Below are 144,179 nucleotides of genomic sequence, written 5' to 3'. Positions count from 1 at the left end.
CGGCTAATGAGGCTACAAAGATTCACAATTTTGGAGGCGAGATTGGCGTTGGTGTGATGAAGAAGATGGGTGTTGGTTGGCAGCATCTGGATGGTTTTACCGTGTCTTTGGCGTTTTAGACACGTAAGCGTCCAATTTGTACGATTAACGATGACCAAATAGCAGAGACGTCAACGCCAGCAAACGGAGTTACTTTTCCAATGAAACTGTCACATTGAATCTATTTTTGGAAGTTGAAATGCTTAATTGAACGAACAATATTTAGATAAGTTAGTTATGGTATCATAACTCTAGTAATTTACTCCTAAATATTTGTTTTGGACATGGAGAATTATAATCATAATTTATTTTTGCTGTCCGCTAGAGTTATGGTAAGTTGGTAACTAAAGGCGCACATGGCAACACTTTTACTATAGAAATCAACTTATAGAGTTGAATTTTCCACTTTTGGAGAGAAGTAAATTTTTTTTACTCCTTCACGTGGTTTCAAAATTACTTGCTCAAAAAGTAGAAAATAAAGTTGCGTAATTAAACGGATTTCTGCTCTATAAGTTGTGTTACCAAACATATTTTTACTCTAGAAACATTTACGGCAAAAATTCTACTCCAAATATATTGTCATGCGCGACCTAATGTCCCAAGTCACTAATCCTCATCACACACACAATTTATTTTTTTAATAACAAAACACCTTTACTGCTATATTTTCTTTGTTCTCTCCTCAATAACTCGTTTTAAATTTGTCCATTTTTTTTCAAGTCTTTTCCATTTTTGTTAGATAATTTTCTTTGGTGATTTTTGTTTTATATTGAATGCGTCCGTTTTGCATGAACTTAAATAGTTTCATTTCAATTTAAAAAGTTTTTTCATATATGGTTAACATTAACATTCGTTATAAAGTCCCTATAATACGAAACATTTCGATCAGAATGCTTTGACATACTCAAATAGAGATGATATCTTAAGCCATTCACAAACAATTTAGCAATAGCGGAAAATTTACCCAAAAAAATCATAAACTTATTGTGCGGCACTCAATTCAGTCCTAACTCTTTCAATCGTGCAAATTTAGTCATAAACGTTTTGATGTACTTGCCAATGTTGTCATTTCGGCCAATTTTGGCCGAAAATTACTGATGTGGACAATATTTACAATTTTTGAAGAAATTTCTAATTTCTTTATTATATATATTTTTTGTCTTTTCTTTTCTTTTCCAACTTTAGGCTGGTGAGACCGACCGACGCTCACCTAAGGTTAGCAAGGGCCGCAGTGCCCCCGCCCACGATGCACTTGCCCATCCGGGGGAGGGTCGCTGGCACTTGTATGTGGCCGCGGCCTAGAGTAGGGGAAAAAAGAAAGATAAGATAAGATACAAAGAAATTTGAGAAAATAAAAATTATAAAAATTATTCACGTTGGCTATCTTCGTCCAAAATTGGCTAGAAAGACTATATTAACGAATCGTTAAAAATGTTTATGACTAAATTGATATAACTGAAAGGTTGAGGATTGAACTGGCCGCCCCTACAATAAGTTTAGTTTTTTTTTTTTTTGAAAAATTCTAAATAAGGGTCTGAACTGTCTTTGTTATATCAAATAAGGACATGAAGTGAACCTTGTTTTAAATAAGGGCCTAAAATGGTATATCATGCTTCAAATAAGGGCTTGAAATGGCCATGGAGCCTCAAAAAAGGGTATGGCCTAAATGGCATTTTTGTCATTTCTCCTTTTTAATTTTTTCTTTAGTTTTCCTTTTTATTTTTTAAATTAAAAATAAATTGAAAAAAAAAAGAACATATACGAGCGAGAGGGCTCCTCTACCCTCTGACCTGTAGATGGCACCTCGGTGAGGGCCGGTGACCTTGCCAACCTTAGTCGACCTCCCACCGGCTGTGGGGCGGCGGCTATAGGTAGGAAGGCTCTTGTGTGGGTGTGTGTTATTTCTAATTTCTTTTTTTTTTTTTAAATTATAAAAAAATAGAAGAAGGATTGCAAGTGCATGGGAGGGTTTCGAGGGATGGGTATGTCTCTAGTCCGTTTGTGAAGACGAATTTGGTAAATTTGTACGCAATGGGTGGAAAGGAGAGTGGGATGAAGGATGCGTGCAAGGTGTTTGACAATATGGGCGAGAGGAATCTCATATGTTGGAATTCATTGCTTCCTGGGTATATTAGATGGAGAGAAATGGGCAGCGCGCGGAAACTGTTCGACCCTCTCCCGATTTTAGCAGGGGCCTATTGGCCCACACCTCTAGTCGACAGGGTCATTGGTAGCGAGGGCTGACGACCTCTCTAGCCTTTGCTAAACCCCTACCAGTGGTGGGGTGATAGCCCGCCCGTGTAGGTGTGTGTGATTACTTTCTTTTTTTTTTTAAATTTTTTTAAAAAGGAAAAGACAAATAAAAAGAAAAAAAATCAAATAAAGTGAAATAACGAAAATACCCTTGAGACAAGGCCCTTATTCCGCCAACCTTTATTCTAAAACGTAGAAGACTGGCTACCACATTTAATTAGTAGACATGACAACTTTCAAGACATCTACGAACATTCTTAATGTTATATAATGGTGGGCGTCCCATACCATTAGTACATCACCTAATACTCCTCATACAAATCTTAGCTTTCCTATTCTATTTTACAATCAAAATCTAGGAATGCTATACATGCTAAACTTCCTCACAAAACCCACAACCCATTACCTCTCAACCTATTTTACAAACAAAAATTGTTGGAGGCTATCCGATCGTCCACCGTAATCACTATCCCGTTAGATCAACTACACATAAGAGATGGAATTATCCTATCTCCTCAAAGTGATCCCTTCTAAGACGTTGCACCGCCTCGAGGTCCCGATGGACCATGGATATTGAGGTTTCACAAGGGACCTCTCATCATCCCATCTCGCATTTGCTCATGCCATGATACGAACTCAATGGGTATTTAATGTGCCAACCCCACATCAATCCAAATGGTAGCGGTGATACGAACATAAACGATGCCAGTTTCCACATCAATTATGGTTTGTCGGAGGTGGGTCATACGAGTTGGGTACCCAAATAGTGGCTCTCGGGGAAACTCCATTTTTCTCACTTGAAAAATAATGGGGTGAGCAAATAGCCTAGTAAATGAAATTTCTAGGCCTAAAGCATGAACATCGGAATAATACTCAACCTAGCGGTGTAAAAAATTTTAGCATGTAGCTATCTTGTGTTCCATTTCAAGAATATGTCATGCATAATCAATCGTATCCATTTCATGTAAACATAAATGCAACAATGCATTTACTTTTCTTCTCACTTTTGGGCATCATTTTTCAAGAGGTTATATCGGGACTTCCAATAACAAGCAATGTCGGCAATTTACGTGTTCGACGGCACATTTGTTCAATCACTTCATAATGATAAGCGACGTCTACGCCATCGCCTCAAGTAAAATTTTGGTGGATGACGACACTTAATTCCGTTGTTGCGAACAACGGCCACTTGAAAATACGTCGTTTATCCTCGAACCCCTACCCCGTAGCTTCTCGAGCTAACGGAGGCACGTCGATGTCTTTTAATGCCATCCACAAACTTGTGCACGCATGCTTCGGTTATTATCTTTTCTCGTTACCATCATGTAAGATTAAAACGGCGGAACGAAGGCGGGACAAGAGTTTAATCGAATCGTTTTCAATTCGACATACCATTTCGGTGGGGCTCGAAATCGAATCAGCCATTTGAACCACCAAAAATCGGGCCAATCAACCTTGATTTGTACCCGGCCAAGCTAAACCGAATTGGTCCGGTCCGAACCCAGTCCAAACCGACCCGATTTTGTTGGGGCCGAGTTGGACCGGTTCTAGACCCGACTAGGTTTGGGATCGATCCATTCTCGGTCCGTTTGGCCTTGGCAACTCCCATTTTGTCTTCGATTGTTTCCCGCTCGGCATCCTCGAACTCCCTTCCACACAATTTTAACCAAAAACTTGTCGTTAATGCCTTGAGGCTCATGAACACAAGCAATCATAGAAAAATGCAATACCAAATCAAGTAATAAATGGATATTACCGTATTAGATCTAGAAATTCTATTTACCTCTTTACTGTTTACCGCTTCTTGGTTTAATAAAACTAAACAATAACAATGGAAAGATGGTGGAGTGACGATAACAAGGGGCAATAGAGTGCGTGACGGTGGATGAGGCAAAGGACGTGCGGCTTGAGGTGATGAGGCGACGGGAGTGCGTAGCGGTGAGGCGGCGGGTGTGTGAGGCGGTGAGGCGGCGGGCGTGCGTAGGGTGAGGCGGCGCAGCAAAGGGGAAGGGAGAGAGAGAGTGTCGGCCAAGGGGGAGCAAGTAGAGGGAGAGTTTTTGCTAGCTTTTCAAAAGGGGAACCATCCTGTTTATAGTGGGACAACCAATGATTTTTCTCTTGAAATTCTCAAGTTTTAATAATTAAGTTTCCTCAAAAGTTCAAACATCTTAATGAGGAAGCTTCTTGAAGTTTAGATTCTATTTAATGATGGTCATTTATCGTCCTATTAAGAAGCCACCTAGCAAGTCTATCAAATAACTTTGCCTGCTAGCTACTTATTGCTTTTCTATTGATCCACTTGTCCTCTGGGTTTTAGAATAGGTTCTTGACAATTTCTCATTGGTCCAAGTGTTCAAGAAGCATTAATCATCTTAATTACAATATCTTAATTAATTATTTTATTAAGTAGATTATGCTAATTATATCTAAATTAACCTTACTAATTAAAGACGATTAACGAGTTTCGGAATACGGCCAACCTCCGACGAGGGACGGTGGCTGTTGGCGCCGCCCATAGGGTGCCGTCCATGCTCACACCGTCCCTCAAGGCGGCATAAGCCGACGGTTGCCTTGCGCTGGTGAGCCGGCCAACATGTCGTGATCCAGCCTTGCTTTAATTGAATGCTGCCATACCGTAACTAGCTAAACATTTCCCACCCTTAACCCATCAATTCCATTTTGTCCATCCTTGTATATTTTGAGATTCTATGTCATTTTTTTCCATATAAATTCCTAAGAAAGCATCTCCAATCCATTATTAACAACACTTCATTTTATTATAATTAAGAGTATCTTAACTTTACTTATCTTACTATTGTAATCTCATTTATGGTAATTAGGAATGCATTTATTATTTTCTACTTCTTTTTTAAGTTTCTTTAAGAGCAACTTGCTCATCAAGTTTCTTTATAAATATGAACACATTTTTGACATTTAACTTTTCTAACTTGTTTCCCAAGTTTCATTAATGAGATTTCTTCCTATTGATCCATTTGTTCGGGCTAATTATCCTAGGTCCCTAGAGTAGCCACTTATCTTTATTCGATTGGTCCATTTGTATGGTTAATTAATGAACCTCATCTAATACATGAAAGTAATATTGATCTTATCTATTAGAAAATTAACTTATTATTGACTTAATTTGACTTAGTATTGATCTTGCCCCCCTTTTTTTTTTTCTAGAAAATTAATTTACCATTGACTTAGCATTGACTTGGCATTGACTTCATCCTTTTCTTTAGAAAATTAATCTATCATTGATCTAGCATTGACTCCATTCTTATCATTTAAACAATTGACTTACTATTAGTTCAATTAGCTTAACGTTGGCTTATTTGATTCTTAAATGTAAATTCAAGAACTACTTCTTCATACTATAACTTTCTAGGGCTTTTTTTCCAAATTAATTTTTTTTAAAAAATATTTACAAAAATATTTTTTAAAAATAAATATTTATAAATTTGGGCCTTGCTCGATGGGTGAGGTGTCGAGCGAGGCCCGCTCGGCACCCAGCTGCTCACCCAAACCCCTCGCTCGGCGGTTGGGCTGCCGAGCGGCTCTTGCTCAGCGGCCCCATTGCCGAGAAAGGTGCATACCGAGCCTTTTTTTTATTTTTTTAATTTCATATATTTTTTTTAATTATTGATACTTATAATATTATAATTTTTTTTGTGAAGCTTATCTTTATAACATAATTAGCAATAATTAATGTAAAAATTTATTAAGATCTATAATTAATAAATAATGTTGTAATTATGTAATTAATTTAAAATATTCATAAAATAAAATTGGTAAGATGTATGAAAAAAATGAGATTTTCATGATATATTCATCTATTGGAGAGGCATAAATCCAACTGGAAGGTGAAACGGTGATGTGTCAAGAATCGGCAAATCGGGTCAACGACATCAGATCGGGCTCAAATTCGGTCGGTTGAAGCGAAACCGTGTCTTAATCAATATTCACCCCTGTTAGCAGTGACGAACGATGGATTTTTACGATTCGGGATCGTCTAGATGAGTTTTCCTATTTTTTTAGTATTTTCGTGATTTATTAAAGAGAAAAATCTCAAAATTCAATAATAATCATCGTCCTCAAAAATGTTATAATAACACCTTTTATAAGGTATTAACCCCGAACCTAGCCATAGTAGGATTTTAAATATCAAAATTCAAAATTACAAACATTTTTCTTTAATAAATCCTGAAAATACTAAAAAAATAGGAAAACTCATCTAGACGATCCCGATTCGCAAAAATCCATTGTTCATCATTGCCAACGGCAGTGAATATTGATTAGGATGCCGTTTTGCTTCAACCGATCGAATTTGAGCCCGATCCGATATCATCGACCCGATTCGCGGGTTCTTGACACATCACCATTTCGCCTTCCGGTTGGATTTCTACCTTTCCAATAGATGAATATATCATGAAAATCTCATTTTTTTTCATATATCTTACCTATTTTATTTTATGAATATTTTAAATTAATTACATAATTACAACATTATTTATTAATTATAGATCTTAATAAATCTTTACATTAATTATTGCTAATTTTGTTATAAAGATAAGCTTCACAAGAAAAAAATTATAATATTATAAGTATCAATAATTAAAAAAAAGGCCCAATATGGGCCTTGCTCGGCGATGGGGCTGCCGAGCATGCCTCGCTCGGTACCCCAATTGCTGAGCGAGGCCTAAATTTGTAAATATTTATTTTTAAAAAATAATTTTTAAATAATTTTTTTAAAATTTAATTTGGAAAAAGACCCGACTTTCTAATACCATTTTTTTTTGAAAAAAATTCCTAAATAAATTTAATAATCATTGCTTTAAGAAATCTCGAAGTAACTTCTTTTAAAATTACTAAATAACCTTCTCTAAAGTTTATTAGAAAGTATGTCAATAAGATTTATTTTAATTTTTAATTATTTCTAATATAGTGAAAATTCGTCACAACATAGACATATATGATGATGTGGCAACATGAGAAACGGAAGATGACATGGTAAAAAAGATTATGTAAATACGTGTGAAGACGTGCCATAGATTTGTAAGGTGACGTGGCCAAATTATGATGTGAGCGTGCACGGTGCCGTGGACATAAACCCCAAACTCAAAGTTTTGGAGATTGTGAGAAGTCGGTTTCTCACATAAGTTCATTCACGTGTTTGAGACATGACCTCTTTAGTATAATGACTGTATATAAAGCTAGAAATAAGCTCCAAAAGGACAACTTTATGACACAATTATTTGGCAGAATTCAACATTTATGACCTATAAACTATGCATTTTTAAAGGAATTTCAGAAATTGACAGTGTAACATTATCACGGTAGAACTTCAATCACATGTTTATAAATAGCAAAAAAAATATAAAAGTCATAGTGGAACCCATCTCAATTGCTAGCGGGACCATTTATTAATTTCCCGTTCGACGTTATATGTCTATGCATGGGAAATCCAAGCCTTTAGTTTTTTTTAAAGTAAAATAATTAATAAAAAAATATAACACTTCAAATTTGCAAACATAATAATTTGTTCGAAATTCGTACATAATTAATCTTCAATCTTCTAAAATCCAAGAATTATACAATGAGAATCAAACCTCGAATTGGTGACTGTTGCTGAAAATGTCATATGCTAACTAGTTTTACTTCAGGGTACACAAGGTTATATAGGTACATTAAGCTTTTCTTAACATAGTAAGAGAAATTTGACATACGATTCATCTAGTTTAAATTTCAAGTTTACCCCGTCAAATGAATCTCGAAGCTGTCCAAAACCCTAGTAGAGTTAGAATTATTTTAGATATGTACTAAATAACCTAAGATAAAAAAGGAGAGCATTTTGATCGTTAACACGCATCCACGTTCTCAACTATAAAATCTCAAACTAATCTCAAATCTTTTAGGTTTCTACTAATTGCTTCGGAACCCTAATTTAGGGAGTGCCTTTGTTTCCCGAAAAATGAATGATTTGAAAAATATATATTTTAAAAATAATCGTTTGTATGCCTTAAGCAAAGAAAATAAAAAAAAATATTTGCAATGTGCACGAAAAGTATTTAGATATTAATTATTTTCAATAAATGAAAATATTCTTTATTGACTAATTATTTCAAGCGACACAAGCAATCATTATTAATGAAGTATATTTTAAATCGTTTAGCTTTTGCGAAATTGGTAGAGTCGATGATTTGGACATTCAATTACACACATCTCCTTTCCCTCCCTGTCCTGCATTGCAGGATTTTAGCAGTTGGACTGGATTTGGCTTCTAATCATAACAAGATCGCTTTGGCTAATCATGCCCCATTAAAGTTAGAATTTTGCTGGTATAATAATTTTTGGATAACTTAAGAATATAACACTATGTTCTGAGACATAAATTCTTAAAAGTGTGGATCCCATAATAATTTTTAATTATTTATTCTATATTTTTTGTGACTCAATAGACTGTGAACGTAACAATAGTCCAAAAATTATTGTATAATCAATTCTCTCAAAGCTAAGTAATAATTAGGCTCTACCTTTCTTTTTCAATTCAACCCGGTCAGTCGGCTGAAGACTGAGCTTTTACCCAAAAAAGCCGGTACTCATGCCGCCATTAATGCAATCTCTCCACTTCGGCTATGCCCTGCCAAACTCTTCGTTCTCCTCCTGCATGACTCTACATTTTTCCAACCTCTCTCTCAAACAATCCCACACTTTGCCTTCTTCCGGCAGAACCCTCTTAACTTGCCATCCCTCTGGCATCCATGGAAACCAGTCACTGCTGAAGCTGTCTGTGCATTGGAACGCTCTCCGGCGCCGAGCAAAACCGGAGAAGAGATGCTGGAGAAGAAGGGTCATTACGGTCCCCAAGTCTGGTTCGTCGTCCTCATTTCTTCTCTGCTGTGTTTGGTTTTGCTGTTTTCCTTTGATCGCTCGTTCTTGAGTGGCGGCGGACGCGGCGGCAACAATGGGGTCGCTTTCTTCGTCGACAATTATGAGAATTCCATCGATACCCGCAAGCCCGAATCACTACCTTTCGGTCGGAGTCTTAACAAGACCATCGATCCAGCCCCCATTGACAAAGGGTCACTCCTAAAAGCAAACAATACAGCTAGGAATCGCGAGGTTCCTAATGTTGGTCTTAGTCCACCCGGCGTCATTGTGGGGGACAAATCTGATGATGATTCGGCTTCACCCACTAACCAGAGCAGTGAACATCAAAGTATCGACATGGGTTTTGACAGAGGTTCATGCTCTGGCAGATTCATTTACATTCATGATCTCCCCGGCAGGTTCAATAATGACCTGCTTCGGAAGTGTGAGTCACTGACCAGAGGGACAGATGTGAACATGTGTCCGTATATGGAAAACCTGGGCATGGGTCCTGCTGTGGCCGATTCCGGAGGGGTATTGTTGAACAGTAGCTGGTTCAGGACGAACCAGTTCCTACTGGAAGTTATCTTCCATAACAAGATGAAGCGGTATGAGTGCCTGACTAATGATTCATCCCTCGCTTCGGCGATCTATGTGCCGTACTATGCTGGGCTGGACATTAGCCAGTACCTCTGGAGTTCCAACATATCCGTGAGGGACGCCACGGCCTTTGATCTCGTTCGGTGGTTGTCCGGGAGACCAGAGTGGAGGCGGATGTCTGGTCGAGACTATTTCCTCGTGGCGGGTAGGATAGCGTGGGATTTCAGGAGACAGTCTGATAACCCGTCCTATTGGGGGAGTAAGCTGATGTTCTTGCCACAATCTCAGAACATGACGATGTTGTCCGTGGAGTCGAGTGTTTGGAACAATGATTTCGCAATACCGTACCCGACTTATTTCCATCCTTCGAAGGGTGTTGAAGTTGCACAATGGCAAGATAGAATGAGAAAGCAGGAGAGAAAGTACCTGTTTGCTTTCGTAGGCGCTCCGCGACCTGAACTTGAGTTCACTATCCGGGGTGAGATCATTAACCAGTGTCTTGTGTCGAATGGGAAATGCAAGTTGCTCAACTGCAGTTCCAGCACGAGTAATTGCGATGATCCGGTTAATGTGATGAAGGTGTTTCGAAGCTCAGTTTTCTGTTTACAACCGCGGGGAGACTCTTACACCAGGCGGTCGACATTTGACTCGATTTTGGCCGGGTGCATTCCTGTGTTTTTCCATCCTGGCACAGCTTATGTGCAATATGTATGGCACTTACCAAGAGATCATACTAAGTATTCCGTGTTTATCCCATTGGATGAGGCGAAGAAGGTTAGCATCGAACCGATACTCCAAAGCATTCCGGAGAATGAAGTATGGGCCATGAGAGAGGAGGTTATACGGCTGATTCCGAGGATCGTTTATGCAGATCCCAGGTCCAAAGAAAAGAACTTCGATGATGCATTCGAAATAGCCATTAAAGGAGTTTTAGAGAGGATAGGAAAGGTAAGGAAAGCGATTGCGAGCGGGGCAGATCCCAGTATTGGTTTCGCTGAACAAAACCATCAGAAATTCGACTTCCCCATGTCCGAGCCAGAAAAACAGGAAAGAAGGCGCTAAACGAGGGAAATCCTATATGCAGCTGGAAGCAGAATTGGTCGATTTTTATAGGCCTTTCTCCCTCCCAAACTGCCTTCGGGGTCTTGTGTTGTTGATCCTGTCATTTTATTTATAATGTGCAGCTCTGCATATGCCCAAAAGAGCGTATACTATACTTAGATCTCATACATGCAAACCATATAATTCAACAAGAGGAGATCCATTTTGAAGATGTACATTGCAAGATGGCTCTTTTTCATTTTCATTCTTAGTCATTTTACTCAAACTATTACTGAACATTCTGATTAAGAGGCCAGACCTCAATACCTTTCCACGCGATCTTGCTAGAACAAATTGATCCAGTCTTTTTGCCAAAATCGAAATGAGCTATCCTCAGAGGTTCAATACTAGTTTGATCAACTAAGTTCTCGTCTCACAAATTTCGTATGCTCTTCACTCCATTAGCTAAACATTACAGGTTCTTCCACACAGTTTCTTTCATCTGATAGAATCGATCTTTTCTTTTCATTTTCTTTTCAAATGAGTGATGTTCCATTTGGACAGAGGACAACCAAGAGAACTAATCCTGCTATGAGCTCTCAGATATGATGAATTATCAATCCTTGATGTTTACAACTACCCCATCTATTTGCACTCGTAATTTTACAGTACAAATCGTTAGGACAGAGCAATCTAAGCCTTTCCTCAAACACTATGCTGCTTCTACTATGATATGTCAAAGTGTAGACATTGCAGAGATTTTCCCTTCGCATTTGACATAGCCCAAGACGACTTCAATCTTCAGTCAGAAGAAGCAAATTTTGCACCGTTCCTCGTGGCTCCCGAACAGGGCAGGAGAAGAGGAATAATTTCTCCGGTCTCAAGATAAAATCAGAAATAGACAGTGTGGTTGTACAGCGAGAGATCCATCTACTCATGCGATTTGTAGTTCATTGGTACCGGAAAGACAGGCGCCCCAAAAGCTCATTTCAGAATGTTTGGAGAAGAGACCATGTGAAACTCGACTTGCTGAATGTTGCTGCTCATGTCCCTCGAGTAGATTGCAGGTCTTACCAATGTAGAGAAGTACACTAGCAGCAGCCTTGAGCTTTCTACCATACACTCAGGATTCAAATAATATTCCTCGGATGTTTTAAGCAAAGTAAATAGAATTTTCCAGTACGGCAGAATCCTGAAAGGAACGAACATGGAGCAGACTGTCGCATTGTGGTCCAAACGGGATAACGGAGGCTTCGTTGGACCCGAAACGGTGTTTCAAAGGAACACTCGTAAGCAATAAATCACAATTATGCTCCGTTTATTTAGCGAAAAATGAATGATTTAAAAATTACCTCAAAATGATTGCTCGTATCGATTAAAATAATTAATCAATGCAAAATGATTTCAATATCGATAATATTTATGTCTGAACATTTTCGCCTTTATTGACTTTTGTAAGCAATACGCGCGATCATATTTAGGAAAATATTTTTCAAATCATTCTATTTTTTTTTTTTCACAAAACAGAGTTAGTCTGCTGCAGCAAAATGAACAGGTAAAATGAACAGCAGACCGCCCGAGATCACTGGTCAATCCATGTTCCAAGATGTCATTAGTTTATGATTGCCATGTCGGGCGTGCATGTCTAGGCCTGCTTTTCCCTTGTAATAAAGCCCGTAACGGACGAAAAAGCATCCTGCTCAACGTTGGTAGCAAGTGTCCCCCGGAAGTGTCAGGGACGTAATCATACTCAAATGATACATGAGGTACCGTACTATTGCCCATGCACAAACTTACTTCTCCGGATGAAAGGAGCATGCGAAGAACAATGGGAAGTATTTATCTTTTCTGAGTTTTAAACGGCCTAAGACATAAAATTGTAGCGAAATCTTTGGTCAGATTGATTCCGGATAGCATTGTTTTAGTAACCTGTTCATCATATTGTTGGGCTCTTATCAGCTCCAGATGGTTCCCGATGCACCTGCATTACATTTCTACCAGAGGAATTAAAGAGGGTCCTTTAAAATCAGAACTAAGAGAAGCAACACACCGAATATTTTTCATCACTACACCAACTTCTTACAATCTCCACAAAGAGTTGCAAAGGTTCCTTGGAAATTTGTAGCCATGGGCTCTTTTGCTTTCCCAGTTTGAATGCACCTTTCACAGTTTTCCTTAATCTCGTCATCACTGACCTCCTCTATCTTATCCATTATCTTAGCTCTCCTACTCGCTCATAAAAACCCAGAATTCCTCGAGCTGCCTTGTCAAGCCATGGATCGGAAAGATGGGTATCTTAAGGTCCTCACCAGGATAAAAAGAACAAACTAAAAAAATCCAGCAATTCACACTTAAGGCGCAAATTGAAATACCGCCAGCTACAGTTTCCCCTTCAATGCTTTTTGGTCAATGAGTTACAGCCAAACTGAACCAGCTCCAGGAAATGTAAGACCACAATTTGGATATTCTTAGGTCGTTACCAGATCAATGAGTTAGCCAATAGTTTCTTCGAGCAAACACCAAGAAACGTCATCAGGATTAGATTCTAGTATCTGAGTGAGATGTCAATCTCTCCAACGGTATCCACAATTTGGGTTGCAGCAGACGAAGAACAGAGTCATACCTTCCTCCCCTCTAGCAGTGGCCTGAATAATGACAAAGATGAGATTATTAGCAAATACGGCCATAGAGACATGCATAGCCATGACTACAGTACCCATCGGAAGGACCTAATCATGCAAAAAAAAAATTGAGAGAAAGAGGGGGGGGGGTGGGTGGGTGGGGGGGGGGTGTTGTGGGGGGAAGGGGGTTCTCAAAACACATAATCACCCTACATTTCCTTCTATTTGCCGACTAAACTACATACTCCCCAATCCTCATACAAAAGCGATTACATCTCAATTTTTAAACAAGAAGAGTGGACTTAAACGAGGAGATGATTGCCATTATACTTCTTAGAGCTGCTTTCTGGGAAATAATTTTTGTATCGGCAAACCCTCTTCTGGTGCCTCCTCATGAATATATCAAAATCAGAAGTAACTCTTTGTTCTTTGCATATCAAATAACATATCCCATTTTTCTGCTGCCAGGGATCACTCTTTTGTTCCTCATAAGAGTGAAGGGCAATTATCACTACAACCACTTGTAAAGATTGTGATTTGGTCGATTGACTGACTAAAAACATGTTTTTAAACTAAAAGTAATAGCACAAAGCAACAGTTCCTTGGATATGCCCAGTAAGAAGGCACTTTTTTCTGCAGTTAACCCATTTGATGCATGACTTATTCATCCACAAAATACATGAGGCAGATTGATGTAGGTATTTCCAAGTCAGGCAACTTGATAATTTTAAAGAAACTGTAATTTAGATAAACACATGAAGTTAGCTATACATATATCTAAATAAAGGTATGCCCTGGCTCAAATAGGATTTTATTCTAAAGGACATAGACTAATTAAAGAGAGAAATGACATCCAACATGTTGTTATTTCACTAAATCTCCAGAAGACAGATAGACCACATCTTACAACTACTGCAATTCCTTCCTTTTCAAGATCCATAGTCAAAAGAAGCCACTTTCTAGATCAGAGACTATAGGATCAGTTTGCAGAGTCCAAGATTCTAGTTATAAACCCTCAACCCAAAACCATAAATCTTAAATGCTAAATTAGCTGAATTTCATTTCAAAGTGCAGGATAAGCAATTTACCTGGAAGAAGACAGCTTCTCCATGGCTGCATTGAGCACAACGTACTGATTTTGTACGAGGTAAAGTTGGATCTGCAGCTACATCCTGCAACACTTGAGTGCGCTCCCCGACAGAGTGATGTATCTCATTTCTGTAGACACAGTAGTTATCGGCAACCTCCTGAATGGAAGTTACAGACTTTATGAAACGAATGGAGTAGACCTACTTGATAATGAAGACCCAGTACATGAAATGAAATGACCTCTGATTTTTCGTTCTAAAAACTAACAGTACCAAATTCCAATGTCATATATTCCTGCATGCCCAATCTTTACAGAAGCGAAAGAATCAGCTCCTGTAGACCCCAAAAGGATAAAAGCAATAACAATAACAACAAACGGTGATTTCGCAAAACGTTGGGGAACCTCTGACACCCTCTAAACACTTATACACAAAGCCCAAATGGATGAGGGGGACATTTCAATGAAAGAGGAACATCCACATTATTAGACCTTACAGTCCACAGAGTAACATATACTTCAACTACTAAAATGTAAATGATTCACACATTAATCGGCATATATATGAACACAAGCTTTTGAGTGTCACGAAATGCGTATCCACTATCATTAGCAGCAGTTCGCAGTGCCAGCAAATCTATCGTTCCGCAACAGTAACAGCGGCATAGTCTATTTGGACAAGAAAATATAGAGGAAAAGGAATGACAAGGTTATATAGGTCAGATACAAATTATACTGGGACATTGTAGAATTTGAGACTTGGAGTCAGCACACAGTTTCCCCCCCTTTTCTCCAAGAACAGGTTAAGGAACCATAAGGTAACGCAGGATCATAGGTTACATTTCTCTAAATTGTTCTTTTCAATAAGAAGACAACAGAAGTACCAACATGTTTGGCATACTAAACAAAAGTCAAATTTACATGACAAACTTAACTGAAACAACTGAACCTCAAGGCCATTATTGGACCTCTTTGGGTCCATTACGTGCTTTAATTACTGCAGCTGTCAGGACAAGCAAACTCAATAGTTAGCCAACCCCAATTCATGCAGCCTCTTTAAACAGTCGTGTATGCCCAGTGTTTGGTACAATCATAGTGCCTATACATCATCTATATCCCAGCTTCATCTCTTGTTGGCCTGCGAGCATGCATGCATCTATAGTTGCTTATTAATTTAATTCACCAAGACGACTGTAGTCAAAGAGTAATAACTGACAAAGATCAGAGGATACAAGGAATTGGAGGGGAGGAGACTCTAATGGGAAGTAAGTGATCGTCTTATACATGTGTGTAGCAGAGGAGACCTTATTTCTAAATCATCCAACAATTAATCGAAGGTCTTGCTCAGAGCAATTGCTTTCATGTGCAAACGCAGGGTTACAGATTTGAACTGTACCAAACCAATAATATACCAAAATTACTGATCATGTTTGTCAGGTCCAAGTTTGAGTTGAAAATTCTCAAACCAAAGTTACAAAATCAATAACTCTGGTTCAGACATGTATACCGAAGCAAGCTCAAACTCTCCTACACATCTTACTCTCAAGTGTCAATCTCCAAAGATTCAGCAGGAAAAGCAAGAAGACCGAAAACAGGCAAGCAAACAAACATAGCGTATTTAAGGTTCAGAAATGAAGCAGTACTGTTCCCTAAAACAATGATTCTCTTCTCGATTTTCGCCAGCAAAGTTCACATTGTCACATGTTCTACTGTGAACAAAAAAAGCCAGGAAAATACACGGCTGCCCTTGACATTCGAGCTCAAGTCCCTAAAGGGCTCGAAAAGAAAATGTGGTCAGCTCCTAGGACACTATAATTCTCACGCCAATAAATAAACCCATCGATTCTAGTCCCCCCATCATATATCGTTCCTGGGCCTGAATCGAACATAAAAACACAATGCTCGTTGACTAGAGGACGCAGTGGGAAAAGGATGGACAATGAAGAAGGCAAAGGAAAACTCTTAAAACAGTTTCATTTTAGGGGGGGAAAGAACACCCGACCTGGTGTTCACAGTTGCGGCAAGCAAAGAGGAGAATCTTCTGCTCTCTATCTTCCTTGGGGTACAGTATATTGTTGCTGCAACGGAACAAGAAGGGCAATCACGGTATGCATAATGCAGGAAAGCGCGAGAAGAGGGTCGCAGAGGGAGAACACTGAACTGACCATTCGCAGCAGAATTTCATAGTACTCATCCTGAGCGAATTAGGGTAAAGCTGATCGCTTCGAGCCTTCGATTCGACGGACAACGGTGCTGGTTGCGCCGAAGCGGGGAGCCGGCAAAGGCAGGAGGAAGCAGGTTGTGAGCGAATTGGCGGCTCTGGTTCACGGAAACTATTGAGGAAGACGTTCGCAAGCTGAAGAACTTTGCGATCAGCAGACCCGATAGAGAGCGAAGTAATTGAGCGAAAGCTGGAAATGAAGCGAGGGTTTTAGACTGGGTATCTTGTTTCAAATAAATATACGATGTACTCAAATTATTTATAAAAAAAAAGGACCTGATTAAAGGTGATTTTCTTTGACCCAAAAAAAAAACAAGGGAGATTTTCATCCTTCCCTTTTTTTTGAGTTTTTTTTTTCTATGTTTTTTTGCCATTTCATTTTTTCTTTTTGTCTTTTCTTTTTTTTTCCTTTTTTCTTCCATACCCTCCCCACCCTAGGCCATCGCCGGCCTTAGGTCGCCCTCCCCTAAGTTGGCGTTGGACAAGGGTTGCCATTACCTGCGTGAGGGCTGCCTTTGCCCTCGCTTGTCTTGGCGAGGCTAACCTCGTCAACACTCGCCCGAGTAAGGGTCACCCTTGCCTAGGCCGGCGAGGTCGCCCTCACTAGATGCCGACTTGGGCGATGGCCTAGAGAGGGGAGGGGAAGGAAAGGAAAGGAAGTGGACAAAAAAGAAAAGGTAAAAGGAAAAGAAAAGAAATGAAATGAAACTAGAAAAATAGAAAAAGAATAAAAAAAATAAAAAAAGGAAAGGACGAAAATGCCCTTCGACGGTCCTTTCTATGAAATAATTTGAGCACCTCAAGCTCTTATTTGAGAAAATGAGGATACTTCATGCTATTTTTTTAAATTTTCCCCAAAAATAAAGAGCATTGAAAAAATAATAGCACCCAAAAGTTCTAATACAACTTTTAAACGGGCCGTCTTTCTAATAAAAGGGTTAAGAGTGGAAACACTAGTGCGGGGTTCGACTCCTTAGAGATAGAACAAAAAAAAAAAAAATCAAAACAAATCTAAATCTTAAAATTTGTTAGATTGATGCAATCAACTACCACAATTAATTTCGTCCAATTTAATTAACGAAAAATACCGACCTTTTTTTTCTATATTTCTTTTTAAGACATATGATGCCCATCAATCACCCGATAAGGAAAAAAAAAATCTAAAACCTAAAATGAAAATATAAAAAAGGATTTGAAAAAATCTAACAAAAAAGAAAAGAGGTTAAAAGAAAAAAAAGAATAAGAATTTGAAAAAAAAATAAAAAAGCTAAACATTGGGCAAAAAAAGAGGTCAAACCAATTGGACTCTCTTCCTGCGCTTGAGGGCAACCCTAAAATCAAAGGGCATGCATGGTAACACTTCTAGAAACAAATTTCTATTCAAGAAGTGCTTCTGGATCAGAAATCCGTTTGATAATACAACTTATAAAGTAAAAATTTGTTTGGTTATGCAATATTACATTTTTACTTTTGAAGCAAATTTCTACTTCTGAAGCTGTTTTTGAGCCAACTCCAAAAGTTAAAAGAAGTTACTTCTTTTTCAAAAATAGAAATCTCTCAACATCAATATCTCTCTTACTTCATTCTCTTTTCATTTTTATTTCTCTCCCAACCACGCCTTTGCCGTCACTGCCGGCCGCCGCCAACCTCTGCCCCCCCGCCAACCTCCCCCCCGCGCCCACAGCCGACCTTTGCTAGCTAGTATCGTCCACTGCCGCCCCTCGCCGACCCTCGTCTCTCTTCGCTAGCCACCAACCACTTCCACAACCACCGTCGATAGCCGTTGACCGCCGCTTATCATCGACAGTCGGCACAACCGCCACTAGCGGGTCACCATTTTTGGCCACTTGAGTTAAAAATTAAATAATAATTTAAATAATAAAAATTATTTTTAAAGAAATTTAAAAAAAATTAAAAATGAAGTAGAAATTTTTTAATCGTTGACAATAATTTCTCGTAGAAGATATTGTGTTAATAATGTTACGGAAGTAGAAATTTTCAACCGTTATCAAATGAATTTTTGTTCCAAAAATAGAAATTTTGTTACGTTATCAGAAGCTTTTCTCTAATTACAAATCAACTTCAAGTAGAAAAATTAATTTCTAGCGAGAAGTCGATTTCTCAAGCGTAAATGTTGCCATGCACGCCCTTAATCACCACTAAGCTCATCCCCCACCACCTAATAACACTATAAGACTCGACCACCATTGCCAAACTCATCCACCACCACCGGATCGGCATCACCGGCACCACCATTCTCAACGTATTAATAGACTCAAATTTGAGATTTAGCCACGGCCCGACCATGAAACCGTAAATATGAGGTCACATGGCGTCCCAACCCTACTCATAAAATTTTAGGTAAATGACACTACCATCCTTAGATAAGATGAATGGTATGAGCAACCACGACCCACTAAATTTTAGGTAAATGACACTGTCTCATTATAATCCGAAGTTGGCGGCGACTACCACTTGTCGAGAGATGGCCAAGCTTATGACAAGATAGCCCTCTTCTAGGACAAGCCCAACCCTCCCCTTAAGCTCCAAAGCCCGGATCCGGTCTAAATTTGAGGTCGCCTAGCGTTTGCAGAGGTTGCGAGACCTCAAGTCACGGTTGCAACCTCAGCCATTGGCCATCGAAGTAGAGTGGAGCACAATCAAGGTGATGGCAACAACACAATATATGGAGGACACACGATAATGGCATATTCGCACGCTCGGAAGGAGAAGGAGAATAATAATAAAAAAATATGTACACTAAAAGTCCTAAAACTTGTCAAGAAAGTGCAATTGAGTTATAAAACTTTTAAAAAGTACAATCAAGTCCTAAAACTTGTCAAATTGGTGCGATCGAGTTCTTCCATTAGAAGAGAGAAAGTAATAAAAAATGTCATGTCAACATTTTCCGTTATCCGAATTGAACGGAGTTAACGGAAGGACTTGGTTGGACTAATTTCAAAAGTTTTAGAACTTGATTACACCTTCCGAAAGTTTTAGAAGACGATTTCACTTTTATGACAAGCTTTAAAACTTTTGGTGATCATAGCCCAAAACAAAAATAAAAGGAAACTAGTAGCGTGACATATTTTGCAAAAATCCTTCAAAGATAATGGTCTTATCAGAGGGGTGCAGCTTTAAACATTTCAAGGAGATTTCGAGTTTTTACAAAAAATGACTCTAATTGCTATAGGTGCCTTCAGAGATGTTCAACTTCCGAGTAGCTTGTGACGAGGAAAAAGTTGAGCTTATGATTACTCACTATTTAGAACTTTGATTGAACACTTCGAACTACTCTTTTTCTCAACCCGAGTCTCATCGACCTATTTTTTTGTTGTGGTTAACAATATCACCTAGAATGGGTGAATAGGTGATTTTGAAGAACTTGATAAATTAATGTGTAATTTAAACTATGGAGTTTAGAACCAAGTTAGAGTCTAAATGGAAACAAGGACCAGATTTAGTTTGTGCACAATATACTATCAAAGATAATGTATGAGAGTTAAGAGATAAAGAAAATTGCACACAAATTTTATAGTGGTTCAGCTTATTATAGGACTATGTTCACTCTCTAAACTAACAGCATACTAGCTACTAGTCAATTGATCAGAGATTATAATGAGTGATGACACTTGAGTGGATAGACACACTATCTTACACTCAATTACTCTAACAAAGCCTTTTGATGACTGCAATTTATAGCTCAAGAAAGACAAGTGTGTAGGGTTGAAGCTCTCTTTAGACTTTGAAATGTTATATTATGGGTTTTCTTTTCTCTTTTAGCATCTCGGTCTTCTTTTATATCCATCCACTCTAATCTGCTCGTTAGACAGTTTTTAGAGAATCAATCAGTTGGAAAGAATTGCCAAAAGAAGATTAACTAGTCGTTGAGAGATGAGATTAGAATCTCCTGTTAATTCACTCGCCCACACAACCGAATATAGGTTTCTATAAGTAAAGTTCTTCCTTTGATACTAAATCTTGTCTTTGCTCATCAATCCGGAAGTCTTGCTCTAATGTTGCATCGCGAGACAATCTTCAAGATTGATACTCTTCAAAATTGAAATCCAAGCTAGATCACAACGGCACAAAAATAATTTGCAATTCAATCCGAGTCTGATACTCATTAGTCCGCATCTGAATCTGACTATGAATATGATACTCAAAGTTGACTATGAGGATATCAAGTGCTTTGAGAATAGTCATGTTCCAGCTCCTTATTATATCTAGGACTTGACCTATGAAGATATCCACGCGATGTTCAAGATAGCATCCAAGAAGTTATTGTTTTAGATTATAGTTGCATAATTCCACCCATAGAGTCTAAAAGCATAAATAAATAAATATATATATACACACACACACACACACATACACACACGATAGCATCCAAGAAGTTATTGTTTTAGATTATAGTTGCATAATTCCACCCATAGAGTCTAAAAAGCGCGCGCGCTGCACACACACACATTGTTTTTCAAGTATTAGTTGCATAAGAATGCTTAGATGCATTTACCATATTCAAAGATATTAAGGATTATTATGTTAGCTTCAAAATCAATTAGAAAATTTTCTCAATATTTTCCCCCTCAAGTATATCTCATAATTTTCACCCTTGAAGACAGTATTTCCATTGTCCTTCCCAGCAAATCTTACCATCAAAGTCGCTTATTGCATGACCAATCACCTTCTCAATCCCAGAAATATTTTCCTAGATATCTGAAAGTTTGACTTTCAACTCATCTAGGTTTAGATACTAATTCTTTTAATATGGGCATATGGTTATGTACAAATCAGCAAAAATGAATACCATGGTACTTTAGACTATTTATTACATTGATTTAGCAAATTCCATTTCTAATTTGATTTTATTGACTTAAAATTTTTGTTATTAGAGAAAATAAATTTCATACCTTGGACATAAGAAATCTTATTTGGTTGAATTAGGTGTACAAACACAATGAAATTGAGATAAAATGTGAGAAAGAGAAATTAAGACACAAAATATATTTTGGTTCACCCTTAAACTAGGGCTATATCCAGTATAGGATTTCAGTATAATTAAGCATCTCCGACCTCTCTATTACTAACTTTCAATTATAAGAGAAAGAGATTATGTATAACAGCAACTATAAAAGCCCTATGGATTTCCGGAAAAGCTTCCCCTTGAGACCCCGCCGAGGCGGTCTCCCATGTCCCCCGCTTGCTCACTAGGGAGTAGACCCCCCTGTCTTCTTGTCGATAGGGTGTACAAAGTTGCTTTCATCAGCTTCCCTATCATTTTCTTCCTTTAACACTATGGCACACCCTCTTAGCATTGCCCGCTTCCAGCTAAGTGATGTTTGCATGATAAGAGCCCGATTTAACACTATCTTCTCTAACTTCGGTTGCCTCATGGTCGCGACTTTCCACCGGCCTTTGTGAAGCTCGAATTTCAGCAATGCCTCTTTTTTCTTCGTATCATTCATACTCATGTGGTTTAGCCACTCATTCGTGATATTTATTTTCATGCTCTAATTGATTTAACTCCTCTTCAACACTTTGATGTCCACAGCTTGGTCCTTGTTCTCATTGAGCTTCTCACGTTTTTCCATGGATCCTTGCAACCTCTAGATGTAAGGTGGAGAGGGTATCTCCTTCCTTAGGGAAACCCTTTTTTTTCTCCTTCAATTGTTCTTGGTTGTTGGAATGTTACGCCCATTTAAGGGCAGAATTGCTGGCAAAATTAATAATTGCCTTTATTGCAATTTTGATTGCGATAATTAAAGTTATATTGAATTTCTTATTCAGTACTATGAGGGAGTTTTTGGTATCTCCTCAATTTACCTATTCAGAACGTATGACGTTCTATGACACAAGTACGGACACTCACATACTCTTTAAAAAAGTTCTCTCATGCAAGACTCTCTATGGATATCGATAATGAACGATGGACGAATCTGGATTCCTTCTCACATGCAATTGGGACTTCTAATCTGTGGCTATCGAGGTATGTTCATTCTATATGATTTACCTCACCGATTGATAATTCAAGTCAATCTAGGGTTTGTATTTTGGTGTAATCCGCTGTATATTTGTACATATTTTATCGGGATCTGCTCTCATCATTGGCATCAGAGCCTAAATTACTTATTTCCCGATCTATGTTGAACTATCTATGCCATGCTTCGTATACTGTTATTGGAAGTATTCTCCATTTTTCGATATGAATAGTAATGACAGTGCGTTTTTATGGCATTTTACGAAAATTTCATTCAATAAAATTGCAATCCGAATATATGGTTAGAATCTAATAGTCGATACAAGTCTTTTGAGTGGTCGTCCGTTGCGAGGCAACGCTGGTAGAGGTTGTACGTGCATCATGCGCTGCGACGAGATCGGGTCCCCGAGACAATGGCGAAACATTATTTTTTTCGTGTATTTTAGCTTAGTGAAAATGGAATATAGATATATCATTAGAATCATATTGTCAAGACAAGCGTTTTGTGGGGTTAGCCGCCGCTAGAGGCCGCCGGGGCGGTTGGCACACGTCGCATGCGCCGAAAGGGTCCGGTGCGCGTGAGTGTCACCCGTCCATGTGCGCGGCGTATGCTTGAGTCTCAAACCCGGGTTTATACTATTCTAGAATCGATTTTAGACTTCTAGAATCTGTTTAAGCTATCCTAAACCCTATTCGGCGTAATCCATACCTTGTTCCGTCCTATTTCAATCCGGACTTGGGACTCGACTCGAGATTTGATCCGGTTGACCCGACAACCTGGTTGACTAGCAATCATTGACTCGCGACCGTTGACTTTGATTGTTGACCCCAAGAAGAAAAGAATCATGTCTTGGCTCATACGGGGTTATATCACATCCAATTGGGGTAATTTTGGTACCGATATGTTCGTATCAAAATTTTCCGTAATGTGATATATTTGTGTTACCATATTATGCATTAAGTTTTTTTTTATTAATTCTATTTTTTCCCCCATTCGTTGTAGGAAAAATGCCTTCGATGTACAAAACCCCTAGAAGATTGGATGCTAAAGAGCAAGAGCTAGTTGAAAAACTCTTGAGCCTGAAGAATGACATAGCGCTTTACCATTGGAATGTTCAAGATGACATGATGACTCATTTAGTGAAAGTCAACGAAAAGTTTCAGGAGATCTTTCTCGGTGGTGGTATCAGAATCACCACCGAGAACATGGAAGTTATAGCGTCGAGGACCACTCTTCCTATAAAGTGGCATGTGGTCATCGATCGCTTGTGGAAAGAAAACTCCAATACTTACAAGAGTCTCGAAATCAAATTTTTATGTGAGTACATGAGTATGAGGTTGCGAAAGACGTTGACTTTGGCTATAAATGGGTGTTGGAGGAGGCAGAATGCACCTTGACGTAGAGGGATTGGTACCCCAAGAGCGTTTATGAGGCCACCTTATGGAGTTCAACATTTACCTGGTTATCGCAAGTTTCTAAGGTCTTTCCTGGTCTTAAGAAGCATTCTTGGATAGGAAATTGATGCTTTGCTTTACTGCCTTTGGATTCTAGTTTTATGAACATTTTAATCGTGTTATTGTTGAAGTTGGTTTGTCGGTTTTCGAATATTTCTTGTTGCTGTCGGTTGGGAACATTTTGTGATATTATGTTAGTGAATGAATTATGGTTTTTGTCATATAATGCTTTGGTAGTATTGTATGTTTGAGTGGGGAGTTCTAGAGTGTTTTAGTGACTTTTAAAGAACTCAATCTTTACCTAAACAATTATATTAATGATAATTTCAAGCGAGGATCCTTAGACAATGATTGGAAAATTAGTGAATTTTTGAATTTAAGTCCCTATGTGAAATTATACATTAGTATAATTAGTCGATGTAAAACGTGTCCATAACTATTGGGCAATAATAATTCGTACAAAAATGTCTAAATTATCTCATATTTAGATAGAATAGCAATGACTTCGAAGAATATTGTGGCGGAGCTCAATAAGGGCAAGAAGTTAAATGGTGATAATTATGAGATCCGGAATATGAAAATTCGGTATGTGCTGGAAGAACTAGAGGCACTGGAAGCTCTTAATATGGTCATAACTGAGCCGGAGGATGGAACCACTGCACAACACAAGAGGGATAAGGAAGCCTTTTTCGCTTGGAAAAAAAGGAATTTAACTACTCGCATTACATTATTGAGCAATATGGATAATGATATCATGCGAGAGTTCGGGTGGCATGAGAATGCAAAAGATATGTAGGAAGCATTAAAGACTAGGTTTAGGCAGACTTTGGTCACCAAGATGAGGTAGTTACAATTAGATTCGACACATATAAGATGCTACATGAGCATAATATGAAGCAACATTTGAGAAAAATGTCGAACATGATCGAGTGAGTGAAGGATGCAGGTCACACATTATCTAATGAGTAACAAGTGCAGGCGGTGATCTGCTCTTTGCCCCATAGATGGGAGCACATGAAAGTTAACTCGACCCATAACAAGAATACCAAGACCTTCGAGGATGCTATGCACCACTTGGAGCTAGAGGAGGATCGCCTTCGGGCAGCTAAGATTCAAACCGATGTGTATTTTGCTGGCTTTGGCTCACATGAAGCTTCGGGCTCCAAGCGCAAGCATCCTATCAAGTTTAAGAAGTGGATAGGTAAAGGAGGAAACCATCCGGCAAGAAATCAAAATTTGACAAGCATGGAAAAGGAAAGCGTCCCTTTAAGAGAAACGTTTCAAAGGTGAAATATTATAATTGTGGCAAGAAGGGTCACATCGCTTGCGGCTGTGGCGAGCCAAAGAAGGGAAAAACTCTTTCTACACTTAAAAGTGTTAGTTATGTATTAATTTCTATATTTTTAACTGAATATCATATTTTGTGAATTATAGACTCGGGGGTCATAGACCATGTAGCTAGAGACAAAAATACCTTTGTGGAATTTCAATGAATTCCACGTTGAACAAATTGAATATATGTGGGGAATAATTCCAAAGTGGAAGTTAAAGGAATTAACACCTGCTAACTTATCATGCGCGGTGGTTGAACATTGTTCCTACATGATGCCCTATATGCTCCAAAGATTCGTCGGAATTTTGTCTCCGTATTGGTTTTTGTCAAACTTGATTTTTGTATGAATTTTCATGACAATGGTGTTGATTTATTATTGGGTACAACTTTTTATGGTTTAGGTTGTTTTGTTGATGGCTTTATTGAATTGGATGTTGAAAACACTAATATGAATGTTTGCTATTCCTTGTTTACATCTTCCCATTCTAGTGATAATGCTGTGAATGTGTGTCATGCTATACTTGGCCATATTGGCCAACAACGTATGAATAGATTAGCCAAAGAAGGTTTAATGGGCAATATTGAAAAGGCCAAATTGTCCACATGTAAGCATTGCCTAGTGAATGTATAGGCTGAATTTTTATTGTAATTAATTCATACCGACATCCGTGACCCAATGAATGTAAGAGCAAGGCATGGGGCTGTATACTTCATCACTTTCATAGATGATTACACTCAATTCGGATATGTCTGTTTGATTTCTCATAAATCTGAAGCATTAAGTTGCTTTAAGAAATATATAACCTTAATGGAAAATCAATTAGATAAGAAACTAAAAGCATTGAGATTCGATCAAGGTCGAGAATACTTATCCGATGAGTTCAGAAATTTGTGTGATGAAAAGAGAATAGAAAAACAATTGTATATTCCATATACTCCGTAGCAAAATGGTGTTGCAGAAAGAAGAAATAGAATTCTAATAGAAATGATTAGGTCTATGATGTCACATGCTAATTTGCCTATCACATTTAGAGCGATGCTTTGTTAACTGCCATCTATGTACTTAATCGTGTGCCTTTAAAGTCGGTCTCTCCCATCCTATATGAGCTGTAGATAGGTCGAAAACCTGATTTGAGCTTTCACCTTGAGGTTGTGCTGCCTATACTCATGAGTTCACTCATAGATATGGAAAATTGGGATAAAAAGGCAAAAAAAACATCTTCATAAGATACTCTAAACACTCAAAAGGGTATATATTTATAGGCGAGCAAGAAAGCAGAAGTGTGGCTGAATTTGAATCTCGAGATGTCACATTCTTAAAGAATGAATTTCCTAGAAAAGGGCGAAATAGGTGAAGATTACTCCCTATTTGAGATCTTTGATTAGGATAATAGGACAGTTAGCTATAATGATCCAAGTAAGAGCAATGTGAGAAGTAAGGAGTTGAGTACGAATCAATTTCAATTGCAACCACTTAATGAAACGATACCATTATTTGGTCCGAATGGGAGCGTAATGGTGGAGGATGAAGTACCTTTGGTACAATCTTCTCTACGACGAACAAGTCGTAAAAGCATTCCCCATCAACACTTTGAGATAGAAGAGGAAGCTTTCATGATCGCTCCACTAGAAGAGAATGAGCCAAGAAATGTAAATGAGGTTCTATCTTTCCTTAATAAGGAAAAATGGATGAAAAAAAATGAAAGAAGAGATGGAGTCAATGAGATCAAACTAAGTTTGGAACCTGATCGATATTCCGAAAGGACGCAGAGCCATTGGGAGCAAATGGGTTCTCAAAATAAAGCGTAAGGCTGATGGCTCAATTAAGAAATATAAGGCTTGCCTTGTGGCGAAGGGGTATAACCAACAAGAAGGAATTGACTAAGAAGATACTTTTTCTCCTATGGTAAGCTTCACCTCAATTCACTTTATTCTAGTAATAGTGGCTAGTTTGGATCTTGAATTACATCATATGGATGTAAAGACTGCTTTTCTCAATGGAGAATTAGAAAAAGAGATCGATATGGAACAACCCGTTGGTTTGTTAATGAAGGCCAAGAACAAAAGTATGTTAACTTTTGAGATCGGTATGTGGCCTTAAGCAGTTTTCAAGATAATGGTATATACGCTTTCATAATGCCATAGTGGCATATGATTTTAGATGATTAATGAAGATATTTGCGTGCATATCAAGAGGTCCAAAGGTCATTTTGCAATTTTATTATTATATTTTGATGATTTACTAATTGTCGGAAGCAATATGGAGTTTGTCAAGACAGTCAAAAGTTGGCTATTTTCTAATTTTGAAATGAAAGATATGAGTAAAGCTATATACATTCTCGGAGTTAAGATTTCGAGAAATCGTTCAAAAAATTTGTTGTCTCTTTCGCAAGAGATGTACATTAATAATGTCCTTGAACGATTTCGTATGCAAGATTATAAACCCGTAGATACTCCTATTGCAAGAGGTGAAGGTTTGAGTCGTAAAATGTATCCTAAGACTCCGCAAGAGTAAGAACGAATGAAAACCGTTCCTTATACGAGTGTCGTTGGAAGCTTCATGTACGCTATGATGTGTACAAGATCTAATATTTATTATGTAGTTAGAATGGTAAGTAGATACCAATCCAATTCAAGTTAAGCACATTGGGCTGTTGTCAAGAGAATTCTAAAGTATCTAAAAGCTACCGCTAATTCTGTGCTGAGTTATCAAGGAACCGATTTGCACCTTCGGGGTTACACCGATGTTGATTGGGGATGAGATTTAGATGAGAGAAAATCTACCTCTGAAAATGTGTTCTTACCGAATACTAACGCTTTATCGTGGAGCAGTAAGAAGTAGAAGTATATAGCTTTATCTACCATGGAAGCCGAATTTTTGGTTTTGTCGGCGACATTGCGGGAGGGTGTCCGGCTTAGGAGATTTTTGGATCATTTAGGCATTACTAGTGATGTTGCAAATCTAGTTTTGATATACTTTGATAGACAAGTAGTAATAGCTTACACCAAAGATCCCAAGTTTCATTGTAAGATCAAACACATAGACATTAAATATAACTATGTTAAAGATGTAGTTGCACGAAAGGATGTGCATATACAGTATATATCGATGCATAGAATGTTAGTAAATCCGAAGAAGAAGCCAATTATTAGAGATGTTTATCATAATCATGTGAAATCTCTTGGACTGTATAGAACGTAATATACCGAATATTGTAATTTTCCTAAATATTTACAGTTAATGAAGTTTAAAATTATCGTCTATGAAATTTTGTAATATTTATGAATTATAAAGCTTGGTGTTTTATGTTGAGAAGGTATGGCGGACGGATGAGATACCAACCTACTCATACAGGTAATCGCCTCTATTTACTATGTAATGAATATAGTTGAGATGAAATTTAAGCTCATTATTTAGGTGATAATTGAGAGCTCGAGCTTAAATATAGATGTCGTCTTAATAGAATATTAAGATGAGGACTTATTATTTATAATGTCCGAAAGTGAAATAACCAACACATTTCATTTTATCTGTTTTTATTGCCGGATGAGAGTTCTAATAGATACTTTTGAGTAGAGTAGTTACGTGAACTCAAGTTAGACATTGAGTTTGTCTAAGCTATCATCCGTATGGTATTAAATGGAAAGACAGACACTCCATGGGAAAGGAGAAAATACCGTAATACGTACTTCATATTACATACGCATGAGTCGACCAATGAGAGTAGGTAAAAATGCAGATATCAACTTTAAGCCGTGTGAAACTCTCGAGAATAAAAATTCCTCCTTTGGTGCTCTCACGACTCCTCATTATTCTCGAAATTTCTATTTAGTGTTCGCTATCTTAGGGTATTACCTATGGTCATGAAATTGATTTGATCTAAAAGGATACATCTAGAAAAACGAACCGAACCGAGATTGAGAAGCCTAACAGAGGAGAAAAATCGACTTAGAGTTTTAAGTCACATTATAGATTATATTCACGGACCGGTTAGTTATGATTATTTGATGTGATCATAACTGTGAATATAACGTATCATACTCAAATGAGATCGAGGGAGAGATATATATGTGACTAATCGATCTAGGGTACATCATACAAAAATCTACTTGTGATTATATTCATTTTTGAGCTGTTATATACTCTCAAGGGATGTATGACAACGAGCTCTCAGAATATGCTAGTCGTATGGATTATTTGCTCATATGAATATTGCGGTGAGAAAAGAAATAGAGATGTTTAGCCCTTTATGGGCGAGTGGGAGATGTTGGAGCATTACGCCCATTTAAGGGCAAAATTGATGGTAAAATAATAATTGCCTTTATTGCAATTTTGATTGCAATAATTAAAGGTATATTGAATTTCCTATTCAGTACTATTCGGAATGTACGACGTTTTGTGACACAAGCACAAATGCTCACAAATTTTCTAAAAAAGTTCTCTCGTTCAAGACTCTATGGGTATCGATAACAAACGATTGGCATATCCGGATTCCTTCTCACTTGCGATTAGGACTTCTAATCTATGGCTATCGAGGTATGTTCGTTCTAAATGATTTACCTCATCAATAGTGATTCAAGTCGATCTAGGGTTTGTATTTTGTTATAATCCATTGTATATTTGTACGTATTTTATCGGGATCCGTTCCCATCACTGGTCTCTCCCAATAAGTCCAATTGGCAACGCTATGGTGGGTTTGAATTCCATGAAGTTCTCCATCTTCTTAAACTCAACTCATCTTCTTCTTCTTAAAAAAAAAAAAAAAAACTCATCTTCTTCATCATCTCTTGTAGTTTCTTCTCTCAGCCGCGTGTTGGCGTCGATGCTTGCTTCTTTGAGTTTTCCCTTGACTTGTTCTTCTTTGGGGACATGGCAAGGGGTTTCAACTGTCAAATCATCAGACTCAATTATACATGTTGCGATCTTTTCTTGTTCCTTTATTGTAACGGATGCTTGAGTGTCGACTACATGTGTATATGACTGTCACCCGGAGAAATTCTTCTCATATCCTTATGGAATGAAAGAGTCGATAACGACTCCCTCGGGTTCACAAAATACTTATTCAGATCCCTTCTTCGATCAAAAGGTACAAATGTGATGATGACAATCTGAAATCCTGTCCTTGATTGCGCTTTTTGTGCCCGCGTGCGCAAATAGTACTCACCATCCGGACTTTACACGTGCCAAGGAGACAGAGGACGGTCAAGTCTTTGATTCGAGTTAAGATAAATCTCCCTTCAATTCCCTGATTTCCATTGTCTGCTGACGCTGCTCTTTCGTATGCACGTCCACTTATAGAAACGAATCTCGCAAGCAGGAAAAGAGAGCCACGCTTCTTTTGGAGTTCGCGACTCAAAACTCGGGGTGATGTGACAGCACAGGATCATCATGCCTTTTGTTTGATCAATTGTCTTGCCCGATTGGTTTCAGATTCCTCTTTTGGCACAAGAAAAGGAACGTTTGAATTATTTTTTTCCGAGAAACCGAGAGATATAGATATATGTCGTCCGGGTCTGGTCCGATCCCAGGAGCTCGCAAGCAGCTCCGCCTCTGTACTTGCTTTGTGCGTGTGAGCTCGCTCAGTCCGACCCTCCTCTTCTTCTTCAGCGGTGGCCTGCGTCTTTGGTCTCTTGATCAGGCCAAGAAACAGAGCAATTCATGCTTCTCTATGGGATTTAGATCAAAAGGGTATGTGGCTTTTCTGCTCCTTGTGATTAGTTTGTGAAAATTCAGTCAAGTTCTCGCTTTTGGTCACTTTGCGGGGCGAACGCAGAGTGTTTCTTGATGCCGGGTTTGAGCTTTACTGGCTGACTTATTCAAATACTTACGCATTAAGATCATTTATGAAGTCGAGGATCTTCCTTTTACTCATTACCATATTCAAAATTTTGCTGCAGGGGTTGCTCTGCTCATGCTTGTCATAACAGCAAACAGTTTCTCACTTTGGTTTTGGAGGATTTATCGGGTCAGAGAGGGTTTTGGGTTTTACTTGATACACAAGTTCTCAAAGATCGCCGGCAGATTTTGTTTCCCTTTCGCCTTCTCTCTTTCCTAAATTTTTGAATTCGAGATGATATCTTTCCTTCCTTAATAGTCCACCCCCACACGCTAGAGGAGAAAACGAACGCCGGTTTTTTTTTTTTTTTTTTCAATTCTGACATGAGCACCGTGAGCGTAGAGCAGAGAAAACCAGGCAGAGAAGACAGGGGGCTGCTGAAACCAATGAGGAAAATCCGCGTGATGTACCGCGACCCCGACGCGACCGACTCCTCGAGCGATGAGGAGGACACGAAATTTTGTGATCGGATTGCGCCGCGGAAGAAGAGCGTGCGGGTTGTTAAGGAGATTGTGATTCCATTCACGAGACACGGATTGTGCAAAGAGATCTCTCCGTGCCTCGCTAACAATAGTCAGAAGTGGGCTACTGGCGCAAGTGACGTTCTGAGCCGAGCAAGCACGAGATCTCGTGGGTCGTCTGCTTATAAAGGGGTCCGGAGGAGGCCGTGGGGGAGATTCGCGGCGGAGATACGCGATCCTACTCGGGGGGTCCGAGTGTGGCTCGGCACTTACAGCACTGCAGAGGAGGCTGCTCTTGCCTACCAGCAGAAGAAGCTCGAGATCGATCAGAAGATTGAATCTCGGAGTAAGAAGAAGAAGGATAACTCGATCTGCGATTCGAAGGGCGAGCCAGAAGACAACAGAAGCGAATTGTTTTGTCATCGATCTCCATCATCAGTGCTTGATGTCCACAAGTCTTCTTCATTTAGCAGGGGACAAGATGAGCTGGTTTTCACAGAACAAGACCGGTTCATCCAAGCGTTTGGGGATCGAGCGTGGTCGTCATCAACCTGTCAAGAACTTGGTTTCGGACGCGAGGACAGCTTCATGCTCGATAACGAGTTTGGCAGTTTTTTCAACAGCATCGATCTCTTTGACGATTGCAAAGTATACGATCTACCCGACATGGACCTCGATTTAGGTAACGATGAGCTTGGTTGGATTGATGAAGCAACAGATATGGCATGCACATAGCTGAGCCAAATTAGTTTAATTTATGGAGCATTTTTTAGTGTCTACTGTCTAGAAACAGGGTCCAAGGTCTTCCTGGTTCTAATTTTTGCTGAGTACAAGGATAACGATGATCATGAATTACATCATTGTACTTCTCTATTGACGATACATACGGTGATTCTTGCTGTCATTGTCGAGCGCCATGAAACTTTAAGGTGAGAGAGGGATGTCGAATGGTTTTCATTAATTTTCGCAATTTGCAGCAGCAATCTATGGAGGCTCACCAAAAATATCAAAAAAATCAGAAATCTTCTGCCTACAATAAGTTTTTATATGGGTTTGATGGGAAATTGCACATACAGGTCGAGAGTTGATGAAAGTCCCGAGTTTTGTAGATTCCCATGACCTAATCAAAGCTTGAACCTTCTCATCCAGCCATAGGCTTCTGTGTCGACACAAAAAAATAATCCGTCGGTCGGCACACATGCCTATGGCAAGAAAAAGGAGGCAAGGAGAGATATCAGAGCTTGGATATGTCACGCACACGGCACGTGGAAAATATCCAGCAATTACTAATCTACTAGAGGATATCCACATGCTAATCCACGTCGTATGCCGTGTGTCCAATCGTCAAATACGACAATGGAATTGAAATGGTTATTGATGCAGGCGCCGACAACAGGTTATGGCCCAGGAATTTGAAATAAAGAGAGGCAGATACGCGCCGAAGCGAAGGATAGTCATCGTTTGAACACCGGCGGAAGAACAGTTGCCAGCACTTGCATAAGCGCCGAATCAATCGCCTGAAGGTCTGGTCGTGGGAGTCATGATGGGTGAGAGATATGGGCATAATCGACAAGGAGAAAAAAGAGAACATTCAAGCCGCTGCAAGTCGTCACATAACCTATTGTATATGACCGAAATAGCTTCCCAAGAACGTCCAGCAGTTCATGAAGAAGAACAAAAGTGGAAGACCATTTGAAAACTGCAACCGTCAAGGAGCAGTTTACCCATTCAATCATTATAAATGCCATCAAGCATCTACCAAAAAGCTCGCGATAGATCACACAAATTTATCTTTATCTTTGCTTCAAGTATCGCACTTTAATTTCCTTAGCTGTAACTTTCATATTCTCGTGGTCGAGCCAAACTACGGTTTTTATCTTTATCCCGCACACTTTGCTATTGAGTTAAACTCTGGTATAGTGTCATAGCATGTTCTGGCTTCATCATTGACTCAAACTTTATTGAAATTTCTTTATGTTGGCGCGTTTGTCAAAAAATTGTACTTTCTAAGCCTTATCGTCGAGTTAAACTCCAGTTTGATTTACGTTTGTGCAATTTTATTGAAGGTTCGTTTGTTGATATCTTGATTTTCTGGATTGCTCCTATCCGGAATCGCCACATGACCCTTTTGACACATTCAAAATTCAAAGAACTACTTCCGGTGAAAGGTATTTCGTCGAGGTAGAAATTTCAGCGAAACAACTCCAAAGTCTCTCGCAGCACTAGGTTAAAGAGAAAAAAAAAACATCATACAAGATGCGCTTGTTTTATGGAAAACTTCACATTAAAGGAAAATACTTTCTGAGAAATCATTTTTCAGGAAAATATTTAGTTTTTCTTTGTTTGGTGATATGCGACCGAAATGTTTTCTGTTTTTGGATATCATTTGAAAATTGATTTCAATCTCATCACTTTATCTCAAAAAAAAGGAATCGGATTTTTAAATAATTTTTTTGTTATTTTATTTTTTATCTTCCCTTCCTTCTTCCTTGAGCCAATTGGGCTTCGGACTGGTAAAGCTTCATGTCCTATTAATTAAATCTATGCTGATCCAAAGGCAGCTTACGGAGACCTGCCTGCGGTCCAGAATAAAGTTACAGGAAAAAAACCTAATAGATCCTTTCGTACACAAATGTGAATAAATCACGAGGACATGTATAAAAGCAATTGATTGAATTTATAATCATGATTAAGAACACTCTGGAGACCTCTTGCTTCTGTAATTCTTTATCTGCGACGTGATGGTAGACTCTCATGATCAAATAATATGATAAAAAAAAAAATTCACTATAAGCATGCAACCAGATTTTTCAAACGGATGAGTCGATTCGGGTTACAAATGATTTGACTCAAATAAATCCATTTAATCTATTTATGACTCATTTGTTGCAATGTAAATCTAGTGATTCATACCTAACCCGACTCACACCGACTCGACCCATATGCATCCAATATCCGATCGACCCATATTTTTAAAACACTTCCATTTTTAATTTAATCTAGAATAACTCATATCCAAACTGATGTGATAGTGAGCGCAAGAACGAGTGAGTGCGAGAGAGAATGAAGAGAGAGTCATAGAGATGAATTGGGTTTAAATAAGTTATAAATGCATTTATGGCCCATTTAATACATATTATATGTTTAAATTCATTTATGACACGTTCATTGAATATAACTAACTGATATAAAAACTCAGCCCATTATATATGGGTTAATAAATAAGTTTATGGCCATTTCGATAGGTCTACATACAACTCATGAATACGGATTCAGTTCTCAAAAGGGCTACGCCTCTCTTACGTGGTGTCTCAAGAGAGTTAATCCATATGACAGAGTGCAAGTGGAAGGATGCTCACAACAAAGCGGAGCCTCAAGGGATGGGATTTACAAATAGATCATAAGACGTAAATTTGGATTCACTGCTGTGTCCAGTGGAAATTCACTTTTGGAATGGTGGTAGTCTCATGTTGTAATATATGAAGCTTAATTCTCCTAAAGTTAGATAGACCGCGGAATAAACCGTGCTAAAAGTGGCATGATTAGATTAGAGCTTGACTTGTTATGAACTTAATAAGACCATCTTTGACCTTTTCATTGCAGACAACGTCGTCAAATTCGAGTCATTTTCACTTCCATGTGACGTAATTAATCCATCCATAATTGAATCACAAATCTGGAAAGAATTTATTCGAAATAGGTCTGACATTATCTAGTGCTGATCTAAAAATGAATAATGACTCAAATCACTTCATTTCAAATAAATAGAAGTGTGGCCAAATTCTATCTAGTACTGAAAATTTACCACCGGCGAGTCTCGCTGTCTGCAAGTTCTTTTCTTTTCACCTTTTCATTTCATTTATAATAGATAATTTACAAGCATTAACCGAGCGAGTGAAAAGCTACACAAACATCATTCGAAACAAAGAACTTTCATACTTTCAGTTCCCAGAGGAGTCCATATATTTTTAGTCATGCTTAGCAGGGATATATGCCTCTTGAACATGGTGTCACACGAGCCAGATCTAAACTTTGTTTAAACAACGCTAAAATAGATGTTGGTGACAAAAAATCCATGAAGCATAAAAGACAAAAGAAGAAGGCAGGGGCTGACAAAAGAAAAAGAAGACCATGCGAGCGTTGAATCTAGTCACGGCCGGTTCGGTGGAACAGCCGGTTCCGGTTTAGGAACCGGCGGTTCCGGTTCCACGAAAAGGTGGAACCGGCGGTTCCGGGCCGGTTCCCGGGCCGGTTCCGGTTCATTCCGATTCATTTTTAATAATAATTTTTAAAATAATAAATAATAAAATAAATATAATAAATTATAAATTATAAAATACAATTAAATTGTACATTGTAATAAAATATGGGAAAAAAAAAAAAAGAAGGAATGGGCTTGAACTTAATGAATTATCATTAAGCGACCTACATATCTTCTTGGGGATAGAAGAATCAAAGCCCATGTAGTTCTTTTTACCTTTGAGAACCCCAACTTACCTCATCGTCAATCGTCGCTACCCGTTGTGGTATCCGTGACGGTGGTATCTCCAACATCATCGCTAAAAAATTCGTGTTCACGATCTAACTCTTGGTGTCGATATTTCGCCCTCGTCCAATCGCCGACACAAGCTTGAGCTTCCACAGAGTCCGGGCTTAATCTTGAACGGCGAGAGTCCAAAATTAATCCTCCGGAACTAAATGCTTGTTCAACTGCAACCGTTGAAGAAGGAGTTGCTAATATTTGACGAGCGATGAGGGCGAAAACTGGATACTCGATTTGGTGACTCTTCCACCACTTCAGGATTTCGAAATCTGTACTATGTTCTACATCACGAAACTCAAATTGAGTGGTTAAATATTTTTCTAATTCAGAAATATTACCTGTTGCCCCTTTTTTTTTTTTTTTGCCTACTCTTAAGCATATTATACCCTCTACTAAGTAAACTACCACATTCGCTACGTGAGGCGGTAGATTGTAAAGATCCAGAATCACTTAAACCATATCTACTACAAAATTCTCCATATAATGCTACTATAGATTCTTTAACATGTCCTAATATATTTAAAATATCTATTGAATCATCCAAATGTAAACAATCATGATAATACACATTCAAATAATCTTGTAAACCGTCTAATTTAATACGTGGATCAAAAACAATACCAACTAAATAGACAAGAGGAATTTGCAAATAATAATGCAACCATTTTTCTCGCATTACTAAAATAGTTTGACCTAATTCGGTATCTTTTTCATTTTCACTAAAAACACTACTAATATTAACACACTCTATTAAAAATAAATGCGTTGTAGGATAATAAATACCAGATAAAGTCTTAGTAGCATCATTAAAAATTTTCAAAATATCTAAAATTTTCTTGCAAACGTCCCAATGTTGAGGAAGTAAAGTAATTTCGGGAATATTTTGTGAAATAAACATACATAATAAATCTTTATATTCAAAAGTTTGCCGAAGCAACTCGTACGTAGAATTCCAACGAGTCGGAATATCTTTTGGAAATCTTCTTGGCCTTCTCCCATTTTGTTTACAAAATTTTCCCCATGATTTCATACATTGGGGACGACTCCATAAAAATTTAATTGCACTTTTTATTGGGGCGAGAGAAGTGTCAAGAGTTCGTAAACCATTTTGTACACATAAATTTAAAACATGACAAGCACATCTAATGTGAAAAAATTGTCCGCCAAAAGTGGGTTTGCAAATATTTTCTAATTCGGGAATAGAAGCGGTATTTGCAGCGGCATTATCAAAACCAATTGAAAATACTTTATTTATTAAATTATATTCTTCTAAAACTTGCCTAATTATTCTATAAATATTATGAGTCGAATGACTTTCATCAAAAACTCGGAATGCAATAAGTCTTTTTTGAATCATCCAATTGTCATCTATCCAATGACACGTGACACCCATATAAGAATGAATTTGCCAAGGATCACTCCAAATATCGCTACCTATATGCACACGTCCATTGAATTCCGCAAAAAATTTTGCTAAAGATTTTTTTCCTTTTTTATAAAGATGAAAAACTTCGCGTTTAAGAGTATTTTTTGGAATAGTTGGTGCTTGCGGAACCAACGCAGTATTTATCAAATATTTCATATTAAAATTTTCACCAGTATTAAACGGAGCATGATCAAGGGCAACATATTCACCTAATGTTTGTTTATAAAGTGCTTCAGTGAAATGAAATAAAGGATGAGGCTTAGAAGTGGCGTACCCGGAAATTTGTTGTTGCGTATTGTCGATCCCCGCTTGCGTTGGATGTTTTTTCGTCAAATGCCGACGGAATGTTCCGTAGCCGTCTCCTTTCGTGAATTTATAAGTTTGCGAACAATATTTACATTTTACATTATACTTACCTTCGACTTCATCACGTACCTTGTCGAAGTGTAGCCACAAGTCCGATGTATTATCTCGGCCCTTCCGTTCCGGCTCATTTGCCGTTGACGTTTCTTCGACACCGGTGGGAGGATGAAGACTTTCTTGTGTTGGGATGTGCTCGACGTTCGGAATCGGGACATAGTTGATATTATCGTCGTCGTCTTCCCAACTTGCATACTCACGAGGATCGTATTCATGAAAGGGATACTCGGAATCTCCCATAGCCATCTTGCCCTTGTCGGCATTTCTGCTTCCACTTGCCATTTTTGAGAGAATTGATCGGAAATTCGATTGAGAGAATTGAGTCGGGATTGAGAGAATTGGGAGAATTTGAGCGATTTGAGAGGATTTCAGAGAGAATTCGAGAGATTGTTCAGAGAATTTGTGACAAAAATGAAAGGAGAAGCATATGCATTTGTAGGCAAGAATCATTTATTATTATTATTATTATTATTTTTAAAAAATGGAAAGCAACGGCCCAAAGCCGCGGGCGGGGGGGGTGGGGAGGGGGGCCGGGCGAGAGAGCCCAACGGCTCTCTGCCCCGGGCCCACTTTTTTTTTTTTTTTTTTGGGTTCGGAACCGTGGGCCCGGTCAACGGGCCGGTTCCGGGCCGGTCAACAGGCCGGTTCCGGGCCCACGGGCCCAAATGGCCCCCTCTAGTTGAATCAGATTCAAAAAAGTGGTGGCTTCGTTGGTCTTGAATCAAAATTGGTCGTAGCCTTAATCTAGCAGCTTGCACTTGTATTCCAAGTGTATAAAGTCACGGGTTAAATAAATGCGGCTTCGAATAATAAAAAACTTTAGCTATAAATAGAGCGCTTGTAAAGCATCACATGTAAGCCCCAAAAGCAGAGTGAGCTTCCGAGAGAGTTGTATTACGACACCAAAGCAGAAACATTTGCATTTTAATAAATTCTCTCTCCAGTCTTTATTTGTGCTCTTGTCCCAAATTTTCAAAGTCATTCAACATTTGATATGAGAGCTAGAAATGTCATCCACCAGATCCATCCAGTTGCAACTTCCAAAGTTGAATGAAAAGAATTTCAACAACCGATCCTTCTAGATTAAGGTTATCTTCAAATCGCAAGATTTGTAGAATCTGGTGGAGAATTGATGCATCGAAGTAGCCAATGCTGAAGCATTCGATGCTTTAAGAAAGGAGGAGAAAGATTCATTTGTAGAGTTTCGGAAGAAAGATAAAAAAGCATTGTACACGATCTTTCAAGCCGTGACGGAAACGATATTGGAAAATATATCGAGTGCCGAGACTGTGAAAGTACGTGAGCTATTTTGCAAAAATCCTACAAGGACAATGATCATATCAGAGGGGTGCAGCTTTAAGCACTTCAATGTGATTTCGAGTCTTCATGAATGAATGACTCTGATTGCCGTAGATGCCTTCAGAGATGTTCAACTTCTGACCATCTTGTGACAAGAAAAAAGTTGAGCTTCTTATTACTCACTATTTAGAACTTTGACTGAACACTTCGAACTACTATTTTGCCGACCTATTTTTTGTTGTGGCTAGCAGTATCATATAGAGGGGGGTTGAATATGTGATTTTGAAGAAGTAGACAAATTAATGTGGAATTCAAATTATCAAGTTCATAACTAAATTAGAGTCTAAACAGAATAAGTGATCAAATCCTGTTTGTACACAATATACTATTAAGGATAATGTATGAGAGTTAAGGGATAGAGAAAATTGCACACAAAATTTATAGTGGTTTGGCTTATTGCAAGCCTACGTCCACTCTCCATGCTGATGGCCTACTGGCTGGATTCCTTTAGTTAATTGATTAGAGGTTATAATGAGTGATGATACTCGAGTTGATAAATCGCACTATCTCACACTCAATCATGCTAACAAAGCTTATCAAGGATTACAATTTATAGATTAAGAAAGACAAGTGTGTAGGGTTCAAGCTCTCTTAAGAAATTTCAGATTCTGGGTTCTCTTCTCTTCAGCATCTTGTTCTCCTTTTATATTTCTCAACTTCTAATCTAATTGTTGGAAAGTCTTCAGAAGATCAATCTCTAATCAACCCATTGGAAAAAATTGGCAAAAAAAGATTAAGTAGCCGCTGAGAGATGTGATTAGAATTTCCTATTGATTCCTTTGCTTATACAGCCAAATTTAGGTTTCCATAAATAGACTTTTTCTCTTGATAATAAATCTTGTCTTTGCTAATCAATAAAGATGTCTTACTGTAATGTCTGCGTTGCAAGACAATCTTCATGATATTTTCCAAATTTGAAATATAAGCCAAATTACTAGCAGTTATAATAAGAAATAATTTACATTTCAAAATGAGTTCTGAATATGAATATGATACTCAATAGTCTGTGTCCAAATTTGAGTCTGACTCTGATACTCAAAACTGAATCTGAGGATATCAAATGCTTTGAGAATAGTTGTATTCTAGTTCCATGTCATATCCAAGACTTGACTTATGAAAATATCTGTGCGATATTCAAGATAACATCCACGGAGTTACTGCTTTAGAGTATAATCTAAAAGCATAAAAAAAATTATATACATACTTCGTTTCTCAAGTATCCCTTGGATAAGAATTCTTAGATGCATTTATCAAATTTAGAGATATTAAAGATTGTTTTGTCAATTTAAAATCTATTATGAAGTTTTCTCAACATTTTTCACCCTCAAAGACAGTGTTTGCATGTCCTTCCTAGCAAATCTTACCATCAGGGTCACTTATTGCATGACCAATCACATTCTCAATTCCAGAAATATTTTCCTAGATATCTGAAAAATTTGACTTTCGACTCATCTAGGTTCATGTACTAATTCTTTTACTTTGGGCATACGGTTATATATGAAATGGCAAGATGAATACCATGGTACATAAGACTATTTATTAGAATGATTTAAAATGCCATTTGATTATTATTTTGATCTTATTAACTTAAAATTTTTGTTGTTTGAGAAAAATACCATGGACATAAGAAATCCTATTTGTTAGGATACGGGGCACAAATATAATGAGATAGAGAGAAAACGCGAGAAAGAGAAATCGAGACACAAAGTTTATACTGGTTCATCATTAAACTAGGGATATATCCAGTAGAGGATTCCGGTATGATTAAATATCTCCCACTTCTCTGTTACCAACTTTCAATTATAAGAGAAAGATATTATATATTACAGTGGCTATTCATAATCTCAAACACAAACTACCATTAAAATATATAATCAAATTTAAAAAAAAAAAAACCCATATGGATTTCCGGGAGAGCTACCCCATGAGACCCCACTGAGGCGACCTACCATGAACCCTGCTTGCTCCTTGGGAAGCGAGACCACCGTGCCTTCCTATTTATGGGGCATACAAAGTGGCTTTCATCAGCTTCTTTTTCATCTTCTTCCTTTAACACTCCGGCACCCTTTCTTGGCTTCGTCCGCTTCCAGCTAATTGACATCTGCATGATAAGAACCTGATTTAATATTATCTTCTCTAACTTCAGTTGCTTCTATGGCTGCGACTTTCCATCGGGCTACGTGACGCTCGAATTTCAGCAATGCCTCTTTTTTCTGCGTATCAGTCATACTCATGTGATTTAGCATCTCATTCATGATTTTCATTTCATGCTTTAGTTGATTTTACTCCATCTTCAACACTTTGATATCGACAGCTTGGTCCTTCTTCTCATTGAGCTTCTTCCTCTCACTTTTCAATGGATCCTTGCACCTCCAGATGTAAGGTGGAGATGATATCTCTTCCTTAGTGAAACCCTTTTTTTTTTCCTTCAGGTGTTCCTTGTCTATCCTAGCATGACTAATTGGCAACGTTGTGGTGGGCTTGAATTCCATAAACTTCTGCATCTTCTTGAACTCACTTCGTAACTTCTCGATTTCTCTTTCTTTTTCCTTGAGCTCCTTGTCCTTCTACCTCATCATTTCATCCCTCTTTTTCAACATCTCATCTAGGTTTGCCTTCTCAACTCATCTTCTAGATCATCTCTTGTAGTACCTTCTCACAAATTTTTTTAAAAAAGTGCTTCTTTTGATAAATGTGAAATCTGTGCTAAATTCAAATTAACAAAGAAATCTTTTCCTAGTATTCAAATTTTTTAAATATGCGAATTCAACGGCATGTTAACACGTGGTGGTAAAAGGAGTTTCATTACCTTTGTGGATGACTACAATAGGTATTTATATGTCTATTTCCTAGAGATCAAAGGATAAATATTTGCCATATTTAAGAAATATAAGGGTGAAGTGAAAAATCAATTACAAAGAAAAAATAAAGTCCTTCGTTCATATAGAGGAGGAGAATATTTTATAAATGATTTTTCAACCTTTTATAAAGAACATAGTATTATTCCTCAAGTTTCAGCACCATATACTCCACAACAAAATGGTTTGGCTGAAAGGAAAAATCATTCTTTAGGAGAAATGGTTAATTGTATGCTCTCAAATTCGAAGATACTAATTAATCTTTGGGGAGAGGCATTGCTTACTGCATGTTTCATTCATAATAGAATACTATCCACGAAAAATAACATTGGTCCTTATGAATTGTGGAAATGTAGAAAATCAAAGCTGTTATATCTTAATGTGTGAGAGTATTTGGTATACTATAGAGTACCCGAAACTAAGAGGACAAAACTTGGTCCTAGAGCTATCAGAAGTTCCTTTATTGGATATGCTAAAAATAGTAAAACTCACAGGCTTCTTGATTTATATTCAAATGTCATTATAGAATCAATAGATGTTGAATTCTTTGAGAATAAATATTCTATGGATTTTGAAATTATTGAGAATAATACTCAATTGCAAGATACGAATAACTCAGAATCCATAGAAACACATGTAGATTTTTATGAGAAATTAATAAATTATTCTAAAGACATGATTAAACCTAGTAGAAGTACTAGAGCAAGAAAAGTGAAGGATTTAGGTCAAGACTTTTTTATTCATGTTTTTCTTGTTGAAGAAGACAGAGATAATAAAAGTATTAAATTTAGAAGAAGATCATAAAAATTTCAGTAATGCTATGTCTTCTATAAATGCTTCTTTTCGAAAAGAAACTATAGATGATGAAATGGACTCATTTATGTCCAACAATACTTCAGCATTAGTAGACTTACCAAAAAGATCTAAACCTATTGGGTGCAAATGAGTTTTTAGGAGAAAATACAATTCTAATGATTTTTTCCAAACTTTTAATGCTAGATTAGTGACCAAGGGTTGTAGACAAAAAAAGGAATATATTATTTTGATACGTATAAGCCTGTAGCACTTATAACATCTACTAGAATTCTTTTTGTTTTAGCACCTATTTATGACCTTATTTTTGCGTTCATCAAATGGATGTTAAGACCGCTTTCTTAAATGGAGATTTATCCGAGAAAATTTACATGGAACAACCAGAGGGGTTTATTCTTCCTGAAAATGAGAGGAAAATATGTAAATTAATTAAATCTCTTTAAGCGCTTAAGCAAGCATCAAAGCAATGGCATGAAAATTTTGATTTAGTCATATTGTCCAATGGTTTCATGTACAATAGTGCTGAAAATGTAGTTATTCTAAATTCACTAAAGACTATGGATTTTTAGTTTGCTTATGCGTTGATGATATACTTATCTTTGGAACTAATATGACTGGAGTCATATCTAACCTCAAACTTTAAACTGAAAAATTTGGGTGAAGTAAATACTATCTTAGTCATAAAGTTTAAAAAGCATATTATGGGTTATTCTTTGAGTCAATCTGATGTGACTATGTTGAAAAGATATTAAATAAATTTAAACATCTTGATTTCAAAGAAATGAGTACTCTGTTTGATTCCAAGTATCGATTAAATTATAATATCGGAAGAGCAATAGCACAACTTAAATACATGAGTGCTATAGGATTTTTAATGTATCCGATGCATTGTACTAGACTTGACATTGCTTTTTCCGCTTATAAGTTGAGTAAATACACTAGTAAACTAAGTATAAAATATTAGAATGCTATCCCCATAAATTTTGGTTATCTTAAGAGAACTAAAATTTTGGGATTGTTCTATAATAACTATCGGCTGTATTAGAAGGTACATTGATGCTAGTTGGATTTTCAGTGTGGGAGATAAACATTCCACTTCCGGATGGATCTTCACATTAGGTGGATGTATTGTATCCGAGCAAGCAAGAAACAAACATGCATAACTTACTTAATAATGGAATCCGAATTTATTACTTTAGCAGCAAATGGGAAAGAAGCTGAATGAATATGTTGTTGGATATCAAATTATGGCCTAGTCTTGTGCCTCATATCTCTATTCACTATGATAGCCGGGCTACTTTAGTAAAAGCTTATAGTAGCATTTATAATGGTAAGTTTAGATATATCGGTTTAAGACATATCCACAGATGCGATCAGACAAGATGGACAGATTCAGAATTATAGTGGTGCGGGTGAATTGCGTATTCATGAGTTGTGGTGTATTGGATTGACTTTAATTTGTCGACGGGTACGAGAAATCTAAAAAACTTCGAAAGGATGGTTCGTGCCTAAATTTTTTGATTGAAATGAACCGTGAAACCCCCCATTAACCGACCCACTCACCCCCCATCTATATAAAGCCCTCTCTTCTCTCTCTCTCCCCTCATTCTCTCTTCACTTCGTTTGTGGACAGCCCCTCTCTCCTCCTCCCCACCCCTTCCCTCTCCCCCCCGCGGGGACTCCGCCCAGCATCCCTCAAGCCCGGTCCGGCTCTGTTGACGCTGCCACGTGCCGGTGGTCCATGAAGGTCCCCGAGCTCCTCCTTTGCCGCTGTCACGTCGTCGTCCAGCTCGCTACTCACCCGTTGTTTACGTAGTTCCACGCGATGCCCGAAGTAGGAGGAGGCGACTCGAGTTCGTTCGAGCAACGATTTGAGTCCCGTTTTCTTCGTATGCAATCCTAAGATTACCTAGCCGGCATGGAAGGCTGTGAGGAGCATAGATGATGGGTAGGCATGGTGGTGGTGGTCCCGGATAATGAATTCACGTTTATAGAAGGGGCATAACTATAATCGTATTGTTTCCTAGTTGTCTTTGAAATGGATTGTGTGATTAACTAGTTATCTAACTACTTATTTATGAAATTAGTTGATATGTATGCCTGCTTCTGGTTAATGAAACCTACTAAGGCCATACCCTTTAGGCATCGTGCCTGCCGTAGTTTTGCATGCACTTGTGTATTTTGTATGGCCACTCGTTTGTTTTTATTTGGTTAAGCTTCTGCATGCGCCATCTATTATATATGTATAATGTAAGATTAAAGTAGAGCTCATTAATAATGAGTATGGCGGATACCCCGGGACATCACAATCAACCAAGAGATATGGTAAAGGTGAACTCAAAAGAAATGGGGCAAAAACCCTTTTGCTTAAAATCACCAGTAATGGTAACTCGACCTAATACTAGCATATCACTTGTTATAAGGTCTAATGGATAAAAACAAGTTACTGAAAGTTATTGTTTAATGATGACACTAGCCTAGACATGAGAAGTCGGTATCATTTGTTACGTTTTAGAGGCTGAGCTATACTTTTAATGAAATATAAACGATTTAATAACGTATTTATTAGTAATAGAAACATGTTATACTTCACCTATATGAGCTTAAAAGTGGTACCGCTTCTTAAGAAAGTTAAGATTGCTTTCTAGAGAGCTCATGAAACAGGACCAAGCACAATGCCATAATAGTGCTGAGTAATTATAAACTTCTTGCGGAAACAAGAGATTAGTATATGTGCGGTATATCCGATTATATTATTTATAGTAACAAGTTTAAAGTTACGGCTATTTGTAACTTTGATAGAGTTTTGAGATAATTGCACTAAATAAAGATTTAGCTCGAAAGAAACCTTTATATAGTTATATTAATCTCATAAAAATATTGGTTGTATTCTTTAGAATTTTGTATTTAATATTATAAATAAAATGGGGGATTGTTGAAGTTTGTTTGTAAACAAACAGAAGTACCCTTTTTTCAATTCCATATAGGATGGAAGGAAGAGCGCAAGTCACTTTACTTGTTAGAAGGCTATTATAGTTTTCAAATAAAGAAATGGGCAAGTGGGTTATACCCCACTATACCCGCTTCCGGCTATGTGAGTTATTATGAGTTTATTAGGCGCACTTAGTACTTTGCACGCTTGCACAGTCGAGAGTAATAATCTGTGTGAGTTATTGTGAGTTTATTAGGCACATTTAGCACTTTGCATGCCTGCGTGGAGAGTAATAATCTTCACTAATCAACAATCATTTTATTATTTTTGAAGTTAAATTTAATAAAATTAACTGTATGTTCTAACGAAACATTGCGACTGTTTACTTACGAGTGGCTGTTATTTTTTAATATTAATTTTACATTTTAATTGATGAATTATGTCCGATGGTTCCAACTCTTCAAACTTGACAATTTCAGACATGAAAAGTTGCGTCGGCTCGAGTTAGCAGTTTTAGACCCGCAAAAGGTTACACAAAAACTATTTTTGGACACGAAGAGTTGTATGAAAATTAACTACTTTTCGGACGCGAAAAGATTTGTTCTTTTTTATTATATATTCAACTATTCTATTCATTTTCAGAAGTCACTTGTTCAATTTCAGATTTTTTTTTCTTTCGAAAAGAGATAAAGCCTTTTTTTCTAATTGTTTCCCTAAAGACTTCTTGGAAAAATATTAGAATTGCTATCTAATATTCTCGCTTGGGGCTCTATTATATCCTGGAGTATCTTTGCCGGTAACTATTGGCAACGTTGTAAAACAATTCCTTAAAGAGAGTACATCATGCCTCAGAATTAGATTCTGTTATTCATCGCATTCGCTGAATTTCCCAACATATTTTGATCCGATGGGATAAAATTGTTAGAGGATTCCAATGAGGTGGTGGGTTAACGGCCCAAATTTCAAACGCAGATATTGGAAGACCTTGTTACACATTGTTTCATGGGTTGGGCCTGAAAATGCTGTTAGAAACATGTGAATTCCTACGTTGCACCGACACGACACGCCGACACGTGATTTTTCAAAAAATAGAGAATTCCGACACTCTGAGACACTTTATATATATATTAAATATGTATTTTCATAAATACATGATAAATTATCAATTTCCCAAAGTCATAATGACACTTAGAACAAGGGTTCCACTTAAAATGTGGTTCGAGATACATTAGCTTCTGTAGAGGGAGGTAGAAATCATTATATAGATTCATTCTATCACTAAGTGTAACTAGAACCGATCACATTACATGAAATAGACCAAGCGCGTAACTTTCTATTGGATTCTGGTGGGGGATTCAACTATATTTGTAAGGTATTACTAGCCCAGTCCATGAACCAAGTCTATGCAATATCCTCCCATATGTTCAGGAGCATGCGGTAAGCTATCCGACATAAAAGACGAATGACTATGCAACAGAAGGTATTAATGACGCACTGCCTTCAAAATGTAACTGTTATGCGCAAATAGTTTTATAGTAAATGAGGTAGAAGTTCTAGCCAACTAATAGAAAAAGCTCAACATCTCTGATAATATAACATGAGAGGCTGGTGCATCAACAAGTAATAATGACACATTTTGAAGATTGTTGCAACTGCTACTTCCATAACACCCCGGGGGATGGAGCACCTACAAGTAGTGACACGAGAGTGGTAAGACTTAAAAGACCAGAAAGATGTGGGAGGTGTCATCTTAGGTTTCTGGGGCAAAACCACCAAGCCAAAGTAGAACCAGAGTAGACAGTACAAACTCTGGCTTCCCAATTTGAATACCCTTTGCTGGCGACAAAGTCTATTTGCTAAAAGCTTAGACACCCAATATGAGACCTTGATTGGTTTGCCTTTTTCTTCTGTTGGTCGATTGTGGTATAGTTCTCCAACCAATTCTTGCATCTAGCCAATTCATCTTCGAATTTTTCATGTCACTGCAAGGAAGCAGTTCGGAGTGAAAAATGTCTTCGGGCGCACGTCAGGGCAACACAGGTGAATGCCACGGGACTGAAAATGTGTCATTGGTTTTGCCTTGGGAAACAAGTCCAGCCGTGCGAATCTTATTAATGGAGATGGCTAACTCTGTCTTCGGGACCGAATGAAGATGCCGGCACGTTTTAATCTGCGTTGCCTCGTTGTGCACGTCAATTGCAGAGGAGAATGTATCTATTATTCTAAGGGCATGCGAAAATGAGAATTGTCCTCACCATTACGTAGTCAAATTCTCCGCCTTCGGAATGTATTCGCTAGGGAAGGAAAGCAGCTGCCGCTGCCAATTGATCGACAAACTTTGCTGTCTCTCGACTGCCACGAGCTTTTTAGCTAATGCTTTACCTCTGAATCTTGTTCCTTTCTCTTATCAGACTGCCCAAATAGGTGCATTGGGGCATGATTTCACAATAATTAGTTTCCGGAGCTAAGTTAGTGGAAGATGTTTGATTTCCTTGATGGGCAAGTTGGATTGCCATAGTTTACTTAAAGGAGAAAGAAAGCGAATGCCGATGTCGGCGGCAGCTGCTGTTAAAGCCCTTAAACTCTCAATTGTGCTCTCGATGAGCTCATAATCTATCATTTCGGATTCGAAACCTTCAAATCTTCTGCATAAAACATATGGAATCATCTGTTCCGATGCCTCAGAAAACCTGTAATCACACAATTTTCAGGGTACCACAGTGTGATATTGGTACATACACACTACAAAGAAACTTTCATTAACCTCCACGACACATCATCCTCTGAATCTGATCATCCAACGACATTACCCAAAAGATGAAACTAGTACTGTTAGGGACTAAAACACGAAGTTCCCAAGACACATTATTGCTGACGTAGCGTCCTTATTGTCCAAGCCCCAACTCCATGCGTCCTCCCTATTCGGCGGTTAGAGCGAGAGTACCGAGCTGCTCAGTAATCGGAGTAGGCGTCGCAGCCGCGACTTCCTGTTCCTGTTCTGGTGGCCCCATATAGGGATGATGCCTCCGGCATCCGCCATGCGCATGGCGCCTCCCTTTGTGACCGTGGCCATGACCATGGCGATGACCATGATGACCACGCTTGAAAAGTCCATGCCCATGACCTAAAAGACCCCTCATATGATGCCCATGCCCATGTCCACGGCCGTGACCGAGACCCCAGTGGAGTAAAAGAGCCATCAGATGACGCCCTTGTCCATGACCATGACCATGTCCAACAACACCCCTCAGGTGATGACCATGTCCATGACACCCATGTCCTCCGAGACCATGCCCAAGGAGAGGTCCTCCTAAGTGGGGACCATGCCCAACACGAAGCCCATGTCCGCCTCCGTTGCACATCCCATGATGATGATGCCTTCCCTCGTGAGCCATTCTCATCTTCATCCTCTCTTAAATATATCCCTGACTCTGTTTCAGTCTTGACAGAGGAGTCAGTTGTCTGGATGATGAAAGAATGAGAGGAAAGAGAGGCCCTTATTTATAGACTTTCACGAGGCGATGGTTCAGCTGTAGCAGTCCATCAATGCGGCCATCTTTCCACGCCTCTTCTCTGCCAAATTTCTTGCCTTAGCTATTAAAGTATTCAAGCAAGCAATCCGTGGGAACGCTCTGGAAGCTTGGCATCTATGAACTATGGAAAATGTCGTCAAAAGTGTTGCCTTGGGAAGCAAGTTCACGCCACGCCTGAATGAATTAATGGAGGTCGGTGGCTCTGCGTTTGGGATGTGGGAACAGAGATGGGATGGGGATGTCGACGAGTTCTGATTTGCGGCTCCACGTTTCTCGCATGGTGTGCGCGTTCGACGAGCAGATGAGCAGATAATTTTGCTCCTTGGCGCTACACATGAAGTGTAACACCTCTAAGAAAAACCTCCAATTTTAACTCTTATTCCACTTCCACATTTTTATCTCGTAAAAAATTTATAATTTTAGATGCAGTCTCAATTCTACATTACACTCTTTTATCTCATGATTGCCAATTGTAGATCCGATCTCAATTCTAACCGAAACTTTTTTTGTCTAAAAATAAAACCTCAACTTTAGGTTCAATATCAATTCCACCCTAAACATTTTGTCTCATAAAAAACTTCCTACTTTAGATCCAGTTTCAATTTTTCTCTAATTTTTTTGTCTCATAAAAGATCACAAATTTTTATGTGAGTCTTAAATCTACCTCCATTAACCATGCATCAAAATCGCCCTTGTGATTTTGGGCTCATCCTCCGATCTTTCGTGCTCAGGAATGTTTCATCTCTCGGAGTCATAGAGCTCGCTCTAGAGACGCTCGAATAGCTCGTGCTTGAAGTTTTCCTTTTCTCGGTTGTCAATGGGAAATTTTGGATGAGGGTCAATGGAGGCAAATTTGTGATTCAAGTAAAAGTTTGAGTTTTTTTTTTTATGGGATTGTAAAATTTTTAGGGTAAACTGAAACTAGACGGTAAAATTGGGACAAGATTTAAAGTTGGAGTTTTTCATAGGTCAAAAACAAGTTTAGGATAAGATTGAGACATGACCTACATTTGAGGGTTTTTTGTAAGGAAAAAAAAAAAGATTAGCATAGGTTGAAGATCTCCCCTGGAATAGGCATATTAAAAGAAATTGGGGCATCTCCCTTCTATCTTTGGGGATCCTCCACTTGCCTCTTAGATTAGCTTTCTCTCTATTGGCTGTTGTTTAGCCGGTCCGTCTCTATTCACCTTGATGTACCTTGTTTGGCCGCTACACCTTCACACCCATTAGAACACGTCCAAGTGTAGTAATAGCTGCAAGGTTTGTGTGTTTGGCCCTCTCATTGTACTTGGCTGATTTGGAAAGTTATATACATACTTACTTTACAAAAGAAAAAAGATTAAAATTTGAAGTTTTTGTGAGACAAAATGTGAAACGGGGACAAGAGTTATCGTTGGAGGTACTCAAGGTATTAGGCCTGAAAAAAAAAAAAAACAATCGAATTTAGAGACTTGATCTGTGAATTTGATTTCTTCTTTCTGTGCTCATTCTATAAACTAGCGGGGTTTGATTTGATTAGCTGTACCCTTCAATGCAGTTAAATTAATTTACCAACTGGTTATAACTTAGAGCTACCTAGTCTTCTATATTCCCATCTAATGGTACTGATAACAATAATAATATTATTATCAATTTTTTTTAAATGCATTTTTTGCTTGTTTGAAGATTATGAATTATGTTAATTCTAAAATAACTATTCATATGATCAAGCTAAATGTCACTATTTGACGCATTGACATCTGACGTATTCATTGGTTTAAGTTTCACAATTTCATCTCCTTCAGATGCTAGAACGAAAATTTCTACTACAAGATTGCACTACTAATTGTATTTCACAGGATGGTGACATCTCTATAGAAACTTCGGTTGTGAAACTCAAATTATTTGTCACTATTAGTGAATTTCAGTGGCTTAAATTTTGTTTCTAGTCTTTTAAGGGAGCCTTGGTAATAAATTACTTTAACTATATCCTTGCATCTTCTCCATAGATAGATTACTTGAGGATGGCTTAGTATCTAACTGTAAATCAACTTTTATGAAACGCCGAAAGCCACTATAATCACCAGTTTGATGACCTTACTCGCTTGATTATGGCCGGGGAAGAGGAAAAGAACTAAAGTATAAGATTGCGGGACAGTTCGCTCACTTTATTTTATTGTACTTTCGCATAATCAATCACTATGATAATAATCGAGTAATATTGCTTCTTCAGTCCAAATCAAAGAACTCCTTACATTCGATGCAAAAGGAATCTTGTTTTATTTTCCATCAGTGATTTCTCTTACCCTTGTATAACAAAGGTGATTGGAAGGTTTGGCATGATCGATTAATGTAGTGCCACATCTCGGCCACTGAATCTGTCCACTAATCCATCATTCTCTATCATACGTGATAATCACTAAAGTAACCTGTTCATAACGAAAAATTACCAAAAAAGTGCTAAACTTATTGTAATTGTATCAATTCAATCCTAAACCCTCCTTTTTTTTTGCCGATTTAGTCCTAAACCTGTTGCAATTATGTCAATTCAGTCTATTCGGCAAATTTTGGCGGCACAGTTATAATATATTTAATATTTTTTTGATAGTTTTCCCCACTTCTTGGCTTAGCTATTAAGTACTTGAGCAATGCGTATGAACGCTATGGATAGTTGTCAACTCCGAAGAAAATGTCGTCATGTGTTGTCTTGAGAAGCAAGTTCATACGTGAATGGAATTTATGGAGGTCGCTCTCTCTGAGCTGAAATGGGGGACCAGAGATGGGGATGGGGATGTCGGCACCTTCCTATTTGCGGCCGGACGTTTCGGGCTTGGTGCGCACGTTAGATCAGAAGAGGAGGTGATTGCTCCTTTGGCCCGCATAAAGAAAGCGATTGAATTGGAGGAGACACTATCCTCGTGACTGTGTTGCCAAAACCACATATTGACATTATAGTTGATTTAATTAAGCTGATCTTGATTATTAGAACACATAGTGAAAATTTTAATCAGAAGAGGATTGGGGCCATGCCTTCCTCCTATAATGAGAAATCAAAGATCAACACTTCTGCCTTTTTTTTTTTAATATGTAAAACAGGGTCTCTCGTCATTTTTGGATCATTTCTTCGATGAACTCGTTCTAAGCTTCTTTGTTTAGTTGTTACCACATACCATAACTCTTATTGTGATGTATGGACTTTGACTTTTGAAGGATTTAAAACGCATTAAACTGGTTCGTATTATTTGAAAGCGGATAACTCCTCGTCCTTTTCAATCCGGTCCATAGATTTTTGCGTGATTTGTGGAAATCTCAACCAGCCAAGCCCGATTCCTTGATTTCGTGTCCCTCTCGCCTTTTCAATTAATTAAGTCTCTCTATTGAAGTCGTGGCATGCCAGATATGATGGAACGAAAGGACATGTATGGACAGATGATCCGTGACGGAGAGAGAGGTATGGCCACATGAGCAAAGGCATTTAATTAAACTCGGATGGAGCTTTGACATGGGATCGACTCCCTCTTCCTTGCGCATTTGTCCTTGGCCTTAATTTCGCTTCTAATCACCCACAACCTTCTATTCTTTTTCTTCTAAGAGTACAGTTATTCATAGCGCTATACAGCTTCGTCAGAAGAAGGCTTCTACACGAGCTGCTCTGCTTGCCGTACTGCCTTTATAGGGCTTTGGGCTCTCATTCCCAAGCGTTGCAATAATTCAGAACCCCGTAGCGAAGTTAGTTTGCGAATGCTCTGTAGTCCTCCACTTCTTCAAATGGCTCTGACGATTTAATGAGAGAAATAACCAAAGAAAGTTCCACTTTGGGTGGTGAGAATGCACGCAAAACTTTTCTTAATTTATTAGCTGGCTACTTCATATGTGAATCTCGTTCCTTTTTCTTACGGATCGGTCAAATTGGTACATTTGCAAAAGGTTTCATAACAATAAGTTTCTGGGCATAATCAGGATAAGATGTTTGATTTCTTGATCACCAATTTGGGTTGCCGTAGTTTCTTGAACTACAAAGAACGGAAAGCAATATGGCATTGCCGGCTATGGCTGCTGCTAAAGCCCTTATCTCTCAATTAGATCTGGTCAATTTGTTCATGCCAATGGTGCTATCAATGAGCTCGACAATATATCAATTCTAGTTCAGAACCTTTCAAATCTTCTGCATAAAAACATATGGAATCATCTGATCCGAAGCCTCAAACGACCAACACCATCACACTAAATTTGTAGTGTCCCATTTGCATAATATTGGTACACAAAAAGCATACGAAGAAACTTCCATGGACCTCCACAAACACTACGACCGCTGAATCTGATCATCCAGCGAAACTACCCAAACAGAGAAAACTGATGCTGATCACTGGGAGGAACCAAAACACCAAATCTCCCAAGACGCATTATTGCTCACACGGCGTCGTTACTGTCCAAGAAGCAACCCCAAGCGGCATCCTCTCTAGTCGGCGGTCAGAGCGAGAGTAACGAGTTGCTCAATTATCGGAGTCGGCATTGCAGCAGCGACCTCCTCTGCCTCTTCCTCTTCCTGTTCCTGTTCCAGCTCGGGTTGCCCCGTACAGGTATGACGCCTCCCACATCGGCCATGCGCATGGCGCCTCCCTTTGTGACCATGACGGGGACCATGATGACCATGTTTGGAAAGTCCATGCCCATGGACTAAAAGGCCCCTCAGATGATGCCCATGTCCATGACCATGACCATGATGACCATGTTTGTAAAGTCCATGGCCATGGACTAAAAGAACCCTCACATGATGCCCATGTCCATGACCATGCCCCCCGTGTCCTAAAACACCCCTCAGATGAAGCCCATGTCCATGTCCATGTCCATGACACCCATCATGTCCTCCGAGACCATGCCCAAAGAGAGGTCCTCCGACGTGGGGACCATGCCCGACATGAAGCCCATGTCCGCCTCCGTTACACATCCCATGATGATGATGCCTTCCCTCGTGAGCCATTCTCATCTTCATCCTCTGTTTAGTATTAATCCCACAACACTGTTTCAGACTTGACAGAGAAATAGTCGTCTGGATGATGAAAGAATGAGAGGAAGAGAAGAGAGGCCCTTATTTATAGAGTTTCACGAGGCGGTGGTTCAACTGTGGCTGTCCATCAAATATGGCGATCTGTTCACACGCCTCTTCTCTGCCAAATTTCCTGACTTGGCTATTAAGTATTGAAGGAAGCAATCCGTGTGAACGGTATGGAAACTTGGCATCTATGAACGATGGAAAATGCCGTCAAAAGTGTTGCCTTGGGGAGCAAGTTCACGCCTGAATGAATTAATGGAGGTCGGTGGCTCTGCGTTTGGGATGTGCGACCAGAATGGGGATGGGGATGTCGACACGTTCTGATTTGCGGCTCCACGTTTCTGGCTTGGTGTGCACGGTAGATGAGCAGATAATGTTGCTACTGTGGGTAGTGGTGGCCACAATTGAGAACCGGCCGGTTCGGGTTCATAAATCAAAAGGTTTCGGTTCGTGGCCACTTGTGAACCGGAACCGGAACATTAAGGGAGGGATTCCAGTTCCGGTTTTGAACCGGCGGTTCCGGGCCGGTTCCGATTCAAAACTGGAAATGGAACCGCCGATTCCGATTCCGGTTCCGATTTTTAAATTTAATTTTAAATAATGAATTATGAAATAAAAAATAAAAAAGTATCAAATTATCAAATAATAAATTGTAATCAAATTGTACATTGCAATCAAATTTCAAGGGAAAAAAAAGGAGGGGGAAAGGGCTTGAACATAATGAATTATCATTAAGCGCTTACATATCTTTTTGGGGATAGAAGAATCAAGACCCATGTAGTTCTTTTACCTTTAATAACTCAAACTTACCTCATCGTCAATTGTTGTTATCCATTTCGATACCCGTGGCGGTGGTATCTCCATCATCATCGAAGAAATCGGTTTAATTGTTGCAATTCATCTCTTGTTGTCAATATTTAGCCTTTGTCCAGTCATCGACACAAGCGTGTGCCTCCACCGAATTCGGATGTAATCTTGAACGTCGGTTATCCAAAATGTTGTCTCCAACTTTAAATGTTTGTTCAACCACAACTATTGAACAATGGGTTGCTAAAACTTGTCTCGTGATGAGAACGAGAATTGAGAATTGGGTTGAATGCCTTTTCACCACTCTAGAATTTTGGAATCAGTGCCGTTTTCGGAATCACCAAACTAAAATAAAATGGTTAAATAAGTTTCTATTTCAGAAATATTACCTATTGCTCCATTTTGTCTTTTTTGCCTACTTATCGGTATTTTGTTCCATCTACTAATTCTACATAGGTCCCCGCTTTGTACGCCACTATATTGGGAAGATCCACTATCACATACTAGATTATATCTATTAGAAAATTCATTATACAATTCTACTATTGTGTCTTTAACCGCTGCATGTATAGCTCTAACATTTACCGCTGCATTCAAATGTAAACATTCATAATACATATTCAAATAATCACATAAACTATCTAATTTGGTACGTGGATAAAAAACAAAAGCAATCAAATAATAAGAGAAATGTCGGTATAATAATGCAACCATTTTGCTCGCATTGCTATAATAATCGGAGCTAATTGATAATCTTTTTCATATTCTTCAAAAACACTAGTAATATTAATACACTATATTAAAAATAAATGCATAGTAGAATAATAAATACCGGATAAATTATAAGTTACATTGTCAAAAACTTTTAAAAATTCTATTTTTTTTTTTGTAAATATCCCACTCTTGTGAGAATAAATTAATTTCAGAAACATTATTTAAAATAAACGTACATAATAAATTTTCATATGCAAAAGATTGATTAAGCAACTCGTACGTAGAATTCCCACGAGTCGAAACATCTTTTGAATTTTTTTTTTGTTTTCTTTTATTTGCTTTACAAAATCTGCCCTATTCTCCCGTAATTTGGAGATGTTTCCATAAAAATTAAATTGCTCTTTTTATTGGGCTGAGAAAAGCATCAAAAGTTCGTAAACCATCTTATACACATAAATTTAAAACATGGCATGCACATCTAATATGACAAAATTATCCACCAAAAGCAGGTTTACAAATCTTTTCTAAATCGGGAATGGAAATGGTATTTGCTGCGACATTAACAAAATCAACTGAAAATTTTTTATTAATCAAATCATATTTTTCTAAAACTTGTCTAATTACTCTATAAATATTATTGGTCGTATGTCTATCATCAAAAACTCGAAATGTAATAACTCTTTCTTGAATATTCCAATCGTCACCGATCCAATTACATGTGATACCTATATAATAATGAGTTTGTTAAGGATCACTCCAAATGTTGCTATCTATATGCACACGTCCATCAAAATTCATAAAAAAAATTTCAAATCTGTTTTTCCTTTTTTATAAAGGTCAATAAGTTGTCGTTTAAGCGTATTTCTCGGAACAAGTTATGCTTGCGGAGTACATACAATATTTATAAAATAATTAAAACCAAAATTTTCACCAAAATTAAATGGCAAACGTTCAATGGCAGCAAATCTAACTAATTCTGCTTTATAAACTTTTTCTTTGTAACAAAATAAAGGAAAAGTGTTAGGATTGGCGTACTTGGAAATTTGTTATTAGCTGGTGTCGATCCCCACTTGCGTTGCATGTTTTGACCTCAAATGCTGTTTCAATGTTCCATAGCCACTTCCACCTGTAAATTTGTATGTTACCCCGTAATATTTACATTTTGCTTGATATTTGTTTTCGCCTAAATGTTCTTTCGTGAAGTGTTTCCATATGTTGGATATACCCTCCCGTTCCGGCTCCTTTGTTATTGACATTTCTTCAATACCGGTAGGGGATAAAGACTTTCTTGCATTGGGACATGCTCAACGTTGGGAATAACGTTGATATTATCATTCTCGTCTACCCAATATGCAAAATCACAAGGATCATATTCATAAGGACAATCGAATTCCCTCATCCAAATCGAGCTCTTTCCCTTATCACTAGTTCTGCTTTCACTTGCCATTTTTTGAGAGAATTGAGCAAAAAGTAGATTCAAAAAATTGAGAGAATTGAGTCGGGATTGAGAGAATTGAGAGAATTGAGTCGGGATTGAGAGAATTGAGAGATTTGAGCGAATTGAGAGAATTGAGAGAATTTGAGAGATATTGTGAGAAAAAATAAAAGACGAAAAATGGTATTTATAAAGATTTAGGATAGTTTAAATAAATTAATAAAAAAATAAAGGAGGGGATGAGTCGTTGCTTCAGCGGTCCGGAAAGAGCCATTCGGCTCTTTCCCGAATTTCATTAATTTTTTTTTAACCATTGGGCCAGGCCCAATTGCTATGAGTCGGTTCCAGATTTTTAGAAACCATAATCAACCCGTATGGGCTAGGCTGATTCCTGTTCGAAACCGGCGGGGTCGATTCTGATTGGTCAACGGACCGATTCCAGGCCAAATCGACTCGTGACCATCACTACCTGTGGGCCAAAAAAATAAAACCGATTGAATTGGAGGCTTTCTATGTGAATTTAATTTCTTTTTGCACTTATTTTATTTACCATATGTTTCATTTTTAGTAGGTGTACCCTTCCATGCTGTTTAGAGTTACAGTGTCTTATATTAGTGGTGAGAAAAAAAAAATAACCAAATGGAATAGGAATCGCCCGAACCGGACCGGCCGGTTCTAGGAAATTCCCAAGGGCCCTAGTTCGCTCTTCGTTTCCATAAAATTGAAATGGTTGACATGCGGTTTGTTTCCTTATTCTAAGGTTGGAATGGGATCTACCAAACCAGACCGATTCATAGAGAAGCCGAAACAAGTGGGGCTAACAATACAATCTAGAGGGAGTGAATAGGTTGTTTGAGAATTATGAAAAATATTTGCGGAAACAAGTTCAACTTCAAACTCAGCAAAAACATATTGTAGAAATCAGGTACGAAATCAAGTGCGTATGTTGTTGTTTAATAGATGGCGATGCTAATAGTGAAGAGATAGAAGATATTGCAAGTAGATATATAGTGGTTCGATTTTATCCCCAAGCCTACGTCCACTCTCAAGACTAACAACCACAAGTTGAAATGGATTGCACTAGTAATATGCTCAATCAAGTTACAATTGACAAGCACTAATCTTATTCGGATGATAGATCACACTATCAAGACTCATCTGCTGTTTTCACTCTAGTACACTAGATTTCTTGATTTCTTACATGGTTACGGTATGGCAAGACTATGATAGTGAATATTTTTCAAGAGAATGAAACGATATCAACAAAGAAAGCAGCTCATAGCAAATATTTGGATTTTACATTATGTGTCTCTAACATTTTGGCTTAGAAAGTCTTCCATTGTATAGCCATCTTCAATCTTCCCATTGGAAATGCTTTAGAAGATCAACTAGATGTTAGAGATCCGTTGGTACCGATGTCCGGAAGATAGAACTGCGCATATAGCTCATTTTCCCGAACATTTGCAAGCCATTAAAAAATAGGTCCTATAGTTGTTGTTTCGACACTAAATGCTTTGAGTATCTTGCCAAATGTTTGATTCTTGTTCCTCAAGAGACTTCTCGATCTTTCGTCGCGCATTTGCACCCAACAACGGCTATAATGCTTTTCTCCAACAAACATCCTCCCATGGTCGTGGTTCGGACATTACCAATGACATGATCTTTACATCTTCGGCACAAACATTATCATCGTCGATCTTTAAGTTCGTTGATGATGTTTATAGATAATTATGTGGATGACTTGTGATCAATCATCCAATGATCATCTTGAGCATATCGGTTTCCAAAAACGTCACCTTGATGATAGATTGACCATGATACCTCCAAGTCATCATGACCACTTCGTCATCTTTGACTTGTTCTCCTCCTTATCGAGATCCTTATCCTTGTACCTAATCTTAAACTCAATCGGTCATTGATATCATCACAATCTTTCACTTTATCTATATAAGGTAGATGCACTTTGCCAACAATCTGATGTGTTAGCATTAAACAGTAAAACTTCATGTGGAAAATTCATCATTGACGGATCTTGGATCGTCATCATTTTCATGATCAATAAGGATGAAGACATACCTTTGTCCATTGTGATTCTTCAAGCGTTGATTATTTTGTCAGAAAACTAGAGACAATGAAGACTTGGTTTCTCTTCCTTAACCCTTTGTACTTTTATGTTGTTTCTGGTGGAGGGAGACAACCGTTACTTTACTTAATTAACGTTTGCTCATTGATAGGGTGGACAGAGGACCAGACTTCTTTTAAACTTGAAACATTATCCAAAAGGTGCCTTTTTAAGAGGTGCCTTCCATCAAAGCGCATCATATTCATACCTTTTCAATTGTATCCTTTCGTAACCAATATAACTTAATTATAACATGAAATAATTATTAAATCATTATTATAACATCATATGGGCCATATTTATTTTACATGTTGCACCCGATCTTTCTTTTGATCCTTTCAATCATATTGGCAATTTCGACTCTGTCAAGTTGTTCATCTTCATGGTCCTTCCAAGCTTTATTAAACATCCTCATTCTACGCTTGCTCACCATCACCAGGTCCACCCACTGTTCACCCAATCTTTGTACCTCTAAGCCTTCATGAATATTCCCGTTCTTCTTGGCTTATTCACTCTCGATCAAGGCCCTTCCAGATGTTCCCACTATCTGAAGATTTTCACAGCTTATAGATATCTTCAACACCTAATATCTTGTTCACCTCAAATATTAGCAACGACCCTAAATATCGGCATAGCACTTTAGATAGTGGCAAAGCACTCTTCATATCATAATCACTTGGTGATGTTTATGACAACATTTGCATATCAGCCTATGTATATATCATTTGGTGATACTCAACTAATACATTGATGATGCCAAAGTGAAATTAAGGTGAGAAGGAGTTCATTTTGGATTTTTCCACTTTTTATGATTTTCTTAAAAAAGGTTGACCAATATTGATTTTTGATTAAAAAAAAGTTAATTAAAAGGTTAAACTTCAACTTTTTTTGTACAAATTGAAAGTACAATAATGAAATTGACACTATTTATAAGCTTTTCATGCGAAAAGTTAAACTTTGACCATGGGTAGACTTTTCGGTCAAAGTTTGACTAGTAAGTCTAACTCGAAGTCAAACTTTTGACTTTTCAAAATAAAAATGCAAATATATGTAAGGCTTATTCTAATTTAAATGCCAAACGACTCTTTTTGATTGAAAAATAGATCTTGTAGCAATCGAAAATCCAAATTTCAAGGTTTATTATTAATGACTTATTGGCTAAAATCAAGTGTCAATAATTAGCCAAACCATTTTGTTGCTCCTCAAACATCCTCCTCATGATTGACACAATTATCGGGTTTGGCTCCAATTCTCACCTCCGTTCGTTAGTGAGATTTGCTTGTAATGTCCACCAAATTCCCAACTTGGTTGTCATCACCTACTACATTAGCATATGATTATTCTGATCGCTTAAGCCTCTCGTTAGCTCGCTTTGGGGATTATCCTTGCCAGCGGCATTGCGAGGCTCTTGATTCCTCATTTATGCCATTTGCACTTCCTAAAACCAAACCACAATGGTCCAACTGGCATGGCAAAAAGAGGTTTCGCGAAAATGGTAGTCGACGAAAGATCTTTGACCAAAGGTTATGATCTTTGATTTTTATTATTGAATTGGGTTCTATGGCAAATCGGATAGGAAATCGTCGATATAGCTGTGCTACGAACTAATGATAAGTAATAAAGAATTGGTAAAGTAAATTTGCAAAGAAAAAGTGATAAGTATTATTGATTGTGGATCCTTACCAATAGATTTTATTAGGCCTTTTATGGCCTTATACAACAATCAAGAGCGGTTATGATTCAAATTCTAATTGCTAACGACTCCCGAGATTCCAGGACTCTATTCAATTCGCTTATAACAGCATGTTCTTATCTGCAAGCAATTATACTGGGGCTTTGTGCATACTTTTGCACTTCTATCGATCTTGTAATTGGTTGGCGGGATAAGTACACCATGAGTGCCATAACTTGTATACAGCATTCACTTGAGTGCTATAACTTTCAAAACGTTCACTTGAGTGCCATAACTTTCAAAACGTTCACTTAAGTCCCATAATTTTCAAAAATCGTTCACTTGAGTGCCATATCGGAGCAAAATCGTTCACTGGAGTGCTACAACAACATTTCCGGCATGTCACGTCGGCTTTCCAACCGCCATGTCGGCTTTTCCGGCGTCCAAGTCAATATGTCACTCAAGTGAATAATTTTTTAAAGGTATGGCATTTAAGTGAACGTTTTCAAAGTTATGGCATTCAAGTGAACGTTGTACAAAAGTTATGGCACTTCTAGTATACTTTTCCCTCGATTGACCTTTCTTCATATACCAATTCTGGCTTTCACCGATCCCTTTCCATTAACAACTACCTCCTAGGTTGCCGATTCGTAGTGATAACTAGCAGCTGTCTTGTCAAAAACGCACCATGGGCTTTCCTCGATTTACCGCGGCCTTGGTTATTTTTGGGTGTCGACACACTCGACAAAATCTCTTCAAACGCTTGATCTCTCCAAACTAGAGAAGTTTTCTAATATTCCGGGAAAGATGGAACATCCACGATAACTTCATCTAGAAAGGACAACAATTACATAACTCCCTTCTGTCGTGACTCGACCTAGACACGAAGGGTATTCGGGCTCATGGATTACTAAATCTCGGGTGTGGGTTTAGCTCGAGTCCTCCCACATCCATATCGAATCGCACTAGGATTTTTTAAATGGGGTCGATCTTTATTATGATTGGGTGACATGTGTGAGGTGTACATGCAAATGGTGCTTATAATCCATAAAGCAAAAGAAAAAAAAAGAGGGATATATTCACTAGAAGTCCTAAAACTTATCACAAAAGTGCAATTGAATCCTCAAATTTGCAAAGAGTGCAATTAAGTTCTGAAACTTGCTAAATTGATTCAATCAAGTCATTTTATTAACACAGTTAATTTATCTAGTGGAAAATTCTGACATGATATTTTTAAATTTATTTATTTATCCTACGTGGCATTTTAAATTATTCTATTTTTCGAAATTTTATTTAATTAAATTAAAATTTTGAAAAAAAGAAAAAATTTATTTGAAAAAAAGAAAAAGAAAGGGCATGGAAGCCCCGCCACTGCCCATCGTCGAAGGGGCCAGCGAAGGTTGCCAGCCCCGAGTGAGGGTGGCCGGCCCTCGGCGGCGTCGGGCGAGAGGCCTCGCCCGGCTCTTGGGTTGATGCGGGCTCGCGAAGTTCTTCGATCATCCCCATTCAACACCTATTACCTGACAATCTGAACCCAACTTCTTCTGATATTTAACCATATCCTTTTCCCTTTTTGGTTTTTGGTTTAACCTTCATTTTCTCGGCTGATCATGAAACACGACTCTCAGTCTCGCACTTTGAGTCCCCAGACCCCACCTTTAGTGGGGGGATCTTCTGCGAGCTTTGCCTCTTGTCGTCCGAAGCTGAACATTCTTCAGGAAAAAAAAGAAAAGGAAAAGAAACCAGTAGCGTCACTAGCTTGTGTTCTTACCCCGGTACTCGTTAGGCCAGGGCTCGGGATCCGGCATCCGCAGGTCTAGGTTTCTTCAACCCAAGATCTGGGCGAGGCCTCGCCCGCGGCTGGCGCCTCCACCGGCCCCTCTGGCGATGGGCAACGGCGACGGCAGGGCCTCCCAACGTGGCCCTGCCCTTTATTTCTGTTTTTTGGTTTTTTTTCCAGTTTTGTTTTTTTCTCAAACAAATTTTAGCTTTTTTAAGTTTTTAAATTAATATAAATAAAATTTCAAAAAATATAATAATTGAAAATGCTATGTACGATAAGGAAATTGATTTAAAAATGTTACATCAACATTTTCCATTAGACAAATTGACGGTATAATAAAAGGACTTGATTGAATCAATTTGACAAGTTTTAGAACTTAATTGCACTCTTTGCAAATTTTAAGACTCAATTTTACACAAATTTTAGGACCCCCTTTAAAAGAAGAAGAAGAAGAAGATGATGATGATGATGATAGAAAAGAAAGGTAGAAACTCGGTGGTTTAAAATGACATTTCCTGAAAGCTACGGCGATTGGGGAGCCAATCGAGGTCATGCATTTGAAAAAAGACCTGATAATTGGTTTGGTTTACCTACTAAGCAGAAAGTCGTGCATCTTGGATTAGTGGTTCTAGGGATGAACAATTGAAAGATTCTACCGCTAGCTACTGTGGGACTACTACGAATATATTAGCTGCTGCTTCATCTGTGAATGTGATTCCTTTTCTGGTACATTTGCAAAGGATTTTAATAATCATGAGTTTTCTTGATCGCCAATTTGGGTTGCCATAGTTTCTTGAACTACAAAGAACAGAAAGCAGTATGCCATTTGCCGGTGATGGCTGCTGCTGCTAAAGCCCTTATCTCTCAATTAAATCTGGTCAATTTGTTCATGCCAATGGCGCTCTTAATGAGCTCGGCAATATATCAATTCTAGTTCAGAACCCTTTCAAATCTTCTGCATAAAAACATATGGAATCAACTGATCCGAAGCCTCAAACGACCAATACCATCACACTAAATTTTTAGTGTCCCATTTGCATAATAATGGTACACAAGAAGTACAAAGAAGCTTCCATGGACCTCCACAAACACTTCGACCGCTGAATCTGATCATCCAGCGAAACTACCCAAACAGAGAAAACTGATACTGGTAGGAACCAAAACACCAAATCCCCCCATGACCCATTATTGCTGACACGCGTCGTTACTGTCCACGAACCAACTCCAAGCGGCATCCTCCCTAGTCTGCAGTCAGAGCAAGAGTACCGAGTTGCTCGGTTATCGGAGTCGGCGTCGCAGCCGCAACTTCCTGTTCCTCTCCCGTTTCCTGTTCCAGCTCCGGTTCCGGCTGCCCAGCACAAGTATGACACCTCCCTTTGTGACCACGACCGTGACCACGGCGATGACCATGATGACCATGCTTGGAAAGTCCATGCCCATGGACTAAACGGCCCCTCAGATGATGCCCATGCCCATGTCCATGACCATGACCATGATGACCATGTTTGGAAAGTCCATGGCCATGGACTAAAAGGCCCCTCAGATGATGATACCCATGTCCATGACCATGAACCCCGTGTCCTAAGACACCCCTCAGATGAAGCCCGTGTCCATGTCCGTGACACCCATCATGTCCTCCGAGACCATGCCTAAAGAGAAGTTCTCCTACGTGACGACCATGCCCACCATGATGCCCATGTCCGCCACCGTTACCCATCCCATGAGGGTGATGATGATGATGTCTTCCCCCGTGAACCATTCTCATCTTCATACTCTGTTTTGTATATCACCCTCCTCTGTTTCAGCCTTGACCCAGGAATAGCTGTCTGGATGATGATGAGAGAATGAGAAGGAAGAGAAGCCCTTTATTTGTAGGGTTTCACGAGGCGGTGATTCAGTTGTAGCAGTCCATCAATATGGCGATCTTTTCACGCCTCTTCTCTGCTAGACTTTCTTGGCGTGGCTACTAAGTTCTGTTAGCGATCAATCCGTGTGAACGCTCTGGAAACTTGGGGAGCAAGTTCAGGCGGTGAATGCGTCAATGGAGGTCGCTGTCGCACTGCGTTGGGAAATGGGACCAGAGGTAGGGATGTCGACACGTTCTGACTTGCGGCTCCACGTGTCTCCCTTGGGGTGCACGTTATATAAGGAGATAACGTTTGCGTTTGCTCCATTGGGCCACATTTTTCCTTTTCCTCAATATCATTTTAAACAAAAATTATATTTTAAGCATGCGATTTATTTAGTAAAATATGAATAATTTAAAAAATATATTTTAAAAATTAATTACTTGTATTCCTTACAAAAATAAAAAATTCATCGTCTACGAAAATATATAGGCATAAATCATTATCAACAACTAAACGTAGTTTACAGTCATTTTGAAGATAATTTTTTTAAATTATGTATTTTCTACGAAACAAACGAAGTATAAATATATAATTTTTTTCCGATGACAATATTATTGATTTAATTAAAAGGATTTTAATAATAAAAAGCTAACGACAAATTTAATCACAAGAGGATTTGGCACCACGTTTTTCTTCTATGATAAGAAATCATATATGAACGCATTCTTCATTCATGAAAAACAAAAACAAAAAATCCCTGTTTTTTCCTTCCAAAATAATGATGGTGTTAAATTTTGTTTCTAATATAACGACTTGTGCCATTGAGGTGAATGTCACTAATGTCACTATACAATAGCAACTTACGACTTCATTGGACTGAGTTTCCCAATCTCATCTCCTTCGAATGCTAAAACTATAATTACTAGTACAAAAGAGTCACGCTTTTTTCACTACCTTTCAGGTTAAGACACTTCATATTATGGTATTTTGACCATACTATCTCCTATTGGTCCTATTTTCAGGCAATGATCCCAGTTAAATGCGGCGCCCATTTTGGAGGTAGAAAGATACCTCAAGTCTCAATATTTTCGTATGACGGTCACTTTAATGTCAATATTTTTTTTAGATCACTTAACTGTCAATTTTTTTTTATAAAAAAAAATGATTATTTGAGTACCAACTTTTGTGAGCTTTACCATAAACCTTATGTGACATTTACGTGACTCACCGGAAGATCCTAGTCAGGAATAAGAAAAAAGTTAAAAAAGTTTCACGTAAAACTAAAAAATTGAAAAAGCTAAAAAAATTAGAAAAAATAAAAACAGTTAAAAAAAAGCTAAAATGCATCGGGACTTTACTATTTTTATATGCAAAATGACAATGCAATCTCCAGCACTTTTGTTTGTAAAAACATCGAATTTTGCTCACTTATTTGTACTAAACACATAAAAAATTCAAAAAATAAGCTAAATAACTAAATTAAAATAATAAAATGATAAAATAAAAAAGAAGTTGGCAACGACGAGGGCTTGCACAACCCTTGCACACTGGGCGGGGCTCAACAACCCGTGCATACCATACTCCACCCGGCGCCGGCCATTGCCGGTAACGGTGGGGTAGTAGCAGCATGGGCATTGCAAGCCCTCGCCGTTGCCAGCTTTTTCTTTATTTTTATATTTTTTATTTTTAAACTTATTTTAAAGTTAAAGTCCGATTTTTTCAATAAAAATTGCTAAGTTGACTTTTTTTTAAAAAAATTTCCACAAGGACTTATAAATGAGGCAACACTAAAATGTTCAATATATAAATGCCACGTATATTTTTTTGTCCAAAATCTCTTGCTATTGGCACTTTAGTAATTGTTTTTTTCTTTTTTCTAGCTTGGCACTTAAGTGAGTCGGCAAAAAATATTGACACCAAAGTGAGCGTCACACACAAATATTGACATTTGAGGTGTCCTTCGACCCCATTTTAGGCCTCACTTTTTATTTGGTTCTTTCGTTTTCTTCTTATCTCTCTGTTCTCTCTTTTGTTTGTTCCACCTTTCTGAATGTCCTGAAAATTTCGTCGTTGGATAAGGCAACCAACAGTGAAGCTCCTTCTCAGTACGGGAAGGATAGAAGAGGCTTGGGCTCATTTAAAAAAAAAAAAAAGAGAGACTGTAGTTGTGAGTTTGGCGAATATCGTCCATGGCGTCTCTCCATGGGTGGTAATACACAGCTTCGGATTCTAGTGAGACAACGGATGCTTGCAGGTGAAGTGAAGGAGATGATGAATAGCTTAATCATCGTCCATCAAACTGTGATCGATGTGAAGCGGATGAACAACTTCCGATTCTGTACTAAGAAAATGGTGAATAGTACCTTAAATCCACGTTAGCAAGTCACATGGATTTATTGATGACGTGGAATTGTGACATTGGATAACTAATGGTTCCAAATTAACAGGGGCCGGATTTAGGACTCGAATTAAAGTTGGTGATTTTTCGTGGGATGAAAAAAAAGTTCGGACCAAAATCGTCCTTGAATCTAAAGTTTGTACTTTTTTATGAGACAAAAAATAAATTCGGGTCAAAATTATTATTAGACCTAAAATTGATGATTTTTTAGGGAATTAGCCCTAAAACTGAGTGTGATCTTGCCCCTATGCACATAGAAACTTTATATTAGTATAGAAAAGGGTCAGGCACTAGAAGGCAAAATCCATGTGAAGCGTGGGCGCCTGGACTAGTTCATCATTATTCCTTTGATATGCCAAATTGTATTCCTCGCAACATTTTTATTGATTTAAGCCCTCGGAGTAGACAGCTGCGCATTCAATTTTTAACTTAGCATTAGAATAAAAATTTTCGACTTTGATTCTTTACGTCCCCGATTTACCCATTTATGGTTTCCCTTTCAGTAGGCCAATGAGTTTCAAATTTTTTTGGAGGGGCTACATACATTGAATTGTCACGCCTAAAGCCTTCATCGTCGAATCGGAATTCACATGAACGAGAGTGTTAAGAGATAAAATGTATATGGTACTGTGCTTTAATAGCTTAATCTTTTGAAGTAAATAACTAATAAATTTGTAATGTTATCCGTGGTATCCTCCAAGCACACGTTAAAGATTCAGATTTTGACACTTTCTTCTCAAGCTCTTCGCTCACGTTATTGGGTTCCCGCCTTTGCCCGAACAAAAGAGGAGCCTGTCGGGAAAGGAAGGCGGGATTCTGTTTTTCCAATTTATGTCGACAAGAGAAATAAATATGGAATGTACAAACACAACACAGTACAAGCAACACTAATAATTTAATACTCTCAGAACCATAAAAAAAAAAAAAGGAAAAAAAAGAGAAGAATATAGAAGCAAGAACAAAAGCCCCTAGACTCGATCCTAGTCGATCGGCTAGAACTAGGCGCGATCGACCAATCAACAAGTTAAAACACTAAATCAACCAAGTCAGCAACATCAACCATGGTGATGATGGTGAAGTCCTCCTCCAAGGTCATGCGGATGATGTCCCCATCCATGAACCGGAACGGCATGACCCACGTTGATGTGTCCAAAAAGGCCATGCCCATGATGAGGATGGGGACGATGGTGATGAGGATGCAAATTCCCAAGAAGCCCATGCACGGTGTGCCTGAGACCATGCACATGCCCATGCCCATGGATGGCCCCATGATGGCCATGTCCTAGAAGCCCATGCCCAGGACGTCCTCCTCCAAGACCGTAGCCGCCGTGATATCCTCCCCCGTGATGGCCATGGCCGTGACCAATATGTCCTCCATGGCCATGATGTCCCTCACCATGGTACATGTGATGATGCTGCTGATGATGATGTCCTTGGTAAGACATTTTTCTGCTCTGGAATTCAGACGATCTTTTGCTTTCGATCTCAAGTTGCAGAAAATCGAAGTTATGGATTGCAAAATGAAGATGGGGTTGAAGCTATTTATAAGGGCGGTAAAGGACGAAGCAAAGACAGACGAATTGGACTTGCACAGCTAGACGCGTGCCTTCATGTGGATGCTTCGTTTTCTCTGCTTAGCTATTAAGCATCCGCGTTAATCTGGGGAAAGGTTTTGAAAATTAAAAGATCCAAAGTAACGTGTTTGCCTGTGCAACCAGCGGCCCAGCCGCCCGGGTGGAGGCAGGAGGAGATGATCGATCTTCCAGTAAGGACACTGTTATTACCTTTCTGCCCTTCACAGCCTTGGATACTTACAGGATTGCCATTGAAGCTATATCTTCTTTAGGAGACAACTCTTGCAACTTGTGCGATTGAGTTATGAAACTTTCAAAAGATTGTAATCAAGTCCTAAAGCTTATCAAGATGCTATAATTAAGTTATTCTTTTAACTCTATCCATATTAATTAATAGAAATATAGTGATGTGGGTTTTTTCATTACTTTATCTTTCTCCTACGTGGCATTAACTTGACTAAAGCATGTAGCATAACACTAGAACAATCTCATTTTGGTCCAAATCTTAATTTTTAAATCCAAATATTAGTTAAGTTAGATTAACAAATAAAACAGGCTAAAAGTCATAAAAAGAAAAGATAAAACCACCCCCCCAAGGGCGCTGCCCGTGCCCTACCATCGCCGGAAAGAGCTAATAGGGGGGCCTCTAAGATGTTACCGCCACGGTTCTTCTTTCGCTTTTTGCAACAACAAAAAAAAACATTTAGCCTTGTTTTTTTTATTTCTCTAACATAATTTAATTAAGATTTGGGTTTAAATTTAGGATTTGGAACAAAAAGACGTCGTTTTAGTCTTATGCTCAACGCATCAGCAATGTCAAGTCATGTAAAAGAGAAAAAAATAGTAACAAAAAGTTACGTCAATGCTTTCCATTATTCAAGGTGGACGGAGTTAACGGAATGACTTGATTATACTAATTTGACAAATTCTAGGACTTGATTTCACTTTTCGAAAATTGTAGGTATCTATGGCACGTTTGTGACAAGTTTTAGAATTTTTAATATACTTATCCATTTTTAAAAATGACATAGTTTGCAATTGTTCGCGTCCCCCCTCCCCAACACAGTTTCTCTAGTTTTTAAAATAAGTCCTGCGTCCATCATAATAGGCATATTGAAATGGTGATTAAGACGCCTGTTATAGCTAAATACATACATATGTGAAGTGACTAATACTAGCTAGGACTTTGTCTAATGGCATAAACTAATTTTAATTAGTAAGTAGATAACACGCAAATTTACTCGGCTTTCGCGCCATTGATGAAATTCGGTCCTTACATCGTTTGGAAAGTCCTTTGCTTCTGCTCCTATTCTCTCCCGAATCTGACGTGTTGGGAGATAGGGGAGCACAAAACAATTTACGAAAGATTCTTCTCGTAAGATCATAGTTCGAAAATAGCAGTGGAAATTCAGAACTAGTATTCGTAATAGTTTATTTCAAAATGGTTGAATTTATAACAAATTAGATTTTATAAATAGCAGTGGAAGTTGAATTTATAACAAAGATTTCGACCAAAAAAAAAATTTATAACAAAGATTCACAACGGAGCCTCATAATAAAATTTACGGATTATAATTCGAAAATAAACGGCGGAATTCAGAACAATATTCAAGACAAAGATTAAACCGGCGTTGCCCTATGCCAAGGCTTGAAATAAGTTCAATCCACATTTGCCAAGCCCTCGGCCGGGATTATTTTTTAATGCATTTGATACATAGCCGCATTTTAGGGGTTCAAAAAGTTCTTCATCCTAGACTAAGAGCATCGGATGTCAAAATAACCAGATCAGATATTTGAAGTTCTCATGTCCAAAATTATGTTTCGAAAAAGATCGATAGGTATTTATTTTAATCATAGACATAAATGAAACCGAAAGGGAGGAAGGGGTTTCGCTATGGCCCCGTTTGGTTCAGTATTGCAAATGTGCTTTGGGACTTTAAAGTTCTTTGGCCAAATACAAATGGTATTGGGCTCTGTTTTTTCTTAACTTTGGGAAATGCAGTGGCATCTCCAAATGCCTCTAAACTACCTTAGCCCAAAGTAGGTATAGAAGTTTTGGGAATGTTACATTTACGGATTGCAAATAGACTTTTTTTTTCCCCCTTCCGACTTTGCCATCGCTATACTTTCATGATCACGAAAATGTCCTTGAAAACCCTCATTCTGGCAAATGCCTCGACCATCGGCGGGCACGCCGGTGAACCATTGACGAGCCGCCACCAACCTCGCCTAAGGTCACACGACCTCGGGTGAGGCTGGCGGCGATAGACTTGGTCTCGGCGAAGGCCCGTCGGCCGTCGGTCCTTACCAATTTTGAGTTATTTTTTCTTAAATAAAAGTAAAAAGGCTTTGCAAAGAGGAATTTCACCATTTTAACCAACATTGTATCTCAATATATTTTTAAAAATGTACATTACCAAACACTACATGCATTTCAAAAAATCCCTTTCAGTCCAATGGCCTTAGTATTTTCCCAAAGACATTCCCCCAAAGTCAAATCAACCTTGCCCTATACATGTGATTCGGAGGTTTCGACAAACCAGATTAGTTATTGTATAAGTAAGAAGCCTAGAGACAAAAGAAATTTAAAAAAGGAAAAAACCACCAAAAATCCTGAACTATGCCAATTGTGACATATTTACCCCAAAATTTTTTTTGTGACACCAAAAATCCCAAACTTTTATTCATGTGACACATTTACCTTAAACTTTTTCTTGTGACATTGAAAATCCTAAACTTATACCCGTGTAACATATTTACCCCAAAATATTTTTTTGTAACATCAAAAATCCTAAACTTATATTTGTATGACACATTTACCTCAAAATTTGGGGTAAATGTGTCACATGTTTATAAGTTTGGAGTTTTTAGTGTCACAACAAAAAATTTGGGGTAAATGTGTCACACGAGTACAAGTTTAGGGTAAATGTGTCACATGCGTACAAGTTTAGGATTTTTTGTGTCACAAAGAAAAGTTTGGGGTAAATGTGTCACATCGGGCATAGTTTAGGGTTTTTGGTGGCTTTTTCCCATTTAAAAATAAGAGAGTTTAGGCCCAAAACACCTCAGCCGACTCCACTTTTATTGACCTATTTTCTCTCTTAACCTGCAGTTTGGGTCAAATGAGAGAGAGAGAGAGAGAGAGAGAGAGAGAGAAGAAAAGTAGGAAAAACAAGAAAGGCAGAGCACGAAGGAAACAGAGAGAGAGAGAGAGAGAGAGAGAGAGAGGGAATGGGGTTTCACTAAATGCACGCTTCGGAAGTCTCGATGAATCGGATTAATGCCGTTTGCTCGGAAAGTTTAAACATCTCATTAAACCGAATGTTAAATTTGTTGGAGATTTCAATAGTTTTAAAAATCTGAAATTCATTGACTGTTTTTAACGTCTGATTTAATGTATTCCTTTATTAATCCTTTGGTCCATTTGCCTATAAAAAGAATCTTCAAATCACAATCAAAACATGCCAAAAGCAAGAAATTCTTTCTTCTATTTTCATTTATTCCACGGGCCTTACATATATCCAAATTGGTTCTGTTCCCTCTATTATTAATAAAGGGAAGACCTCTCGTATCCTAAAAGGATATCCGCTCAAGCCTATCGCACGATTTTCGTACTACGAGGGTCGGAATTATCTTTGAGTAGAGGTGTGAAACGAATGAGTTGGGTAGAGTCGGGTCAAATATAGTCCGACCATATTAATACATTTAACTTGTTTTGACTCATTTTCATGCTATACAAATCTAGTGACCCATTCTTGAACCGACCTCTATTGTAAAAACACTTCCATATTAAAATCTAATTTAAAAGAAATTATTTCTTATATATAATAAAAAAAATTGTAGATATTTTAGCTAACTCACTTATAACTCATTCAAAACCCATTTAACACCCATTAAGTTTCTAAGTAACCCATTCATTACCCACTTTTACAACTTAAGCAACCCATTTATAATCCACCACTAGAAAATATGGGTCAAATATGAATTCTAGACTCATTTTGCCGCCTCTATTCCTAAGGACAGTGCTTGTGCTTCTCAAATATTTGTTCTAATTTTTTTCACTTTTCCAACATACCTTTCAAAGAAATAATAGAAACAAATAGTTTTTAATATATGCGAAAATCAACATAAAATACAGTAAGCAATCACTTACCTTCATTCAAAGCTTTCAAATAGTTAACAAATGAAAACATAAGTTAGATGGTTCCAATGATCTTTTTTTTTTCTAGGATTTTGCCAATCTAATCCTCACTAGATAGTAATTTATGCACATAATATTTCATGAAATCACGTTTTAATTCTTAAAGAGTATGAAAACTACATGAGTTACGCATTTACGCTTCGAACTGCTTGTCTATAGTTTGAAGTGATCACCCTGTGGAATTGAAGCTCAATTTCCTGCATGCGATTTCTTCTTGCTTGCAATTTGACTCTCTCTGGTGCTGCTTTGTATGGGAATAGCGGATATTTTCTGCTTCAAGTTAGCTTCTTGGGTTTAAATTCCTTCGTTTCAGCAGTATACACTGAGAAAACACCGGCGGCAGCTCGAGTGCATAATGAAGGCTCGTACGAAGCTCGTCCTAAAGCTCGTGTGTATCTTGATCGAATGAAGGTGTTTCAAAGAAACAAAAGCGGAGAGAGTTAGAAATGGTATAACATGAAACCGGGTTGATTAGCATGGGTTTTCTGCTTTTGATCCTCCTTAAGTTACTAGTTTTAGAGATAATGACACAAACACTCCCTAAACTTGGGCTTAATATACAATTTGATCCCTGAACTTTTAATTTATTCAATGTGGTCCATAAACTTTAGCCTAATGTGTAATGTGGTCCCGAAATTTTTTTATTTATTCAGTGCGATCCTTGAACTTTTGGTACATATTCAATGTAGTCATTGAACTATATGAAAAATGTTCAATATTGTATTTTCATTAATTCAATATCAGGGGATAATGTTGAACATTTTTCATAGAGTCTAGGGAATAAACTGAACATGTACCAAAAGCTCATGGGCCACATTAACCAAATTAAAAGTTCAGGGATCACATTGCATATTGAGCTGAAGTTCAAGAATCACGTTGAACAAATTACAAAATTCAATAACCACATTGCACATTGAGCCAAATTTGAGGGACCATTTACGTCATTTTTCCCTAATTTTATTGCTCACTAACGGGAGAGCTTATCCTTACACACATGCATGCATTCTCTGCTATTCAGTTCAACCTCTACAGATTTACAGAACTAGTAGTCGTGCATTCGAGAACTGATATCATAATATAACAAGCTGATGATCTTCATTCGAGAACTTGTCATCCTTGGTAGACTGGTGGCCTTATCGTGTCTTGTTTTTTCAATAGGCTTTTCTGTGCTCCTCCTTCCCTGTCATGCTTGTTCTTCCCGTCACAACATATGACAACGCATCCGCAAATTCAAGAGATTAGTTTAAATCGATAGACGTTTTATTTTAATTTTGCAAGTGGAAAATAAGCCTCGTTTTGCTTTTTTAAGTTGATCTGAAGCAAGCGGACACTGCTGAGCAGCTATGGTGTTGGCATAACCCTCAAAGAATCACACTCGGGTACCGAATTTCCCAGGGCACTTCCATGCTCTAGGTCCAAAGGGTCTTTAGAAATTGGTAGAGTCGATGAAGAATATGGCAATCACTTCGACGATATTTTCCATGGTTCATCATTGTCCCAACACATGTAATGCTGTCACTATGCAATTTCTCTCTCTATTTAATGTCAATGCAGATCGTTTCCCTAGCCAGATATTTCTTCAGTTGGGACTATATCGTCTTCAATTGCTTTCTTGGTGGAAAAATTGGTTGACCTTTTGCGACTAAATATAGTCTGACTGTTCCCTACATCTCCCAGGATAAGTTGAGACAGTGTTATCTTAAAAAAAGAGGTTTATGTAGTTAATGTCACAGCTCAGAAAAATGCTACTGATATCATCTTGTTGAATATTATGGTTGTCCTACCCGGTATTGTCTGTCTACTGTTCTAATTCCAAGGTTTGCAGATGCATCATTTCTGTTTCTAGACATGCTAATTGTCATGTCTGCTTCTGCCTAAGCCCGCGTAATTTGTAAAAAGGCAAAAGAAATGATTATGTGATAACGATTCAAACAGAAGAAATCAATCAAGCCCAGCTACAGAGTTTGGTGAATTTGTGTATTCTTTCTCATCCCATTTTGCTATAGTTACCTTATTTTCTTCGTTTCAAGTTGATTCCACGATTGCCTCGAATGATCTCAGTGACGCCTGAAATTTTTGTTCTAATGTCTCCCTGTTCTTGTGGAAATCAGCCAGTATTCAGATATTTTGAATTTTCCAAGTTGTGTTAGCAAATTAATGTGTTTTTTCTTTTCAACCCTTGCTTGTTTGTGATAAGTTGAACCAACCATATGAACTCCAATTTTCCAAGGAAACGCTTCTTCCTTGTCAAGTACTTCTGGTTGAAACGGTTACCTTTGGAAGAAACAGACTAGTATGCTACATACTGAGGATGGCGTTGTACTCTAGAGCTTCAGAACATAATCGGAATCAAATCGGAAACTGTAGATCAATCCAAATAAACTTAGTATGAGGAGATCGTTTCCTAGCAGTTCGTGAAATACGTTTGCAAAAGTAATCAAGAGTGTTTGTGTTTCCATCATTTACTTAGCAAAGAAACTCACAGACCATCATGAATCAGACCTGCACCGGTAGTACTTGGCACAGCCTCGGGTTTCGGGATTCGACGGAGGAGGCAGACAGTCTCCACTCTTGGAGTAGGCATGGCGGCTCCTCCCCCCTTGCAGACCGGCTGGTCTCTCTTGAGCGCGCCAGGAGATATGTACTTCTTCTGCTCAAGGAGTCTCCGGTTGATTTCCGAGTCCATCTGGAACTCCGCTTCTTCTCTGCGCTCAGCTATTGAGTCATTTTTAAAATAATATTTTTTAAATTATGTATTTTCTGCGAAACAAACGAAGTATAAATATATACTTTTTTTCCGATGACAACATTATTGATTTAATTAAAAGGATTTTAATAATAAAAAACTAACGACAAATTTAATCACAAGAGGATTGGCACCACGTTTTTCTTCTATGATAAGAAATCATATATAGACGCATTCTTCATTCATGAAAAAAAAAAAATCCTTTTTTTCCTTCCAAAATAATGATGGTGTTAAATTTTGTTTCTAATATAACGACTTGTGCCATTGAGGTGAATGTCACTAATGTCACTACTCGATACAATAGCAACTTACGACTTCATTGGACTAAGTTTCCCAATCTCACCTCCTTCGAATGCTAAAACTATAATTACTAGTACAAAAGAGTCACGCTTTTTTCCCTACTGTCGCGACCTCGCCTTCGGCCTCCCTCGGAGGTCCGGCGGGGTTTAGAGGTATTACCATAGGTCAATGGCATGGACTCTCCCAAGTCCTACCTCGCGTGACATTGGATTTCTTTTTATTGATTAGCAAATTAAAATGCTATTAAGAGTCGCCACTAGCCTATTGGGGTCGGCTAGAAACCAATCGAGACATGGGAGGGTTATCTCGATTCCTGCGCAACCGGAGCTTCTAAGTTCGGGGACTTGTTTACGCTAATTAAAATTAGCGCCCTTTCGGTACCTAACCAGTTGATATTTCCTAAGGTGACCACACATTCCGCATATCATTTTAAACTCACCGGGTATTTAACAAGTACTAAATGATCATGCATAATGTTTTTCCGTCATTTCGTGCAATTACCTATTTATCCTTAACCTAACAATATAGGAAAAGCGATTAACAGATAATTTTTCAAAAGACAGTGTTTTTAAACACTCAATCAGATAAATATGCCAAATAAAGATCGGGATAAGCGCATGCAGATCAAATCTATAATGGCGATATTTAAACAAACAATTTCGACGCGAAAGTCGAATTACAACGATATCGATCGGGATTGGACATCAATCTTCAATCAACGCCAATTTCGGGCTTAAAATTCACATTAGGGGTAAAAAGGTCAAAGAAACCACTTTTTTAATTTTCCGAATTTTTTTTGAATTTTTTTTTTTTTTTGGAATTTTTATTTATTTTTTTTGGAATTTTGGAATTTTTTATTATTTTATTATTATTTATTTTTTTTATTAATATTTTATTAGAGGGAACCGGGCCCGGGTCGGGTTCTCGGACCCGTTCGGCCCGGGAGAGAGGATCCGGACCGGGCCCGATTGCAAAAAAGAAGCTCGTGCCCACTCGCCCAATCTCCTCTTCTTTTTCTCTTCAATTCGGGCCCGACTCCAACACAGGCCCGACCCCTTCTCTTTTCTTCTCGGCCAGCCCACGCAGGCCTAGTCTCCTCTCTTTGAAGCAGCCCACCCGATTCAGCCTTAGCCCTTCTTCTTCAGCTTTCAACTCGTCTTGGGCCCGATTCTAACACAAGCCCATCTTTCCCCTTTTTTTTATTTTTCTTCCCCCATTTTTCGTCAGGCTGAAGCGAACCTCCTTCCCGAAGCCCAACTCCTCCTTCTCCTTTTATTTTCAGCCCACCAGCCCAACCTCTCTTCTTTTCTCCACGCCACCCCAATTTTCCTTCCTTTCCCAGCTCCTCTTCTCTTCTCCACGCCAGCCCAATTTCCTTTCTTTTCCCAGCTCTTCTTCTCCTTATTATTTTTTTATGCCAACCCAGTAGAGAGCCAACGGAAGAAGAAACGTGGAGGGACTTGCTGGTCTTTGTTCACCATCTTCTTCGCGGACGTACGACGACGACGACCATCTTTCGCACATCGACGGCCACGCCGCCTCGCCTCCGGTTATACTCGCGTCAACCAAGCCCGCGCTCGAGTCGCTCCTCCGCTTGTGTCGCTGCTTGTACCGCTTCGCTCCACCGCCGTTCGAGCTCGCGTCACCGTGCTCCGAGACTCGTTCACCGCCGCACCACCGAGACTCGTTCGCCGGACCTTCTAGAAACCGCTTCTATTCACCGAACCCCGAGACCGTGATGCCGAGGTCGGATCGCCGTGTCGTTGCCCCCGATCTGAGTCGCGACCTGCGTTGCCGCTGGTTTGTCACACTCGCGGGACCTCCTCACCGCAAATGTCGGTTCCACTCGTCCACTCCTAAAGCATCGGCGGCGAAATTTGTCCGCCACGCCGCCCGGTTCGGGCTCGCGTCGCTTCGGCTCGAGCTCGCGATCACCTACGTTCGGACTCGTGTCGCCTCAACCCGAGCTCGAGTCGCTTTCATTCACCTTCGCGTTACCTCAGCCCAAGCTCGCGTTATCTCCGCACCTGCCATCCACGGGCGCTTGAGCTTGCGTCACCTTCGAGAACCGACGAACGCAGGTACATGGAATAATGAAACCTCTGTGGCTGCTTCTCCTCTTCCTTTTTTTTCTTTTAATCTGGGACTCAACCTCCAGCTTGCCTCCCTCACGATTGACCCGCGATGGCCGACCCGTCCACCAAGGGAAACTCGAGACTGTTCTAGTCACACCTATTGCGAAAGAGATCGAGCTACCACTGAAACAAACCTCGACCAGCAAGATAGACGAAGGCGCACGAGCACAAGGAAGGTGACAAGGTAGGGTCGCGGATGTTTCATGGCCAAGTGGGTGTGCTGATGAGTGAGGGCATGGGTTTTTGTAGGTATAGGAATATCACACTTAAGAGAGAGCAATCTAAACATTCATTACACGAAGACAAGAAGAAATAAATGAACAAGAAAAACACCAATCCTATCCGGGTAAAAAAAACAAGGGAAGAAAGAAGAAAACTTACCCGGTTGGCGAGCGGCGGAGAAGCGAACTCTTTTTTTTTTTTTGGGAACTTCTTGGAGTTTTTTTTTTTTTTTTAGAACCCCCCTGCTTCTCTCTCTTTTATTCCGAACCTGCAACTCAAACCCTCTCTCCCTTTTCTCTATTTTTCTTCCCCCATTTTTTGTCGCCGAAGCGAACCTCCTTCCCGAAGCCCAACCCCTAGCCCGCCTTCTCTCCTCCCTTTTATGCAAATCTTGCCTTCTTCAGCAAGTTTTTTTATGCGGATGGGAGTAAAACCCGCATGATGTAGACGTGAGTTGGCCGAAGACCACGTGCGGTATGTGGTGAAAATTGTAGTGACGTGAGTGTATGTGCAGGTGAGTTAATGCTAATAATGAGGGCGGCGCTCACGCGTGAAAAGGGGCTAAAGGGAAAATAAAAATAAGATAATAATAATAATAATAATAATAATATAAAAAAGAATCGGGCCATTCACCCGAGCTTAGACGAAAAAAAAAAAAAAAAAAAAAGGTTGGGCTGCGTCGCGTGGGCTTGTTTCGCGTGGGAAAAGGAAAAGGAGACGGCCCGTGGGCGCGCACGTGGGTTGGTCCAATAGGCCAATTTTTAGCTGGTGCGGGCTCGAGTGATTCAACCGGATCAGATTTTTTATTTTTATTATTATTTTTTTTAATTTAATAATTTTTTCTTAAAAGAATTTTAAGATATATATTTTTCATTTTGGGAATAGAAATAAGAGAGCACATATATGTATATATATAAAACACATGGAATATATATATATATATATATATATATATAAATTGACCAATTAGACAATATTCTAAACGAAAAATAAAATAAAATAAGATAGACAAAATAAAATACCGGACCACCAAAATTAGGTGTCAACAGCTGCCCCTCTTAAAAGGGGAGCTCGAAGAGGTTCCCTTTTAAGATGAAAGGACACCTAATTTTGTCAGTAAATTAACTTGATAGTGTTTGTGAAAAACCGCCAAAGCAACTATCGAGACCAAAAAATGAGGAGACTCACCCAAAGAATATGCTCCGGGGCTCCACGCCTCTCAATACCTGCGCATGCAAGGTTAACCGAAACAAACAAAATTCCGGGACGACCGTATAAACGATACGGGCTTGGTCTCGGATGGAAAAGGCACGATCGTATAAACGATACGGGCTTGGCCTTCACTTGGCAATGCGTTTGTTCCGGGCTTTAAGGCTCACCGGACTTGAGGGGACTTGCTCGGGGAACCGGCTCCGGGGCTCTTGCCTCTCCGTACTGTTCGAGACAAGGTTAGCTCAAACAAACACACCTGCGGGACGACCGTATAAACGATACGGGCTTGGCCCCAAAGGGAACGACACAGTTCACGGTATTCTGACCCGTGAAAAGGCGATTGAAAAAAGTCACGGTTCACGGTATTCTGACCCGCGAAAAGGTTATTTTGAAAAGTCACAATTCAGAGTCTTGGACTCGTGAAAAGACGATTGAAAAAGTCTCGGTTCAGAGTTTTTGACTCGTGAAAAGGCTATTGAAAGGTCTCGGTTCAGAGTCTTTGACTCGTGAAAAGGTTATTTTAAAAAGTCACGGTTCAGGATCTTTGACCCGTGAAAAGGCTGTTGAAAAGTCACGCTTCACGGTCTTTGACCCGTGAAAAGGCTATTAAAAAGTCTCGGTTCGTAGTCTTTGACTCGTGAAAAGGCTATTTTGAAAAGGTCACAGAGTGGGCTTAGCATTGTATCATGCTCACTAGAACGAGGAAACCTGCTTATAGAATAGGCATCGGGAAGCTAAAGTTCACCTTACCTGTCCAAAAAGGTTAGCTCTAACAAATAATATGCCAATGAGGAGAGAGTGCTACTTGGGGCTGAACTTACACTTCGGCCTCTGGAGTACATTCTCCGGATTGTACGGGGCAAGCTCTCGACCTCGGCGCTTGTATGTCGATCGGAACTCCACCAATGAACATACGTAATATGTTCGCTCACAATTCCAAATCTTTAGACTCCTTGGGGAAAATTGATTGATGGGAGAACCGTCGTTCCCAAATTTTTTTTGTGTTTTTTTTTTTTTTTGAAAACTTTGCTTCATGAAAAACAACAATTTTGCTTCATGAAAAAGGCTTATTGAGTATGCCAGGCTAAAATCCTTAGTCTAAAAGGGCTTCTCACATACTCTCGCTGGGGGATATTTTGTTGATCCCAATTGCTCACTTGGAGGTTTCTGGAATAAATACTCTCGAGACCTCGCACTCTTTTCGTGTCTAAGGTTTCGGACATATTCGCAATGCATACATTTTTTTGTCAATCCGAAAGGTCTTTCGGGGACCGTTATGTTGGCTTGGTCATGGGCTTACACAAGGGGTTTCTCCCGCTTTGAGGCCACACTTGGGAAATATTTGAAATTACTATCTTCACCGGGTTTACAAGTCAAAACCTGGAAGATAAGACAAGAAATGATTGGCTCCACTCCTTCAAGCGATAGCTTCTTTGTAAAGTCTTCATGTCAACTCGAAACATCCCAATCGGAAGAGTCTTCGGATGGGTTGTAATGTCGGTTTGGGAAGGCTTATAAGGCTCTGATGATTTTTTTTCAATGGGGTTTATGAGTTGGTGACCATCCCGGTGTCTTTACCGATCTCGCTCCATTTGGGGAAAGCGTCCGACTCTGGGGATTACAACCCGCCTCGGGAGTCCAATGAGCCGTATGTTTTTGCTTGGCAAGAAAAGAGTTTTTCTTTATTTTCTGCATTTGTTTCTGTTCGAGGTAAGCTCAATGCTTTTCTGCATTTGGCATTTTCCTCTCTGGGCTTTGGCCTTGCTTTTACTAGGCACTTTGCTTTTTTAGCCCTTTGATTTTCATTTTCCTTTTCTTCTCTTCTTTGCTATTTTCATGAACTCCCTGGACTCTCGAGACATTTGACATTGATACCGGTTTTCTGGTAAATTACATGTCTTGCCCCAATTTTGGGAAATGATCGCCACTCTGGTTTAGAAATGAATGATTTCGGGCTCAACTTGGCTAGCAAAGGATATTGGTGTTTGGGTAGAGAAAGAAATGCTCTTCTTCATTTTGGGACGCTTCGAGCCTCTATAAAGATTCACCCGAAGTTAGCACACAAAGGTTAACGCAAGTGAAGACAATTAAATCTTTCTTACCTTTTCTCCAATTGATTTTCAACTACGATCTTCCGCATTTGCCCCGGTGTGGGGTGGTTCTTGACAGGGGTATTTTGAATTTCTCCTCACTAAGGCTCAAAGTGGCTAGCAAGTGATATATTGTGTACGGGAAAAAGAAGGAATTGCCTTTCATCACTTCGACCCATGTATACATTGCGAATGGATCCTCTGTCCCAGGACACGAATTTTGTTCTCACTTCACTCAATCTCAGAGTGTATCGGGAATGTGTTTAGGTGGGGCTTGTTTTTCATCCTAAACACTCTCACTTGACATACTCAATATCTCCACTTCATTTGGTAAAATCATTTCATCGAATGAACCCGCAGGAAATTTCAATGCAAGATGCATGCATGCATGAATGGACGCACTAGTTCAGTGAACGTGGATGCCTTTTTTTTTTTTTTTTTTTTTTTTTAATGCTTTACCGATGAACATTTAATATAATCCAGTTGGGGATGAAACATTTGAACAGTCATGCTTCTTGCAACATTTTTAGGAGAGGGATACTTACCTGGCCTGCAAAGACCAGTTGACCCTTTGTGTTCATTCTTCTGAGGATCTGTGCTAATAGAGCATCTTGGGATTTTACGAACCGTCCCATTCCCGAAAGTTATCAAAAGAGTTTGGTGCATCGGTGTAGTAACCGATGTGGCAGGGGTACTTCTTAAGATGGATAGCGACGTAGTTCTTTGTTGCTCCAATCATCCCGATTTCGTTCCAGGGGAAATGCTCCCTTCTTCTTGCAAAAAATAAAAGAGATGCAAAAGGTTTTTTTATTATTGCAAAAAATGAAACGAGTGCAAAAAGTTTTTTTTTTTTTTTTTTTTTATTTTTTTATTTACAAGGGAGCCCCCCCATTTTTACAATGGGGCTCACTGGGATGCCATCTCCGGGGTTCGAACCCCGGGCGCTCCGGACCGCCTTCATTCCCCTAACCACCGAGCTACGGCGCTGTTGGCGTCATGAGGGGCGCTTCGCTTTTATTTAAGCGATCTCGCCGAGGTAGGGCACAGCTTTTCATGCAGCATCGGGCGTCGGTTACTTGCCGGTTTCCTTTACCTAAGGCGCTCCAGATTAAGTCAATTCAGTTATTTGGCTCGGGTTCATTGAGTATCACACCTAAATCTGCAACACAAATGTGATATGCATGTATGCATGATATGCATGATGCTTGCAATTACAATGACTCGGATCTACACAAGAAAAGGCCATCAGAGCCTTTGATTTTATTCATGGGAAATACTTTTTCACCATATCGGCATTTACGGGGCTCGACCGGACACGGCCGTCCATCTCTGCTAAAATCAACGCGCCACCAGGGAGGACTTTCTTGATCAGATATGGCCCTTCATAGTTTGGCGTGAACTTGCCTCCCGGGTGCGGTATAAATGCCAATCTCTTCTTCAGCACCAAGTCACCAATCTCGAAAAGCCGAGGACGAACTTTACGATTGAACGACTTTGCCACACGTTTCTGGTAACACTGCCCATGACAGATAGCCCGCAGTCTTTTCTCGTCGATCATATTCAACTGTTCATATCTCTGTTGAATCCACTCTGCTTCTGATAGTTTCAATCGTGACGTAATCCCGAGTGATGGAATTTCTGTTTCCACCGGTAGCACCGCTTCCATACCATATACCAACGAGAAAGGAGTTGCCCTGGTTGAAGTGCGGATCGACGTTCGGTATGCCATCGGTGCATAGGGGAGCCTCTCATGCCAATCCCGATAGTTCTCTGCTGTCTTGGACAGAATCTTTTTGATGTTTTTGTTCGCCGCTTCTACTGCACCATTCATTTGCGGGCGGTAAGGCGAAGAATTCAAATGCCGAACGCGGAACTCACCAAGAACCTCATCAACCACCTTGTTATTGAGGTTTGAGCCGTTGTCGGTGATTATAGCCTCCGGCGTTCCATATCGAGCAAAGATATCTCGACGCAAAAACCTAGCCACGTTCTTCGCTGTGACATTGGCATATGAACTCGCTTCAATCCACTTTGAGAAGTAGTCAATTGCCACAAGTATAAAACGATGTCCGTTTGAAGCTTTGGGATTAATTGGCCCTATGACGTCGATCCCCCACATTGAGAAAGGCCACGCCTCGGACATCCGGTGCAACTCATTGGGAGGAGCAGCGATTCTATCTCCATAGACTCGACACCGATGGCAGGAACGAACATGCTGAATACAATCGGCTTCCAAGGTGAGCCAATAATATCCCAATCTCATGATCTTCTTACTCAACAAGTGGCCATTCATATGGGGACCACATTCACCCTCATGAATTTCAGTCATCAACTGATTGGCTTCCTTGGCATCAATGCACCTCGGGAGAACGGAGTCATATGACCTCTTGTACAACGTATCGCCGCCGAGGAAAAACTTTGAAGACAGTTTCATCGGATATTTCTGTCGTCACCGCTTCACCGCTCTCGGGAAATTTTCTAGTCTGCGAGTAGACCTTAATATCTTGATACCATGGTTCTCCATCCGCCTCTTCTTCTATTAGCATGGAATAAGCAGAATGCTTCAAGATTTCGATTCTCAATGGCTCGATGTCCGAACTCGCAGTCACTTGGAACATTGAGGATAAGGTGGCCAACGCGTCTGCGAACCGGTTCTGGGCTGCGGGAAGATACTCGAACGCTATCTCATCGAACTCTTCGATTATATCTTCCAGAAACTCGTGATATGGGATCAACTTCGGGTCACGAGTTTTCCACTTGCCTTCCGTCTGAAGGATAATGAGAGCAGAGTCGCCATAAACCTGCGGTCTTCGGATTTCCATCTCCATGGCAGCCTGCAACCCGAGAATGCAGGCCTCGTATTCAGCGATGTTATTGGTGCACGGAAACAATAACTTGGCGGCTATTGGATAGTGCTGGCCATCCGGGGAGATAAGGACTGCCTCTGTGCCGGATCCGGATAAGTTAACGGCTCCGTCGAAGTACATGATCCACCTTTCTGCGGTGACCAATAAAACACGGTCATCAAGAGGGTCTATCTCATCTCCCGCTCGCGGTCCCGCAGCATTCTCTGCTAACATGTCTGCTATTGCTCGACCTTTCACCGACTTCCGTGTCATGGTCCGCACATCGAACTCGGAAATAAGAATCTGCCACTTGGCCAATTTTCCAACCAACGCCGGTTTTTCCAGCAGATACTTAATGGGATCACATTCGGTGGTTAACATGATCCGATGGTGAAGGGTATACTGCCGCGATCCGTGTAATACCCAAACTAAAGCTACGCAAGTCTTCTCGACCTCCGAGTAATTAGCTTGAGAATCAGAGAATTTCTTGCTGAGATAGTATATCGCGCATTCCTTTCCATCCGATGGTCTTTTACGTACCAATACAGCTCCCAAAGACTCCTTGTAGATAGTCGGATAAAGGATCAAAGGTACCCCGGGAACAGGTGGAACTAGAACGGGAGAATGAGTCGGATAATGCTGGATCTTCAAGAAAGCGGTCTGACATTCGATATCCCATACAATCTTCGCATTCTTTTTGAGAAGTTTGAAAAATGGCTTGGCAGTCTCCGACAACCGAGATATAAATCTTGCCACATAGTTCAATCTCCCCAAAGAACTGCGAACTTCTTTCACGTAAGACGGGGGTCGCAGCTCGCATATGGCTTTCACCTTGGATGGATCAATCTCGATGCCCCTACTACCGACCATGAAGCCCAATAATTTCCCAGACCTTGCCCCAAATACGCACTTTGCGGGATTGAGACGTAATCGGTATTTACGTAGGCGCTCGAATAGCTTGCGAAGAATTGCAACATGGTTCTCGCCCGATCTTGACTTCGCAATCATGTCATCGACGTATACTTCAATTTCATTGTGCATCATATCATGGAACAAGGCCACCATGGCTCTTTGATACGTGGCACCCGCATTTTTCAGACCGAAAGGCATGACTCTATAGCAAAAAGTTCCCCATGGGGTTATAAAAGAAGTTTTGCTTCTATCTTCTTCTTTCATCCGAATCTGGTTATAACCCGAAAAACCATCCATGAAGGAGAAAAGCTCAAACCCAGCCGTACTATCAACTAGCACGTCAATATGCGGGAGCGGGAAGTCATCTTTGGGGCTGGCCTTATTCGGATCACGATAGTCAACGCACACCCCGACTCTCCCGTCTTTCTTCATCACCGGGACGATATTCGCTATCCAATCCGGGTAATGAGCGACTTCAATGAAATCGACTTTCGGGAGCTTCATTACTTCCTCCTCAATCTTTTTAGACAACTCAGGCTTTGTCCTTCTCAATCGTTGTTTCTTCGGCGGTATATCCGGGTTAGTCGGTAGTGCATGTTGCACGATATCCGGATCCAATCCTGGCATGTCGGTGTACGACCAGGCAAATACATCCCGAAACTCTTGAAGAAGGTCGACCAATCTGGCGGCTTTTGCTTCCCGTAACCCCGCCCCGATTTTAGTCTCTCGGATATTGTCTTCGATACCCAAATTCACTGTCACCGTCGGTTCACCTGTCAACGGCTCTGACTCCTCGTGGCGACTCCATTCGATCTCAATCCCTTTCGGATCGTCACTATCGCTGCCCGAGTCTGAAGAATCGTCGCTCGGCGAATCCGAATCACATGTGCTTTTATCATGAATATGAAGAATGCTATGCCCGAGACATGATGCAGAAAGGTTAATTCATTTCAATGACATATAAACAAAAAACAGAAAAGTGTGTTTTTGAAAGCAGATTTACAAAAACATTTTTCAAATAGGTAAGCCCCGGGAAATACCCTCATATCATCGGGTCATCCGGATTTTTTTTGAAAAAGCCAAAACTAGGAAGCGTGTGAAAGTCCAGTCCTCAGGCTTATACTTAGGCTCGTAATTGCATCGTCATGGGACCGGCAGTATACTTTCACACGTCCTTAATAAACATGTGCTCGTTTTATTTAACTGGGAGCCGCATTACAACATGTACTTCCCCCAAGCCAACGGCTCGAGACTTGGGGGTATCCAAAAAACGGTTAGCACATCAGAAACACAGTCCTTGGCAGGAGCGGGAAAAACATATATACATGACAAAAAACAAACAAACCCATGATCCTACTCGGGAGAGTCGGGAGAACCGCCTGACGACTCCACGTCCTCGGATGCTGGAGGCTCATCCGGAATAATCTTCTGAGAATCGGTAGGCTCAACCTTGGGAGTCTGTTCTTCAAAGAAGGCGTCAACATCAGCGGGTGTGATAACGGTGTCAGCACCGGGTTCTTCAAACAGTTGTGCAATCCCTTCTAAGTTAGAGAGGCTTGTGTCATCTAACATTTTGGGCGGACGGGGAAAAAACAACTTGAGGGGATTTCCAATGGGCTGGCTACCAGAACTTTCACCCACCACCGGGCAAGCGGCATTATCCATGCGACCTTCCTGGTTGCCCCGACTTCCTCGACCATAGCGTCTACACCGGGTGGGAGATGGGTAAGGATTAGCTGCATTACGACGCCTACGTCGAAACAGGCGAGCCGTGGGGCCGTCGGATCGGTTACGGCTTCCAGAATAACCAAGTCCGAAAGGACCATTATCCGGTTCTACACGAATGGGTTCGGTGATGCCTTGACCATACAATCCCAAACCTTCTCCAGGGATATGTCCGTATTGAAGCAACACTCTGCTAGACATAAGGGCGGGGCCGGATAGCGACGGGGGTTGAGCGACAGCATCTTCCGGGACATGTATTGTTGATACCGGTTCGAATGTATGATAACCGGCTTCTTCTTCAGCCCTAGGCGGAATGTATGAGACGACAACTCCCTCGGGAAGTCGCATGTCCATTTCTCCATTAACCGTTATCATTTGACCGTTATCAATAAATCGAACCTTCCGATGGAGGCTTGAGGGGACAGCCCCGGCCATATGAATCCACGGTCTACCCAGCAACATGTTGAAGGAAGATGGAATGTCCAGAACTTGAAACGTCATTGAGAACTTGGAAGGCCCAATTAACACTTCTAGTTTAGCCTCACCGAGGACATTCTTGCTCATACCATCGAAAGCCCTCACATTCGACCTAGATGGATGCATCTGCGACTCTTCAAATCCCAATAGACGATATGTACTCGGTGGGCAAATGTTCACAGCAGACCCATTATCAATAAGGACTCGTGAAATCATTCCGCTTCGGCATTTAATGGAGATGTGGAGAGCATTGCAATGCGAAAGACCACCGGATGGAAGATCCTCATCAAAAAATGATATTTGATCATTCGGGAGAATAGAGCCAACGAATTCCTCCAACTGGAGTGCGCCAAGAGTATCGGGAATATGCACCTCATTAAGCACCTTTAGAAGGGCTTCTTTATGCTTTTCCGACGATTGGAATAACTCGAGAATGGAAATCTGGGCCGGCATTTTTCTAAGCTGATCCACCACAGAGAATTCACTAGTTTTTACAACGGATAGAAGATGTTCAGCCTCCGCTTCCGTCACGGGTTTCTTCCGAGACGGCCCCGGAGGTGCATAAGAACGACCCGTCCGGGTGACCGAATCAATCGCCTCGGTCCCATAGTCCCGGGCCACTTCCTTATTGTCGATGGCAACAGGTGCGCCTTCACTTGCAACCGCTGATGGTGTATCAACCGTGATTGGGCATAGGCTGCTTCCCACAATGCCCAAGCTAGCATCCAACTGAGCCCCCATATGGATGAATTCTTCGGAAGTGAGATCAATAACCATATGGCCTTCATCTTCAAGTTCGTAATCGCCTAGATCCTCTACGACAGTGAGGTCTATTACCACAGGCTCTACCATAGCGATGAGTGTCTCATTCGGATCCGGCACTACTTCGGGGGCAACCGTATCATCAAAAGTGGTCTCTTTGGTACCGATAGACAGTTCTGTTTCAATGAGCGCGATCGCTTTATCGGTGGGCTCCAGTGCATCGAACTCATCTCCCCATTCATTCCAATACGTTCGTGTCTCCGGGATGGGCTCCTCAAAGAACCAAGACGGTGGTGAGTATTTTACTAGGAAATCATATCCACCACCGGGCTGTCCCAAAGTGTCAACGATCTCCCCTGCAACATATGCGCTTCGCGAGAATTCTTGATCCCAGCAATGCGAGTTGTACGAGGCATCGCCTACTAGATCGTGATTCTCGTCCGGTTGCACCAACGCCACCTCGGGTACGTTCACGTTTTCCGGCTCGACAAAGGCGTTTTACGGCTCGACTACGTCCGTCTCCAATTTTGGTTCGACAGGGGCGGTTTCGGGAATACCAACCACATGAGGGGTTGAAGAGCCAATGACTTCATTTGGGGTAGCCCGAATTACTCCGGTTCGGACCATCTCGGCGATGCGCACACGCTTCTCTTGGATGGGGATTAAATCCGTACCACTGTAATGTCCAGCCGAAACGAGTGCTTGATACATTTCCACGACATCTATTCGAATCTCTTCTTGGTGACGCTTCTCACCTCTTCAATGATCGCCACATTTGGGGCGTGGCACGGTAGCGGGTTTCTCTGCACATTCGGCTCGAAATCCTTAAACGACAAACGATTTCCTTCTAGAAGATCCTGGACTTTATGCTTGAGGACGTAGCAACCGTCAACGTCGTGCCCTCTTTCTCCCGTGTGAAAAGCGCAGGATTTGGAAAGGTCGAACCCACGATACTTCGGGGGGTTAGCTCGAGCAACTTCTTTAGTCACAAGTTGTTTGCCTAACAAAGCGGGTAAAAGTTGTGATAATGGCCTCGGCAATGGAGTAAACTGTCTTGGCTTTCCGAGCTGAGTATTCTGATATCCGCTATTCCGATAACTTCCGGATGCAGACGCCATCCGATTGGGGGCAAGTTGGGAAGTTGGCGTCGATCGGGTAACTGGAGCTTGAACAAAGGATATTTCGACCTCCTTTTCTTTTCTGATTGGTGCCCTTCTGCTGGCACCTTCCGCTATTCTTCCTTCATGCATTCCACCCTCAATTCTCTCCCCGGCTTCGACGAGCAAGGGAAAATTTTGAAATCCTGCTCCAATGAGCTTTTGATAAAACTCATTTGGAAGAGTTTTTACAAACATGCTGATCATCTCGGGTTCCTCGAGAGGTGGGCGAACTTCAGCAGCCAAAGCGCGCCATCTATGTGCAAAAACCCTAAATGACTCGTCTCTCTTCTTGATCGTACGGGACAACACTTCCCTTGTTGGAGCCATCTCGGTGTTGTATTGGTATTGTTCTACGAATGCCTTCGCCAAATCTTCCCATCTTGTAACTTTATCCGGCTTCATATCCAAGAACCAAATAAGCGCCGCGTCCTCCAAACTGTTCCGGAAAGTCTGTATCAGCAAAGGAACATTCTTGACGTACCGACCCATCCGATTGGTGTAATAAACTAAGTGTGCCCTCGGATCACCCTTGCCGAAATACTTCGTGAAGTATGGAACTTTAAACTTATCGGGAAAGTCGATCTTGTCATATCGGGACAGATCCCCGACATTTTCGAGTCCATGTTTGTCCTTGAGCTGTTGCTCCGGATCGGCAAATCGCTTTTTAGTTTCCTCCTCTAATCGGGCCGAGATGGCTGCTGAAATGGGATCAAGAGGAGCGGGCGCAAGAACTTGAGTTACCGCATCTTCAACGACCGGATTTGCTGGGAGGTCATCAACAAGACCAGGCATCTCAACCGGCGGCGGAAGCCGCACTTGATTCCGATTTCGTTGTACTGAAAGCGCTCTGACTTCGGTAGATAATCGGATCAACATAGCCCTTAAATCTTGGATCTCCGCGAAGGCGGCGGCTCCTAGATTTCGATTCTGCGCTTCATCATCTGCACGGGCTTCCATACGTGCTGTTACGGACCTAGTGCGAATGGGTGAACGCGTAAAGCCCGCAATATCTACCTGAAGAAAGTGAAATTCATCGGTGACTTCAAATAAAAATGTACGCGATTTCCTTTGAAAATATAAACTTTTACAACGAACTCGGGACATGTAAATTCTCCAGCAAATCTAAATTGAGAGAATAGACTCTATCACGGGTCGTTTAGAAAAGAATACATTCTCAAACGGAAAAACACGTAATAATTAAATTAATAAGACTGTCATAAGGAAATAAAGGCTTTATATAATAAGCTTAAGAAGGGTTTTCACAAAAGATTACAAAAGCACTAGCTCGAAAAACACCCAAAATATGACATAAACTCGATAGGTAACAATTCCATCTATATCAAAATGTCCGCTCCCTTGATCACAAAATGGGAGTTTTGGACGACCTATTCCTATTTTTTAGCTTATTGACCATCCTCTCGCTGCGGCCCAGGACGAATGACTTCCGGGGGAATAACAGGTAAAACGATTCGGCAATTAGGATCTTCGGGGCGGTGAATGTACGCCCATGATGCTTGATGGAGTCCCATCTCGCCCTCTAGTTCGGGAGCTTGAACAATGGTCCGCTTAAAACAACTCTCCCAGGCATTCTTGATATTGTCAATGTCCACTTGTCGAAGGGCGATTTCCCGCTCATCCATCTGCTTGTGCGGGAGGTTAAACCTGAATAATTGCCCTCTTAGTGGCGGCGGGATATCTTGAAGAGCTCCACATTGTCCGAACGTCCTCAATGGGTAACAGGTAGTAGCCCCGGTGAATCCCAATAGGGGTATGGGATCGGTGTGGGCGGCGGGAAGATGGATGCTTTGAAATTGGGAACCCCCGAATTTCCATCGGATTTGGTGCGGGGCTAAGCTCCTCAAAAAATGAAACCAAGCGCGGTATGACCGTGTATAAGGTTGCATCTGCAATTGTATAAGCTTTTCAAGTGGGTGAGTGCGATGCTTGAGATCAGAATATACCATGTGGAAGGATGTTTCATGAATGTGAGAGATAAACCAGGTATACAAAAGTCCAGCGGGCGCATGAAACACTTTTTTTCCATCGGTATCAGCTTTGAAATTGTTGAGGGATAAGAAGGATTCAGCAAGAATCATAGGGATGAAGTCCCATTTGATGCGGACTTGTCTCACAACATGGGCAAGAAGAGGGTTCATAGCGACCGTAGACACAGGGAAAATTATGAAACCAAAAAATGCTAAAAGAAAAGCTCGGGCGGATTTGGTGCCATCCTTCTTTGGCAGCTTCGAAAATTTCCCAAATAAAAAGGTCGGAGGGCAACGGCCAGCATGGCTTTTAAGCACTTTGGTGATCTCGACTTTGGGTGTATCGAGGAATTCAACGAGGGTGCTTGCAGGATCATGACCTAAAGGGGGTTCAATCGGTCTTTCTTCCGGGCGGACACCACTTATGAGGTAGTATTCTTCGATGGTGGGAGTTAATTCATGACCATTGAAGATGAAGGTGGATGTGATCGGATTCCAAAAATGTGCCATGGCTTGGATGGCATGGGTCCGACAACGAACCCGGAGTAGATGTATCGGGTAGCCGACTCGTTCTTTGACATATCGTTGATTGTGACGATCCAAACTCTCCCACCATGTCATCAAAAGTCTTTCGGGGATAGGGATAACGGTGATATCATGCTTTCCCATCGAGTCTATATCATATATAAGTACTTGAGTCGATCAATGGATGTAACAAAAACAAAACCGAAAGAGACATGTGAAAAATAGGACAAAATAGAGATTATACTTACGGTTGTTGGTGAATGACATCCGTCAATGACATAAACACACGCATGCTAACAGTGAGGCTTGACACATAGAGGGTAGGGTAGACTAATGGCTAAAGGCTCCCACCACAACGAAATAATGTACCGCCCCCAAAAATGCCGACAGCATAATCGGGTCGGGGCACACATTTCGAGGTGATGAGCGGGATCAGAAATGATCGTGCCATTTGCAGACTTGCGTATGGCCCAATCTATTTCCGACACCTCCTAGGGATTTTCTGGGGTCGCAGTCCGGGTTTGACCACTGGATGTGTGTGCAAAAAGTGTAGTGTATGAAAAACATGCATAGTAGGGTATATCAAACACCGCTTCTATATACATCCGGAAAACATACATTCCTACAACTCCCCGCAAAACGGATATGTCAACAAGTCACTCCGCCCCTTATAACTCCCAACCCGCAAGAACATCTAATCACAAAATTAGCAGATGAATCTGATTTTTTAGCAACACGGCAAAATGGTGATCAAATTAAGAAACAATCAACTGGTTATTACGGCCTAAGTCTACATAGATTTTTAACCTATTTGTCCCCGGTGGAGTCGCCAAGCTGTCGCGACCTCGCCTTCGGCCTCCCTCGGAGGTCCGGCGGGGTTTAGAGGTATTACCATAGGTCAATGGCATGGACTCTCCCAAGTCCTACCTCGCGTGACATTGGATTTCTTTTTATTGATTAGCAAATTAAAATGCTATTAAGAGTCGCCACTAGCCTATTGGGGTCGGCTAGAAACCAATCGAGACATGGGAGGGTTATCTCGATTCCCGCGCAACCGGAGCTTCTAAGTTCGGGGACTTGTTTACGCTAATTAAAATTAGCGCCCTTTCGGTACCTAACCGGTTGATATTTCCTAAGGTGACCACACATTCTGCATATCATTTTAAACTCACCGGGTATTTAACAAGTACTAAATGATCATGCATAATGTTTTTCCGTCATTTCGTGCAATTACCTATTTATCCTTAACCTAACAATATAGGAAAAGCGATTAACAGATAATTTTTCAAAAGACAGTGTTTTTAAACACTCAATCAGATAAATATGCCAAATAAAGATCGGGATAAGCGCATGCAGATCAAATCTATAATGGCGATATTTAAACAAACAATTTCGACGCGAAAGTCGAATTACAACGATGATCGATCGGATTGGACATCAATCTTCAATCAACGCCAATTTCAGGCTTAAAATTCACATTAGGGGTAAAAAGGTCAAAGAAACCACTTTTTTAATTTTCCGAATTTTTTTTGAATTTTTTTTTTTTTTTTTGGAATTTTTATTTATTTTTTTTGGAATTTTGGAATTTTTTATTATTTTATTATTATTTATTTTTTTTAATTAATATTTTATTAGAGGGAACCGGGCCCGGGTCGGGTTCTCGGACCCGTTCGGCCCGGGAGAGAGGATCCGGACCGGGCCCGATTGCAAAAAAGAAGCTCGGGCCCACTCGCCCAATCTCCTCTTCTTTTTCTCTTCAATTCGGGCCCGACTCCAACACAGGCCCGACCCCTTCTCTTTTCTTCTCGGCCACCCCACGCAGCCTAGTCTCCTCTCTTTGAAGCAGCCCACCCGATTCAGCCTTTAGCCCTTCTTCTTCAAATTTTCAACTCGTCTTGGGCCCGATTCTAACACAAGCCCATCTTTCCCCTTTTTTTATATTTTCTTCCCCCATTTTTCGTCGTTGGAGCGAACCTCCTTCCCGAAGCCCAACTCCTCCTTCTCCTTTTATTTTCAGCCCACCAGCCCAACCTCTCTTCTTTTCTCCACGCCAGCCCAATTTTCCTTCCTTTCCCAGCTCCTCTTCTCTTCTCCACGCCAGCCCAATTTCCTTTCTTTTCCCAGCTCTTCTTCTCCTTATTATTTTTTTATGCCAACCCAGTCGAGAGCCAACAGAAGAAGAAACGTGGAGGGACTTGCTGGTGCTGTTCACCATCTTCTTCGCGGACGTACGACGACGACCATCTTTCTGCACATCGATGGCCACGCCGCCTCGCCTCTGGTTATACTCGCGTCAACCAAGCCCGCGCTCGAGTCGCCTCCGCTCGTGTCGTTGCTGTACCGCTTCGCTCCACCGCCGTTCGAGCTCGCGTCACCGTGCTCCGAGACTCGTTCACCGCCGCACCACCGAGACTCGTTCGCCGGACCTTCTAGAAACCGCTTCTATTCACCGAACCCCGAGACCGTGATGCCGAGGTCGGATCGCCGTGTCGTTGCCCCCGATCCGAGTCGCGACCTGCGTTGCCGCTGGTTTGTCACACTCGCAGGACCTCCTCACCGCAAATGTCGGTTCCACTCGTCCACTCCTAAAGCATCGGCGGCGAAATTTGTCCGCCACGCCGCCCGGTTCGGGCTCGCGTCGCTTCGGCTCGAGCTCGCAATCACCTACGTTCGGACTCGTGTCGCCTCAACCCGAGCTCGAGTCGCTTTCATTCACCTTCGCGTTACCTCAGCCCAAGCCTGCGTTATCTCTGCACCCGCCATCCACGGGCGCTTGAGCTTGCGTCACCTTCGAGAACCGACGAACGCAGGTACATGGAATAATGAAACCTCTGTGGCTGCTTCTCCTCTTCCTTTTTTTTCTTTTAATCTGGGACTCAACCTCCAGCTTGCCTCCCTCACAGTTGACCCGCGATGGCCGACCCGTCCACCAAGGGAAACTCGAGACCGTTCTAGTCACACCTATTGCGAAAGAGATCGAGCTACCACTGAAACAAACCTCGACCAGCAGTGCACGAAGGCGCACGAGCACAAGGAAGGTGACAAGGTAGGGTCGCGGATGTGTCATGGCCAAGTGGGTGTGCTGATGAGTGAGGGCATGGGTTTTTGTAGGTATAGGAATATCACACTTAAGAGAGAGCAATCTAAACATTCATTACACGAAGACAAGAAGAAATAAATGAACAAGAAAAACACCAATCCTATCCGGGTAAAAAAAACAAGGGAAGAAAGAAGAAAACTTACCTGGTTGGCGAGCGGCGGAGAAGCGAACTCTTTTTTTTTTTTGGGAACTTCTTGGAGTTTTTTTTTTTTTTAGAACCCCCCTGCTTCTCTCTCTTTTATTCCGAACCCGCAACTCAAACCCTCTCTCCCTTTTCTCTATTTTTCTTCCCCCATTTTTCGTCGCCGAAGCGAACCTCCTTCCCGAAGCCCAACCCCTAGCCCGCCTTCTCTCCTCCCTTTTATGCAAATCTTGCCTTCTTCAGCAAGTTTTTTTATGCGGATGGGAGTAAAACCCGCATGATGTAGACGTGAGTTGGCCGAAGACCACGTGCGGTATGTGGTGAAAATTGTAGTGACGTGAGTGTATGTGCAGGTGAGTTAATGCTAATAATGAGGGCGTCGCTCACGCGTGAAAAGGGGCTAAAGGGAAAATAAAAATAAGATAATAATAATAATAATAATAATAATATAAAAAAGAATCGGGCCATTCACCCGAGCTTAGACGAAAAAAAAAAAAAAAAAAAAAAAAAAAAAACGAAGGCGTTGGGCCTGCGTCGCGTGGGCTTGTTTCGCGTGGGAAAAGGAAAAGGAGACGGCCCAGCTGGGCGCGCACGTGGGTTGGTCCAATAGGCCAATTTTTAGCTGGTGCGGGCTCGAGTGATTCAACCGGATCAGATTTTTTATTTTTTATTATTATTTTTTTTAATTTAATAATTTTTTCTTAAAAGAATTTTAAGATATATATTTTTCATTTTGGGAATAGAAATAAGAGAGCACATATATGTATATATATAAAACACATGGAATATATATATATATATATATATATATATAATAATTGACCAATTAGACAATATTCTAAACGAAAAATAAAATAAAATAAGATAGACAAAATAAAATACCGGACCACCAAAATTAGGTGTCAACACCTACCTTTCAGGTTAAGACACTTCATATTATGGTATTTTGAACATATTATCTCCTATGGGTCCTACTTTTAAGCGATAATTCCAGTTAAATGCGGAGCCCATTCTTGAGATAGAAAGATACCTCAAGTCTCAATATTTTTGTATGACACTCATTTTAATGCTAAAATTTTTTTTTATCACTTAACTGTCATTTTTTTTTTTGAAAAACGGTTATTTGAGTGCCAACTTCAATGAGCTTTACCATAAATCTTATGTGACATTTACGTGACTCGCCGTAAGACCCTAGTCAAGAATAAGAAAAAAGTTAAAAAAAATTCATGTAAAATTAAAAAAATTGAAAAATAATCTGAAAAACCAAAAAGATTAGAAAAAATAAAAAAATTTAAAATAGATAAAAAGCATCGGAACTTTAGTTATTTTATCTGTAAAATGACAATGCAATCTCTAGCACTTTTATTTGCAAAAACATTGAATTTTGCTCACTCATTTGTACTTAACATATAAAAAATTCAAAAAATAAGCTAAATAACTAAAATAAAAAAATAAAAAAAAGTTGGCAACAACGAGGGCTTGCACAACCCTCACACACTAGCTGGGGCTCGGCAACCCACGCATACCGGACTTCACCTAGCACCGGCCATTGCCGGTGACGGTGGGGCAGCAGTAGCGTAGGGTGTGCAAGCCCTCGCCGCCGCAAGCTTCTTCTTCATTTTTTTTTTATTTTTTCATTTTTAAACTTATTTTAAAGTTTAAGTCAAATTTTTTCAATAAAAATTACTAGGTTGACATTTTTTTTTAATAAAATTTCCATGAGGACTTATAAATGAGGCAATGCTAAAATATTCTATACATAAATACCACATGTATTTTTTGTCCAGAATCTCTCACTATTAGCACTTTAGTGATGTTTTTTTTTTTTTTGGCTTGGCACTTTAGTGAGCTAGTGAAAAATATTGACACCAAAGTGATCATCGCACACATATATATTGATATTTAAGGTGTCCTACAGCCCCATTTTAGGCCTCACTTTTTATTGGGTTCTTTCTTTTTCTTCTTATCTCTCTGTTCTCTCTTTTGTTTGTTCCGCCTTTTTGAATGTCCTGAAAATTTTGTCGTTGGATAAGGTGACCAGCGGTGAAGCTCCTCCTCCGTACGAGAAGGATAGACGAGGCTTGGGCTCGTTTAAAAAAAAAAAAAAAAAGGCTCTAGTCGTGAGTTTGGCAAATATCGTCCATGGTATCGGCTTCTGTTGACACTTAAAATAATCCAAGAAGAACTCGTGGCGAGCACGTGAGGAAGCGATAATCAGCTACGGGAAGGAACACCGAAGCAAGGCACGTACCAATCGAAAAGGTGCCACGTGTCGGGGTAAACTACAGCGCCACTTCCTTCTAGAACAAGAAAAAGCGCGCAGAGGGAGGCCACGATCGAGGCGGTTGGCGGTAATCCCCACGAGGTAAAAAGAAAAGGCGCGAAGAATGGGAAACCGTCATCCACGTGGCTTATGGAAAAGAGCGGAGCGTGGGGCCAAAGGAAGAAACCGCTCGGCGGTTACCAAAGAGCTTGCCTATAAATACCTCGCAGTAGCAAGATACAAATACACACACAACAAATCCAAAACACTTGCATTTTCAAACTAGCTCTTAGCCTTTAGCCTTTAGCCTTTAGCCTAGCCTAGCTGTAGTTTTTAGATCCCCGTCGTCGATTCAATTCCGGCAAGTATCATATCCAGAGTTAGGTGTCGTCAATTAGATTCCGGCGTCTACTCGTTAGGTCCAAGATCGTTGATTAAATTCCGGTGTTGCACCCTTCACCTATCTTGTCCAAGATCGTCGATTCAATTCCGGTATTGTGTCCTTCAATCCCCCGTCCAGTGCCGTTGATTAAATTCCAGCATTGTGTCCTATATCATTTCCCGATCCTGTCGATTCAATTCCAGGGTCGAGTCAAAGTTTGTCACATACTGTTACTATTGCTTATTGGGCCGTCAAAGTTGTCGAAAGCCCGCTTGTAACGCGCCCTTTTGTGTAAATCTACTGCATTTGACACTCTCTATCCAAAATTGACCCAGAATTTCTTTTCGGAAAACGAACGGATTATGTTCGATAAAAGATTATCGTGTAAGTAACCCTCTTTGGGCCATAGTCAATTTGGGCCTAGAACCCATAACCAAGAAAGCCCCGTCGAAGGATTTCGACGCGCAACAGCTTCAGATTTCATTGAGACAACGAATGCTTGCAGGTGAAGTGAAGGAGAAGATGAACAGCTTAACCATCGTCCATCAAACCGTGACTAATGTGAAGCGGATGAACAACTTCTGATTCTGTGCTAAGAAGACGATGAATAGTACCTTAAATCCACATCAGCAAGTCACATAAATTTATTGATGATGTGGAATTGTGACATTAGATAACTAATGGTTTCAAATTAACAGAGGCCGAATTTAGGACTCGAGTTAAAGTTGGTGATTTTTCGTGGGGAAAAAAAAAGTTCGGGCCAGAATCATCATTAAATCTAAAGTCCGTGCTTTTTTATAAGACAAAAGAAAATTCGGATTAAAATGGTTATTAGACCTAGAATTGATGTTTTTTTTTAGGGAATTAGCCCTAAAATTGAGTGTGATCTTGCCCGCATGCACATGGAATTTTTATATTAGTATGAAAAAGGGTCGGGCACTAGAAGACAGAATCCCTGTGAAGCGGGGGCGCCTGGACTAGTTCATCATTATTCCTTTGACATGCCAAATTGTACTCCTCGCAACATTTTTTATTGATTTAAGCTCATGGAGTAAACAGCTGCGCATTCAATTTTTAACTTAGCATTAGAATAAAAAATTTCGACTTTGATTCTTTACATACATTGAATTGTCACACCTAAAGCCTTCATCGTCGAATTGAAATTCACATGCGCGAGAGTGGTAAGAGATAAAATGTATACGGTACTGCACTTTTAATAGGTTAATCTTTTGAAGTAAATAGCTAATAAATTTCTAATGTTATCCGTGTTATCCGTGGTATCCTCCAAGCACACGTTAAAGATTCAGATTTTGACACTTTCTTCTCAAGCTCTTCGCTCATGTTATTGGGCTCCCACCTTTGCCCGAACAAAAGAGGAGCCTGTGGGGAAAGGAAGGCGTGATCCTGTTTTTTCAATTTATGTCGACAAGAGAAATAAATATGGAATGTACAAACACAGTACAAGCAACAATAATAATTTAATACTCTCAGAACCCCACCACGTCCCCCCCCCCGCCCCCAAAAAAAAAGAAGAATATCGAAGCAATAACAAAAGCCCCAAGACTCGATCCTAGTCGATCGGCTTGGACCCGGTGTGATCGACCGATCTACAAGTTAAAACACTAATCGACCAAGTCAGCAACATCAACCATGGTGATGATGGTGATGTCCTCCTCCAAGGCCATGCGGATGATGTCCCCATCCATGAACCGGAGCGGCATGACCCACGTTGATGTGCCCAAAAAGGCCATGCCCATGATGAGGATGGGGAAGATGGTGATGAGGATGCAAATTCCCTAGAAGCCCATGTACGGTGTGCCCAAGCCCATGCACATGCCCATGCCCATGGATGGCCCCATGATGGCCATGTCCTAGAAGCCCATGCCCAGGACGTCCTCCTCCAAGACCATAGCCGCCGTGATGTCCTCCCCCGCGATGGCCATGGCCGTGGCCAATATGTCCTCCATGGCCATGATGTCCCTCACCATGGTACATGTGATGCTGCTGCTGCTGATGATGATGTCCTTGGTAAGACATTTTTCTGCTCTGGAATTCAGACGATCTTTTGCTTTCGATCTCAAGTTGCAGAAATTCGAAGTTATGGATTGCAAAATGAAGATGGGGTTGGAGCTATTTATAAAGGCCGTAAAGGAGGAAGCAAGGACAGACGAATTGGATTTTCACACACAGACGCGTGCCTTCATCGTTTCCTCTGCTTAGCTATTAAGCATCCGCGTGAATCTGGGGAAAGGTTTTGAAAATTCAAAGATCCAAAGTACCGTGTTTGCCTATGGAAGGTGGGGGCAGGAGGAGATGATCGATCCCAGTAAGGACACTGTTATTACCTTTCTGCCCTTCATAGCCTTGGATACTTACAGGATTGCCATTGAAGCTTTATCTTCTTTAGGAGACAACTCTTACAACTTGTGCGATTGAGTTATGAAAGTTCCAAAAGATTGTAATCAAGTCGTAAATCTTATCAAGACGCTGCAATTAAGTTAATCTTTTAACTCTATCCACCTTGATTAACGAAAATATAGTGATGTGGGTTTTTTCATTACTTTATCTTTTTCCTACGTGGCATTAACGTGATTAAAGCATGTAGCATAACACTAGAACAACCTCATCTTGGTCCAAATCTTAATTTTTAAACCCAAATATTAGTTAAGTTAGATTAACAAATAAAACAGGCTAAAGTCATAAAAGGAAAAGATAAAACCACCTGCCCAAGGGCGCTACCGGTGCCCTACCATCGCCGGAAAGAGCATACAGGGGAGCCTCTAAGATGTTACCGCCACGGTTCTTCTTTTGCTTTTTGCAACAACAAAAAAAAACATTTAGCCTTTTTTTATTTCTCCAACATAATTTAATTAAGATTTGGGTTTAAATTTAGGATTTGGAACAAAAAGACGTCGTTTTAATCTTATGCTCAACGCATCGGTAATGTCACGTCATGTAAAAGAGAAAAAAATAGTAACAAAAAGTTAAGTCGGTGCTTTCCGTTATTCAAGGTGGTCAGAATTACAGAATGACTTGATTGTACGAATTTGACAAATTCTAGGACTTGATTTCACTTTTTGAAAATTGTAGGTATCTATCGCACATTCATGACAAGTTTGAGAATTTTTAATGTACTTATCCACTCTTAAAAATGGCATGGTTTGCAATTGTTTGCGTCCCCCCTCCCCAACACAATTTCTCTAGTTTTTCAATTAAGTTTCACGTCCATGAATTAGCTATAATAGGCATATTGAAATGGAGATTAATACGCACTTTCGTTGCATCTGATTATCATCCAAGTCACGTAACCTCTGTAAGTCCCGTGAGATCAAAAGTTGCGTCAGGGTAGAGAAATGGTATAAATCGTCGACACAATACAAATATTATACGACGTGACTAATACTAGATAGGACTTAGAGTAATTTTAATTAGTAAGTAGATAACACGCAAATTTATTCGGCTTTCGCGCTATTGATGAAATTCGGTCCTTATATCGTTTGGAAAGTCCTTTGCTTCTGCTCCTATTCTCTCCGGAATAAAAAATGTTGGGAGATAGGGGAGCACAAAACAATTTACGAAAGATTATTCTCGTAAGATCATAGTTCGAAAATAGCAGTGGAAATTCAGAACTAATATTCATAATAGTTTGTTTCAAAATGGTTGAATTTATAACAAATTAGATTTTATAAATAGCAGTGGAAATTGAATTTATAACAAGGATTTCGACCAAAAAAATAAATAATAATTTATAACAAAGTTTCACAATGGAGCCTCATAATAAAATTTACGAATTATAATTCGAAAATAAACGGCGGAATTCAGAACAATATTCAAGACAAAGATTAAACCGGCGTTGCCCTGTGCCAAGGCTTGAAATTAAGTTCAATCCACATTTGCCAATCCCTCGGCCGTGATTATTTTTTTAATGCATTTGATACATAGTCGCATTTTAGGGGTTCAAAAAGTTCTTCATCGTAGACTAAGAGCATCGGATATCAAAATAACCAGATAAGATATTTGAAGTTCTCATGTCCAAAATTATGTTTCAGAAAAGATCGATAGGTATTTATTTTAATCATAGACATAAATGAAACCAAAAGGGAGGAAGAGGTGTCGCTACGGCCCCGTTTAGTTCAGTATTGCAAATGTGCTTTGGGGCTTTAAATTTCTTTGGCCAAATACAAACGGTGTTCGGCTATGTTTTTTCTCAACTTTGGGAAATGCAATTGCATTTCCAAATGCCTCTAAAGTACCTTAGCCCAAAATAGGTCTAGAAGTACTTGGGAATGCTGCATTTCTAGATTGCAAATAGACTTTTTTTTCCCCTTCCGACTTTGCCATCGCTATACTTTCATGATTATGGAAATGTCCTTGAAAACCCTAATTTCGGCAAATGCCTCGGTCATCGGCGAGCGTGCCGACGAACCATCAATGAGCCGCCACCGGCCTCGCCCGAGGTCACGTGACCTCGGGTGAGGCCGCCGGCGATAGACTTGGTCTCGCTGAAGGCCCGTTGGCCGTCGATCCTTGCCAATTTTGAGTTATTTTTTCTTAAATAAAAGTAAAAAGGCTTTGCAAAGAGGGATTTCACCATTTTAGCCAACATTGTATCTCAATATATTTTTAAAAATATACATTACCAAACACTACTACATGCATTTAAAAAAACCCCTTTCAATCCAATGGCCTTAGTATTTTCCCAAAGACATTCCCCCAAAGTCAAATCAACCTTGCCCTATACATGTGGTTCGGAGGTTTCGACAAACCAGATTAGTTATTGTATAAGCAAGAAGCCCAAAGACAAAAGAAATTGAAAAATAAGAGAGTTTAGGCCCAAAACACCTCAGCCGACTCCACTTTTATTGACCTATTTTCTCTCTTAACCTGCAGTTTGGGTCAAATGAGAGAGAGAGGGAGAGAGAGAGAGAGAGAGAGAGAGAGAGAGAGAAAAGTAGGAAAAACAAGAAAGGCAGAGCACGAAGGAAATCGAGAGAGAGAGAGAGAGAGAGAGAGAGAGGAATGGGGTTTCGCTAAATGCACGCTTCGGAAGTCTCGATGAATCGGATTAATGCCGTTTGCTCGGAAAGTTTAAACATCTCATTAAGGGAGCATTAACCGAATGTTAAATTTGTTGGAGATTTCAATAGTTTTGAAAATCTGAAATTCATTGACTGTTTTTTAACGTCTGATTTAATGTATTCCTTTATTAATCCTTTGGTCCATTTGCCTATAAAAAGAATCTTCAAATCACAATCAAAACATTCCAAACGCAAGAAATTCTTTCTTCTATTTTCATTTATTCCACGGGCCTTACATATATCCATATTGGTTCTGTTCCCTCTATTATTAATAAAGGGAAGACCTCTCGTATCCTAAAAGGATATCCGCTAGAGCCTATCGAACGATTTTCGTACTCCGAGGGTCGGAATTATCTTTGAGTAGAGGTGTGAAACGAATGAATTGGGTCGAGTCGGGTCGAATATAGTCCGACCATATTAATACATTTAACTTGTTTTGACTCATTTTCATGCTATACAAATCTAGTAACCCATACTCGAACCGACCTCTATTGTAAAAACACTTCAATATTAAAATCTAATTTAAAAGAAATTATTTCTTATATATAATAAAAAAAAATTGTAGATATTTTAGCTAACTCATTTATAACTCATTCAAAACCCATTTAACACCCATTAAGTTTCTAAGTAACCCATTCATTACCCACTTTTACAACTTAAGCAACCCATTTATAATCCACCACTAGAAAATATGGGTCAAATATGAGTTCTAGACTCATTTTGCCGCCTCTATTCCTAAGGACAGTGCTTGCGCTTCTCAAATATTTGTTCTAATTTTTTTCACTTTTCCAACATATCTTTCAAACAAATAATAGAAACAAATAGTTTTTAATATATGCGAAAATCAACATAAAATACAGTAAGCAATCACTTACCTTCATTCAAAGCTTTCAAATAGTTAACAAATCAAAACATAAGTTAGATGGTTCCAATGATCTTTTTTTTCTAGGATTTTGCCAATCTAATCCTCACTAGATAGTAATTTATGCACATAATATTTCATGAAATCACGTTTTAATTCTTAAAGAGTATGAAAACTACATGAGTTACGCATTTACGCTTCGAACTGCTTGTCTATAGTTTGAAGTGATCACCCTGTGGAATTGAAGCTCAATTTCCTGCATGCGATTTCTTCTTGCTTGCAATTTGACTCTCTCTGTTGCTGCTTTGTATGGGAATAGCGGATATTTTCTGCTTCAAGTTAATTAGCTTCTTGGGTTTAAATTCCTTCGTTTCAGCAGTATACACTGAGAAAACACCGGCGGCAGCTCGAGTGCATAATGAAGGCTCGTACGAAGCTCGTCCTAAAGCTCGTGTGTATCTTGATCGAATGAAGGTGTTTCAAAGAAACAAAAGCGGAGAGAGTTAGAAATGGTATAACATGAAATCGGGTTGATTAGCATGGGTTTTCTGCTTTTGATCCTCCTTAAGTTACTAGTTTTGGAGATAATGACACAAACACTCCCTGAACTTGGGCTTAATATACAATTCGATCCCTGAACTTTTAATTTGTTCAATGGGGTCCATAAACTTTAGCCTAATGTGCAATGAGGTCCCTAAATTTTTTTATATATTCAATGCGGTCCTTGAACTTTTGGTACATATTCAATGTAGTCATTGAACTATATGAAAAATGTTCAATATTGCATTTTCATTAATTCAATATCGGGGGATAATGTTGAACTTTTTTCATAGAGTCTAGGGAATAAACTGAACATGTACCAAAAGCTCATGGACCACATTAACCAAATTAAAAGTTCAGGGATCACATTACATATTGAGCTAAAGTTCAAGAACCACGTTGAACAAATTAAAAATTCAATAACCATATTGCACATTGAGCCAAATTTGAGGGACCATTTACGTCATTTTTCCCTAATTTTATTGCTCATTAACGGGAGAGCTTATCCTTGCACACAGGCATGCATTCTCTGCTATTCAGTTCAACCTCTACAGATTTATAGAACTAGTAGTCATGCATTCGAGAACTGATATCATAATATAACAAGCTGATGATCTTCATTCGAGAACTTGTCATCCTTGGTAGACTGGTGGCCTTATCGTGTCTTGTTTTTTCAATAGGCTTTTCTGTGCTCCTCCTTCCCTGTCATGCTCGTTCTTCCCATCACAACATATGACAACGCATCCGCAAATTCAAGAGATCAGTTTAAATCGATAGACGTTTTATTTTAAATTTGCAAGTAGAAAATAAGCCTCGTTTTGCTGTTTTAAGTTGATCTGAAGCAAGCGGACACTGCTGAGCAGCTATGGTGTTGGCATAACCCTCAAAGAATCACACTCGGGTACCGAATTTCCCGGGGCACTTCGATGCTCTAGGTCCATAGGGTCTTTAGAAATTGGAAGAGTCGATGAAGAATATGGCAATCACTTCGACGATATTTTCCATGGTTCATCATTGTCCCAACACATGTAATGCTGTCACTATGCAATTTCTCTCTCTATTTAATGTCAATGCAGATCGTTTCCCTAGCCAGATATTTCTTCAGTTAGGACTTTATCGTCTTCAATTGCTTTCTTGGTGGAAAAATTGGTTGACCTTTTGCGACTAAATATAGTCTGACTGTTCCCTACATCTCCCAGGATAAGTTGGGACAGTGTTATCTCAAAAAAAGAGGTTTATGTAGTTAATGTCACAGCTCAGAAAAATGCTACTGATATCATCTTGTCGAATATTATGGTTGTCCTACCCGGTATTGTCTGTCTACTGTTCTAATTCCAAGGTTTGCAGATGCATCATTTCTGTTTCTAGACATGCTAATTGTCATGTCTGCTTCTGCCTAAGCCCGCGTAATTTGTAAAAAGGCAAAAGAAATGATTATGTGATAACGATTCAAACAGAAGAAATCAATCAAACCCAGCTACAGAGTTTGGTGAATTTGTGTATTCTTTCTCATCCCATTTTGCTATAGTTACCTTATTTTCTTCGTTTCAAGTTGATTCCACGATTGCCTCGAATGATCTCAGTGACGCCTGAAATTTTTGTTCTAATGTCTCCCTGTTCTTGTGGAAATCAGCCAGTATTCAGATATTTTGAATTTTCAAAGTTGTGTTAGCATATTAATGTGTTTTTTCTTTTCAGCCCTTGCTTGTTTGTGATAAGTTGAACCAACCATATATGAACTCCAATTTTGAAAGGAAACGCTTCTTCCTTGTCAAGTACTTCTGGTTGAAACGGTTACCTTTGAAAGAAACAGACTAGTATGCTACATACTGAGGATGGTGTTGTACTCTACAGTTTCAGAACATAATCGGAATCAAATTGGAAACTGTAGATCAATCCAAATAAACTTAGTATGAGGAGATCGTTTCCTAGCAGTTCGTGAAATATGTTTGCAAAAGTAATCAAGAGTGTTTGTGTTTCCATCATTTACTTAGCAAAGAAACTCACAGACCATCACGAATCAGACCTGCACCGGTAGTACTTGGCGCAGCCTCGGGTTTCGGGATTCGACGGAGAAGGCAGACAATCTCCACTCTTGGAGTAGGCATCGCCGCTCCCTCCCCCCTTGCAGACGGGCTGGTCTCTCTTGAGCGCGCCGGGAGATATGTACTTCTTCTGCTCGAGGAGTCTCCGGTTGATTTCCGAGTCCATCTGGAACTCCGCTTCTTCGCTGCACTCAGCTATCGAGCCATTGCACCCGGGGGCACGAGCATCGACCTTCCGAGGAGTAATGTCGCCGGCGCTGAGAAGAAAGAGGACCGATAGGAACGCCAATGGGAGAAGCTTGATGGGAGAAGTGGCTTCCATGTCTCCAATAGTTTATGTGAAGTCCACTTCAGATGGTGACTTATAGGAGCCGTCTGAATCCAACTTTCTTCCCTGTTGTAAAAGACGGTAGTGGAAGCTGCACTTGGAGGGACAGAGGGGACAGCACTTCACCAAACTCATAGACCTCTCTCTTAACACCAATTTCTTCTTTTTCGGCATGAGAAGTATGCAAGGCTTGACCTTTTCCTGAACGTGACCGGGTGAAATGTTGGGACGTGTGTGACTTGAATGGGGTTTGGTGTGCCCTTCTTCTGCCTCAATCATGCACATTTGATCCTCTTGTCAAAAGCTATTTAAGGTTTGAATACTCTGTAGGACCATGAGAAAATTTGTCCTTTTTTAGACTTTTTTTTTTTCCCATGCGTGAAAGAATGACGAGAGGCAACTAGCATAGCTACCCCTATGGATTTTACCATAATAGTCTCGCACTTGTCATGAAATGTTCATTTTCAAACGTTCAGATTGAGCCATAACTACTACTTGTACCTGTACATGTATGAGCTCATCGCTGCAGCTCTATTCGCGTGGTACAAATCATGTACTCCCTTCATATATGGTAGCAAATACTCAAGATACAAGTTGGCTGGAGTTTTTGCTCATGATATGGCTCCAGTTGTGGCATCATGAAAGACAATGTGCTCCATTTACCATTAGGCTACTACGCTATGGCTACATTTGGTAGTCAGAATGAAATTCGGGATAGAATAAGATTTATCATATTTGATGTTTGGGATCTGTTCAAGACAGGTTAAAGTTGGCTATAAGAGGGATATAGCCCGCACAAAAGTATCCCACAAGGGTGATGGGATAAAGGTGAATAGCAATATCCATGATTAAAAGCTATTTTTACTAAAGACAAATTTCTTATATAGACCTAAACCATTAGCTGAATACAAATAATATTTGAATTCTAATATTAAAAATTAAAAATAACAAAAGCAAATAACAATAGTTTATTTATGTATTCCTGCTTTTGTTTATAAATTTGATTTTTTTTTCATTCCTATAATATATATTCTATATGTGAGTGCGTGTGTATATATATTTGGATTGATATGTATTACATATGTTAGATATATTAATATTTTGGGTATATTAAAAAGCTTATCATTTGAAGAGAGAGGGAAAAATAATAAAAACTTTAGTAAATGAAACTTAAATAGGTGAGAGAGTCGAAGCAGTATACTTGTTGAAATAGCGAAGGTGACTGATCATATTCTTACTCTTAATATATTCGTGTTGCTGTTCCGAGTTTACATTTATTGTCATAGTCATACATGTGGCTCTGAAATGTTGCAATGGGACCATTTACTTTCTAAAGTTTAAATCGTACAATAAGTACGGAATTATGAATGGAAGTTATCTCCATTTGTGAATTTGTGGCTTTTTTAGTAGTAGATCATGAGAGTTTCTTATCATCTTTGTTTATGCACTTTCAAATTCATTTATACTGATTTGTTGTCCATATCAAATGATGGACATGATAGGATATTAAAATATCTTGCTCTACCACTGCGATTCACAAAATAATGGATAAGATATAGCAAAATCTTGGGATTTGATATCATATCTTGTACAGGCCTATCTTGGCATGAAATTTAGAGGACCAAATGCAGCCTAAGTAAAATGTTTTTTAGACTTATACAAGTTGCTGTATAGTGAGCCAATCACTCTCAAAAAGCTCACATGCACTCAACTAAATTTTGAAACTGCCTCCTTCAATTGATGGCGACTCTAGTTTGGTTATAATTCCGTGCCAAAAAACAAAAAAAATTTGGTCATTCAAGTTCACGATCACATTCACACCCCCTAGATTATTTGAATCTAGATTATGGGAAAATCTAGAAACCGATGTGCTACTAGCTGGCGACTCTGGACTGCAAAATTCAAAGTGTTACGCTAGTCTTGGATGAAATGAGTACATGAACAAGCAGGTCATGGCAACATGGGTCTTCTGTGAGGCTCTCAAGAAGATTCTATTGTTCATTATTGAATCTGGTTCACTTAAAGAAAACGGATAAGTGCATTGAAAGTTAAGTGTAATTGAGTCCTAAAACTTATAAAAAATGTGATCAAGTCCTAAAACTTATCATATTTGTGTAATTGAGTCCGTCCGTTAACTCATTTCGATTTGGCTAACGGAAAATACCGACATGCCTTTGTTATTAACTTTTTATCATACGTGAAGCTGATGTGGCTAAAACAACGTCATTTTAGTCTAATCTAATTTTTACTTTCAATTTAATTTCAATTATATTGAAGTAAGCAAAATTTAAAAAAAAATACGAAAAGAGAAGAAAAAAAATACGAAGGAAAATATAGGCGAAGGCTTGGCAGCCGTTGTCGCCGCCTCACCATTGTTGGGTAGGGCCGATGAGGATGGGGGAATGGTCACATGGGTAGTAGGGGTCGTTGAGCCCCAGCTACGAGGCTTGTAAGTCCTCGCCTACTCTAGGCAAGGGTCGGTAACCTCGACCGACCATCGCCCCACCCTCGTTGGCCCTTTCTAGTGATGGTGGGCGGCAGCGGCAGCGAGGCCTACAAGCCCTTGCGTGCATCTTCCGCTTTCTTCTTTTTTATGTCATTCTTTTTCAATTTTTTCTTATTTTTCATATAAATTATATAGAATTAGAATTAAAAATTTAATTTAAACCAAAATGACGTCATTTTAATCACATCAGCACCACATAGGATAGAAAAAAAAAAAAGCCACATTAGCATTTTTCATTAGCTAAATTAGACGGAGTTAACAGAAAGACTTCATTGTATCAACTTGACAAATTTTAGGACTTAATTGCACTTTTTACAAGTTTTAGAATTCAATTGAATTTTCGTAACACGTTTAGGACTTCCAGTACCCTTATCCCTAAAGAAAAGTACTTCAGCATAGATTGAGAATATAATTGACTTGTTACTTTTACAAACTTTTTCCAGTTAGAATTAGTTTTTCTAAATTCAGTACATGGGGCATCAATATCATAGCTCTACCTCTTCAAGTGCATGTGGTTCATCATTTTGAAAGCTCCTTGAGGAAAATTTGGGATCTTTGACAACCATTCCCAAGGGGCCTTAGGGTAAAAGTTGATAGGGACCAGAAATGAGCTTTCAGCATCATCGGAATGTTGAAGGCCCCCTTAATGAAAATTAGTCTGCTGCCTATTTTGCCCTCAAAACCTTACTAAAAGTCCAATTTCACCCTTTTTAAAATGTAAAACCCTTGATCAACTATTCATCTTCTTGAGTGAGGGCGGTCGGCAAGGGCCAACGAGGCTAGATCTTGACCGGAAGCCGGCATGGGGCTAGAGTGGTCGCAAGACCTAGGCGATGTCCATGATACGTTTGCTTGGGTCGCATGACCCCAGCAAGTGCCTCGCTGAACCTTAAGCCAACCCTAGGCGACTCTTGCCGGTGGTCGCTCGAGGTCGTGCGACCTTAGCCTATAGCCACTAGTGCTAGATTTGGCTCACCGGCGAGCTGAAACCTTCGTTGGCATTTTTTATTATAAAAAAAAAAGAAATATCGTAGCCAAAGCCCTGTGCAAAATTTTTGTTGCCAAACACTACTTAATCCGAATTTGTTTTTCAAAATTTTTTTATATCAAACGCCATTTTTATTACCTTAAAGCCCCTTAAATTAAAGGCACTTGCATTTTCCCAAACCTTGTTTCCAAGCCGTATCAAACTCACCCTTTGTTTAGTACTTTCTATTAGTCCGAAAAAGGAAACTTTGGGAAAGATTGCAGACAATATAACTAATTCCAAGAGGTGGCCGGCGTGGTAAATTTTGTACGTAAGGATATTTCTTAGGGTCTATCCATCATGCCTCTTTTGCTTGGAATTATATACCCTTTAAACTAACAAGGCTGCCCTCAAATAAGGAGATTGGGTCAACTATTAATGACCTTGTGTCTTCTATTTCATGCCTAAATTTTCTGTACTATCATTTTTATTGGTAAGTTGGCCCAATGTGTAATGTCATCCCTAAATTATAGCCTAATGTACAATATCGTCCCCGATTTGAGTTGAATATCTTATGTGAATAATCTATGGGTAACATTATTTTTTTTGTCCACCGCTCAAAATTACTAGATCGGAAGCCAAATCGTCAAATTCCATTGACTTGAATTAATGAAATGATAACATTAGATATTTTCATATAATCTAGGGACTAGATTGACCATTTACCAAAAGTTTGGGGAACACATTAAACAAATTAAAAGTTCAGAGATAACATTGCATATTGAGTCAAATTTCATAATCCATTTGTGCAATTATCCCTTTTTAATTCAACCAGAATGTCCCCCCCTATTCGTCTGTTTATTTTGCCTTCCTTCTTCAGATTGAGTTAGTGCCCTAGCGGAGCTCGGACCGGTGGAACTTATTTGGAGGATGACTCTTGCAGAATGACGACGAAATAGTATGTAACCTAAGTTCCAAAAACCAGAATCTTGTCGGTTGGCTTAGGTGGCTAATGAATAGACTTGTACGTGTGGATTGAACACATTACGAATAACTGTGTACAAATTTCATATTTATTTCACTAACCCGGTTTTTTGAATTGTCTTTTATGTCATCCAAAATTTGGGTGGCAATTCGTGTTGGCAGGTCATAATCATACTTACAATATCTGTCAATTCGCATTGTCATAAACATCATAATTTTGGTTTCATTTGCCCAATAATTGGAACGATGAAAACGTATTAGTTCGTGTCAACATTTATGTTGTGCATTCTCGCAGAAGACAAGAAAAAAAAAATACAAAAAAATACAAAAATGGAATCAGAAACGTTCTTCATTTCGCATGCACTTTACTTTTCTTATGGAATTGAACCCCGCCAAACGAGGTCAAGACTTTTGCTTACCCTTGTTTTATTGAAAACCAGATTCCTACATTGCAGAGAACAACCCCTATTCTTTCAATACACAGTAAGCAAGCAACTTACTGGAAGAACAAGAGGTTGCCTTCTTCTGCTGCTGTGTTGTTCATTATGTCTTGATTCTGCGCCCATCATTTTTGCTGCATCCTCTGTTCGGAGGGTTCGACGCCTGGGGGAACACAAGCGGTGCCCTGCCCTCCGCACACTGGTCAGTCCTGCTTGAGAACCTCCATTCTTATGTGCTTCTTTATCGACGATGGAACCATTTTGCTCGTCTTGGGCTCCATGCGAAAAATCTCAAGAAAATGCAACTGCAAAACGCTGGTATGAACACAGATTTCTCAATCTCTACATATATACTGGTGGGAGCTTCATCCCCTTGAGATGAGATTTTTGAGTTCTAAAGAATAAAGTACCAGAGGAATGAAGTTCTCTTTCGTTCGGAATCTATATTTCACTCCCCACGTTTATGTTGTTGGATTGATTCCTGTACATCTTGCGGCGGTCCAATTTCGATCCTCTTCTCAATCCCCTGTTTCACGTAAATTGCTCTCTCTTTTGCTTTGTTCTTCCTTGGGTGATTCATTCCTTCACGATGACGCAATAGAACTCCTCTGCGATCCCCGTGCTGGTGTTTCCGGAAGAGAGGCTCACCGGCGGTCATATTGGGTGTGCAGAGCGCTCAGACAAGATGGATTTCTCGTGGGACTCATAAAGTTCAAGGATTGATATGCATAGGACGTGCCATAAATGGGCACGAATTCATTCCGAACGAATGAGTTTGAGGCGCATCGGCCGGCGCCATCTACTAGTTAACCGATCTCATCTACACATATATCATCTCGAGCTTGTCAAGAATTGCATCCACCCGATCGCCTGGGAATAAATAAATATATATATATATAGAGAGAGAGTTGGGAAAAATTATCAAAAAAGACTTAAACTTATTGCAATTGTACCAATTCAAAAAAAAATTTTTTTTTTGGTTGCCGAATCCTAAACATTTTCATATTTTGTCAATTCAGTCTATCCGGCCAATTATGGCCCAAAATCACTAATATGGACTTCAGTCATCCTACGTGATTTCGATGGCCCTAATATAGACGATTTTTGATAATATTTTAATTTTTTCGATTTATTTTTATTTTTCCATTTTTAGTTTCTTTCTCTCTCTTTTTCCCCTTCCCTTTTTCCTTCATCTCGGCCACCTAAGGGACGGGCCAGCGAGGGTGAGGTCAAGCCTCGTCCGGCCCGTAGCGAGGTCGACCTCACCGGCCCTCGCCTCTAGCCGATCACCGAGGTATGGAAAATTGGCTAGAGGAAGAAGGGAAGAGACAAAAGAAAAAAAGAAGAAAAAAAGAAGAAAAAATAAAATTTAAAAAATATTATTAAAAATTGTTCATGTGACGATTGACCACGTTATATAGGACAGCCGACGTCCATGTCAATGATTTCCAGCAAAAATTGTCCAGATGGTCCGAATTGGCATAAATGAAAAAGATTTAGGATTCAATTAGCAAAAAAAAAAAAAAAAGATTTAAGACTTAATTGACACAATTGCAATAGGTTTAGGATTTTTTTTGTAATTCTCCCAAGCATAAAGTTTGAAAGGTTTAGGAGTCAATTAGAAAAAAAACACAATTTAAGACTGAATTGGTACAAATGAAAAAGATTTAGTACTATTTTGATAATTCTCCCAAGCATACAATTTAAAAAAAAACATACTTTTTCATCACACAGCATAATTTCAAGTATTCATCTATGCATATCACTGTGCAAAATATCATTCATAGCAATTGATATTGAATTCAAACCCAGTCATATTCAATCAACGTGGAAAACATTCAGCGTCCAAGGCATACAAATTTGCGAGTTCATGTCATGATTTCAACAGATGAAGGCAACGTTTGAAATAATGGAGCTAATTCCATCAAACCGGGTCTGAAAATTTTATTTTCGACCAATCATGTGCATGAGGATTTTCACCAACATATTCCGCCATTCTTCCAAATGCTAAATTCTTTAAAACGTAGCTTCCAAACTACACCTTGTAGTCCGATGCCTAATCCAAACGCAATCTAAGACAAGAATGGCACGACAAATTGTTCCACCAACAACGAGGCCAAAATCGCCACCCTTGACAAACCTCTCTAGGCTTACTATCAACTTCGAACGATTGCTAACAGCAGGAAAAATTATCCAAAAAGTCCTAAATCTACTGTACGGCAGCCAATTCAGTTCTAAACCTTTCAATTGTGCCAATTTAGTTCTAAAATTCTGACTATTTGCCAATGTAATTCTTCCAGCCAATTATTCAAATAAGAGGTTTAGGATTTAATCATCAAATAATAGATTTGCGGAGGTGTTTCTACAGCAATATTGGTTCAACACAGAAATCGCCCCGATTTGCCAGGGCCTCTAGAAGTTGGAGAAAATGAAAAACAATGGGGTCAAAGTAAAGTTTCAGGGATCACATTGCACATTGGGTCAAAATTCATGGATCATTAGTGTTATCATCCCAAAAAAAAAAAAAATTGAGTCCATCAAAGTCCATCAACCTTGCTTACGTCAAAAACCAGAAATAACGGTGAAGAGGCTTTCACTCCATCAACATCTCCATTGTTTCGGAGTGATGTCAAACGTTCGGAATTTGGAAAATAGAAAGATTTTTCTACATCTTCTAGAGTTTTTTTTTTTTTTTTTGTGTCAAAAGAAAGATCCTTTTCATTAATCAAGATAATACTCGAAAAGTACACAGAATGCTTTCAAGTATAACAACTCCCAAATAATTGTAGAAAAAAGAAAATAACAAAGCATATTTTGTGGCTAGAAGCACACTATCATCCTTCAAGACTAAGTCTACCTATGCTTCACCGGAATTTCTTGGCAACAAAGTATCTTTCATCGAAATTCATTCTTCTCCTTTTAAATGTGATAAAGGATCCTGTAGTGATTTCGGACAAGAGAGATCTAGATAGTCAGAAAATCGACAATTAGATTAAGTAAAGATCCCAATGTAATTACACAAACGTAAACCCAACTGAAGTTTGACTCAACGGAAAGGCTTAGTAGGTACAATTCAAAAGAAATCGATACTCATGAATCTGAAAAAACTAAATAAACTAAGATCAGACTAGAGTTTGACTCAACGGAATGATTTCACAAGCACAATTTCTAGCCAAAAATAGCGAACCAAACACACCCAATACTATGCCGGAGTTTTACTCGACGACAAAGCTTTGAACACGCCTCGAGACTACACCAGAGTTTGACTCGATAGTGCAGAATTTAAGATAAGCCAGAGTTTGACTCAACGATAGGAATCTTAAAGCTATTGCTAAGGAAAGTAAAGCGCAATGCGATAAGTAAAGATAAGATTAATTTTGTTGATTTATTCGGGGGTACCTTTTTGAAACACTTAGTGGTATTTACAATGGTTGAGTAGGTAATGTAATGACTCGAACTTTCACCTGCTTAAGTAAAAAGTAAATTAATATTAATGGGTTCAAATTATTGAATAATTTTAGAGGAGTTATTATTGGCCCGTTAATATTTTAGGGACACTATGTATTTAATTCGGGTCCTATCCAGTTAAATATGTACAAAATCGGAACCGCTAGAGGCAGAAAGTGATACGTGTCGCACGCCGACGACACGTCATAGCACGTGGCACCACGTGTCAGCACGCCGCTACCATGTGTCATCGGGTAGCAAACGACAATGCTGACTCATCATGCACGCCTTTTCCTATAAATACCTCATCAGTTATTTCATCATTAGTTTGTTAGAACAACCCCTCTCTTCTTCTCTAAAATTCCCTCTACATGCCGTCTTTGTCGCCCACGCACCCTCATCATTCGTGGTTATGCCAACGCCTTGGACAAGCACGGTTGGTGCAACGCCATTCTATAGCAGTGTTTGTACAAGGAATCGAGGCACATCCAAGATTGCTCGTACATCGTTTCTATATCATTTTCTCGAATAATCGAGGCAAGTAGATCTATAGTCTTTATTACTAAGCTATATATGATTCCTCATTATGAGCATTGAGCTCCAATCTGTCTTGATTGTGGTGATTTTTGTTGTGGCTTGATTCTGAAATTGCATCGATCTATTCCGGTTGAGAAAATCTTGTTGTGGTATGAGTCCAAGATTTTAAGCCTTTATGTGCTTGTATCTGACAATGGTTGACTCTGCCTCCAATCTTACGATTCTATAGGCGGTTTAGTCATTTAGCCTAGTGGTCTCCTTGTCGGGTTCATACTCACTTCGTTAATTGAAAACATTTTTCAGTGTACTAGGATGTCGGATCCACCAATGCTTGTACGGCAACGCCTTTATGGCGAACTTCTATGGATTAATCGGTCGATAGATGAGTTTACCAAAGCCCGACACGATACACTGCTATTCATGCGTTACAAGGTAATCCGCTCTAAAGTTTATATGGAAGAAGGACCATGTATTGGATTAGTTGCATACGAGTTCAAGGCCATGTACTATTGTGGTCCGGCTAGGTGCATAGGCCCTATTGCTCCCTATCTACTAGATTGTGATGTTACTCTTCATCTGCTCGATTTAGATGATCAAACTAAGAGTATGGGTGACAATACAGAGTTTAGAGAATCCGTAGGCGGTTTTAGCAATCTTGAGTAAATTACCTTGTTTTTGTACTCTCTCCAAGTGAATGGTGTAAATACTGATGTATGTAACCTAAAAGAGATATGAATGTAAAGTGAATAACCAATTTGCTGAATGATCTTACTATTGCAATGTGTACTGTCTAATTAGTAAAACCATTAAGGCCATACCCTATTAGGCGTGCCTGCCGTTGTTGTTTTGTCATCACTTTTTCTGTATGACCGTCTTGATTGTTTTACTTAGTCTTCCATATGTGCCAATGCATAATGAAAGATTAAATCAAAGAACGCATGGTTAAGCATGCCTTAACTAGGTGTGGCGGATTGGGACATCAAAATGTAAATGGTATCGGAGCAGTCCACGGAGTGATAATGTGGGCAAGTGGAAGAAATGAATGGTAGGCATGTACATATATAAAATTACAAGTGCATGCGATTGTGATTGTACGTAGGGGTGAGCATGGTTCCAGGGTAGAACCGAGAACCTGGAACCGGAACCCGTAGGATCCACTCTAGTTCCAGGTTCCAAGGTATGCGGGGTAGGTTCCAGGTTCCAAAAATTGAGGAACTCGTTCCAATGGGTAGGTTCCAGGTTCCACTACCTGGAACCTGGAACCTGGAACCTGGATTCCGAAATAAATTTTTATATTTTTCTTGGTATATATTTTTGCACAATCATACAATGTTATATGGCATCCGATGATGAGTGTATAATTTGGAGTCAAACAATTTTTTATGTTTCGGGTTCCAAAAAATGATAAATGTATTCCAATAGATTGGTTTCGGGTTCTAAATGTAATCCGTACATAGCCTAAAATCACTCACATCTACTTTTTCTTAGATGTTGTAGTGTTCACTCTCATTTTGCTTAACTAAAAATGAAAAAAATAAAAGAAAATAAAAGAAATTGATAGGTTCTCGGGTACCCTGGAACCGACCCTAGAACCCGTGACGGGGAAGGTTTCGGGTTCCAAGGTGTAACGGGTAGGTTCCAGGTTCCAAAAAATGAGGAACCTGTTTGGACGGGTAGGTTCCGGGTTCCAGGTGGAACCCGTAAGGAACCTGGAACCGCTCACCCCTAATTGTACGGGATTGGCAATAGCTTATGCTACTTATTAGCCAAAGAGATTATGTTGATCACTACTTAAGTTTGATGATTATTATGGCTATGTATGGATATAGTAGGGTGATCAATTGAGAATTGGATGCTTAGTTGCACTAGCAATAGTTTACCTTAAGCTTGCAATGTTGAAGTTGGAGATTAGCCTTGTATTAATTTATTGTGGATATGGAATTGTGGCAAAGGCGATTGATATTTGCGGAGTTTAGGCTGGAATCTGTGTTGGTATATTGATGGTTTTAGATATCGATTTTGTTGAAAAGCACCGATGTTCACAAAGAAGCGAATGGTAAAGGATATGAACCATAGGCTTGGAATTGACTTTGTGGTTTGAGGTTTAGTTATGATTTTGGACAACGGGCCGGTTGGAATATCTTGAATTCGATATGAACAGCAACCATGAGAGAGTTATATAGATTGATTCTAGGCTCTTAATCTTTAATGGTGAAAGTCGCCCGATGATTTTAGTTAAGTTTAAGTTGTGAATCTATACATGGTTTAAGTTCGGGATCCTACATGTATATCATAGATTTATTGAATTAAAACCATTGAGTATTGAAAACATGCATGCATGAGCATATCATTATTTTATGTCGGACTTGATAAATCATCGGCTTGGTATGGGACGAACCGTATGGGATACCCACAAATCGTAGTGAGACATGGTATGGGACATGTTGAAAGGGACTCTCTTCATAAGTATATGACTTGGGGAAGCCTGTAAAGACCTGGTCTATCGAAATTAGGGGGAGTGATCGCCGGGGTAGAGAGGCTCGGACAAGGTATGGCTCCCGACCGGTCTTCTCGGAGCAGATGATGATGGGGGTAGGAATGAATCAAATCAAGCATTAAAAGAGTGGGTCTAGGTGTTGTGCTAAGTATGACTAAGATCGTTCTCGATTTTGTATCGAAACGATTTTAAAAAGTTGAATTGATTTGTGTTTTCACATTTCGGAACGTTTTCGATTTTGTATCGAAATGAGTCCGAGTTGATTCATACTTTTGAAATCTAAGATGTTTTCAAATTTTAGAACGTTCTCGATTTTGTATCGAAACAATTTCAAGTTTGAGTTGTTTTGTGCTTTCGAAACAAAACAGTTTTCAAAACTATATCGTTTTCAATGTTAGAAATGATTTCAAGATTTTGAAAGAAATTCGATTTAAGCAGCATGTGCATCTCATGGTAATTGAATAATAAATGATAACAAAGAGTAGGTTGAGATGACATTGTAAGAAATGCCTAAAACGTCTGCTAGGGAGTTGGTGAAAGTCTATTTGATATCTTCGATGGTAATATTTTCGGAGAAGTTCTCGTATCTGTGAAGGATGTATTATTGCTTGCAGTGATGTGTCCTACAAAGGTCTAAAAAGAGCTAGAAAATGCTTGGAAGATAATTTTCAGAGATCTGAAGGCAATGCACTGGAAGTAACCCAGTGAGATGGGTGTAAAATATTTTAAGAAAGTAACTAGCGGAACCACAAGCATGGCATATGGATTTGGCATCGTGATTAGCAGAAGCATGAGTACCTCCATCACCATAGGACGATCTGCCGATGATATGGACATTGATGAGTCCATCATTTACGCCAATTAAGTTGATGAGTTATGAGAACAACCGTGAGAAGATAAGTTGAGGATATGAGTAAATGGCATAGAAGTGTTGCCGGATAGATAACGAGATTATTAAGGCCAATGGTAGCCCCGTATACAGGTTAAGATTGCAAAATGTGGCAATTGAGGTTGGAGTACGCAGTGAAAAGCGTAGTACGCTACGTAGTAATACAGAACCTAAAGGTCTCCCCTTGTGATAGGGAGGAAGCAAAAAATGAAATTCGAGGGCAAAATTTCCTGGTGTGGAGAGGATTGTAATAACCCTAATTATCACCAACTTAAGTAAAGTGTGCATTAGTATTAACGGGTTCAGATTATTAGATAAGTTTAGAAGAGTTATTATGCGACGGACGGAATTTTATCTGATTTAATTGACAAATGGATCGGTGGACTGTTGAACTTGGCGCAATGGATAATTGGGAGTCAAAGTGCAGTTGGGGCGTGAAATCTCTGAACCCAACATGTCCATTTTCCCTCCACTACTAAGAAACCTGGACCTTTTCTCTCCCTTAAATGTTTCCCCCTCCACTGAGTCTCTCTCTTTCTCTCTTCTTCTTTTCTTTTTCCCTCGTGAACACCCCCACCGAGAGCACTTTATGTTCTTCACTCGAGTCCCTTCTTCCTTGACCACTCCGCCCACTCTTTCTGCTCTCTCGATCCCTCTCTTTCTCTCACCCACCCCTCACGCTCCTTCCCTGCGCTCGAGCCAGCGATGTCGATGATCAGGACCAGCGAGCCACATTCCACCTCAAGCCACTATCGCCCCATTGCTGTTTATCGCTCACTGTCCGTGGACCCTTACGCCCAAGGAAGAGGAGGAGTTGGCCACCGAGCTCATTCTGCCCCATTTTCATCTCTGTCTTCTTCGAACAACAAATCCAGGTAAGTATATTCCTACTCGACTACTAGACAGCTTGATGACATGTCGGTTGGCTGGAAATGGTGATGTAGAAGGTGGGTTGGCCGAAGTGATTTTCGGTTGCATGAAGTGAAGCAAATGGTCCTATAGTGAGGCAATGGTAAAGCTTAGTTCGTGAGATTGCGGGTTACTAAGATTGAGAGTTTTTGTTGGATTAACTAAGAATTAGGGTCCAAATTGAAGTTGCCTATGGAGAAAGGGGTTCGGCCGTATCCCAAAAATGATGGTCGAAGTTTGTAGTCTCAAGGCTTGTTAGATGGTGGGGTGTGGCTGGTTACATTCGAGGGAATGGGGCGTAGAGGGCCAATCTAGTGATGTGCCGTTCCAGAGGTACGAAAAGAGGAAGAGGGTTACTAACTCGCTGGTGGCGAGAGAAAGTAGGAGTGGAGGAATTTGTTATTAAACTTTGCGAATTATGGTGGCGGGTAGGTTGAATTTAGCCTTTAGAATCAGATGAGCAACTTGAGGGTCATAGGACTAGCTCTCTGACCCCAGGGCAAGGACTACGCCGCTTTCATTATGGAACTTCTAGGGTTAATGTGGCCAAGAGTTGTTTGTGATGGTTGGATAAACCTCCCTCGGGCTCGACATTATTTGAATGATGGTTCGGCCATTTAGTCATTAGGTTAGAAATATGACTTACGGAGTTTTAAACTCACACTTGTGGTTATCATTGTTTTCTTCCGTAGCTATATCGATATGTCATCCTCTCCTCCACCCACCCGAGTCATTCCTCACTTTAGTGCTCTAATACATATCACGCACACCTAGGAGGAGCGCATCGAGCCCTATCCACCATACAACAATTACAGGAGGCTGCACACGATCATAGTAGTCGATGTGGGTCCTCTAGTGGGATGTGTCGAGCACTACTTTACTACCATCTACATCCGAGGTTTTTGTATGTGGCATGGTCCTCAGCCCTCCCCTCTCGTAGGCAAGCATAGCAATGGGAAAGGCAGCTATAGAGGGAGCAGCAGCGATGAGAGTAGGGAGTAATGGAGTATGAGGGTGGAGGTAGTAGATGTACAAGTAGACCTTTGGGAGTTGGCAACACGGCAGCTACTTTTTTTACCGAGGCCATGCGATGGTTAGATGTAGGGGATGGAGTATATCGATGATGGCAGCAAGACATGAAGGGGGAAATCGTTGTCTTTTGAGGTCGCTTCCCATGTCTGTTTCTATTTATCTAGAATGATGTAATTAAACAATTCATTGCCTATAAAAGAAAATATTTTCTTGAATTTTCTTGCTTAAACATATCTTGTGATTATTGTAAATTAGGAACCCCTAATGAGGCCATGACCTTAGGCATCATGTCCGCCTTGTGTTTTACATGCACTTATGTTATTTTTATTTCAGTCTTCCGCATGCACCCCCTATACGTACTATAATATATATATATATATATATATAGGGGGATTAGTGAGGGATTAACGACAGTCCCTTGCAGAGTTGGTATCAGAGCAAGAGGTTCGAGGACAGTTCCTTACATATTATTGACATGATAGTATTTTAGGGACACTATGTATTTAATTCGAGTCCTATTCGATCAAATATGTGCAAAATCGGGCTAACTGGAGGTAGGAAGTGACACATATTGCACCACATACTACATGTAGCAGCACATGACAAAACATGCACCACGAAGTAACACGTGGCAACACGCCACGTGTCATCACGTGGCGGACAGCAGCGCCGACTCATCATGTGCGCCCTTTCCTATAAATACCCTTTTGACGTCGGTTATTTCATCATTCGTTTGTCAGAACAAACCCTCTCTTCCTCTCTAAAACTCCCTCTACACGAAGTCTCTCTTGGCCTTGTACTCTCACTGTATGTGGCTGCGCCGATGTCCCGGACAAGCTCCGTTGGTACGGTGCCAATCTATAGCGATATTTGTACAAGAAATCGAGGCAAACCCAAGATCATTCATATGTTGTTCCTATGTCATTTTCTCCAATAATTGTGGCAAGTAGATCTCTAATCCTTATTACTAAGAAATCTATGGTTCGTCATTGTGAGCATTGAGCTCCGATCTGTCTTGATTGTGATGATTTTTGTTGTGGCGTGATTACGAGACCGCACCGCTCTATCCTGGTTGCGGAAGTCTTGTTGTGGTATGAGTCCGAGATTATAAGCCTTTATAAGCTTGTATCTAATGTTGGTTGACTCTGCCTCCAATCATACGTTTCTATAGGCGGTTTAGTCGTTCAACTTAGTAATTACCTTGTTGAGTTTATACTTACTCCGTTGGTTGAAAACATTTTTCAATATACTAGGATGTTGGATGCACCATTGCCTATGTGGTAATCACTTTATGTTGAACCTTTATGGATTAGTCGGTCAATAGAAGAGTTTACCAAAGCCCGACGGGATATACCAATATTCATCCGTTACAATGTAATCCGATCTAAAGTTTATGTAGAATAAGGACCATCCATTGAATTACTCACGTAGGAGTTCAAGGCCATGTACTGTTGTAGTCCGGCTAGGTGGACCGACCTTATTGCTCCTCATCTGCTCGATTCTAATATTACTCCTCATCTACTCGATTTGAATGACCAGAATGAGAGTATGGGCGACAATACGAAGTTCACAAAATCCATGGGCAGTTTTAGCAATTTGGAATAGATTAATGACCTTTTGTACTCCTCCTTGGTAAATGGTGTAAATAGTGATGTATGTAACCTAAAAGAGATATAAATATAAAGTGAATAACCAATTTTCTGAATGATCTTACTACTTGCAATGTGTGCTATCTGGTTAGTAAAACCCATTAAGTCCACACCCTATTAGGCATGTCTGCTCTTAGTGTTTTGTTGTGCACTTGTTACGTATGGCCGTGTTGATTGTTTTACTTAGTCTTCTGCATGCGCCAATGTATACCGAAAGATTAAATCGGAGAACGTGTGGTTAAGCATGCCTTAACCGGGTGTGGCGGATCGGGACATCACAGGTAACCGCCCTTCGATTGTTGTAACTTTTGACACGTCGATAACTTCCACGTTCACCATATTATCTATTTGACCAAATCCTTATGTAACTACCAACTACCTTTGTATCGGTTTGTTTCTTTTCTTTTTTTGCTCAAATAAACCGTGCCGCGTTCTTCCTTTTTAGCAAAGCCTCTGGGGAATTGTTCCAGCGCTCAAGTAATTGCCAATTACCTTAGGATTGCTTGTATCGATTCAGTCGCCTTCTTCATTTTTTCATGTGGGCTATACTCACGTTCTCCATATCTTTAGGAAGCTGTTTTAACACTCGGATAACGGTCGGTAACCATTCTTCCATCAAGTATTTCAAGGCAAATATCCACCTTTTTTGGCATGTCCTTGAAAAACATTTAGATGCTTGGCAGTATCATTCCTCATTGGCTCCAATTTTATTGTTATTTCATCCATCTTTAATACATCTTGCTAATTTGGACACGTGGCATGATCTTTCTTTGATATTGATAGCCCGTTTCATGTTTCCTCACTGATCGATACTTATAGGGATCCTCGCGTGTCCTGCACATGACTTTCTCATATCCTGATACTGTTAGGACACTTGCTCCCCACTTGTTTGGCACGTGTATCAAGCTCTCATGTGCACCGCCCGAATATTGATGGGTAGATTATTTTGAGTGCCAACACCCTCGTCACAAAATCTGATAATCGGCCATATCTTGGAGAGTTGACTCTAGAGAAAGACGTGGCAACGTTCGAGATTCGAAGTAAGCCACCGTAAACAAATCGAGCAGAAAATAATCTTAAAAATAAAGGAAACTCGTTGACCAAGACTCCATCTATATCTATTGCAGCCCTTTCTCTCCGTCAAACTGCGTTCTTCTTCGTCTCTCCTCACCTCCGCTTCTCATCCATCCAGATCCAAAACTCCGAAAAATGGAAAAATCAATATCAACAGCCTATCTGCGCGATCTCGCCCTGCTCTCCGCCGTCGTCTGCTACTGCAACGCACTCGTGTTCCTCCTCGAACGTCATCTCCATTACCAGGTCGCGCTGCTGTTAACAGCGGTCTCGCTCACATCGCTGTGCCACCTCGCATTCCACCGGCTCCGGCTTGGCAAGTTGTTCAACTCCCACTACTGGCGAGTCTTCTTCCTCGCCTTCGCGTATCTCATGACCAGCAAGCACGCGCACCGGAATTCGTGGACCGGCCGGATACTAGTCCTGATGGGACTGGCGTTTCTCTGCATCTATGGCTTGGTGGTTTGGTGTTTCAGCCGTCTCCGTCCGTGGAAGCAGATCGCACAGGGTCACGAGCACCCGATCATGCCTCTCTCGGTGGATATAGCGTTCTTGCTCATCATTAACGGAATCGCGATTGTCGGAATCAGCTTTGCTCCCGACGAGGCGTTGATTGGATCAGCAGTCATGCTATGCGTTTCCTTCTTGTTGTTTTGCTGTTTTGTGAAATGTTCAAGGCAGTACCGAGTTCATAATGAATGATTGGAAACTATTCGCGTTGAACAATTCCACTATGCAATCTTCCCGTTCTTCAGTTGAAATGATACGAGTCAGGACGCTTCGTTTAAGAGTACGACTGAGAATTGTTGGCCTTCTTGGCAAGGAAATCTACCTAAGCACAAGCACCCGCAATCCGTAGTTCGTAATCCAAAGCTTTAACCAAAAACATCTAGTCCAAAATGTAAAACTAAGATCGCGTTTGATGGTAAAAAATGGGACAATTATTACATTTGTTTTTTCAAATTTACATTTTTTATAAATAAAAATTAAAAAAAAAAGAGAGAAAAATTTTAGAAAATTTGGAAAAGTTTAGAAAAAGATGCAAATATGGTCCACATCAAAGCCAATTGTATGTCGTAGAAGGGCCTGCCACATTAGCGATTTCCAATAAAAATTACCAGAAAGAACGTAATGACAAATCATCAAAACGTTTAAGTTTGACACGAAGCAATCAAAACGTTTAAGTTTGACACGAAGCAGCGGAGATGGCATGGTTCCAAAGGTCCTTGTCATGGTCTCTCTATGGAAATTGGAGTTGCACCGTGGAAGTTGCAGCTCAATTGTGTTTTAATCGGGACGGGTTCGACTCTGCTGGTTTACAAGAATCGATATAGATAATATTGGAAAAGTCGAATTAAGCGATCCCGAAAAGAACTTTCTGTCCGGCCCATCCCGGAAATTTTTTTTTTTTTTTGGGGTCGGATGGCCCATCCCGGATTTACCCATCGCCTGTTTTTCTTCAATAAGCATATAAACTCATTTATGTCTTGACATGACTTGATTTCCAATGGAGATGAAGGAGACCGGTCACAAGGTGTCGGGTTTCCGTCAATCATGCTAACTACCTACGCTTCCGCATTTTCGGAGGAAATTTTGTCATCTCGCAATCTCAGTCAAACAGTTCGTTCCTGTAAGTTCAAGCAATTCCTTGCTGGATTTCACTTTGGTGTCGACAATCAGGATGGACCATTAGGAAATCAAAGTTACGCATGAAGTACACGAACTCATAATGGAAGGAAAAGCATAAGGTTCTTAACTGTAGATTGGCAAATTTAAATATTAACAGCCAGTTAGTAAACTTGAACCTTATTGAAAGCATGATAAACATGGTTCTTGGGAGAGACCACGCCCTTTCAGAGCCCTAGCGACAACCGGTAAAGGCCGATGGCAGGCTCAGCTGTGACGTGATAAAGAGTGCGGCACTTATTCCTTTGTTTAACACATCTACCATGCTCAAATCCATATGTCCGACGTGCAATCGCCTCCTGGATACCTCATTTCGTGAGCTAGAGACGGGCCATCAGGCTCGGAGCCAAAGTCCACGAAGAAGTTTGGGTTAACTTTGAGGCCACCATTCTCGGTGTCAACATCAATCTGCAGCATGTGCGACCCTTTCTCCAGCAGTTGAGGATAGAACTGGCGATCCCAAGTGCTGAAGAGTGAGTTTGTGACATAGAGTCGTTTGCCATCTAAGCTTAACTGAATCATTTGAGGTCCTCCTCTGAGTTTATTCCCCTGAAGCAATGCATGCCGTGGTCAAAAAACTAATATTCTCGCAATTATCACGCTGTACCATAATCAGCTCTTACCATTGTCATTCTTACACGAATCGAAACAGACATACCTTTATCTCGGGAACATCAACTTGCCATGTCGTACCATCTTCTTTCTCTGCGACAATTGCGCTTCCCTTCTGAATCAATCCCCCGACCCATACTTGGCCCGCGAGCACGGGATTTGTAGGGTCCTCAATGTTGTACTGCCTCACGTCCCCATGAAGCCAGTTCACAAAGTACAGATAACGATCATCCAGCGACATCAAGAAATCTGTTATCAGTCCAGGCATTTCAGGAAGGATCCAGTTTTGGACCTTCATAGGTTTAACTGATATAGCCACCTGCATAAACCAGTGGGAAGAAGACATTACCGGGCTGCATATTATCATAATAATGGCAATCTGCAGAGTGATAAACACCCGCATTCAATTATAAAAAGAAGTATGGAGACATGAAAAAGTAAAAAAGAGCATCGAAAAGGGGACAGATGACGAGAGAAAAATTAAATTCAACCAGGTCTCCGATTTTAGTGAGAACACAGGTAAGAATTTTTTTGTATTTTCTAAAGATGGCAAAATTGCAACACGCATAGGTTTTCGTCAGTCGATAACAAGAGTTATATAATCCATATAAGTTTACGTTAGCACAAATAAAACATACATTCGTCAAGGTCCTGTCATCACATTTTTATATGACTCAAAACGACACTGTTCTCCACTGAGATATTTACCTCAGTTGACCCTTGACTTCTTTTTTTGGACATTCTGGCTGGCTCTCAGAAAGATTTCCAATACAGGTAATCTCTAAAATTTCAAGAACTACTGAAAGTTTGATTCCAGCTATTGCCAAGAGCGAAACATCAGGAATCTAAACATGAATACCTCATGGCTCCACAAGCCTTCCTGGTTCTTGAAGAAACGCACCATATTGCTGCTCAATGCAGACCCAACAAATCCCACATCCTTAGAAGGATCATGCAGGAACCTTATCTACAAAAAATCAGCGAGGATTTGTTCTGAGAATTTTGAGCTTGCAGTGGCTTAACAAGAAGCAACACAATAAACCAACCTAAACAAAACTGAACCTATAGTCGCTAAGTTTTAAAAATACCTCGAGTGGGAGGAGGCCGGTGTTGCCCAGGTCCAACGTTTGCTTGAGTTCACCATCAGGCCAGCTGTATACATAGAGATGCCTCCCGTATAGACCGTCCGACACGTGCTGAAGGTTAAAACCTTGGGTGAAAGCTGCAGGGGCGCCCCACGATGAGCTGATCATCGTCTTGTGCCGGGGTTGGTACCAGAAGTCATAACCAAAGAGGGGACTGTGCCCAGGTTTCTCCCACCTTATGTATAAAAATCAGTAGCAATTGAAATTATGAGCCTCATATAAATGACAGCTAGGGTAACAATATAGACATGATACAAAGGAGGACACAGAAAGAAAAAACTTGAACAATGCCAGACACAACAAGTTGAATAAATTGGTACCACCGATTATATAAATGAAAACAATGAAAAGATTTGTGCACGTGATTTGACAGTTATAACCTTCCTTTCACGTTGAATTCTGAATCAAGGAGCAGAAAGCCATTTCCCTTAGCTTTTCCATCTTTGTCACCAAGGCACGACACCATGATATCACCGGAAGCAAGGCAATGGGACGTGTGCGGATAAGCAAGTCCAGTCTTCTCAATGATGTCTTTTGGATCAACAACCTTATGCAGAGCTGGAGCTCGAGGATTGGTCTTTGTATCGATCACATATATGCGACCGGATCTGAAAGATGCAATGTACTTTGTAAGCTCTATACATATGAAAGAGAAGCTTTGGCTGCTGATTTGGTTAAAGAAAGAGAAGCTACAGAAACATAATTGCCAATCCAGAGTAAGTGAAGTTGCTAGTTTTCCCATCAAATGGCGGGGCATCATTCATCGAACATACGCAACTGTAATAAATCAATACCCTTAAGAGTATGGCAGAGAAGCGGCGGGAGACCTTAGAACAAACTGCCTGCCTTCAAACTTCTTTGTAATCAAGCATGATGAGATTTTATAAAGTCGGGAATGCTAACTACTTCTACATTGTGCCCAAACGATCTCATGGAAGTTCGCTGAACCAGAGGTCAAGCGTCTTTTAAACCGATAGACCACGAAGTTCAGCAGCTAGACATGTGCATACCTTTTGATTCAACTTCAGGTAGGAAAGGCAAGAAAACTTGATTAAACGAGATCTCACAGCAGGATGTAGGAATACAGCGACCACGACTAATGAAGATGAATGACGAGGATGAAGACGGGGTCAGAATAATGAATCAATAGAATCCACGAAGCATGAGTTCACTGTGTAATGATGCACTCAAAACAATGAAACTGCGTCAGTTCATCCTATCATAGTACCAGTTCTCTCCTTAAAAAGTTGCCGTCTTTTGTCCCCGAAAATTGCAAGAACATTGTGAAAAATAGGAGGAACACGAGAATAGGCTTCTTACATCAAAGATGGCAGGATCAGGAAACGCCTGTCGGCCGACGAATCTCCATGGCAGGAGCTGCATGCGTTCCATCCTGAATGATGGAGTTCGTCGCCCAAGTACGGCACGGGAAGCCTGTGGACGACCTTCGAGTAGCTGGGCGAGTCCGGATCCACGTCCAACGTGGCCAGGTAATCGGGTTTCTCTGTTCCAGTTCCTGACCCAACAATGGAAAAATTTCACATTTCCGTACGATTTGGAGATTCCAACCACTGACACCAGACAGATATCAGACATAAGCAACTACAATTCAGGGACGGCGAATTGATTCCTCATAAAGAAAAGAACCAATTTCAGCCATTTAAGCGAAAATCAAGTTTTTCCTAGACCCACATGACACAGATCGTTCATATCACAGGATAGTCCAAGACCCAAGACGGGTCATTCATCCCATCCCAAGTGCCGTAATGCAATCATCCCATGGTCGTATGAACCTGGTTCTTTTCTCGTTCTTGGGTTAATCAGTGACTGTGTTGAGGAACAGAACAGAATACCGAACGAAGACGGCGAAACAGCAGCGACGAGCGGCCAAGACGAGCGGCAAAAGGTCGGAGGTGGTCGCGAAAGAATGAATCAGGGACCCAGGGAGTGAAGGTACGCACCAGAGTAGACGCAAGTGACGTAGAGGAGCTTCTCCCTCGGGCCGGACATGGCCTCCAACGGCGTCGCGTATCCCGGCCCCGTCTCGCAGCACCCATGACCGTTGCTCGCCTCGACCACCATCTCTCTCTCTCTCTCTCTCTCGCAGAATTCCTTGGCTCGACGAAGCAGAGTATGGTCTCGGATTTGACGTGACGCTTTCGTCTTTGACGGGTTCCTCTGTCTATGCTGAGGTGGGATATCAGTGATGGATCATACCCGCCTTGTCTGCATCTGTCTGTTTTTTTTTTTTTTGATCAAAATCTGCATCTGTCTGTTGACTCGTCCATATTCATGATCTCATCCCCATTTCAGGATAAATACAAAAGGAAAAATATATTTCTAGGACTAAAAACACAATTATACCAGAATTCAAATTTATTGGGTAACCTAGTAATTGTTTTTTTTATAAAAGCCATTGAACTCCACGAATATTCCGACCGCCCCCGCCCCCCTGCAAAAAATAAAAAAGCCTCCATGAAAAGAATAAAATCATCCCGTTATTCTTGTCGCCTCAACCTAACTAGAATTGAACATAACGAGCGATGTAGTAATAAGTTTCAATTGATTATTTTAAGCTGGTGAAATGCGTGCATAGAAAAAAAAAAAAATTTCTTCGTCGCTTCGAGTGCGTGAGCCTAACTCGTACTCATCATTATATGAGGGATTTCATTCGACCTAATTTGATGAAGCGAATTTGAGCTCAAATATCCTAAATTAACTCCGAATCGAGGGATTGTCTCCCTTTGAATGGTCTATAAAAATATTGCAAAATTGGATCAATAGAAAATCTTCATTAAATTTTGCTAGTAGACATCGCATTTACTGAGAATAGAACTCCAAAAGAATGTGTCTAGGTGGGATGTACCGACGAGCACGGAACGAGGGCGACGGTGACGGTGATCTGGACTTCACCGTCCGATTGTGACTGTGTTTCTTGTGGAATCTTCAAGTTCACGGGGACGCGCGGGTGGGGCCCAAGGAGTGAGGTGCACACGTGGCAAATCAACCTAGGAGTTGGAGTTTGTGATGGGACTAGGTTCCACTAAGATATGTATGCATGGTTTCGAGAGCGCGGATGATACTATGCCTCTTGCTTCTTCCGACCTCGTTTATTCCGAGGTCCATCTACATTGACTCCTAGTTTCAAAATTGATTGTTTTAAAAATCAATCCCCCAAGGTATTTTACCATATTTGGTGTGAGAAAAGTTGGTGTGTTAGATGCTATGCAATGACGGATCAGTCTGACGATGCGCTCCAGGTATTGGATTCGACTGCGAAAGGTTGTTTGAATCATAAGTAACTAGAAAAATTGACATAAATAGTCAATTAAATTTAGTATAATGTACAATATGATCGCTAAATTTTTAACTCATTTAATATTTATCTATGAACTTTAGCCCAATATGTAAGATAATCCCTAACTTTTTAACTTGTTCAATTGGTCTCCGAACTTTTAGAACATGTTCAATTTAATTCATGGACTATATAAAAATGTTCAATATTGTTACAATCTTAAAATAATGGAAGGAATATATTGAACATTTTCATATAGTTTAGGACTAACATTAAACGTATATCGAAAATTCAGGGATTACATTGAATATATGACAAAATTTTAGGGACTACATTGCACATTAAGTCAAAGTTCGGGGACTACATTTAATAAATTAAAGTTCATGAACCGCATTTCACATATTAAAATTTTATGAACACTACCATGGTCTCACCTCTCGCGAAGTCGAAGTATAGGACTTACCCATTCCTTGCAAAGCAAACAAAATTCACAAGCCCTTACGCCAAGCTTTGAGCTTGAGTGGCCATGGTAGTCGTGAACTTCGAAGCGAGATCCAATCTCGAAGCTCATGGGCGTCGTGGCGAGATCCGGTGGGTGGTCAAGCAAGGGCCTATGAACGATGTAGAGAGGTTTAGTTGGCAATGGATAGTGACGACGAGCACGGCACGAGCTTTTACCGAGTGATCGCGAGGTTGAAGATGATGCATAGTGAATTCTATTTTTTTTTTTCTTTTTCAATTTTTAACTTTTTTAAATCTTCTATTGACGTGGCATTCGCGTGGCGCTATCGTTGTACCACGTCATATTTTTAATAGACACTTTTAACAGAGTCCTAATGGAGGGTAAATGTGTTATAAGGGTACAAGTTCGGGATTTTCGGTGTCACAAAAAAAAAATTTATGATAGATATGTCATTGTTGGCATAGTTTGATGTTTTTGACGCATGATAAATGTGTCAGGATAATTTAGAGTTTTTGGTTACATTTTTCACAAGAAATGAAAGTAATAAAAAATTTACAGTCAGATTTATTAACAGGACTGGAAAAAAAAAATCGTGTGAAGGAGGGATAAAAATCGACGACCATGGGGATGAGGGTGAGAGTGACCGGAACATCACCGTCGATTGTGATGTTTGCTCTGGAATCTTGACCGGAAGTACAGGTGGGGCCCGAGGTGTCAGTGTACACGTGTCGTTTTCCCCAGGATTTGTGTCTGAGTGGGGGCTGTGTGTCACTATCGTATTGTATGTGTATGATCCAAGATCACGGATGATACTATGGCTTTTATTTGTATACACCCTTGTTTATCTCAAGGCCATTTATTTATGAAAACCTCGTTTGTCTCACAGCCTCTGTAAAATTGATTCCGGTTCTCAAAATAGATTTTCTGAAAGAATATTCTCAGGATAAATTATCATACGTCGAAAAAAATTAGTACATAAAATATTGTAATTTTTAATTATGAGTGAAAGGTGAAGACAAACATTCATATGCTGATAATCCACTCCGGCTTTTACCATAAGATTCCGCCCCGCTACGAAAAGTTCATTTGAGTCATAATTTCTCTCCACCACTCGAGACCCGATGTATGCACCGCAGTCTCCACAAAAGATGTTAGTAGTTAATAAGTTTCCGTGCACGATGTATCTTGTAGCTAGGCAACGTACTTAGTATTTTTTATTTAATTGTTAAAATAGGGCTTAAAAAATACACAACATAGCATAGTAGATAAAGGGTAATTCCTTGAAAAGTCCCTAACTTTATGTCCAACCATAATTTATCCGGAGCTTTTTTTGCCTAAGAAAAATTCGAATTTTCTAGTCTTAAATTACCTACACCAGCCAAAAATTCACTATTGGATTCAAAATAATCAATATGAGGAGGCTTCTATTGATTCATCTAAAGCAATGGTATTGATAAAGACGGAGGTCTTGATAATGATCCTCTAACTAGCTTTGATGTTGATAATTTTGAAAAAAAAAATGAGTGGCGAATTTTGGATGCTTGGACAGATTTATATTAGAGTGAAAGTTTGAGATTTTTTTTAGACAAAAAGAAATTCAGGGCCAGAATTGTAATTGAACTTAAAGTTACGCGTTTTTTAAGGAATTTTCCCTTTGAGGCCCTACAACTTAATTAAAAAAAAATACAGATTTCGTAGCTGTTGACATATATTCGTGGGGCCTGACATAGTTCAAAACAAAGCAGTATGAGCACTTAGATACCTTTTTTATCCGGTAAGATTTTATTAGCAAGACAAGCAGCTAAAGAATTGGGAAATCCCAGCTGGCCCCGACATCGAGCGGCCAACTTTATCTGCTGCCAAAATTAAAAACAATTTTTATCTTCTTGGACACATCAATTTAAGGAATTGATATGGATCGTCTTGATTGATGACTGGACCAATGGTCTTAGGATTTATCTCCTTGAGAAGCCATCACATCACATCGCGCGAAGAGATCGGACGGTGGAGATTTAAACGATTTTCTTAACATGTTCTGTAACTTTACTCCTCAAGACTTGGGAAATTAAAATTTGATTAGTGGTTAATGCTAATTACACTCTTAGCAAAGTTAGTGCGGAGATCATATCACCCCTACTATATTAAGTGAAAAACATTTAATTGTCTCACTTTTATTTTCATTCCAATTTTAAACCAACTTTTCGAATCATATAGAATAACAGTTACAATTTCAAAACATGAATTCCAAAACCGTCCATAACTCTGCTGTTGATTCCATCAACAAAATCTTGCCCCGCAAAAATGATTTTAAAAGAATCCGCTCGCAAATTGCTGGTTGTGCCACATTTACCTTGAATTAATTTTTGCGTCACAAAAATCTGAAACTGATCCACCAGTGACACATTGGTGCCAAACTTATTTTTAGTTTTTTAGAAAGTCCCAAACCAGTGTTCCTGCAACGGATCTACCCTTTGTTAGTTTCCGTTCAATATCTCTATTAAACTACTATGTTGAATCACACGTGACAAACAACTCGAATAATCGGCATGTGATGTCAATCCGACATGGGAATTCAATATAAACAGGTCTCCTAAAGGATGTCATTGAGCTTGCAGAATTGGCGTAAATAATAAGTACGTAATCAAGTTTTGTTCTTAGTCAATGTGAAACTCTATTGAAGCGGTCCTTTCATTCGATTCTGCTAAAGATTCGTTCACGCCAGGAAGGCAACTCAACTAACGAGGGGATATCATTAGGTTGCGATGTTTTGATGTTTCTACTTGTAAATGGCAATGAATGAGCGCAGATAAAGAAGAAAATTGGTGATCTAAAGTGGATGTGGCAAAATTGGTCTAAAATCCATAAATTAATCCAAATTTAACGGTGTGAGTCATTTCTTTAAATTTTAAAAACAAGCTTAAATATGTCATAAATAGGTTATTTAATAACTTAATAGTCTTAAATGGATTATAAATGGATCATAAATTAGTTAATTAACTACCTTAAGTTAGTCATATAAGAGTATTCTGATTTTTTAATTTTTCTTTCTTTCTTTCTTTCTTTTTTACGAAGTCCGACCACAAGGAGAGGGCCGCGAAGCCCTCGATAGTCATTAACAAGGGTCGCCAAAGGTTGGGCGGTCATCAACGGTCTTAGAAAATAAAAAATAAAAAAATTCAAAATTTTTTTAGACATTATAAAAATTGTCCACAATGGTTTAGTAATATAACTATTAAAGAATTTAGAAGAAACAAGTTTCCTAGATTGGATTAAATATGAAAGTATTTTACAAATATGAGTCCGATCGAGTATGGTTGAAAATTTTGTGCTGCAGTAAATGGGACAAAAACGGGTTATATGGGTCAGTTTAGGCCGGGTCATTTATGACCTGATCTACCCATTTGATAGGTAGGTCTACTACTAAAGGTGAACTTTGAAAGTTATATCTTGCCAATGCTATAATCAAAAGCCAAATAGTTTAAGGAAAGCTACTGTCTTGGGAGACAATTCTTGTCTTTGTTTATCTGAAATTACATTTTGTTGGGCTGCAATAACTTTAGCCAGTTGCTTATTTTTTTTCATATTTCAATGAAGGGAAAATACCATAAAAAATTCTAAACTTTTTTTCATCGTGACACATTTATCTTGAAATTTTTTTATGCCGTCAAAAACCTTAAATTATACTCACTGTGATGTATTTACTCCAAACTTTTTTTATGATACGAAAAATCAAAAGCTTGTACACACGTGACATAATTATCCTCCCTTAAAAGTACGTTAAAAAATGCCATTAAAAATCTGACGTGGCGCTACGCATCTCCACGTCAATGAAAGATTAAAAAGAAAATTAAAAAAGAAAAAAAAATCAAATTCACTATTCATTATCTTCAACCTTGCAATACTCAACCAAAGCTCGTCCGATGCTCGTCGTGGTTATCCATTGCCACCAAAACCCCCTGTAGCGTTTGTCAGCCCTTGCTTGACCACCCACCAGATCTGGCCACGCGACCACTCGATCTCGAAGCTTGGCGTGAAGGTTTGTGAATTTCGTCTGCTTTGCGAGGGGATGGGTAAGCCCCACGCTTCGGCTTCTCTAGGGGCGGGACCGTGGCAGCTAATAGTTGATTAAAAAAATGTGCAAGTGAATAAACACACGGGATTGAGGGTGTTGGGTTCCTTGAAGCTCTCCACATTTGTGACAAGGGCCACCATTAGAGACAAAAGCTAACGCAAATGCAAAAAAAGGTGAACCAAATTCAGATTGAGAACAATCTGCGCATATGAAAATTTCCACAAACAAATGACTGAAATAACACATACCCAGAAACTCAATTCAGAAAAAAGAGGGGCGACTCGCAAGAATAGTCACATTCAAGCAAGAAAATACTTGAAAATGAGAAGAGCCTCAAATCACACCTCAACAGAGTAGTAAAATAAGGCAAATTGAAAACAACTGTAAGCATAAACGAACGAAATTCACAAATCCTCAGGCCAAGCACGGGGCTCAGGCGGTTATGGTGGCCGCAAGCTTCGAACCTAGATTGGAACTTGAAGATTGCGGCCGCCATGACCAGATCTAGTGGATGTGGTCAAGCAAGGGACAACAAATGCTGGCGGAGGTCCAAAGGAAAGTGGGTAGCGACGAACGAGCGCCAGAGGACCTCGCGAGGTTGAAGACGATGAATAGCGCCTTCGATTTCTTCTTTTTTCTTTTTAATGGTTTTTCTGATGTAATGCTTGCATGTCATCATATCAACGCCATCTCGGATTCACATTGGATTTTTAACGACCACTTTTAATAAAACCCTAATAGATGGATGAATGTGTTATAATGGTATAAGTTTAGGGTTGTTGGTGTGAAAAAAAAAAATGGTTAGGGTAATTGTGTTACGAGGGTATAGTTTGGGATTTTGATGTCACAAAAAAAAAAAATCGGGATAAATGTATTACAGTGAGCATAGCTTAGGATTTTTATGATTTTTTTTTCCCTTTTGGTCCAAGCTGTTATGATCTCATAAACAAGCTTTTGAAGGGGTCAATTCAACCCAAATTGCATTTATACTCAAAACTAACAATAATCATAAGTAATTACAAGTGCTTTGTAAAAGAGTTGGGCATTATGTCCATAATCATTTTTGAGATATCCTAACAAGTGAGAGCATGTACACCACATCCAGCTCCGTCAAATTACAGTAGAGTATATATGCTTCTCTACCTACTTATCAGCCCTGACTGTATTTCACCATTATTGATCAGAGTGGAGACAAAAGTTGAATGCCACCGGTTCAAGGCCCACTTAGAAAGATTTCTGAATCTGAAACTCTGACGATGAACAATGTTTTGTGATGCGCGCCCAACTGGCTTTTTCTGTGTCTTTTTCGGCCAAGTGTTTCCTTAAGGTGAGTTGGCTGTGTTTTGGCCTACTCAAGAGCTTCCGTTGACAAGGATTTTTCAACTGCATGATAACTTGCTGGCTAACTGAAAAGGGCACTGAAGTGAAGGGACTCTTTTTCATTTCCTTTAAACAAGGATTCTTTATGACGGAAAAAATCAAAAGCTAACTAACCCACGTTCTTCTTTCAAGAAAAGGGGAAAAAAGGAATTCTTTTTCCAATCTTCAGTAAAATTAGTCTGCCTTCCTTAGTAGTATAAAGAAAAATGAGGCATGACAGGCTCTTTAATTGGTGGGAAGCAATATATTCGGCTTCCATAGGCGTGCCAACGAACAGTTAGCAATCATCCAGTGGCTGTCCTGAAGTCAAAAGAGGGCTTGAACCATGATCAAAGAAACTATTTTTTAAGGTAGCCGCTCTCTTTCCATGCCCACAAAGAGCATGGAGTGGTCAAATTACCTTTTCCCCCTTGGGTCGGCCATGGAAATTTTGACCCTCATCATGTTGCTCGACACAGCGTGGTATTTCATGTGACAAATGCGCTTTGTTCCTCGCAGCAAACCTTGTTCTGTTGGTGCCTTCTATTATCGTGTAATTATATGTATATTGGGGTATTTCTGTAATTGTGTTTATTTATACCCTTATTGTAATTAGTCACTCATATAAATACATGTTATACAACCCTAGTTTGGGTTGAGCCACCATAAACACTCTGGCGTTATTTCTCTCTGACTCTAAACATCTTCATGGTATCGGAGCGGGAAAACGCATCACGTTCTTCAACATCTTTGCCCCAAATCAACACTTCTTTTGCTCCAATTTCTGCCTCAACAATGTTAAATACGTCTGGAAATTTTTCTTCTTCTCTGCCATCTTTTTTGCCATCATCTTCTCTTTCTGTTAATCCCAATTTCTCTTCACCTCTCAATAATATGCCACCCACTTTCACCTTTTCTTCTCCTTTCTCTCTTGCTCCGATCTCTCCCGCAACTCAAATAGCGGCCGTGCAACCAGCCTCACCATCTCTTGTTCTTCCCAACATCACTAATCTCGTCTCCATCAAGCTTGATGCAGACAATTATCTTTTGTGGAAATCTCAATTTGAACCGATTTTGATTTGCAACGATCTGCTGGGACATGTGGATGGATCCTTTCCGTGTCCGTAGAGGCTTATCAATGATCAGAATGGTACTTGTGGTGTCCAATCCCTCTTATTCGATTTGGTTCAAGACGGATTAATGCGTTCGCGGTTTGATTAACTCAACCCTCACAGTTGAGATTTTCCGTGAAGTTCATGATCTTCGAACATCTCGAGAGATTTGGCTCGCTCTAGGGCGACGTTTTACCGATCGATGCGCCGCCAAAGAAATTGGATTAAAGCTTGATTTTCAGAACGCCGTTAAGAAAACTGATCGATCAATATCTGATTATCTTCAGCATCTCAAGTCAATTGCGGATTCTCTCACCGCAATCAATTGCTCCGTCTCCGATAAGGACTTGGTGATTCAAGCCCTCAATGGGCTCCCATCGTAGTATGATCCTTTTGTCACAATGATCACCAATGGCCCTACTATTCTTTCATTCGGTGATCTGCGGTCACGCCTTCTCATACAAGAAGAACGATTTCTCCGAAAATTGAATGCTTCATCCTCATCTAATATTCATCATGCTTTGATTGGTCATGCCCCTTCATCAAATCCACCATTTCGAGGGAATCGTGGTGGACGTAATTTTAGGGGTCGAAGATGCGGTCGAGGACAAGGTGGACGATTCTCGCGTAATCAACCGGTTTGGAAAGCGTCCAATGATCGATTTGATTTACAGTCATTCTCTATCCCTTATGTTGATCGGTCCTCCTCTTCCTCTAGTCGGCCTCGTGGCGGTTCGAAGCCCTATGTTCCCCCATTCACCCGGGGAGGCATTCTTGGATCTAGGCCTAATCTTTCTTGTCGGATCTGTAATGGAGCCGGGCACACTGCTCTACAATGTCGGCAAAGATTTAATCACGCATTCACTACAACCGATCTATCGGATTCTTTCTCGGCTCTCTCGGTTGGTGAGACCTCCGATCAAATGTGGCATATTGACGGTGGAGCGTCGGCACACATGACTAGTGACATTGGTAAAATTCTAAATCCTAGACCCTTTTATGATTCGACAAAAGTTTCAATTAGTGATGGTCGTTTATTGCCTATTACGCAAGTCGGTAAAGCCTTTTTACATACCGATTCTCGATCTTTGCCGTTATCACCTGTCTATCATGTCCCTAATCTTGCTCGTGATCTTATCTCGGTCACTCAACTTTGTCGTAAAAATTCTTGTACTATTGATTTTAATGGTTCATCCTTTTCTTTGAAGGACCAACGAACCGGGAAAGTTCTCCTCCAAGCTAATTCTTCTCATGGTCTTTATCCAATTTCCAATTCCTTGGTGTCGTCTCACTTGCATCCTCTAGTGGCTTCTTCTGCTTCACTCGATCCGCTGGCATGCTCGTCTTGGTCATCCAAATAAACAAGTTTTGAGTCGTATTTGCAATTCTAGTTCTAGGTCGGTATCATGTGAGTCATGTCTTGTAGGCAAATATCATCGATTGCCTTTTGAGTCCGTTAATCATCGTGCTTCTTTTCCTTTAGTTGTCATTCATTCTGATGTATGGACGAGTCTCATTTTATCCAATTCTGGTTTTAAATATTTTGTGTTATTCGTTGATGATTACTCTCGGTTCACTTGGATTTTTCCGATGGAAAATAAATCTGAAGTGCCTACTCACTTTCATCGCTTCCGTTCCTTTGTCGAAAATCTATGCAATAGCAAGATTAAATTCCTACAAACCGATGGGGGAGGTGAATATACTAGTAATTCATTCAAAAAATATTTACGTGCAAATGGTATTATTCAGCGCTTTTCTTGTCCGGACACCCCATCTCAAAATGGTTTGTCAGAACGCAAAATCAGACATTTAGTCGAAATGTCTCAAACCTTATTAATCCATGCTCATATGCCTCCTTCATATTGGGTCGATGCTCTTCTCACTGCAGTTTACACTATTAATCGGCTTCCTACTCCCATCTTATCCGATATTTCCCCCTTTCATTGTTTATTTGGGTTCCAGTTTGATTATTCATTTTTTTCGAATTTTTGGTTGTGCTTGTTATCCTTTTCTTCCGTCCCGTGTCTCCCATAAACTTGCACCTCATTCTATGCCATGTGTATTTCTTGGTTATGCGTCGAATCACAAAGGCTATCGTTGCCTTGATCGGTCAAGTGGTCGTGTCTTTATCAGTCGTCATGTTCGGTTTGATGAGGAGAATTTTCCCTTTTCACAAAGTTCTTCAACTCTTAGTTCCATAAATAATTCTTCCAATTCAATTCCTTCACTTATTTTTTCCTCCAATCAATCTATTCTTCCTTCTACCTCCTTTGAGCATCAAGTCGTTCCTCCGACTCTCTCAACTTCTCTAGCCCAACCTCTAAATACATCTCTCTCCTCCTCTCAACCTACCCAATCTAGTTCAAATTGTTTTTCACCTCCACCAACCCTCCTTTCTAACCCACTCTCCGTGTCCCAGCCTAACTCTACTTCTGACGAGATTCCTCCTACATCAGATTCACAAATCCTTTCTACATCTCTAGCTAGCTCCTCTACTTCAGTATCTTCTCTTCCCACTCATCCTATGCAAACTCGTGCTAAATCTGGAATATCTAAACCCAAGAAAATTTTTAATCTCTCTAATTCTTTTCATGAAGAGACACCGACTTGCTATTCTAAGGCAATTCTTGACTCACGTTGGAAAGCAGCCATGACAGATGAATTTAATGCCTTGGTCACTAATCACACGTGGGATCTTGTACCACCCGACCCTTCTAAGAACTTAGTCGGTTGTAAATGGGTTTTTAAGATTAAGGAAAAATCCGATGGAACTATCGAACGCTTCAAAGCTCGTCTAGTTGCACAAGGATTTAAGCAACAGCGGGGATTGGATTATGACGAGACTTTTAGCCCTGTCATTAAACCAACTACAATTCGGGTTGTTCTCTCTATTGCTATTTCATCGGGATGGGCTATACGTCAACTTGATGTTAAGAATGCCTTCTTGCACGGCATTCTTTGCGAGGAAGTTTACATGCTCCAACCTCCTGGTTTCTCTAATACTGAATATCCGAATCATGTGTGCCGTCTCCGGAAAGCCATTTATGGTTTGAAGCAAGCTCCACGTGCATGGTTTCTTCGCTTCAGCAGTTTTTTATTATCATTGGGTTTCATGGCGAGCAAGGCCGATCCCTCGTTATTTGTCTATTCTTCTTCTCGGGGTCGTCTATATCTTCTGCTGTATGTTGATGATATCATTGTTACTGGTGATACTGCTCATTTATTACGATCTTTGATTACTCGACTCTCACAAGAATTTGCTATGAAGGATCTTGGACCACTTCACTATTTTCTTGGCATTGAGGCTCATCACCGATCTAACGGTATGCTTCTATCTCAAGCTAAGTATGTTGATAGCCTTTTGCGCAAGTTTGACCTTGTTAAGGTAAAGCATGTATCTACTCCCTTGGCATCGAAACTCTGTTGTCTATTGATGATGGTGAGCTTCTCTCTTCTCCAACGTTTTATCGACGGATGGTTGGTGCTTTACAATATGTGTCCATGACTAGACCCGATATTAGTTTTGCTGTGAACTTGGTTAGCCAATTCATGCATCAACCCAAGTTACCTCATCCGTAAGCCGTCAAGTGTATATACCGGTATTTAGCTGGCACATCTACACATGGATTACTCATTGAGCGGTGTTCTCCCACTTCATTAACAGCTTATGCGGATGCAGCCCAGGCTGGGTGTTACGATACTCGACGTTCCATATCAGGTTTTTGTGTATTTCTAGGCACTAATCTTGTTTCATGGAGTGCCAAGAAGCAGCCCACTGTGGCTCGTTCTAGCACGTAGACCGAGTATCGTGGTGTCGCTCATTGTGTTGCGGAGACTATTTGGATTCGGTATTTACTTCGTGAGCTAGAAGTACCACTTTCTACTCCTCTCACTGTTTTTTGTGACAACATCTCTGCCACATATCTTGCCCTCAATCCCGTATTTCACGCTCGCACCAAATACATTGAGTTGGATTTTCACTTTGTTCGAGAACGGGTTGCTTCCGGTGATCTACGTGTTCGCTACGTGCCTCTTGCGGATCAACCGGCCGACATATTTACAAAGGGGTTACCTAGTCTGCGTCATGCGCTATTGAGATCCAATCTCTCGGTTGTTACACCTACTTCGGATTGAGGGGGAGTATTATCGTGTAATTATATGTATATTGGGGTATTTCTGTAATTGTGTTTATTTATACCCTTATTGTAATTAGTCACTCATATAAATACATGTTATACAACCCTAGTTTGAGTTGAGCCACCATAAACACTGCGGCGTTATTTCTCTTTGACTCTAAACATCTTCACCTTCTACTTTTAATTCTCGTGTGTTATGAAGGAGAAAGAGGGATACAAAGGGACAACCAGCCAGTAGGCGATAACCCTTTTTTTCACCACATCACACAAGTCATGCTTGCAAGTTCCAAGCAATGCACGACTTGATTCAAATGCAAAATGCATGGTGCATCACCCCTTTTGAGCTTGCTAAGAGTTCTAAAATATGGTTTTCATTTTCTCAAGAAACTTGATTGGTGCTTTAAATTTGGGAAAATTACCAAATGAAGTCCCGAACGTATTGCAATTCTATCAATTCAGTCCTAAACTTTTTTTCAGCCAATTAAATCTTAAACCTTTAGCATTTATGTTAATTTGGTTCATCCGGCCAATTTTGACTAGAAATCGTTGATGTGGCTTGACTGGCTCTGACATGTATACTTTTTTTTTGAATTTTTTATTTTTACTTTTTTTCTTTTCTTTTTCTTTCTCTTTTTTTTTTCCTTCTTCCTCCGGATGATTGTCGGCCAAAGCTCAAGGCTGGCGAGGTTGACCTTGCCGGCCTTTGCCTTTGGTGGGACACCAGACCTTGACGACCGGCTAGAGGAATAAGGAAGGGAAGAAAAAAGAAAGAAATATAAAGAAAATAAAAAATAATTGAAAAAATATTAAAATATTGTTAAAATTGCCCATGTCGGTGTCAACCGTGCCATGTTAGCGATTTATGGTCAGAATTAGCTGAATGGATTGAATTGACACAAATGCAAAAGATTTTATGACTTAATTTGTAAAAAAAAAGTTTAGAATTAATTGGCACAATTACAATAGATTTAGAACTTTTGTGGTAATTCTCCCTTCAAGCTCTCCTAATCCCTTGTATGGTTCCAGTGTCACAAGTTTTGTTCTAAGAGTTCGCCTGTTTCGTGGAAAATAACTCCCCATAAAATGTCTTTTGGATCTTTCGGCATATGGTTTGCGGAAAATAAGCTAGTTTAGGAAAAAAAAAATTCCCCAGAGAAAAAACTCTTTCAAAAGTGGGGAAAATATTTTCCTATTTTACTTTATTTTCATTATTTATTTATTTATTAAAATTTATTTATTAATTAATTAATTATTTTTATTTTTTCTCCCTCTTTTTACTTCCTCTACCAGTCACGTCACGGCAATGCCAATGACCAGCCACGGGCGAGGCTCGGCCTCGGAGCCTCGCTCGAGGCCACCGAACTCAGGCTGATCCTCATTGGATTCAGCAAGGCCGACAAGGCGAGGTTTAAGCTCACCGGCCTCGGACGATGCCAAGGCTCGCCTGGCTAGATCCAATGAGTCAAGGCCTCATTTGAGCCTCGCCTATGGCCGGCAACCGGCTGATGAAGAAATTAAAGAAGAAAGATTTAAAAAAAAAAAAAAGAAGATAAAAAAATTAATTAAAAATGAAATAATTAAAATAAAATAGTTAAAAATTAAAATAATTTTATAAATTTTTTGAACCAATTCCTTGCCAAACGACAGAAATCATTTTTTAGTTCATTTTTAAGTCTCAGCTAAACACCGGAAAATATCGTCATTTTCTTGAAAAATAACTTTCCAAATAACATTTTTTTCTAAACAAATGAATCATAAGAAATATATGATTTAGCTCTATGACAAAAAGATACACACAATTATCACGGTACTCGCCTCAGGCACCTCTATCTCAACACCATCTGCTTCCCCACAAACCCGCCAAGGAAAATCAGCAAAAGTTGTATCCATTATACTCTCAGCACCTTCTCTAGCACGTCGCAGTATCCATGAACTGCAAATGATGGAGGATCGAAAGACTATATTTGGTGAATAGCTCTAGGAGGCAACTACGTTACTGCCCCCATTGAAATTAATGGCCACTAGGTATCTTATTATCGGGGAATTCCTCAAAATATCAATTTCAATAATTCTGTAGTAACTAAGGTCCGGTAGGATTCGGCATACAACAACAATAAAGTAATACTTAAAAACGAGAAAACAAAATTGAGATACAATATTTATCTTGGTTCTTCGTAAAACTAAGGCTACATCTAGTAGATGATTTCACTATAATTAACACCTCATACATCTGTCTTACATCCCTCCATTACGGGAGGAAG

The 144,179-nt window shown here is 39.7% G+C and overlaps 7 protein-coding genes and 1 long non-coding RNA gene across 19 annotated transcripts; 3 read left to right on the top strand and 5 right to left on the bottom strand.

The window, feature by feature from the left end:
* Positions 1 to 8,926: 8,926 nt before the first annotated feature.
* On the top strand, positions 8,927 to 11,037 carry LOC115753286 (probable xyloglucan galactosyltransferase GT14). The gene has a single exon (XM_030691835.2). It carries the CDS (start codon positions 9,127 to 9,129, stop codon positions 10,822 to 10,824), a length of 1,698 nt encoding a protein of 565 aa, XP_030547695.1. The 5' UTR covers positions 8,927 to 9,126; the 3' UTR covers positions 10,825 to 11,037.
* A 2,026-nt stretch (positions 11,038 to 13,063) lies between these two features.
* On the bottom strand, positions 13,064 to 16,916 carry LOC115757233 (DNA-directed RNA polymerases II, IV and V subunit 9A). The gene is made up of 4 exons (XM_048271703.1): positions 16,677 to 16,916; positions 16,514 to 16,589; positions 14,513 to 14,671; positions 13,064 to 13,448 (listed from the first exon to the last, which is right to left on the bottom strand). The coding sequence occupies exons 1-4, from the start codon at positions 16,703 to 16,705 to the stop codon at positions 13,368 to 13,370; spliced, it is 345 nt and encodes a 114-aa protein (XP_048127660.1). The 5' UTR covers positions 16,706 to 16,916; the 3' UTR covers positions 13,064 to 13,367.
* Positions 16,917 to 31,035: 14,119 nt separating this feature from the next.
* On the top strand, positions 31,036 to 32,636 carry LOC115757223 (ethylene-responsive transcription factor ERF118-like). Its single transcript, XM_030697366.2, has 2 exons — positions 31,036 to 31,189; positions 31,399 to 32,636. Exon 2 carries the CDS (start codon positions 31,661 to 31,663, stop codon positions 32,531 to 32,533), a length of 873 nt encoding a protein of 290 aa, XP_030553226.1. The 5' UTR covers positions 31,036 to 31,189; positions 31,399 to 31,660; the 3' UTR covers positions 32,534 to 32,636.
* A 16,194-nt stretch (positions 32,637 to 48,830) lies between these two features.
* Positions 48,831 to 65,206, bottom strand: LOC115757226 (zinc transporter SLC39A7-like). 11 transcript variants are annotated; one of them, XM_048275261.1, is made up of 3 exons: positions 64,820 to 65,206; positions 54,312 to 54,515; positions 48,831 to 49,246 (listed from the first exon to the last, which is right to left on the bottom strand). In XM_048275261.1, exons 1-3 carry the CDS (start codon positions 65,016 to 65,018, stop codon positions 49,068 to 49,070), a joined length of 582 nt encoding a protein of 193 aa, XP_048131218.1. In that variant the 5' UTR covers positions 65,019 to 65,206; the 3' UTR covers positions 48,831 to 49,067. The 11 variants fall into 11 exon arrangements, with proteins under 11 accessions (XP_048131218.1, XP_048131206.1, XP_048131213.1 ...); XM_048275249.1 differs by having other exon boundaries at positions 48,831 to 49,306; positions 54,366 to 54,515; XM_048275256.1 differs by having other exon boundaries at positions 48,831 to 49,142; positions 54,208 to 54,515; positions 64,820 to 65,205.
* On the top strand, positions 56,965 to 68,583 carry LOC125313941. The gene is made up of 3 exons (XR_007197656.1): positions 56,965 to 56,974; positions 62,859 to 62,863; positions 68,446 to 68,583. It is a non-coding gene; the product is annotated as an uncharacterized LOC125313941 (long non-coding RNA).
* Positions 68,584 to 75,253: 6,670 nt separating this feature from the next.
* LOC115757229 (protein RALF-like 32) lies at positions 75,254 to 107,256 on the bottom strand. The gene is made up of 2 exons (XM_048275279.1): positions 106,727 to 107,256; positions 75,254 to 75,768 (listed from the first exon to the last, which is right to left on the bottom strand). The coding sequence occupies exon 1, from the start codon at positions 107,099 to 107,101 to the stop codon at positions 106,748 to 106,750; it is 354 nt and encodes a 117-aa protein (XP_048131236.1). The 5' UTR covers positions 107,102 to 107,256; the 3' UTR covers positions 75,254 to 75,768; positions 106,727 to 106,747.
* Positions 89,420 to 90,814, bottom strand: LOC125314568. Its single transcript, XM_048277100.1, has one exon. The coding sequence runs from the start codon at positions 90,812 to 90,814 to the stop codon at positions 89,420 to 89,422; it is 1,395 nt and encodes a 464-aa protein (XP_048133057.1).
* Positions 107,257 to 125,768: 18,512 nt separating the features above from the next.
* LOC115757230 (selenium-binding protein 1-like) lies at positions 125,769 to 137,602 on the bottom strand. 2 transcript variants are annotated; one of them, XM_048284090.1, is made up of 8 exons: positions 137,584 to 137,602; positions 129,443 to 129,584; positions 128,802 to 128,997; positions 127,862 to 128,089; positions 127,425 to 127,656; positions 127,196 to 127,303; positions 126,383 to 126,655; positions 125,769 to 126,273 (listed from the first exon to the last, which is right to left on the bottom strand). In XM_048284090.1, exons 2-8 carry the CDS (start codon positions 129,561 to 129,563, stop codon positions 125,992 to 125,994), a joined length of 1,440 nt encoding a protein of 479 aa, XP_048140047.1. In that variant the 5' UTR covers positions 129,564 to 129,584; positions 137,584 to 137,602; the 3' UTR covers positions 125,769 to 125,991. The 2 variants fall into 2 exon arrangements, with proteins under 2 accessions (XP_048140047.1, XP_030553234.1); XM_030697374.2 differs by lacking the exon at positions 137,584 to 137,602 and having other exon boundaries at positions 129,443 to 129,593.
* Between the last annotated feature and the right edge of the window lie 6,577 nt (positions 137,603 to 144,179).

The sequence above is a fragment of the Rhodamnia argentea genome, chromosome 1 (genome assembly GCF_020921035.1).
Source record: "Rhodamnia argentea isolate NSW1041297 chromosome 1, ASM2092103v1, whole genome shotgun sequence".
In the NCBI taxonomy this organism is placed as follows: domain Eukaryota; kingdom Viridiplantae; phylum Streptophyta; class Magnoliopsida; order Myrtales; family Myrtaceae; genus Rhodamnia; species Rhodamnia argentea.
This window is presented reverse-complemented; position numbering and strand designations above follow the sequence as displayed.

Bases quoted from the DNA above. Each gene is read 5' to 3' on its own strand.
- LOC115757226 (XM_048275240.1), bottom strand. From the start codon at position 65,018: ATGAAGATGAGAATGGTTCACGGGGGAAGACATCATCATCATCACCCT. The intron at 54,516-64,819 runs TTCATGGTCATG...GACATGATGGGT, and splicing joins GGGTGTCTTAGGACACGGGG to GTCATGGACATGGACATGGA.
- LOC115757223 (XM_030697366.2), top strand. From the start codon at position 31,661: ATGAGCACCGTGAGCGTAGAGCAGAGAAAACCAGGCAGAGAAGACAGG.
- LOC125314568 (XM_048277100.1), bottom strand. From the start codon at position 90,814: ATGGAAGCCCGTGCAGATGATGAAGCGCAGAATCGAAATCTAGGAGCC.
- LOC115757230 (XM_048284090.1), bottom strand. From the start codon at position 129,563: ATGGTGGTCGAGGCGAGCAACGGTCATGGGTGCTGCGAGACGGGGCCG. The intron at 127,657-127,861 runs GTTATAACTGTC...TTTATACATAAG, and splicing joins GAATTCAACGTGAAAGGAAG to GTGGGAGAAACCTGGGCACA. The intron at 126,656-127,195 runs GTATTCATGTTT...TGGTTTATGCAG, and splicing joins AAGGCTTGTGGAGCCATGAG to GTGGCTATATCAGTTAAACC.
- LOC115757229 (XM_048275279.1), bottom strand. From the start codon at position 107,101: ATGGAAGCCACTTCTCCCATCAAGCTTCTCCCATTGGCGTTCCTATCG.
- LOC115757233 (XM_048271703.1), bottom strand. From the start codon at position 16,705: ATGAGTACTATGAAATTCTGCTGCGAATG. The intron at 16,590-16,676 runs GTCAGTTCAGTG...GTTCCGTTGCAG, and splicing joins ATGAAATTCTGCTGCGAATG to CAACAATATACTGTACCCCA. The intron at 13,449-14,512 runs GTAAATTGCTTA...GTCATTATTCAG, and splicing joins GAGAAGCTGTCTTCTTCCAG to GCCACTGCTAGAGGGGAGGA.
- LOC115753286 (XM_030691835.2), top strand. From the start codon at position 9,127: ATGCTGGAGAAGAAGGGTCATTACGGTCCCCAAGTCTGGTTCGTCGTC.